The 111,132-nt window shown below is 41.0% G+C and overlaps 1 protein-coding gene across 4 annotated transcripts; it reads left to right on the forward strand.

The window, feature by feature from the left end:
• The first annotated feature begins 3,458 nt into the window (after positions 1 to 3,458).
• LOC126199268 (alpha-N-acetylgalactosaminidase-like) lies at positions 3,459 to 69,703 on the forward strand. Of its 4 annotated transcripts, none has more exons than XM_049936077.1 (10): positions 3,459 to 3,481; positions 17,595 to 17,754; positions 27,971 to 28,145; positions 28,669 to 28,843; positions 32,652 to 32,746; positions 32,994 to 33,155; positions 46,731 to 46,928; positions 58,106 to 58,270; positions 58,370 to 58,442; positions 69,464 to 69,703. In XM_049936077.1, exons 2-10 carry the CDS (start codon positions 17,597 to 17,599, stop codon positions 69,496 to 69,498), a joined length of 1,236 nt encoding a protein of 411 aa, XP_049792034.1. In that variant the 5' UTR covers positions 3,459 to 3,481; positions 17,595 to 17,596; the 3' UTR covers positions 69,499 to 69,703. The 4 variants fall into 4 exon arrangements, with proteins under 4 accessions (XP_049792034.1, XP_049792033.1, XP_049792031.1 ...); XM_049936076.1 differs by lacking the exon at positions 3,459 to 3,481 and adding an exon at positions 17,361 to 17,379; XM_049936074.1 differs by lacking the exon at positions 3,459 to 3,481 and adding an exon at positions 17,372 to 17,451.
• The last annotated feature ends 41,429 nt before the right edge of the window (positions 69,704 to 111,132 follow it).

A 111,132-nucleotide genomic window follows, 5' to 3' on the forward strand; every position in this document is an offset into this window, starting at 1 on the left:
GAGAAGATCAATTTGGATTCCATCGAAATGTTGGAACACACAAGGCAATACTGACCCTACGACTTATCTTAGAAGATAGATTAAGGAAAGGCAAACCTACTTTTCTAGCATTTGTAGACTTAGAGAAAGCTTTTGACAATGTTTCCTGTAAACTCTCTTTCAAATTCTGAAGGTGGCAGGGCTCAAATACAGGAAGCTTAAGGCTATTTACAATTTGCACAGAAACCAGATGGCAGTTATAAGAGTCGAGGGGCATGAAAGGGAAGCAGTGGTTGGGAAGGGATTGAGACAGGGTTGTAGCCTGTCCCCAATGTTATTGAATCTGTATATTGAGCAAGCAGTGAAGGAAACATAAGAAGAATTTGGAATAGGAATTAAAATCCATGTAGAAGAAATAAAAACTTTGAGATTTGCCAATGACATTGTAATTCTCTCAGAGGCAGCAAAGGACCTGGAAGGGCAGTTGAATGGAATGGACAGTGTCTTGAAAAGAGGATAGAAGATGAACACCAACAAAAACAAAATGAGGGTAATGGAATGTAGTCACATTAAATCAGGTGATGCTGAGGGAATTAGATTAGGAAATGAGACACTTAAAGTAGTAGATGAGTTTTGCTATTTGGGGAGCAAAACATCTTATGATGGTCAAAGTAGAGAGGATATAAAATGTAGACTGGCAATGGCAAAGAAAGCATTTCTGAAGAAGAGAAATTTGTTAACATCGAGTATAGTTTTATGTTTCAGGAAGTCATTTCTGAAAGTAGTTGTATGGAGTCTAGCCATGTATGGAAGTGAAACATGGACGATAAATAGTTTATACAAGAAGAGAATAGAAACTTTCAAAATGTCGTGCTACAGAATAATGCTGAAGATTAGGTTGGTAGATCACATAACTAATGAGGAGGTACTGAATATAACTGGGGAGATGAGTAACTTGTGGCACAACTTGACCAGAAGAAGGGATTGATTGGTAGGACACATTCTGTGGCATCAAGGGATCACCAATTTAGTATTGGAGTGAAACGTGGAGAGTAAAAATCGCAGAGGGTGATAAAGGGATGAATACACTAAGCAGATTCAAAAGGATGTAGGTTGCAGTAGTTACTCAGAGATGAAGAACCTTGCTCAGGATAGGGTGGCATGGAGAGCTGCATCAAACTATTCTCTAGACTGAAGACCATAACAACTACAACAACAACAACAACAACAACAATATTTCTAAACCAGTTTTCCTGCCTGCATAAACTTTTAGCTCTATGTGTAGCTACTTATAGATCCATTCCATTAATTAAGATGTTTGTGTCATCCACAAATAGTACTGATCTTTAATTAATTTCCTCTGGTAGGTCATTAATATACATCAAGAACAGCAGTGGCCCTACGACACTTCCCTATGGCACAGCATTTCGGATCACACTTATATCTGGGTAGATTTATTTCTCTCATCATCTGTTATTTCTTTGTTTTGGTATCTGTTCATGAAGTAGGATTTTATAAGATTGAATGCATTGCCTCTCACCCCTTAGAATTTTAGTTTTTCAAGGAGAATGTTGTGATTAATTACTAGGTCAAGAACTTTTGATAGATCAGAGACACATCAGGTACACATTAATAAGAGACAAGGAAATCAAAGAAATTTAACCTGTGTTCTATTTTAAAAATATTACTGCTTAATGGTCTTCACACTTATGCTGTCAAACCAGTTATGGATTCCTCCTTGTCAAATATTAGCAGTACATGGTCCACAAGTTCTTGTGTTACTGAGTTGGTAGATTTATGTTTTCAGAACCCATCTTGGCTTCTGGCTATGACATGAAGAAGTTTAAGTATCTTTTATATGGAATGTGTTGAAATATTTTAGATATTACTGGTATAATACTAACAGATCTGTAATTTTCAGGTTCTGTAGTGTTATCCTTTTTGTACCCTACCCTAGAATGTTTAAACTACAGGGATATAGTTTCTATGATTGCTTCATTTATCATGTTAGTCAAAAGTTTAATGATGAATTTGGATGAAAGCTTGATAATCTTATTGAGATATCATATATGTCCTGCGACTTTGTGTTTTTCAATTTATTTGTGGTTCTTGTTACTCCTTCTTCACTTGTTGGATATAGATATATAGAATTCTGTAGTAGATGTCTTTTCTCTATTAAAGCATTCATAGCACTTGTTGGACCTGACATATCCTTTGTTAGATTTTTGCACACATTTATGTAGTAGCCATTAAATGCTCTGGCTATAGTTTCTGGGTTTCTCTGTACAGAATTTTTCCATCTAATTTCTTAGAGGCTTTTATTTTTGTATTTTTAATGGATTTATGATCATTCCCACTGTTTTTGACTTGTTGCCTGAGTTTATATTGTCCTATTCAACATCAGTTTTCTTTGTGTATTTTATTACTTACTTTCTTCATTTCTTATGCATCAATTTTTAATAGGGAATGCCTTCTTAATATGTTCAAAATATTTGGTTATGCATAAGCCAAAACTGTAGGCACTTCCTTTGTCACTTTGAATTTCATTTGAGCCTTCTTTAATCAGATTGTAACTGAAGATATTTATTTACTGTCATGCTTTTCTTGGTATTTGATGTGGAGTTTTGTGGGCTTTGAATTTTGTCCTGCTGAGATTATTAAAGTTACTGTCAAAGCTGTTACTGGCACTCATTACTATTGTTATAAGATCTTCTTACCCAAGATCAGCTCCTGGAGAATGCACATCACAGATCACATTCCTGAGCCTTGTACTTAACTTAAAAATACTATTGCTTGGGACTATTCACTAGTTGCCTGGGACATGATGAATACAATAAACAATAAACAATATGTCAAATAGCATACTACCACTATTTTCACATCACACAGTGATTTATTTTCATGTCATTGTATAGAAAATGCCTCTTGTTGCACCTTTGTAAAGCTTGTTTTGCAGTGATCCATGAAAAACTAATTTCTTATGATCAAAATTCTACTCTTGTCTTAAACTTTATTGAGGTATATGCATAATGTATCTTTTTTCACCTACAAAAAATTTAATTAGATAGCTAATTAAGTAGTGGTGTATTCATAATTCTACAGGTAAGTATTTGATAGTGCCACAAATATTAATAATGTGTTTGTAAAATGAGTCAATGGTAACAGACATTTTAACTTTGTCTGTCAACACTATTTGAGCACAAGCAGGAAGGTCTCTTCCTGCAATTACCTGGAGAGAACAATCTCCATCTGTAATGAGAGGTCCTGTGTAATTTGCATACAAAAAAACATTTTGCATTTGAAAAGCTATCATACAGCCATTTCTGTGCAGCACAAAGATCATTAGGACAACATACCACTTCAATATGATGAGCACTGTTTTTTCCATTCTTTTAATGTTCCACTACACCTTTACCAACTAATAACAACACTCGGCTTCTTTTCTTGTGACCAGCCAGTTCACTTTTCATTATAGGAGATACTGCTTTCTGTCTACTCAGTGGTGAGTGCTGCATATTCACAAATGTTAAAAGTAGAAATATATTATATCTCTATAGGGAGGACAGTAAGAAGTAAAGTTTTAAGAGAGGTTAAGTTTGAAACAGATATTCACTATGAGAAAGAAACTAAACAAAATAATTGTGGCATGCTGCATCAGTACAACCAGCTGTAGATTCAAAATTTTCACCAATCACCAAAACTTCTTTTTCATCCAGTTATATATTAACTACTAGCTATCTTTATTGAAGCAAAATGGCAAAATGTTAAAGGAGTGCAAAGTAAAATTAATGAAGTACTTATTTCCATTGATTAATTAGAGTCATCAAACCCAGTCAACATAACCTGCCTCTGTGAACATCATATGACCACTAGTATAGATGTATAATGTGCTGCAGGATTTCAGTTAGCATCTTACTTTTCTAGATCAGAAATGGGGAGAGGAGGAGTTGCCACATTCTTCAGAAAGTGTCATAAATTTAAGAACATAGACATTCATAAATTTTGAAATAGTGGTTTCTGGTGGTAGATTTTCTTAAAAACTCTGCAGACAGTAACATTATCATTCAACTTAATTCCTTCTGTAATCTTCTCAACTACGATAGTTGACTGTTCATAACAGCCATTGATAACGTCTTTATCCTAAAATTCTTCCAGTAAGAATTTATTGCAGTCAGGAACATTATAATTCCTACTGTACACTTCCTGTCTAGGATAGATAACTCTTCAAAATCACACAGTGATATTATCTTTGTAAAAATTATATTACAAAACCAATTGTCAATGGCCTCTCAGACCATGAAATACCATTTCGTTTTGTTAAAAGTTCATACTGCTCAGAATACAAAATCTACTGAGTTCAAGAGGTTGGTCAGTAAGACAAAAAATGATTATCTTAGAAAACTCCTTGAAGACATGAACTGGAGTGATACTGGTATATACAGTACTCATGGCATGAATGAAAAATACAGTGCTTTACTGATAAAGTTCTCACCTTGTCTGAAAGTTGTTTTCCCCCAAAAGTAGACCAGATTAGACCAAACTCTATAAAGAAGCCACAGATTATTAAAGGAATAAAGGTACCTTGTTAAGACAAAAGGAAACTTTATCTGTCAGTCAGAAACAGCTCTGTTGTTAATGTTGTAGCTCATTGCAAGAAATACTGCAAAACGGTGACAATAGTAATACAGACATCAAAGCAAATGCATTATAAGAAAAAGATAGGTACATCAGGTAACAAAATAAAGACAATATGGGATATAGTGAAGAAGAAAACAGATAGAACTAAAAATGAGAAGATAGCACTAAGGGTAAATAATACATTGGTAACAGAGTGTGCAGTACTGCAAAACTATTTAATAAGCATTTCACAACTGTATTCAAAAGATGGGGCTGTCAGGTTGGCAGTAAGTTGCCACGGAATACCTCAGGCCAGCCATCACAAATAATTTCAGTAATATTAATATGACACTTATTACACTAGTATAAGCAATGTCCACCATAAAATCTTTAAAACAAAAAAGAAGAAAAAAATGTTGTAGTTATGATAAAATATCAACAAACTCGAGAAATGTCCTAGAATTTCAGAGCATGGTGGCTGGAATCAGCATTAGTGGTGAAAACACTGCCAAGCAGAGCTCTCGTGCTGTGCTGTGTCAGAATGTGAATACACTGAGTCATAATGCCAACACATTTGCCTGTTTACTCACCTGCACTGCAGGCTGCTCATTTCTGCTTCAGCATTCGTTGCATGCAGACAAGTACATCAATGAGAAGAAGTTGACTATACTGCTTTTATATGATGAATGTAAAAGAAATCTCATAGAAACAGAACAGTGATATAAGGCTATCCATCCATATCTCCAATGTCTGACACAGCAGGCCATTGCAGGAATTATTAATAGTCTAGTGTTGATAGGCTGCTTTAATGTGAAAAAGAGTATAAGAAAGAAGACTGCAACTGACAGAGAACACGAAAAAGGTGTCCTGGTTATGATGCTAATGAATCCACACAGTGGTATGAGACATACTGCCAAGGAACATGGAATCAGCCAGATAAATGTCATTCTCGTCTGCATTGACAGCATTTCAATTCCTATCATCTGTCACTGCCTCAGACACTTGCCAGTGGTGATTTCAAACATCATACAGAATTTTATCGGTTTACCCTTTAACAACTGAGAGATGCCGGTTCATTTTTTCAATGTGTGCTCTTTAGTGATGAAGCAACGGTTACTAACCATGCTAATGTAAATGTGCATAACATTGCACTACCGAGCAGCTGAAAATCCACACTGGCACAGGTGCAACATCAATCACTGTGGAGCATAAAAGCATGGTGCGGCATCATAGGTAATTATACTGTGGGACCTTACTTCATCTCAGGCATTCTAAATGGACATTCATATGTGCACTTTCTGACAACTGTTCTGCCAGTTCTTCTAGAAGAGGTAACTCTGGATATTTGACAGCGTATATGGCTGCAACACAATGGTTGTCCAGCTTACTCATCCTGTGTTGCAACACAATTATGGATGACAATTTTCCTGGACACTGGATAATACAAAATTCTGTTGTCAATTGACCTATGAGATCTCCTAATTTGACTCCTCTTGATTTCTTTCTTTGAGGAACACTCAAAGATGCTGTCTATGACAAAGTCCCAACTACATCAGACAATATGTGTAGTCAAATCACCAGTGCATGCTCTACCACATCATCCACTGTAATTACATCTGTTCATCATTCTTTCAAATGGTGACTGCAAATGTGCCTTTCAGTTCCTGGTCAACAGTTTGAACATATGCTTAAATAAAGGATAAAGTTATTTTTTAAAGACAAAATGTATATTATGTGATTTGGGTTGCTACCAAATCATTGTTAGTAAATTGTTTATTTCATTTATATTATGTACGAAATTACGCAATAATGTCAAATAAGTTGACAGTGTATGTTGCATACAGCTGGTAACAGTCATTATGCTCTTACGTTTAGCATGAAATGACATTTCGTTAACAAGAGCATTTATTTTTAATAAAATGTTTAGTTCAATGAATGTATCCTATATGAGAGCATTTAGAGCAGTGTAGGTAGAGACAATTGTCCAACAGCCTGTATTCTACCTTCTAACATTTACATATTTAATACGGTAGTTGCATTTTGCAGTGTATAAGTCCTCTTTATTTTTGAAGGTTGAAGAGTTGATTTATCTGTTTCAGCTCATGTAAATCTGGGAGTATGCAAAAATGTGAAATAGTTTTCCTAAGCCCTTTGTAATACACTAGATTCTAGCTTTTGAACTACCACTCCCTTTCTAGTGTGAGTACTGTCACTGGTGCTGCAGGTGGGTGCATTTGAATGTACATGGTTGTGTGAGCAGAGCACTATTCCATAAGCATTGTCCCTGCATATTCTGCTTATGTTGGTTCTGAATGATTTGAGTTTCAGGTAGATACGGGGCATCAGTCATCCTAATTAAATTAGACACATACAGACTCTTGGACTGCTCTGCATTGCAGTAACCACTATATCATGCTGTATCTTATAGTAAACAGCGTATTCCACTGTGGGGTTAATTCTCCATCTCTGTATATTATAAGAGTGTGGAATGGACACTTTTGTTGTTAGTGATGAATTCACTGTCAGCACAAAATATTTTTGGTCTGGATTCCTTTTTGGATTCCAGATCATTGACAGAATCCATTTAGTTTCCCAACTGGTCCCCTTCCAAAATTTGGTCTCTTTATTATGGTTGTATGGTCAGCTATTTCAAAATACCTGGTGTTGGTCAGAAAATTTTGAGGCCCATGTCTCCCTTCAGCCATCAGCAGTACCTAAATTTTGTCACACCTGCCCCATTCCCTTCATCACATGTGACAAAGCAAAGGACAAATTGTAGCATTGGCAGGAACTTGGTGTCATTTTTCCTAATCCATCTAGTCAGTGGGCTACCCATGCCTTTGGTGGTGATCCAAAATCCAGGTGGTGCTGTGTGCCTTTGTGGCAATTTTAAACAGTCAATGTACAATTTGTTGGAGACTCATATGCCACTCCACATCTGGAGGAGATGGTGAAGTTGTCAGAGGCCAGTATTTCCCCCCACAACAATCTGCATAATACACACCTGCAATTGCCATTGGACTCCACTTCTCAGCACATTTTAGAGCTCCACACCCCTGTTATAGAAAGTACAAACATGAATTATGGAATATTGTACTTCATAGAACCAATGTAGGATGCAATGGAGTACAGGCTGTGTGGCACTGAACTCAGTGAATGGACAACAGTTTTACAGATTATGGAATAGGCTGAGCACCCGTTTGTGCTCACTTGAATAATACTGTTTCTTTGGCAGCTCACCAGAGTGCTCCAGGGGGCTGACCCAGGTGGCCTCTACAAGCAAGCCTGTGAACTGTATGGATGCCCAATTTCTGAAATCACATGCATCATGAGTGATGATACATCAGTCCTCTCTTGTAGGGGACAGGAAAACTGTATACATGCATAAAAACATTAGGCACAGAAAAATATGTGGTACAGAAAAATGCATGGTACAGAAAAAATTCATGGTACTGATAAATCACTGGTTCCAAAAAAGCACTGGTAGCAAGAAAGCACTGGTACCAAAAAGTGCTGGTAGTAAAAAAGCACTGATTGCACAAGGCATTGATATTACTAGTCACAGAAAACACCAAAGATGCTGCTAACATCAATTTCATCCCCCAATGACGGTGGCTGCTGCAGCATGTGGTGGGCAGGCACTGGCAGGTACGGGCCGAAGTGATGAGGGAGCAGTTTGGCGTGCCATTGCCCCCTCTCATGAAAGGCCATAGGGCAGGACAAGGGACAGCATTTCCATGACAGTGACACCCGCAGCAGCATGAACAAGACCATCTGCAACACAGGAACAGGCATCGGTGGTGGTGGGGACGGAGTGGCGGTGGGCACTCCAGGACAGAACCCCCGTGCACAGCTGCAGCTGGTTGAAGTGATGCCCATCAGGAGTGCAGATGATGCAAAGGTTCTGGCCCAGTGAAGCCTGATGAAGGCAGGAATGCAGTTCGGCATGTGACCGAAACCACGAGCCCAGACAGGTACACCTGGTGACACAAGCGTGGTGTCGGAAGCAGCAGGTCAAGAAGGGTCCATGATTGGCATCCGTGTAGCAGCTCCTCTGGACTCTTGTCCCCCACTGGAATGAAATGGTACACACTCAAAAAATGGGTTAAAGCAGCTTCAGGGGACCTGCCTGATACATACTTCCACATCTGAGTTCAGCCTCATGATTAGATTGAGGTTGTAATGGTTGAGTTGTGGTATGGTGAACATCAGTAGCCTGACAAAAAGATGTAAATTCTCGAGGAACAAACTGGGGGGCTGTTAACAATATCTGTGATATACAGAAGTCCCTCAATTGCAAATATCTTAGACAGGGCCAAAATAATGGCTGCCATGGATGTGGACCAACAACACGCTATGTAGGGTGAACTTGGAATAGGCATCCATTACAATGAGCTAACACTGTTGTAGGAAGGGCCCAGCAAAATTGGCTAGTTTACGCTTCCAAGGGTGCTGTTGCATTTGATTTGGCTGGGTTAGCAAGATGCCGATGGGGCCACCTGCTGCTGAACACAGTGAGTGCAAGCATCAATGAGCTGTGTAATGTCCCCACCCTCGCCCGGCCAACACAGATGTCAGTGAGCCAAAGCCTTGGTGTGAGAGGTCTCCCAGTGACCGACATGCAGAAGCCACAGTACATTATAGTGTAAGGAAGAGGGAATCACAGCCTGGGGAGCAGCCTCCTCCATAGCTAATAAAAGAACCCCATCAAATGCAGAAAGGTGGTGCTGAAGGGAGAAGTAAACACGCAAAGGATCTGAGGCACAGTCTGGGGTTTTTTTGGCCACCTGTGCAGCACAAAAGAGAGGACCCAACTGAGTACAGGATCCATGGTGATGGTCGACACTATTGTAGCACTAGTAATGGGAAAACCATTGACCATGTTATGGTTCTCAGTATCTACTTAGAAACAAATCAACTTGTCCTGATCGAGCTCCGGGTCTGGCCCAATTGGAGGGTGAGATAAGGCATCAGTGTTGGCATATTGCGCCATTCGCTTGTAATGGATCTGATAATGATAACAGGAGAGGAAGAGAGCCTTGTCTGGTACATAAGCTGAAGGATTAAAAAGAGCAACCAATAGCTTGTGATCTATGATTAAACAGAACTTAGAACCGTACAAGAAGATGTAAAATTTCTTGATGGTGAACACCATGACTAAAGTCTCCTTTTCAATCTGAGAATACCTCTGCTGAGTGGGAGTTAAAGGCTTAGAAGTTTTAGCAGTGGGTCAGTCAGACCTGTTCACATATTTGTGTGCCAAGATCATGCTGAGAGACATCTGCAGCCAACACAAGATGCTGAGCTGGCTGAAAAGTGACCAGACATGGGACAGATTGAAGCTTAGATTTAAGCAAATTGAATGCCCGGCCACAAGCTGGAGACCAGAAAAAAGGCACATTTTTATGCAAAAGTGCATGCAGGGGCTGAACAACAGTGGATGCGCCCAGTAAAAACTTATGGTAGTATGTAACTTTACCTAGAAATGGTTGCAGTTTCTTAACAGAGGTCAGCCACTGCAAAGCTGCAATTGCATCAACAGGGTGAGGCAACAGCTTGACCACTGTGTGAGAAACCTCAAAAGGCAACATTGTACTTGAGACTACAAAATGGAAAACAATTGGTAAGGTGGTCTTTGGTGGAAAGTGGCCACCTGATAATTTTATGAGCAGCTCGTCAGAGTGGGGTGAAGGATATATATCCATCACAGATTGTGCATTAATTATGACACTGAAGTCAGCAAAGAGGTGAACTTACCCATCGACTTCTTAACAAAGACCAGTGGTGTAGCCAATCACTGGTAGAAATAGGCCAAATGACTTTATGTGACATCAAATGGTTCAGTTCAGCCCTGACAGAGTCGCATAACATGACAACCACATGCCGCGCCCAGAAAAAACAAGGACGGGTGGACTCTTTCACGGTAATGTGAGCCTGAAAACCAGTGGCACAACTGAGCCCAGGGGAAAATAATGATGAAAATTCAGATCAGAGGGACTCCAATTGCTGATACAGAAGTTGATCTGACATCAAATTTACCTCATCGGCAATGGAGAAACCAAAAGCGTTAAATGTATCTAATCTGACCAGGTATGAAAAAGATCCACAGCAAGGAAGGTGAGAAGGCAAACAACAGATTTGTAAGAAATGGGAGTGGAGAACTGACCTAGGATCAGAATCTGCTGTTTATTGTAGCTAATCAACTTCTGTAAAACCTGTGTGAGGGGAGGGGAGACCAAGTCCACGTACATTTGTGCATTTGCTTAAGTCACTGCACCTCCTGTGTCCACTTGCATTTTTAGCAATTTATTAAACACATGCAAGTCAATAAACAATTTGTTCAGGGGGACAGTCACTGTAGAAATACAGTTTATGTCCATCAGTACTATTGTGTCCACCACGTTTGAAGAGAAGTTACACACCAATGCAATGTGGCCTTTCTTTCAACACTTGTTGCGAACAGCCCAGTTCTTAGGGCATGCAGCACACTTATGTTGGATAAACCTGTACAGGCAAGACAGAAAGGCAGCAAGTGGTCACTGCTGTGATGCATCCTGTTGCTGCTGCTGTAGCCATAACCGACACTGCCCCACGTGACACTAAGTCAAAGGTTGTTCTGCTGCATGGCTTCCAACTTGCCTGTACATTTGCTGTGTGCCCAACAGGCATTGACTGAGTAACTTCCAGTACCTTTCCCCATGCAGCAATCTGATCACTTGTGACTCATGATGCTTCAAATGACTTTGCTCTATTAAGCACATACGTAAGTGTGATATTCTCATACTGAAGTGCTTCTTCACACAGTTCCCTATCTGGGGCAGATGAATAATATCATGCACCATGTGATCAACATAGGATTTATGAAGGGTACCAATGACAAATTTATGATGATGGCTCAACCCATGTAATTCTGCAGCCCAAACTTTGTAAGATTGGTTTGGACGTTTCTGATAATGGTAAAATTCTACACACATCTCAGTGACACTGCGTTCTGTCGCAGTAATAGGTTGCGAGAAGTTGCACATTTCATCAAATGGTAAGCTGGCCAGTTCTTGCAGAGGTGCAAGTTGTCCTCAGGTGCCTGAGGCTGCAGTTATGTGTGTGCAAGTTGTGTTTGCATGCATGTGTACATGTGTGTTTGTCGTCTAATTTTGACGAAGGCCTTACTGGCCAAAAGCTATATTTGTGACAGTCTTTTTGTTGTGCATATCTGTGACTCAGAATTTCTGCTATATGGTGAGTAGCAACTTTCCTTTTCACAATATTGGCACAACCGATACATGCACGGCAGAAGCCAGGAAAGAAAGAAAGTGGTACACAAGTTTGCATCACCCATGCAAAAACCTTGGAGAAATTGGCATAACCATGTCTCATAGGGGTCCCAATCTTCAGCTGATTCATCATATGCCAAGATGCATGACGGTTGTACTGATGGAAGAGTGATCTGCTGCGAACACGTACATACCACTTAATTGAGAGCAGTGATGAGAGCCAACTGTTGTTCCACAAAAGCTTGCTGTTGGGCTGTGATACATTGGGGTATTTCTTCCATCAGTATGTTTGTTGGGAGACTTAACACTGACACTAACACACATAGAAAACATAACCCTCACTCATCACCAAGTTTGTTATAGCAAGAATATACATGATTTATGGAACGTAGTACTTCACAGAGCCAACGTAAGATGCAGTACTGTACAGGGTGTGCATAACACTGAACACATTGAATGGACAGCAGTAATACAGATTACAGAATAGGCTGAGCACTCATTTGTGATTGCTTAAATAATACTGTTTCTTTGGCGGCTCACCAGAACATGTCAGGGGGCCAACCCATGTGGTCTTTATAAGTGGACCTGCGAACTGTATGGATGTGTGATCTCTGAAATCACACATGTCAGGAGTGAAGATACAGCAACCCACCATGGGCTTTACCAGTTTATTCTCTTACCCTTTAGAATTTTGCTGCCCCAGTAATTTATCAAAGGTATTTGGAGCATTTGATTAAGGACATCCCTGCTGTGTCACCTAAGTTGATGACCTCTGGGCCGTAGGCTCCATGGCAAGAGGAGCATTTATGGAATCTGCAGGCAGCTTTCCAATGCCTTCTGCACAGTGGCCTTTGTGGCAAATTTGAAAAATGTATCTTTTTGCCCCAAAGGTGCATTTTTTGGGACTTGTGGTTAGCAAATATGGCATTATCCCTACATTACACACCAGCACATCAAATGCATCATCCACCTGCCAGCCCCAAGAATCTGATGGAGCTCCACTCCTTTTTGAACAAGATTTCTTATTATGCTTAGTTCATTCCCTAGGTTTCACATGCATCTGCCAGCCTCTTAACCAGCTTCACCAAAAGGGGTCAAATTAATGTGGTCTGTGGATTGTCAGTGCACTTTTCACTTCCTCAAGCAGTGTTCATACTCTGCTCTCTGTTTCACTTCTTTTAAGCCAGGTAAGCAATTAACCCCGGCCTTTGATGTGTCCAAGTATGGCACTGGTGCAGTCCTATCACATAGGAACCCAGATGGTACCAAGCAGCCCATCACTTATGCATCAAAGATGCTTTCAGTGGAGCAAAGTAACTATTCACAGGTGGAAAAGGAGGTACTGGCTTACATTTGTGGCATTAAAAAGTTTTGTGCTTTTGGTATGGTGCTCAGTTCATACTCACCACCAACACAAAACACTGATTTCATTATTTGGCTCCTATTCTAAGCTACCTGATAGGACTGCACATCAACTGCAAAGGTGGGCACTTGTATGACATTCTTTACCGCTTCACTGCTCAGCTTGCAGATGCAGATGCATTATCACTATTGCCCGTGGGACCTGATCCAGATTCCATCAACAGAAGGCTCTCATTTCAACACTGGACAATACTTGCAGCAGACATTGCTGGATTGTCCCTTGATGGCATGGCTGGTCACAACTGCCACGACTACCTCCTGTTTTCTGGAAAATCATATGAACAGTCTCGATGGGGTGGCCCAAATGTGCCCATTTGGGAATGGATTTAGTACCATGCAGTAAATTCAACATTATCCAAGGGGTCCTCATACTTGCCACACAGAAGCAAAACTATCAAGTCATTATTCCTTCAGTTTTTTGTCCTCGCATACTCCAGCTGCTGCATGTGTCACACTGAGCTATTTCTTCTATGAAGGCCTTAACACAGGGATACATCTACTGGCTGTGGAGTCAACTGAACATGTTATTACCTTGTTTTCTGCCACTTAACAACCTTCATGGTGGCACAGTTCTGTTAGACCCTTCATTTTAACTGTCAACTACCACTTTTAGTGCATAATTTGTTTATATCTGGATGTGAATAATACAGAGTTGCTCTAAGACAGTTGCCTTTCACCTACAGTTTGTTAAAAAGAATCTCTGTCACCTGAGGATACATCTTCAATTAATGAAACTGGTCATTACTTTCAGTAAAAAGTATTTTACAGCCAATGTGGATAATTTCATTCAAAATGGAGTCAACTGAGTCATCGTTGCCCACTACTGTGGTAGACTGACTGCCGGAGAATCTCGTGCCCTCTCTAGTTTTGTGATGGAGATCACAGCAGAAACTGAGACATTTTTGATCCTACATGGCCTTTTAGGGGGGAGGAATTTACTATCCCTGTCAGTGGACATACATATTGACACAGATAAGCTGGCAGCAGAGTAATGCATAATGCTACCATGGACAGTATGCGCAGAGAACCATATGACAGAACTGCTGACCCAGATGTTTACTTGAGAGGCCGGGCCAGTCAATTCTTATGCTGAGATCAACTAACACAGACCTGGCTTTCACGTCACATCATGCTCTTGGTTCCACATGCTAGTTTCAGTCATTTGTGCTGGTCACATTTTGTGTTTTTCTCCATTCCAGTCTCTATGCTCCTCTGTAGATTGACCCTCATGCCAAGGTTTTTCTCTTCTGGGGGCCAGCTCCCCAGCCTTTGGGTCGAGCAACCACTGTTGGTTACAGTAGTGACATTTGTGCTGACAGGGTGGATTTGCAACATTGACATGCCCTTTCAGATACAAAAGCATACTTTCTGTCTTTCTATGACTCAGTGAATCAGTGTTTCACTGTGAGCCATTTGACATCTGCAACATCCTCCAGACTTCTCCATGCTTTACCGTCTGCATCTATAAGCATCCTTGTATTTGCTGCAAGATTTTAATGTTCTCAGATCATCTTTTAGGTCTTATCTGTAAAAAAACTAGGAAAGTGTTCCCTAGGCCCTTCGACTTTCAGTTTGCTTGGATATTGTCCAACTCCTCCATTCCACTTTCACTACAAGCATAATTACATCTCTCTTTTCAATTTGTTCCCCTTTCTATTCCTGTGTTTTGCTGTCTATCCTAGTACTGCCTGACATGTTCCTCTCCATTACTCACTGAGCAACCATCAGTTTTTGAAGAATTTTTGCACTGTAAGTGCATGTCCCAAGTGAAAACTGGCAATATGCACTGTTTCTTAATTTTCCATTGCAAGACACCAGAAGCTGAGTTTTAAAACTCTGCGTGGTTTACCAAAAGTACTCTAGACCATTTTACTCTTATTTCTTTTGCTATCAATCCAACCATTGTTTCCAACTGGCCTTTATATGAAATGTCACTAGCTGTTTTATTACTTTGTTGTTAATTTGTACTACTCATTTTTTGTATTTTTGTTACTGCATACACTAGTTTAGTCTTATTATAATTGCTTTTTAGGACTTTTTTAAAATTATTTCAATTATGCATTTCCATTAGTTATTGAAGCTTATCTGCACTAACAAACAGTACAATGTAGTCAACAAAATGAAAGTGATTCACACATATTGCATAAACAAGTATTCCATCTGCTTTTTTCCTGTTTCCTGTAGTGATGCTAAAATTGTTTTGGTGATGTAAAATCTCATGGCCTGACTGAATTCCCCATTAACCTGATGAAGTCGGAATATTATGTAGTGCTGTTTATGTGGTAGCTTACTTTCTGCTAATGAACATAGTCATTTGAATTTAATAAAAGTTTTACTAATAAAAGTCTTTCTTTAATATATTTATAACAAAATTAAATGTCTTTTTTTCTAAACACTCTGACTCTGTCATGATCTATGATTATGCTGACCAAACTCTATTTTTATTGCCTACACTAACTGAACTGGATATTTTCCTGTTATTTTATTCTCTTTTATTTTGTCTGATATGCTTCGTATAAAAGCACCCTAATTATTTCTTCATTATCATATTAATTCCCTTTACAAATAGTTTGATAAAATGTATAATATTTATTATTTGTGGTTTATTTCTAGTTAACAGCTTGAGCTTCTTGATCTATTGATGTAGTATAGTACGTTCCACTGTCTAGCAGTGTGTGGGAAAAATTAACATTTGAATCTTTCTGTATGAACTTGGTATTGGAAAAATGGTTCAACATGACATTAAAATCTATTGATTGGAATAAAGGATAATAGGGCTAAGATACACACACTAGAGTTTTTGCCTGGGATAAAAGAAGTTTGTAGTATTATATGTACATAAAAGTGACAGTTTTCATAAAAACAACTTCATATAAATATTTCAACATTAATGAAAATTGCAATCCCAAAAAGGACATATGTGTCTTAAATGGACCTCATACCACAGATTATACAAATGAGAACACAAATACTGATATTGCAGAACTGGATGTGGTTTGGAGTGAGCTCCCAGAATACTGAAGTCAGAGCATCTAAATTCTGAATTATGGAACAAAATAGGACCTTGGAGACTCTCCCAGTTTGTATCTAAATCCATGGAGCCTCAGCTATGGTTACTGAAGAATTGTGACAAGATAGTAAGGTTGCCTTCAATATTCTGGACTCAAGATTGCATGTTGTATACAATTGTGCCCCAATCTGCCACACTCACTGTTTGTCCCTGTGCCACTCAACAGGGAACACTGACTTTCCATTGTTTGCGAATATTAGGTGTGAAACAGTGATGATTTAAGAGATTTCCTGTATAATTAAAAAAAATCATCTTTTTGTAGATCCTACAACATGAAACCACAGGGATCTAACATATGGTATAGGTACTGTAAGTTCTTCATTTTATGTGATATAAAGGATATATAGGCATGATGAGAGATACTGATACAGATATAAAACAGTTAACTGTCTGTGGAGATGCCATTTACTTTGTACAGTACTTATTTTTAGGAATCGCCAGTGCATGAAAATTTTGAGTTTAAATATTCTCGTAATAAAAACGAAAACAAAATTTTAGAATTTTTAAGGATCCAAATTGATGTGACAGTGCTCCTTGCTGTCTGTAAAATACACAGACAGAGCAAATACTTTACTCTCCTTTGTAAGATAATGGAGTGAAATCTGTAATTGTTTGCATTAATGTAAATCCAGTGGATAAATTTAAAATAATATAATGCTTGCCTCATAAAACTAGGATTGCATAATGCATAGAAATCTACTTATACTTGTTCCTGATAAATCTTGAACTAAACACTTAACTGTAGTAGACAGCAAACAAAAGAAAGGAGTACAGATAACATCACCCTGTACAGGCCATAATTTAGGGCATTTGAAAGTGTTTTTGTAGCCAGCTCTTGATAGTGCTCATATCAGTTAGGAAAGTCAGCCCTCTCAAGAACCACTCTTGAAATGACCATTCACCTCAATTAAGAAGAATTAAAACTTTATCAAGAGATTATATCAAGAGAGAAGATTTGATAATGCTACACTAGCAAAGAAAGCAGATACCAGTTGCTTCCAAGGCCTCGACTGAGGGCAGGTGAAAGGGATTTGAAAACAACTCTTCACATTTCTGTTATGTATTATCTTCTTAAGGGGACACCTTCTCCAAGTACCCATTATCTTTACATTAAATATATTAAATTACTATCAAACAGATAACACAGAGAAGAAACAATTGATAACATTTGGATATCGTTATAAACCCGACACATTACAAATAACAGGTAGTTGATTTGGTCTTACTCTTTCCAGATATGGCAGGAATAGAATTGCTGCTTCTTTCTTTAATTCTGGCTGAAACTTCAGTCGCCTTGGATAATGGCTTGGCATTGACACCTCCAATGGGATGGTTAGCATGGCAAAGATTTCGCTGTGTTATTGACTGTACAAACTATCCTGATGAATGTATTAGGTAAGTACATGTTGACTAATTATCAACATTAATATCTTTTGATGTGTGCACCTCTCTCCTCTACTGTCCGGAAGTAGACACTGCATTCTTTCACTGATTTTGTTCTTTATATGTCACAGTGGAAGGAGAACACAGATACAAAGGTGTTTAAACTGGTTTTGCATGTTACAGCTATTATCAGCTCATGTTAATGACTGACTACACAGCACAACTTTATTTGTGTTTTAAAATTACTGCAAATCAAAAAGGTGTTCAAAAACTTTAAAAGCTGTTGTTTGAAAATAATTTTTATTTTTTGAAAATTTTGTTATTGTTTGAAAATAATTCTTACTTTTTGCAGTTGTATTATTCAGTTGCTGTTTCTGGCTGTTTACACAATCCCTTTTTTACACTCATTGAATCTTTCTGTACTACAATACCGAACTGCACCTCAATAGTAGATAAGGATGTAATAGGTATGAGTAATCTGACTTTTCTTTTCATTATAAAAAAATGTCACACTGACATGTATGCACCATGTCAATGAAATTAAGTTGTGTAATCATATTATCAGTCCACATCCGTAGCTGTCTGCTCAGCGTGACAGACCCTCATACTGGGGACACGGGTTCAATTCCCTGTACTGCAAGGAATTTTTCCTTGGGAGGACTGGACCTGGCTGTACTTAGCATTGTGATGCCAAATGAGAAGCTACCAGATTGAGAGGTAGAGGCACCAAGGTCAGAACATCGACAACAGCCAGGAGTGCAGTTTGCTGGACTCATTACTGTTCCATTTAATCTATACATTAAGAGATTTTAAACAGTGATTTTCAGTTAATGATTTTCCATTAAAAATTATTTGAAGGACCTACAGGTTATTGTTAACTGTTTTAAACTGAATAATGCTGACTTTGCCTCAAAATGAAAATGAAAAGATTTCCAACAATATTTATGATAGAGGAGCAGCTTTTATTTGTAAGCAAATAAAACAAAACAAACTGATGTGTATTGACAAGTCCCACAAATTAAAAAAAAATATTTTTACTCTTGAGTTTTTAAAATTTTATAAATTAATTTGTCAGTATTTAAAAAGAAAAAGAAAAGTTATGCTGAAGAGAGATAAATCACAGCAGGCACAGGAGGACAAGTTACATTGTCCAGAGGAATAAAGAAGAGGTCAAAAAGTCCAGTATTAAATTATAAAGCACTGCTAGTAATATATTACAAATGTTAAAAGTTAAGAACTGAAGTTGATGTAAAAAAGAAAAAAACAAATATTAAAAGGTCCATGTTGGCCAGATTCAGAAATAAAAAAATGTGACGGCTGAACATGAAGAAAGTAAAGAGAAAAGAAATATTTAAGAACAAGGGCAAGAATATAAACTACAGATGTAAGTAACAGAAGAGAGATAACAATGTAAAAACGATATGGGGAGAAAAAAGAGAGAGGTAAAGGATTGATAAAATGAAATTGAGTGAATGCATAACAAAAGAGAGACAAGCAAGAAACAGAGAGGGAGGAGGAAATTAGACAGTGGCATTAGAAAGAGCAGAGAAAATAAACTGAAAGGAAATAAGCTAACATTTATAAACAGACAGAGAGGTACTTAGTGAAGAATGTAAATGTGAGAAAATGGAAAAGAAGAAAGATACAAACATGCATAGATAAATATAAATTAAGAGATGGTGAATATTAAAATATAATCTCTGTTGTATAGGTAATTCCCACCAACAGCATATGGAAGCACTGTTGGTAGTGGATCTGGGTGATTTGTATAGCAGCACAAATGACTTCCTATATCTGTGCTGTGAAAATCATCACTCAATTCCAAAATCAGTTACCTCCTATCCCTTCAAAGATGGATCATACAGCAAGTGAAACACTATGTTTGCTATTTTTTATGTTCAACTGGGTAAGGAATTAAAATGTAGTGAATACTTGTATTTGTATTTCTTTATTGGTCCTGTAAATCGTGTTTAGGTACATATTTTGCACAAAACGATGTAGGACAAGTCAGGTTGGTACAGTATATACAACATCATACACATTGTTATTTTGAAAGGATAAATAATTAAAAATTATTCAATACATGTTGAATAATGATGACAAATTTAATATAATAAAATAAAATTATAGACTTATTAAGAATATTTGAGCAATCACACTACACTTTTCTGGTACTCTAAAAACTCAGAAACAGAATAGAAGCAGTGGTCAAGCAAGTACTCTTTCACTTTCACTTAAAACTTTTGTAAATTTTGCATCTGTTTCAAATAGGATGGCATGTGATTATACAGCATTATGCCAGTATGATACACTCCTCTCTTACAAATGTTTGTACTTACTGTATTGACATGTAAGTAATGCTTCTGCCTAGTATCATGAGGGTGGTAATCACAGTTATATTTGAAGACATTTCCATCTTTTAAAATACTTCCTTTTCTGAAATTTAATATTTCATACATATATACGCAAGGAAGAGGCAGTATACTGAGATTTTTAAATATTGGTCTACAGGAGTCTCTGTACTTAGCATGGTTTATTATTCTAACAATCTTTTTCTGTAGCCTAAATATTTTGTTTGTACCTACGGAGTTCCCCCAAAAGATAATGCCGTACATCAGCAGTGACTGAATACTGCCATGGTACATTCTGAATTTCTGGCTATCACTTATTTTCAGAAGATGAACTATTTGTTACTGCTGGTAGGCACAAGTGAAATTACATATTACTCTAGTTTCCAGTATTAATTGTTACTTTGTAAGGGAGGAGAGCGAATAGGTTGGAAAGGAAGTGCAGGTCACCCACACCCCAGGGTAAATGGGACCCATTTGTTGTGAGGACCACAGGAGACAAAGATGAAGAAGGGGGGGGGGGGGGGGGAAATGTGGAGAAGGGGTTTTGTCAGAGAGAGTGAGTCTGTGTAGGAATTCAAAGATGCACACAAGGAAGGGAATATGAACAACAATATCAGAGAGGGATTCTGCCTAACGCAAGACACCATTTGTACTTTTGTTTTCACCCAGACATGTTTCTGCACTTTTTGTGGTATCTTCAGTGGGTTTATTTGTTTATTTTCTTGCTGCAAGAATGTCGTTACATGTTAACCTATAAAGAAACTTTTGGTACAAAATTATTTATTTTGTGAAATGAGCAATTATTGTGAAATATTTTACATTAGTTTGCATACAGTACAGAGTTGAGACATGTATCACTGAGATAGTCATTCCATGTTGTTCATTTATGATATGTCTAAAGATTCTAGTTTTGTAGTAAATTTGGAACTAAAATGGATGTATACATTTGTTTATGTGCCTCACATGGTGGTAACTTTAGATGTATTACACAACTTATAGCTTTACATTTTTATTGTGCATTTCTTCGTGAGAATCACTCTCTATTGGGCTATTTAGAACTGAAACATTCACAAGAGCATTCTGTACAACAATGCAAACTTCAGTTGATTACCTTTCATTTTTGCCTTAGTGAATGCTTGAAGGCACAAAAGTTAACTCAGTACAAAGTTGAAGTTCCCATGAAGGAGGTACATGAGGCTAAGTATTGACCAGAAAAGTGAGAGCAAATTCTAAGTCTGGAACTGAGGCTCACTGGACATCAAGTCCTTCTGAACTTACTGTCTCGTGCATTACCGAATCCATGCAGTTGAATTTCAGTGGCCTTATGTATGCATTCACAATGCTCCCTGCCAAAAGTGAAACCAGCATCCCCATCATGCCTGAGCCAGCTGTTTGTATTGGTGACTCCAGTGAGCTTTGCAGCTTTTGTAGAACAAATGGATCCCCTGTGCAGAGACATTTCACAGCTGGATCCCTTAGTATTGGGCTATGTTGACAGACATTACTGGCAGCTCTCACACTGTGTATCATCAGTCCCTTAACATTGTGCATGTTCTGGATTTGAGACACAGAGGTCACTTTCTTCCTTTGATACTTCTGGTTTGCACCTGCTCTGTTAACGATGCAGTATTGTTTACCAGCTACAGACCAGAGCACTGGTTGTGTCCACCTCATTCCAGTCTGCTATAAGTTACTAGTTGACTCAACTGCTCTCACTGCTGCCTTTTCTCTCAGGCACTGCATTGCCTGTGCATGCAATACAGAGATATGTAGACAGACAGAATATGGTGCTGTGGTCATCAATGCCTATATAAGACAACAAGTGTCTGGTACAGTTGTTGGATCAGTTACTAAGTTACTGCTGCTACAGTGGCAGGTTATCAAGATTTAAATGAGTTTGAACGTGATGTTATAGTCAGCACATGAGGGCTGGGACACAGCATCTCCAAGGTAGTGATGAAATGGGGATTTTCCTGCATGACCACTTTACAAGTGTACTGTGAATATCAGGAACCCAGTAAAACATGAGATCTCTTATATTGCTGCAGCTGGGAAAAGGTCCTGCAAGAACAGAACCTATGATAACCGAAGAAAATCATTCATCATGGCAGGAGTGCAACCCTTCCACAAATTGCTGCAGATTTCAGTGCTGGGTCATCAACATGTGTCAGCATGCAAACCATTCCATGAAGCATTATCAATATGGGCTTTTGGAGCCAAAGGCCCACTTGTGTATGCTTGATGACTGCACGACACAGAGCTTTACACATTGCCTGGGCCTGCCAACACCGACATTGTGCTGTTGATGACTGGAAACATGGTGCTTGGTTGGGCAAGTCTCATTACAAATTGTATCAAGTGGATGGATGTATACAGCTATGGAGACAACCTCATGAATCCATGGACCCTGCATGTCAGCAGGGAACTGTTCAAATTGGTGGATGCTCTGTAATGGTGTGGGGCATGTGGAGCTGAAGTGATATCTATATATGACTGACAGGTGACATGTACGTAAGCATCCTGTCTGATCACATGCACCCATTCATGTCCATTGTGCATTCCAACAGACTTGGGCAATTGCAGCAGGGCAATGCAACACCCCACATGCCCAGAATTGCTACAGACTGGCTGCAGAGACACTCTTCTGAGTTTAAACACTTCCGCTGGCCACCAGACTTCCAAGACATGGACATTATTGAGAATGTCTGGGATGCCTTGAAACGTGCTTTTCAGAAGAGATCTCCACCCCTCGTACTCTTACAGGTTTGTGGACAGCTGTGCAGGCTTCATGGCATCATTTCCCTTCAACACTACTTCAGACATTAGTCGAGTCCATGCCACATCATGTAGCACTTCTGCATATTTTCTGGAGCCCTACAAGATGTTAGGCAGGTGTACCAGTTTCTTTGGCTCTTCAGTGTATATGTCTTGCACAATTTTTTTCACAGATCCTTTAATTCGTGTATTTACTTCCTACTACACTTTTAACTAGCATTTGTTTTTAATATCATAGTGGTAGTGCAATTTGACAAATAAACACTCTGAACCAATGGTCACAGTACTGAGTGGAAAATGAAACCCTACCATCTTGAAGTAATGGTTGCACACAGATGAAATGTGACTATCTTGGACAGCAAGTTCAGAACTGTGTATAGCTTCCTCTAGCTGCATTGTAGTCCTGCAGTTGTGCAAAAAGTCTATCATGTAGTTGTCAGATGACCTGTTAGTCACTCTATTTCTACATCTTACCACAGTTGGTTACTGGATGTTGCCAGTATCACAAACAGGGTCAAAGGTCTTCTTGTTATCTCCCACATCCCGTGTATCCATAATGGGGGCACTGAATTTTCGACTGAAATGCCTGCAGGGCATTTGACATTTATCTTGGGAAGTGCACTAGATATCAAAATAACTATGTACAGTACACTGTCTTCAGTCTTCTGGAAGAGCAATATTACTTTTTTTAGACAAAAACATGAACATATTTTTGGAAGTCACCTTTTAGATCAATGAACTTTGTCTAATGTTTTATCTCAATGAATACATTCCATCAATGGGGTGTGATTCTATCCTGCGTTATCAGCTTCACTGAACTCAAAACTACCTCCCCTTTTTTTCCTTCTGAGGAGGTCTTTTACAACCATCACTATTATGTTGATAATTATGCAAAGCATACTGTAGTTGAAGGTACAAGTTGAATAAAAGCATGTTTGAGCTCCTATATACCTTGAAGTTCTTCTTCAATAATAACTAGTTTTTGGGTTTACAGCTCAGCTGTCTTTTCCTCCACATTTTTCACAAATTGTCATGTTCATTTCTGTGAGACTTATATTCATTGATGGCAGCAGAAAATAATTGCTTGGGCAACATAACATGTTCAATTCATAGCCTGGCTTAAGTCTACACTGCAACCATCTGAAGAGGACAATTAGGGGAAATTGTCAGAATATTTTTCAAATATATTGACAGCTTGGCTGCAAACCCAAAAACTCATAACCACTGAACTGCACTGAGAAAGCCTGGGAAACCACAATAATAAAATTATTGAAGTTGACAGGGGACTCTTCCACTATAGCCAATGTAATAATACGGAGCATTTGTGGGCCCATACTGTTTTATGGATTTATATTTATTTAGTATCCATGACACCAAATAATTGATACAAAATGTGTCTGATTTTACCCAGAATATATAATCAACAATAGTCACGGGACTTCACTTACCAATCTGCTGCAACTGTGCCCACAAATGAACAATGATACTGAAAACAGCAATCAGTAATGCACACATGAAAACAGCAATCAGTAATGCACACAACTTTAGTAAATATTAGATACATGTAGAAAGAATTGGAATATACGTGATTGATGAAACATATAGTGTGCATAGGAAGTGCATGAGATGGTTTTGACAACAATGATTACCAAAGTACAAAGGGCAACTAAAACAAATAGAAAGATATGTATATGCAATAAATTAGATACAAAAGCAGTAGTGTTATTTCTTAAGGAAGAACTTGAAACTTTTTGCACCGGACAGGGGCTTGTAGAGGAACTATGGATCAAGTTTAAAAGAATGCACTGGATAGATACATACCCAGTAGGACAGTTCATAATGGGAGGATAGATAAAGAGATGCTGAATTAAATGTGTTTGGCTGTCAAGAGAGCAACGCACAAAGCCATCATTGAGTTCCACAGCAGAATATTGTCAAATTATCTTTCACAATACCCAAAGACAGTCTGGTTGCATGTAAAGGCTGTGCCACCAAAGTTAGCATCCAGCCATTCACTGACGAGACAGGAACTGAGACTGAGGGCTACAAAGCAAATGCAGGAATGCTGAACTCCATTTTCAAATGTTGCTTTACAAACAAAAATCCAGGAGAGTTGCGCCAATTTAATCCTCATATGAATGAGAAGATGAGTGAAATAAGTGTTAGTGCTAGTGTTATTGAGAAACAGCTGAAGTCAGTAAAATTTAACAAACCTCCAGAGCCAGATGGTATCTCCATCAGATTCTATGCCAAATTTGTGGCTGAGTTAGCCCCTCTTTTAACTGTAGTCCATCACAGATCTCACAATCAAAAAATCCTGCCTAGTGCCTCGAAGAAAGCACATATCACACCCAGTAACAAAAAGGGCAGTAGGAGTGATCCACAAACTACCATCCAAAATCCTTGGCATCAATTTGTTGTAGAATCTTAGAACACATTCTGAAGTCAAACATAATGAGGTACCTCTGACATAATGACCACCTCCACACCAACCAGCCTGAATTCTGAGAACATTGATCAGGTGAAATCCAACTCACACTTTTCTCAAATGGCATACTGGAAGCTTTGGATCAAGGCAGTCAGGTAGATGCATTATTTCTTCATTTACAAAAGGCATTTGACTCAGTACCACATCCACACTTATTATCAAAAGTATGATCATTTCGGGTATCAAGCGTAATTTGTGAGTGAATTGATGATTTTTTTTTTTTTTTTTTTTTTTTTGAAGGGATGGAGCAGCAAGTTATCTTGCAAGGAAAATCATCGACAGATGTAGAAGTAACTTTGAGTGTGCCCTGCGCAAATGTGGTGGACAATATTGATAATAACTGACTTTTTGCAGATGATGCAGTTATCTACAATGAAGTATTGTCTGAAAGAAGGTGCATAAATATTCAGACTTCAAAGTTATACAAAGATTAGCTACTTGCTTTAAATGTTCAGAAATGTAATATTGTGCACTTCACAAAACAAAACAAAAAACATAGAATTCCTTGATTACAATATCAATGAGAAAGTTGAAATCAGTTAACTCGTACAAACAATTGTTCCTGCACTGCAAACGTGAATAGAATGGGAAGAACCCCTATCAACTGGTACTATGGAACGTATCCTCTGCCATGCACTTCATGGTGCTTCTCAGAGTATGGATGTAGCTGTAGGAAGTAAGTGTGTGACAGTCTATAGGCCACTACACATTATCATCATACATCAGATTACAGTATGATTATTACAATCACACACCCTGTTGCTGGAAATACTCATCCAGGTCTTAGGCCCAGAGCATCTGTCTCTGTCAATAAAGGCTCTGGTTAGGTTCTTGGTATACCAGTAACCTTACTAAAGCTGTTACTATTCATCTCATCCATAAACAGATCTTCTGTGCCAGTCTCCCTCTCTGACACCAGTAAACCTATTAACCAGCAACTGACCAGCACTCCTCTGATCACCCAGTCTCTCCCTGGCCTTGAAAAGCTCACCCACATCCTACACCAGGGCTTCAACTATCTCTTGTCACGCTCTGAGATGAGGAACGCCCTACCCACATCACACCAAAAGGAGCATTCCACCCACCCACCCACCCACCCACCCTCGAGAATATCCTTTTCCATCCCCATTCCAATTCTGCACCCCACAGGTAATTTCCATGTGCTCAACCCAGGTGCAAGACTGCCCCTTACACCCATCCACCACTCCTACCACAATTCAGGCACAACATTTCCTACCCAATAAAATGCAGGTTCATGTGTGAAAACAGCCATGTTATTTATCAGCTATGGTGCAATTACTGTACAGCATTCTATGTGGGCATGACAAATAACCAATTGTCTACTTGCATTAATGGCCACCACCAAACTGTGACAGACTGTAAACTTGATCATCCAGCTGCTGAAGATGCTGCATACAACACAAATGACATCAACAGCTGTCTCATTATGTGGGCCATTTGGGTACTCCCTTCCAGCATTATTTTGTGTGAACTATGCAGATGGAAATTGTCTCTCCAGCATATCCCATGTTCTAGCAATCCCCCTGAACCTCGCAGTTTGGTCTCTTCCCCTAAACAACCCAACCCAATCCCCCTGATCCATCTTCCAAGCTTCCACTAACCTGTTTTCCAGTGCCTCGCCTATCATTTTCCCTTTTCCCTTATCTTCTGTCCACACCACTCCTTCCCATCCAGATTGTGTACTGGCTTGTCCCTCTACTTCACTCCCCTCTCCTCCCATGCAGGCAGTCTCTCTCTCTCTCTCTCTCTCTCTCTCTCTCTCTCCCTCCCTCCCTCCCTCTCTCTCCCTCCCCCCCCCCTCTCCCCCCTTTCACTCTCCATCTTCCTCTCCTTCCCCCTCCCTCTCCCTCTCTGTATCTCTTATATGCCTTACCCTCTGAACTGCTTTTGTCTTGTTGTGCAGTCACTGAGTTGTCTGTCAAAAGACCTGCCCCACTCTGCTTTTGTTACTCATTCCTTGCCTCGTGCCTCCTTCCCTATCCCCTCCATTATCCCAGGCAACTGCTTTTAATAATCAGTAATTAATAATTAGTCCTGCCACAGCTTCAAGAGTGTTCATCTGAATGTCTGTGTGGTTGTTTCTGTGAATAGATGGGCTTTTGATAGAAGAAGAGCAAGAGCTTGAAACTGTTTGTTGTTATGTGTTTCTATGCTTCAAACTTCAGTCTGCTATAGGTGAGTGGTTGCCTTTTCCTTATTTTAGGTTTTGTTCCAACCAGGAATTTGCATTGTTGTTGAACTGTTAAGTAAATGTGTTAGTAGATAAAAAGTAAAGGATTTTACTCTGCTCAAAGATTCCAGAGCTGTGTGACAAATAGTCTACATTCTTTATACTAATCAACTATGAATAGACAACCATCTGTATTGTATAACCATAATTCATTGATGTATCTATCATGTATTAATTTCTTGAAGTTATTGCCATTTACCTAGTTATTTATTCAAAAAGACCCACTGCGAGTGAAATCTTCAAAGGCAATTAAAGGATTTGATATTTTATATATTTATCTGTTTTTTCTTATATACAAATAAGCTGAAAGGGTAATGCTCTTTTTATGTGGATATAAGTAGACTGGGTAAAATCATGTTTCAGTGAGCAGTTGTTCAAGAGAACAGCAGACCTGATGGTTTCTGAAGGATATGCTGATGTTGGTTATGAGTATGTCATTATTGATGACTGTTGGCTAGCATCATCACGAGATGCATATGGTCGCCTCCAGCCTGATCCAGATCGTTTTCCAAGTGGTATTAAAGCATTGGCTGATTATGTGAGTTGAATATCTTGATATCAAGTTACATATTCCCTTATACAGTAATTTTATGTCTCTATAAAAGGATATGACAAAAGGCAACAACTTGCCTGTAGCAAAATGCATGCATGGTTCATAGCAACAAATAACAGCACAGGGATACCTTTCAAGCTATCACTCTTTTTCTACTGAAATTACACACTCCTGTACAGACACCCAAATGCATCCTCCCACAGTGGCACAGATTTATAACCAATCAGTGTTGTTCCAGCTATGGGTAGACCCATTTGGATGTCTATGGGAGTATGATGGTGGTAGAAAAAGAGTGACAGCTTGAAATCTATTAATACATTTCTCCTAATACATGTTTCTGTGTGCCACACATAGAATTAATTAAGGCTACAGCCTTTCCCCACTTTTGTTTATTGTTTGCTATGGAATGTTTATTATTGTACCATTTTGTTTTCCATATCCCTTTTAATTTGCTTAAAGACTAAACAACCAACTGCGTATTAAATATCTATCATATGTATTTTTAAAGGTCCACTCAAAGGGTCTAAAATTTGGAATATATGAAGACTATGGGACAAATACCTGTGCTGGATATCCTGGTATTCTGGGGCACCTGGAAACAGATGCTCAGACATTTGCTGACTGGGAAGTAGACTATGTGAAACTAGATGGTTGTTATGCAGACACAAAAGATATGAATGAAGGTAAAGGAACTTTATGCACTCCCTTCATTTTTAATCTGTTAAAAATAGCTTCGTATTTTTTGTGTACAATACTATTGTTATTATTTTATAATTTATGAAATTTTGTACTTAGAAGATGAGAAACAAGAACTATAAACAATGTTGTTCAAATATGTAACGTTCTATATAGTAAATCTACCAGATTGATACCTATGGAGTTATGAAAAGCTCAGTTGCTGTTTTGACGAGCAGCTTCACCTCCTCCCATGGAGATATCTTGGGCACCATCTCTTTAAGTCACTCCACTACTCCCATCCTCTCACATACAAAGATAAGGACACCTTTGTTCAGATCAACCCTCCTGAATTTGGATGTTAGACTCTTGTGTGTGTGTGTGTGTGTGTGTGTGTGTGTGTGTGTGTGTGTGTGTGTGTGTGTGTGTGTGTGTGTGTGTCCCCTCCACCCCCCACCCTCCCCCTGCCCCAGCAGCCCCACAATCTTCGCAAAGAGTGCCACCTGACACCTGAATGAGTTCCACCTGCTGGGAGGTGATGCTGAGCAATGGATGTCCCTGTTGGCTGCTATCCCAAAAACAGAGACTGCAGCACTGTAGGTCTGAAGTGGGAACGTGTTGTATCTCCGCTTACAGTCACTCATGTGCAGTGAACCGGCTTTATCACCGCTCTCACGCACTATGCTCAAGGGAGAGGCTTTGTGGCAATAAACGACTAAAGCGGTTTCGGGACAGGACACATTTATTTTTCCTACCGTTACAATAAATGACAAATAACATTCTTCGCTAATGTCCGTCTATACAGGTGCGTTGCACTGGCGGCACGGCTCGATCACCGATCCCGGAGGGTGTACACTCCAGTGACGAGCCGTGGCGTGACCGCACGGACCGAGCGAGACAAAAGGCCGCGTCACTCAATGTTCTGCTCCTGGCGCGACCGGAGGCGCCGTAAAGTCCGCGAAGGAGTGAAAGTCACTTTAACAGTACGGTGCACACTGTGGGACGGCGACTGCATTTACGACCGCGCGTATGCTTCTGTCCCCGTGCAGTTCGGTGTGCGATGCACCGTTGCCGAAATTCTGCGTAACGGTACAGCTGCCCTTACTTGTGTCGGCAGTGCAGTAGTTCAGCCCTTCGTGCGTTGGATGGTGCTGCCGCCACAGGTCTGTTTCCCTGTTTCCTGCCTTGACTTTTTCTGGATCCTTCTATTGTGAGAAGGTGTACTGGACTCCTGCCTTGTTATCTGTCCTAGAGTCAGAAGTAGTCTGGTTGCCCCCTTCACTCTAGAACAGACTTTTTCTAAGGTCTTCAGTTCAAGACCTCTAACTTCCCTCCATTTATGTTTAGGAAGCCATTCTTTATCTTCCTTTTTTTTTTTTTTTTTTTTGTACTTTGAGGAATTTCATCCTCTGAATCTCAGACAAGGATTTGATCTTGACCTGGTCCAGCCTCTCAGTAACAGTTTCCACTTCTTGGACTTGTCTCATCAAGTCCCTGAGTTTCTATTTTATTTTCCATGTTCTCCATTTTGATCCCACAAGAATTAGGGCCCATTGGGTTGACGCTGCAGAACCCCACATGGTGCGAAGCTAATTACTCAGGGAGGATGTTCGGTATCACTTAGGCTCCATTAATGACACATTTTCCATTGTGCCATGCATGACTTGGCACAGATTGAATCATGTCTTGGGTTGGGTATCTGGCGAATTGAGGAAGGAGTATAGAAGTGGATAGGAGAAAGATGAGGCATTTTGGGACACCTTTCCTCTGGTTCATCCACTGAGGTCTGTCCAGTATGGGAGACCCTGCTAGTAGCTGTGCTACCACTGGCATAGGACTCAGCTTGTTTCAAACATGCAAACCTTTCTGACCTCACATGCAGCACCCCTACAAGGCAGTGTCCGCTGAAGAGGCTAAATATCTTGGTAAGATACAAGGCTCAGAAATAAGATTCCTGAGACTCATAAAATTCTGCCTGAGACTGGATAGATTTACAAATGATGATGATCAGAAAGAATTGAATATTTTTAAAATACAAAATAGAATCAGTAAAAATAAAAACAGGTAGCTTTGACACCTGACTAGAATGCAAGAAAAAGAATACCAGCATTAACTGGAATGATCAGATAGGCTCAGACTAAGGGAAAGTAGGTGGCAGACATAGGTTGATTGGCAGGATACTGGGAAAGTGCAGGCAGTCTACAAAGGAGATTGCTCATTGAACACTTGAGCATCCCTTTTCAAGAGTGACAAATATAACCAGATATGATTAAGAGGGGATATCGTACATACATACTGAGGACAGCACGAATCATCACAGGTTTGTTTGACTAATGGGAAAATAAAGCAAATGTTGCCAACAACTTCCTCTGTGACTGAAATAGATGAATCACTTACTCCTTGAAAGGAGGAGGAGGAGGAGAGGAAGAAAAAGAAGAAGATGATGATGGTGGTGGTGGTGGTGGTGGTGGTGACAATGGAGAAGAAGAAGAAGAGTTACAATTGAAAATATTAATACCTTACAATAAAGTACCAGAAAAATAAAAAAAATATACTAGAAATAATGGAATACTGCTATGATAGTGGCACACTTACACACTCAATAAGCAATAATAAACCTGAAGGAAAAATTCAGAATATGATGACTTATGCATGAGGAAGATTATTGTTATTCAGATTCAAGGTTAATGTGAAAATTTCAGCTAAAGAATGGTGGTCAGTCTAGCATTATGGAGAACTTATCATGTGACCCAGTCATTCATCCAATGTTCTACAAGTTAATAAATAATTACATATAGGCAATTTTGTATTGGGAAAATGAAAGAAAAAAGAGAAGAAGGTGTAGTAGGGATCATAATACATTAAATGTTGACCTGGAATAGAGAGAGCAACTCCTTACATTACAGAAGTATGATAAAAACTAAGTCAACAATCCAAATATGGCAGAAAAAATTGCTACTTAGAAGAACAGAGCAAACAAACTGTTCCATAATGAGTCTTTCACCCTGTACTGGAGTGGTCACTACTGTGAAACTTTCTGGCAGATTAAAGTGCTGGAGCAGAATCCAAATACAGACCCACACCTTTTAAGGACAATGCTCTCACCAACAGAGTTTCTATCCATGCATAACTCACAGCCTGCCCTTTCATCTTCAGTTCTGGAAGTAACTCTCTCCTAGGTTCTGAACACTTCAGAAGTTCTCCTACACATCTTGATGACCAGCACCCCTCTAAAAAAGTATATAGCAGAGAAGTTGCTCAGCCACATTCTGGGGTTTGTTTTCATAATTAATATTTCACTCTACAGAGGAGAGCGCTCTATGATCTTCTGAGAAATTAAAACTTTAAGCTTGATGGGGACATGAATATGGATCCTAGCCTTTCACAGACAGTTTTCTTATTGATACAGACATGACTTATCCACCCATCTTCATTGTTGTAGTTCTGTCAAAGGTAAGGTTTTTGCTTTAGGTACTGGTTCAACATACAGTTTTAATGTGTCAGAAGGTTTCCAAGAAACTTTTTCTTAAAACATCCAAGCTTAGTAAATGTAATTATGAAGTGAGCTGTGAAAATAAAATTGTATGGAAAAATGAAGACAGAAATAATTGCAAGAATTATTGATAGCTTTTGTTTCGATAAGATGGAGAATTTGGTATATGATAAGCAGAAGTAGAAGGCTGCACAAGAAAAGAAAAACAAACTGAAGACAAAGAAACTGTATTTAATAAATAGCAAAATAATGATCAAAGTCTGCAGTTTTATTGTATCATTTTTGTTCATTGCAAGCTAATAGAATTTTAACATCTCAAACAGGGTATCCAGAATTTGGCATGTACTTGAATGCAACTGGTCGACCTATGGTGTATTCTTGCAGTTGGCCTGTATATCAAGAGCAAGATGGCCTTCCGGTAAGCTATGTTTTTAATGTTAACACCTGTTTTCTTCAATTGAGTTGATATTTTGGATGATTAAAACAAATTATTTGCATAAGCAGTTAGATAATTTAGTCAATCAAATAAACTACAAACGAAACCAAACAATAGCCTTTGAGGTGAAAGGATAGTAAAAGCAGCTAAACAGACAGAAAAAAAATTATTTTATATTTTCCTATGTATTTAGTGATCATTCAGTTCAAAACTGCACTTTTTATTTCAGGTTAATTTCGAGCTCTTAAAACAATATTGTAATCTGTGGCGCAATTATGGTGATATTGATGACTCATGGAACAGTGTTACAAGCATAATGAGCTATTTTTCTTCAAATCAAGACAGAATTGCACATCATGCTGGACCAGGCCACTGGAATGACCCTGACATGGTAAGTCTGAGAATAGAATTTCATGCAAAATATAATATTTCCTTTTAATGAGCTCTCTGAAATCTCCATCTTTGTCTTCCCTTGCCCTTACAAAAGGTGGGGCCATCTGAATTTGGAACCTGAGTCACCTGTCCCTCCTGTATAAACTTCCCCAATCTATCTCTTTCTACTCCCTGAGAAAGGTACTAACATTGTTGAAAGCTAGATTACATTTTTGCATGTTTATATGTGCCTGTGTGCAGTGCTTAGACTATCACCTACTGAAGTACTGGTCAGCCATTCTGCCTCCTTGAAATTTTATCGTCTTCTACGTTTGATAGACCTAACATTGTTTCAATGTAGCATCACAACCCATGTCTTTCTGCTCATAAGTATACATTTTGTGATCCTTCTAATAATTACAGACTTCCATCTAGATATGTCTTTTTTTCTCAAATATTTCAAAATTTAACTCCAACATAAATAAGCAGTTAGTTAAAAACATACAGTCTATGCAATTTTAGTTCAGTTGGTAAGTTCCCATCACAATATTCACCCTGAATATGATTTACATGATGTAAAACTAAATAGCAGATTTACTAATTTAAGAAAAATGCTTTGATGATTCATATTTCATGCATATTTTTTCTACTGACGTTTCTCTGCTCTGCAAAGTGACTCCCATGAAATTTTACAGACAATATTTTAAACATGTCAATGCCTGAAGTTAAAATGTGGCTACTTGTCCCCTCTATATGCAATTCCCAAGAACGCCCATCCCAAATATATCAAGAATGAGTGACTATAATGAGGTATACTTTTTGTGGTTTATATGGAACTATGTACTTTTTCAATGGTATTTGAAAGGATATTCAAAGAAGACTTGGATGACCTAACACTTGTGAAACTTGGTCATATTGTAACAAGATAAAAAGTCCTGCCATCAGTATAAGAGGTTGCCATCACTAATATTGCTGATGGTAAAGTCTTTTTAAAAAAATACTAGAGGAGTAAGATTTACAATAAACTTTTTACTTATCTTTTTTTCTCACAGTTGTCTTCAGTTCTGTATGTCTAGGGGCTTATTCTTGAAGCTGAAGTTTTTGACATTGGAGGTTCCCATGTCTCCAGTTGACATATTTGACTTTGAAGAATGCCTGTGCATTTTTTTTTTTTTTTTTTTTTTGTTTTTATGATAATTTATTCTCTCATATTTTACTATATCACTCTGTCTTTTGAATTTTCACATTAACAAAGCCAAAATAACATTGTTTTTCCAAAATACATCTGATCACATCAGAGGCATGCCCACTACTACTTCCTCACTCTGCAGCAATAACAATAATCCAACGGATTTACAAATTTGCTTGACAAATGAATTTATATTAATTTATAAGTGAATCCAGAAATAAACATAATAAACAGTATCAGATTGAGTACTTAATAACAGAAATTTTAAGTGTGCCAAATATTTCATAATTTCAAATGTTTCTAAAAAAAAGATAATTTCAACTGTACATTCAGAGCTAGTACAAATTGATTGTGAAAAGGAAAGTAACGTAATTTCTTTTTACAGATTTTAACTTTAAATATAAAACATTGTGTACAAAACCATACGAAATTTTTTAGAAAATCAGCTGAGATAATACTGACCTGTCTAAAAGTTGAAAATATTTCTGGTATCGACTACTTCTGTTGAGGAAAAGTAATGCTAGAGAGGATGTCCCTTTACAAAGTCCCATGAGTGCCTGCCCAACAGTGACAAATGTAAGCAAACACATAACTCAAGTACAATTAATTAGTTTCATTTTCCATGGATCATATTGCACAATAAATTGTAATGATGTGGAATGAGCCATTTTACATTCACATTGAAAATTAATTTGTAAATACAGTAACATCCTGAAATCTATAAGTACTGTTTTTTTTAATATACAGATGTGAGTTAGTAATTCCTTTCCACCACCATTTACACGTTACAATAACAGAATTTCTTCTGTAAAACCGGAGGAGTTGTTAAGGAGAAACTTTTTCAGTTTGTTTTCAGTTTTTACTTTTATATCTGTCAGACAGTTTATATCACTGAGTAAGTGGTCAAAGATTTTAGTTGCAGCATTGTGCTTCCCTTTTTGTGTTAAAAACAACCTTAATGTGTTTACCCGTGTACTTGAAGTCCATCAGACTGAGCTCCGCTGTTGCAGTAATCTGACAACTTGCATGTGAGCTATTCAGACAATCATAATTTGTATGACAGTCAGGAAACTGGCTATTGTTTCCATTTGTGGCAAATGTTACCATACTGTTAGAGCACTGGTCTGGGTGTATGCTGAAAAATTTTCTCACTGTGTCAAGCCCTCAAAATACATTTTTGCTAAATTTACAAAAAGAAATTCATAAAACTGTAAATCATCATCATCATCATCATCATCATCATCATCATCATCATCTCACCCTTTTCCCACATCAGCGTTGCTTTGCTGGATCCTTCTCTTCCATAAATGCCTATCCAGTGCTTCTTCTCTGAGCCATCCTTTCTCCCATAGGTTCCCTGCTACCTTGGCTTTCCATCTCAGTTTTGGTACTCGTCTTCTCCTTCATCCTTTGATTTCTACATCTTCAACTCTTCTCCGCATGTAGTACTCCCATCTTCTCTGCACAGGTCCATACCATCTTAGACTACTTTCTTGGATCTTCTTCCCTATGGGCCCCAGTTTCACTATTCCCCTGATGTACTCATTCCTTAGTCTACCCTTTCATGTCACCCCACTCATCCACCTTAACATCCTTAACATTCTCATTTCTGCCATCTTTTTCTCTTGGGCTTATGTAATTGGCCAAATTTCTGCACTATACAGCATCGCATGCCTCAGCACAGACATGTAAAGCTTTCCTTTCATTCTGCAGCCAGCTATCTTTTCACACATTTCTCCAGTCAGTTTCCTCCAGTTCATTCATCCACTATTTATCCTGTGCTGTATTTCAGCCTGCAGTCCTCCATCACTTTGCATGTAAGAGCCTAGGTATTTAAATTTCTTGATCAGTGTCAGTTGTTCTCCTTGCAGGTTAATATATAGATCTTTGGCATCCTTTGTACACATATATTCTGTTTTCACCCTGCTAATTCTCATTCCCCTTTCCTCTAGAGCTTCTCTACACTGTTCAAGCTTGCCTTGAAGTGCCTCCTGGGTGGATTCACAGATTACAACATCATCGGCAAACATCATGCTCCAAGGTGCCTCTTTTTTTTTCACATCTTTGACTAGTACATCCATGACAAGGTCAAAGAGATATGGACTGAGAGCAGATCCCTGATGTAGTGCTACTCTCACTGGAAATGCCTTTGGTCCATCTACACTGCTCCTGACTTGTATCATCGCACCTTCATACATGTCTTCTACCACCCTGATATATTTTTCTGGCAGGCATTTACTTCTTAGACATCTCCATATCTCTTGCCATGGCACTCTGTCATATGCCTTCTCAAGATCAATAAAAGCCATATGCAATTTGGCTTGTACTTCTCTGTGTCTTTCCATCAGTTGCCTTAGTGCAAATATTGCATCGGTTGTTCCTCTTCCCGGCTTAAATCCAAACTGTTCTTCACATACTTCAGTTTCTAGATGCAACCTCTTCTCAATTATCCTTTCCTAGATCTTCATTGTGTGAGACATCAGTTTTATCCCTCTATAATTGCCAGTTTTGGATATCCCCTATTCCCTTATATATTGGAAACAGTATACTGGTTCTCTCCACATGTAGCAATCTTTCTCCTTTCCAGATCTTCTGCATTAGATCCCAGAAAATATCAGTTCCCTGTTCTCACGTACTTTTCCATGCTTTTATTGGGATTTGGTCTGCCACTATGGCCTTCCCATTTTTCATTTTCTTCATCTCGTGTTCGACTTCTTCCTACTTATACTTTGGGTCATTCCTTCATTTATACCTCCATCCTCATACTTCTCTCATACATTTTCCTCATTCAATAGGAAACTGTAAATGTGAAGAATAAAATATACCAACCAAAGAGAACAGCAACTGATCAGAGAAATGGACGTAACATTTTAGCAGTGGTAACACAACTAACATTTTAGTAGCTGTAATACACAATACACATGTCACAATGAGGCATCTATAATGTGAAAATGTGACCAGCCAAAGGAGTGTTTTGCAAATACTAGATTCCATTGCAATTCATCCTTTCTACATCTAACTCCATCATACAGCTGCACAGCAGTGATGTTCAAAATCAATTACTGTTCTTTGAATGGCACCTACAAAAACTGAAAAGAGATGTAGCATTTTTATGAATGAGTGCATTCGCAGATGAAATATCTTTTACAAACCATGGGCAAATCTATTTCGCAATACATGCTAATGGTAATCTGAAAATCCATGCTGGCTAAGATAAGATAAACAATGACTTTGGTCCATTAATATGTGGTGCGGGCTTTTCAAGAATTGCACCACTGGTCCATGTTTTACTGAAGGGATTCTAAATTGCAAAATGTGTCTACAGCTTCTGATAGATATGCTGCAACAGTTATTGGAAGACATCTCACTGGATATAAGGCAATCGATTTGGTATCAGTATGTTGGACATCTTGCCCATCTCACACAGATAATTGTAGACCTTCTTAACAAGAACATTAGGAGATCATTGGATCAGTAGGTCAGGATACACAAAATGGCCTGCATGGTCACTAGACTCAACACCTCTGCATTTTTGTCTGTGTGGAAAATTGGAACAAGAGGTCTACAACAAAATGACAATGACTCTTGTGTCTGTCTGAAACCTATTTGTTGTTTGTATCAATGCTCAACATCATCATTTTTGAGCACTTGATATAACAGTCATAATAATAAACACATGGACTATACTTATTTATGTGTGTGCTCACATTTGGTGAAGTAAGGCTGATGTTTGTGGGCCATCTTCTCCTGAATGTGGGGCAGTGGTATGTAGCTCTGTTATCTGGTTAATATACGATCATTTTCTATAAGCATTAAAAATTATCTGTGTACATCAGAAAATGTGCTGTATTGTCTACTATAGCTACTTCTCAATATAATTACTCACTCTTGATACGTCTGAAGTGGCCTACCTTAGCTGCCTACCTTCTCTACCTGTCTCTTACATGCTGTAGTCTTTAGTACAGAAGAATCTTCAGTATTACTGACCCTTAAATTTTACAGCCAGTAAAGTTGTAAAAAATTAAAGATACAGATTACAGAATTCATGTCTGAGACACTATATTTTCAAATCTCTGTGTATGTTTACAACACACCTTACAGTCATCACTGATGCCCATGCATTGTGTGACATTTTGTTATTCTGGTGACGTACAAATACTTTTATTTGTCTCTCAAGTGCTTTATTGGTATCTCTTGAGCCTCATCACTGTGTACAAAAGTCTCTCTCTCCACTTTTTTTGTAAACTTTGAAAATAAGGGGAAATAACACTTGTGACCTTACCTGCATGCTGCATATATACCACCTTGCAACATATTGATCAGATTATGTATTTGCACAAAAGGTAGCTCCTCCCACCTGCAAGGAATATCTGTAGGTAGAGTTGGTCCTTCCTACAGAAGAAATCACACAAACTTCTCACTTCAGAGAATATGAAATAAGAAACACCATATATCAGCCACTGCAGACTGCTAATGATTTAATAAAAGACCTGTGATGTTTTTTCTGTAACTACTGGACAAACATTTTTAATTATAAAGTAGCCCACATAAGCAGCGATACTTGTAAGCCACATTCAAACTGACTATGATTCATCTCTGACAGTATTATGGAAAGAATAGAATGCTACTCATCATATGGTGGAAATGTTGAGTTGCAGACAAGCACAACAAGCAGACTGCTAAGCAAGTAATCTTTCAGCCAAAAAGCCTTCTTCTATAGTGTCATTATTCCATCCTAGATTCTCCATTGAATGATTTATCTCTCTTGCCTATAACTACTTGAAACACCACAATTTAACTCAGTCCCACCCACTGCGCTTCGCCTAATGATGGACGAGCACCTATTTTCCACACCTATTTAGCTTTATGCTGTGCCTTGTAAATCCCCACCTACCAACATTCTAAAACCTATACCAACTGAATAAAGCCTATGCCAGACTTAAGTGCAGCCATTCACAACTATGCACTTACCCACCTCACCTCAAAGAGCCAAAACAACCTGGAAAAGTACATATTTGCACCACGAGTCTCAAAAAGCAACGTTTTCCATGTTACTGTTGATGTCATATGCCCCAGTCCTACCCAGACTGTTCCCTATCCCACTCACTATCACTACAAGATTCTGCTTTGGGAAGTCAATGGACAATGGTCCTATATCCTGCATTTCTGACTGATCTTTGCACTGAGTCTGATTTTACTAGTGACTAATATTTCTTATAAACAGTAGCTTAGGACATACCTGTGTCTGCCATTAATCACCAGAAATGTCTTCTGTTTGATATTTTTTCTCCATCCTATGCTAAAGCCTTTTCCCAAATCGAACATGTGAGGAAAGTGTGTCTGAAGACTGACTACAATGATACACAAATTAGTAAGACAAAGGATACAACATGCAGCTCTAAAATAAACAAAGGAAGAGGTCGAGCAATTGCTGTTTCTACCTTATGTTGAATGACAAACAGCAGAGATGGCATGGACCTTTAAGGAATATGTTGTTAGAACAATCTTCTGAACATCACAGCATATTAAAGATCTAGTTCACTCCGTCAAGGTCCCAGTGGAACTCCATACACCTGGCATCTTTAGCACTCAATATGAGTGTGTGGTATACTGTACAGATATAATGATGTATTCAGTAGCACCACTTGGAGCACATTAGTTCATTTGTCTGGGACAGAAAAACTTGGGAGAAAGGAATGTGTTTGATTTTGGTAGGTGAGAGTGCTGGGCAGGGCAGTGGATTTTGGGAGAGATGAAGCCAGGCTTACATGGAGACACCATATTGTGAAACTAGGTTTTGAAACTTTGCACTCAGGAGCTGTGAAGATGTGACTACAGCGGTGAAATTATTCAGTTTCTGGGTGTTACGACTTCCATGATACAAAACTATTATTCTTGTGAATTTTTATTTAAGGCGTCTCTTTAATAAATCCAACATGGAGTCTGGAACCAAGAAAGTTGTTGGTTTCTGGGTACTCATGCTATGTATAGGTGCTTGTGGGACATTAATTCTAATCATTACAAGGATGAAGTGCTATACGGTATTGCACCTGAACAATTCTTCATGATATATTGGATCTAATGGCAACAAAGAGACCTGACTTCTTTGAGGATATCCACATCAAAACTGTTATCAGTGGTCATGATGTGGTTGTCCGCCCCCGCTAGCTGAGTGGTCAGCGCGACAGACTTTCAATCCTAAGGGCCCGGGTTCGATTCCCGGGTGGGTCGGAGATTTTCTCCGCTCAGGGACTGGGTGTTGTGTTGTCCTAATCATCATCATTTCATCCCCATCAATGTGCAAGTCGCCGAAGTGGCATCAAATCGAAAGACTTGCACCGGGCGAGCGGTCTACCCGACGGGAGGCCCTCGTCACATGCCACGACGTGGTTGTGGTAACAATAATTACTTTAGTACAAAGGACAACTAAAACAAACAGAAAGATATATATGTTCAGTAAGCTAGATAAAAAATTGTAGTGTTGTTTCTCAATGAGGAACCTGAAACTTTCAGCACAGGGCAGAGTGTGAGGAGGAACTATGGCTCAAGTTTAAAAGAATAGTTGACCATGCATTGGGTAGGTATGTACTCAGTAGAACAGTTCATAATGGGGAGAAGCCTCTATGGTATACAGTCACTGTAAAGGAACTTCTGCATAACTTCTGCATAACAGGGATAAAACAAAGTATAGGACTATAGGGAGAGATGCTGAATGAAATGAATTTGACTGTCAAGAGAGCAGTGCATGATGCCTTCAGTGACTAATGTAGCAGAATTTTAAAGATGATATTCCACAAAACCCAAATAAATTCTAGTAGTATGTGAATGCTGTTGGTGTCACCAAAGTTAGTGGCCATGAGACAGGAACTGAAATTGAGGGGATCAAAGCAAAAGCTGAAATTCTTAACTCCATGTAAATGCTTAACTCCATTTTCCTTTACAAAGGAAAGCTCAGGAGAATTGCCCAGATTTAATCCTCATAGCACTGGAAGAATAAATGAAATAAGTGTTAGTGTCAGTAGTGCTGAGAAACAGCTGAAATTGTTGAAATTGAACAAAGCTCCAGGACCCAATGGAATCTCAGTCAGAGTCTATACTGAATTTGTGGCTGAATTAGCCCCTCTTCTAACTAATATCCATCACAGGTCCCTTGAAGAAAAAAACCATGCCCAGTTCTTGGAAAAAATCACAGATCACAGCCATCTACAAGGAGGATTGTAGAAGTGATCCACAAAGCTACCATCCAATATCCTTGACTTCAATTTGTTGTAAAATCTTAGAACATATTCCAACAAAGTGACCTCCTCAGTGCCATCCAGCATGGACTCTGAAAACATTGATCATGTGAAACCCAACTCGAATCTTTCTCACATGACATACTGAAAGCCTTGGAACAAGACAGTCAGGTAGACGTAGTATTTCTTGATTACTGAAAAGCATTTGACTCAGTACCATACCTGTGCTTATCATCCAAAGTATGATCATAAGGGGTATCAAGCAAAATTTATGGCTGGACTGAGGACTTTTTGGTAGTGAGGATGCAGCATTTATCTTGGATGAAGGGTTATCATCAGATGTACAAGTAACTTCAGATGTACCCCAGGGAAGTGTGTTAGGACCCTTACTGTTCATGTTGTTTATTAATGACCTTGCTAACAATATTAACAGTAACCCCAGACATTTTGCAAATGGTGCAGTTATCTATGATGAAGTACTGTCTGAAAGAAAATGCCTAAGTATTCAATCAGATCTTGGTAAGAATCAAAGTTATGCAAAGATTGTCAATTTGCTTTAAATGTTCAGAAATGTAAAATTGTGCACTTCACAAAATGAAAAAAAAAAAGTTGTATCCTATGGATATGATATCAGTGAGTTACTGTTGGAACTGGCCAGCTCATACAAATACATAGGTGTAACACTTTGTATGGGTATGAAATAGAATGATCACGTAGGCTCAGTTGTGAGTAAAGCAAGTGGTAGACTTCAGTTTATTGGTAGAATACTGGGGAAGTGCAATCTATCTACAAAGGAGATTGCTTACAAATCACTTGTATGAGCAGTTCTAGAATATTGCTCAAGCACATGGGAGCCGTACCAAATAGGAGTAACAGGGGATATTGAATGTAATCAAACAATGGAAAATCTAGGATGTAATGTAACAGTATTGTGAAAAGGAAAGTTGCTACTCACCATATAATGGAGATGCCAAGTTGTGCCTATCTGTGACTCAGCATCTCTGCTATATGTTGAGTAGCATTTTTCCTTTCCAGGATATTGAATGTATGCAGAGAAGAACAACACAAATGGTCACAGGTATGGTTGATCTATGGGAGAGTGTCAGTGAGACACTGAAGGAACTGAACAGGAAGACTCTTTTAAGATATATGTAAACTATTCCAAGAAAGTCTATTAACAAAGTTTCAAGAATCAACTTTAAATGATGCCCCTAGGAATATACTACAACTTACTACAACCCCCTACATATCTGTCACACAAGGATCATGAGGATAAGATCAGAATAATTACTGCACACACAGAGGCATTCAAACAATCATTCTTCCAGTGCTCCACACATGAATGGAATGGGAAGAAACCCAAATAACTGGTACAATGGAATGTACCATTTGCCATGCACATCACAGTGATTTGCATGGTATAGTTGTGGTATGTAGCTGTAGATATGAACATTGAAAGACTGGCAATGCTGAAGTTAGTGAACAAAATACATTCTTTAGAAATAAAAAGACATCTAAGAATAACGAAGATCCCTTTCTGCTTTTGCAAATCTCTGTAGATGGTTCTACATCAATATAAAACCATTATGAAGTGACTGACTTCATTAAAAGCACAGCTGCATAAATGCAGAAGCTAAAACAAGAATTAACATGGAGCTAACAATGAACACAGAAAATTTTAATATGAATGAAACGAAAACCTTCATGCCCAAAAGTCAGAGATAAGGAACTTTGGAATGCCATATGGATGCTAAGGAGACGAGGAACAAAAATCTCTACTTGCTGAAAAGAAACACTGTGTGTTCTCCAGTTTCAGTTCTGATAATAATTCTCCATGCATTAGTGACCATTCCTTATAGCACCTTCAACTCTGTAAAGAACTGTGAATTGTTCTGAGATCTTTTTAGATGGTTGATGTAGCTTCTGGAGTAATCTACCAAAATTTTGTCACTGAGAATCTAAGCTGAAATATTCTCTGTATCCAGTCATGAATTCAGACAAATATAAAATATCTATGGAGTGAACAGTCAAAAAATTACAGGAAATATCTTTTATTTATTTATTATCTATCCAAATAAATCTCTTTTTCAGTACATATATTGTACACAGGATATTGGACAGAAGCCCTTTTTATCTATTGGTTTTTCAAACATCAAACTTACACTATTTAAATTTTTATGACAAATTGGATCTATACAGTTAATAATTACAATTTCTTTAAATACTGTATATTTTTAACTTATTTATACAATTAAAGATACAAATTACATTTTTTTCTTGCATGAGATACTGCGAGATTGAATAGTAGCAGTTTTTCAGAAGGTAGGCTGTCACAGAATTTTTAAAACTCTGTAGTTCACGAATAGATTTTATATGCCTTGGTAATCTGTTGTATAGTTTTGTCACTGCATGATATACACCTTTTTGGCATAGTGTGGTGTTACAATGATTAACATGTATGTCACTGTCTGATCTGGTACTGTAATCATGGACACTTTTGTTTTGAGAAAAAAGGTTTTCTTTTCTCAGTATACTTTTTTTTGACATGCATGACTATTTCCAGTATACAAATGCAGGGAAGGGGTAAGATCTTTAGATCTTTAAAGAAAGGTTTGCATGGTTTTCTGCTGCTCACTTTTTTATTATTCTTATAATTGCCTTTTGTTTCCTGAAAACTGTTATGGCCTGGTGTACATTTGCCCAGAAAATAATACCGTACTTCAGTATTGAATGTACATGAGCAAAGCATACAGCCCTAACCATTTCTGCACTAGTATTGTTGCAGAGAATTCTTACTACATAGCTCATTTTTGTTAGTTTTGATTTTAGGGATGTGATATGAGTGCTCCATTTAAGATTATATCAAAATATTACACCATACTGTACAAAACAGCACAAAATTGACATGAAATCGATACTTTAGAATTTCACATGAAACAGAATGAGAACAGTCACCAGGTACAGTCACACCAAACATCAAGAAACATTTGCTCCTTTTCTTTTGTACTGATTTAGACAGACAAGCCTGAATTGATGTCAGTGTGTAGACAGCCATTTGCTAAACTAGTTTCACAATGCTGACTTCAAGCAATGACTTTTTCAACTCAGTGTTTCCATGTAAAGTAAGCTTAATATAGGGAGCTACTGAAATTAGGACTAATGATGGTCTCATAAACAGAGATAGTACATACCATTAAATTCTGCTTGGGATCCATTACTGGCCAGAATATGCTGTGAGTGCTACTAGCTGAGAGACATACATATGGCCCCCAAAGTGGAGGCTGACTGACCACGCCAGGACTCAAGTGCAGCCCTTTCTTCCACTCCCATGCACCCTGGGACATGGAAAGGGGGCAGCCTGCCACTCTGTAATGCTTAATAAAGATAACCAAGACTATTCTGACCACAGCTGACAGTTCCAATATATTGCACAAGTGCTGTTCATGGTCAAATACAACAAAACAACCAGCAGACTTGATTAGCATATGCATTTATGTTCAACCATTCATTTCTCGTGATCTATTCATATTTTTGTCCACCCCTTGCAGCAATTTCCTGCAGTGAAAGAAGCCTTGATTAATGTTGTTTCCAATCAAAAATCACAAGCCATGCAAGTGAAGATGATGGTACAAAACTTATTTTGAGAGAGTTTAGTTCTACCAGTGGAGTTCACATAATACTAGGTACAGAAGTGGGTAACACCCAAGATTGACTGCCAAGATATTATGGAGACAAATTTAAGTATATATTAAATGAATTGATTACTGGAAAATGGAGGAAGTGTATCCATTGCAATGGACAAGTTATTGAGAAAGAAATTTAAGCACATGAGAGACTGTTAGGCAAGGCTCTATATTGAGAGTTTTAAAACACTTTATAACTGGATCTTTCTATTGACCAAGACTTACCCTTGAATATAACCAAAAACTGCAGATGAAACCTTAGCTTACTAGTACATGTTACATTGTCTTCATTGGAAGATACTTTAATCTTCCAATAATCAACTGTCCTGGAGAGCATGACAATACATGCTGTAAACCTATACTGAATGTCCTCTCTGAAAACTACTTAGAAGAGAGAAATTTGAAGCTCACTCATGATGGACATGTGCTAGATCTAATGGGAACAGACCTGACCTCTTAGAGATGGCATTTTAGTTCTGGGGAAAATATGTAGGCTGTAGAGGAACTGTGGTTCAAGTTTAAAGGAATATTTGACCAAGCACGAAGTAGATCAGTTCTTGATGGTAATAACTTCTAAGACACTAGTAACTACTGCATAATATGTGTAAAACAAATCACAAATTTAGAGACAGATACATGCTAAATAAAACACATTTATCTGTCAAAGGGACAATGCTGAAGCTTTCAACAACTACCACAGGACAAACTTATTGAAACACAACTCACAAAACAAAGAAATTTTGATCATATGTAAATGCTGTCTGCAGCACAAAAGATACTGTTCAGGCACTCATGAACAACACAGAAACTGAAATCAAGGGCAGCAAAGCAAAAATACTGACTCCCATTCTCAAATCTTCCTTTACTAAGGAAGATACGGGCGCACTCCTCCAGTCACTTCTTGCACCATTGCAAATATGGGTGAGATACATATTTGTGGCACTGGCATGGAAAATGAAAAAAACTGCTAAAATTGAACAAGGCTACTGGGCCCAGGGAAATTCCTTTGCTTTCCTCTCCTGGTAATATACTGGGCATTCCTTCATTTAATGTCTGTACTAAGTTGCTGGAAGAAAGCACAGGCCACACCCATTTATAAGGCTGGTTGCAGAAGTGACCTAAAGAACTAATGTCCAATATCATTGACATTCATCTACTGTAGAGTGTTAGAACATATTCTGAGTTCAAATTTAATGAAACATCTCTAACAGAATGACCTCCTCCATGCCAACCATCATGGATCATGAAAACATCTTTCATGTGAAATGCAACATGTGAACTTCTCCCACATGACATCCTGGAAGCCATGAATCAAGGCAAATGGGTGAATTCAGTATGTTGTGGCTTACTAAGAGATTGTAATTCAGTACCACAGCAAAGTTTCATATAACCTTTTCCCCAATTAGAAACATATTTATATGGATTGTGGATTACTGTTAACATATTTTCCTGTTTTTGCACTTTATGTTACTGTTTCTTTCTTTTAGCTGATTATTGGAAATTATGGACTAAGCTTGGAACAGAGTAAAGTCCAGATGGCTGTTTGGGCCATACTTGCATCACCATTACTTATGTCAAATGACTTGAGTGCTGTTGAGCCACAATTCAAGGCAGTTCTTCAGAATACAGATGCTATTGCCATCAATCAAGATCCACTTGGTATTCAAGGTAGAAGATATGGAAAGGTAAATATTGTAATTAGTTAATATTTTTAGGAGCACTTTATTTATTTTTTAATGTTCATCTTAGGTTGGTGCATAAGTTCATAGCATTTTTGTTTTGCTTGTTGCTATTCTGGTTGCTATGGGTACATTCATTGATTGCCATTTTTTGTTTGTAGTTCACTGTTGCTGTTTGAGTTTACATATTGCAATTTTGCCCATTTGGAGATAGTGAGTGGAGCTGTGGATATCAGAAAATGGAGTGCCAAGTGGAGATATTGGAACATTTCCAACATATTCTTCTGTTTGAGTTCAATAAAGGGGTGACAGCAGTGGAGGCAGCCAGAAACATTTGTGCCATGTATGGAGATAATGCCAATGGACAGACCATGATAATAAAATGATTTTTCTTATGTTAAGGAGGGTCATTTTGACTTTAGCGACTCTCCATGTGCAGGAAGACCTTTGGGGTCTGATGATGATCGTTTAAAGGCATTAATCCACAATGATCCATGTCAGTATATTCAAGAACTGGTAAATGTGATGAACTGTGATCATTCCACCATTTTGCAGCATTTGCATGCAATGCAGAAGGTGTATGGATACTGTATGCTCTACGCCAAAATCATAAAAATTGGCAGGTGGCTATATGCGTATCTCTGCTTGCTCGTCATCAATTGGTTCACAAACAACACTGACCATTCCTATCCTGTATCATTAATGGTGAGGAGAAATGGTGTCCTCATTCTAACATAAGGAAAAGAAAGGAATGGCTGAGTACAAACAAAGCAACAACTCCCTGTACAACTACGCGCATCCAGAAAAGATTCCACCTGGTGGAACAGCAATGGTGTGGTCTAGTACAAATTACTTCACTTACATGTAACCATCACTGTTGACATTTTTTGCCAACTGAGATGTCTTGCAAATGAAATCCAAGAACAATGATCAGGAAGGCTGTGTGAAGTGATGCTACCTCACAATAATGCCCACATGGATTTTGCTATACTGACAAACAACACTATACAGGAGTTGGGTTGGGAAGTCATTGCTCACTCACAGTAATCATCTGATCTTGCACTCTCAGATTTTCACCTCTTGCACTCTCTACTGAACAACCTTTTTTTTTTTTTTTGAATGGCCAGTGTCGGTTGGTCACAGTCAGTGTGCTCCCTGCCGCCGTTGGATAAGCAGCTGCAGCAGCAAGTCGTATACTCCTAGCTCACTCATTTGTTACATAGTTTAATTCTTAATTTCTTTGCATGTTTTTGGTACTTGCATTGTTTAATTCATAAATTTTGGGCGTATTATAGTATTTGAGAGTTGTAGCATCGCGTTTTAGTACCTGAGTAGTGTAAAATCGCGTAGTCTCCTTCCGCGCCGAGCAGTGTGTCAGCAGTGCGCAAGTAGCAGCATTACTGCATTTACTAGGCAATCTTGTATTTTAATAACCATTTAAATTTTGTGTCGATTTGTTTGCGCTCTCTGTTGATTAGTTCAGACGTTCTTTGCACAACAGTTTTTAGCATGGATAGGGACTGCAACTGCTGTGTTCGGATGCATGCTGAGTTGGCATCCCTTCGCTCCCAGCTTCAGGCAGTGTTGGCTTCAGTCACACAGCTTGAGGCTGTTGCCAGTGGGCATCACTGTGGGGGTCCGGATGGGGGTTTGTCGGGGACGGCCAGCTCGTCCCACGCATCCCCCGATCGGACTACGACTGTGGTTGTCCGGGATACTGCCCGCATTGAGGATGATCCCTCACCTGTGGTAGAGTGGGAGGTCATCTCAAGGTGAGGCAGGGGGCAAAAGACATTCCGGAGGGCTGAACGGAAGGCCTCTCCAGTTTGTCTGACGAACCGGTTTCAGGCTCTGTCTCAGGCTAATACTGATCTTCAGCCTGACATGGCTGCTTGTCCTGTTCCAGAGGTCGCCCCTCAGTCTGCAAGATCCGGGCGGTCGCAGAGGGTGGGCTTACTGGTAGTTGGGAGCTCTAACGTCAGACGCGTAATGGGGCCCCTTAGGGAAATGGCAGCAAGAGAGGGGAAGAAAACCAATGTGCACTCCGTGTGCATACTGGGGGAGTCATTCCAGATGTGGAAAGGGTCCTTCTGGATGCCATGAAGGGTACAGGGTGCACCCATCTGCAGGTGGTCGCTCATGTCGGCACCAATGATGTATGTCGCTATGGATCGGAGGAAATCTTCTCTGGCTTCTGGCAGCTATCTGATTTGGTGAAGACTGCCAGTCTCGCTAGCGTGATGAAAGCAGAGCTCACCATCTGCAGCATTGTCGACAGGACTGACTGCGGACCTTTGGTACAGAGCCGAGTGGAGGGTCTGAATCAGAGGCTGAGACGGTTCTGTGACCGTGTGGGCTGCAGATTCCTCGACTTGCGCCATAGGGTGGTGGGGTTTCGGGTTCCGCTGGATAGGTCAGGAGTCCACTACACGCAACAAGCGGCTACACGGGCAGCAGGGGTTGTGTGGCGTGGGCTGGGCGGTTTTTTAGGTTAGATGGCCTTGGGCAAGTACAGAAAGGGCAACAGCCTCAACGAGTGTGGGGCAAAGTCAGGACATGCGGGGACCAAGCAGCAATCGGTATTGTAATTGTCAACTGTTGAAGCTGCGTTGGTAAAGTACCGGAACTTCAAGCGCTGATAGAAAGCACCGAAGCTGAAATCGTTATAGGTACAGAAAGCTGGCTGAAGCCAGAGATAAATTCTGCCGAAATTTTTACAAAGGTACAGACAGTATTTAGAAAGGATAGATTGCATGCAACCGGTGGTGGAGTGTTCGTCGCTGTTAGTAGTAGTTTATCCTGTACTGAAGTAGAAGTGGATAGTTCCTGTGAATTATTATGAGTAGAGGTTACACTCAACAACCGAGCTAGGTTAATAATTGGCTCCTTTTACCGACCTCCCGACTCAGCAGCATTAGTGGCAGAACAACTGAGAGAAAATTTGGAATACATTTCACATAAATTTTCTCAGCATGTTATAGTCTTAGGTGGAGATTTCAATTTACCAGATATAGACTGGGACACTCATGTTTAGGACGGGTGGTAGGGAGGGAGCATCGAGTGACATTATACTGAGTGCACTATCCGAAAATTACCTCAAGCAATTAAACAGAGAACCGACTCGTGGAGATAACATCTTGGACCTACTGATAACAAACAGACCCGAACTTTTCGACTCTGTATGTGCAGAACAGGGAATCAGTGATCATAAGGCCGTTGCAGCATCCCTGAATATGGAAGTTAATAGGAATATAAAAAAAGGGAGGAAGGTTTATCTGTTTAGCAAGAGTAATAGAAGGCAGATTTCAGACTACCTAACAGATCAAAACGAAAATTTCTGTTCCAACACTGACAATGTTGAGTGTTTATGGAAAAAGTTCAAGGCAATCGTAAAATGCATTTTAGACAGGTACGTGCCGAGTAAAACTGTGAGGGACGGGAAAAACCCACCGTGGTACAACAACAAAGTTAGGAAACTACTGCGAAAGCAAAGAGAGCTTCACTCAAAGTTTAAACGCAGCCAAAACCTCTCAGACAAACAGAAGCTAAACGATGTCAAAGTTAGCGTAAGGAGGGCTATGCGTGAAGCGTTCAGTGAATTCGAAAGTAAAATTCTATGTACCGACTTGACAGAAAATCCTAGGAAGTTCTGGTCTTACGTTAAATCAGTAAGTGGCTCGAAACAGCATATCCAGACACTCCGGGATGATGATGGCATTGAAACAGAGGATGACATGCGTAAAGCTGAAATACTAAACACCTTTTTCCAAAGCTGTTTCACAGAGGAAGACCGCACTGCAGTTCCTTCTCTAAATCCTCGCACAAACGAAAAAATGTCTGACATCGAAATAAGTGTCCAAGGATTAGAAAAGCAACTGGAATCACTCAACAGAGGAAAGTCCACTGGACCTGATGGGATACCAATTTGATTCTACACAGAGTACGCGAAAGAACTTGCCCCCCTTCTAACAGCCATGTACCGCAAGTCTCTAGAGGAACAGAGGGTTCCAAATGATTGGAAAAGAGCACAGGTAGTCCCAGTCTTCAAGAAGGGTCGTCGAGCAGATGCGCAAAACTATAGACCTATGTCTCTGACGTCGATCTGTTGTAGAATTTTAGAACATGTTTTTTGCCCGAGTATCATGTCGTTTTTGGAAACCCAGAATCTACTATGTAGGAATCAACATGGATTCCGGAAACAGCGATCGTGTGAGACCCAACTCGCTTTATTTGTTCATGAGACCCAGAAAATATTAGATACAGGCTCCCAGGTAGATGCTATTTTTCTTGACTTCCAGAAGGCATTCGATACAGTTCTGCACTGTCGCCTGATAAACAAAGTAAGAGCCTACGGAATATCAGACCAGCCGTGTGGCTGGATTGAAGAGTTTTTAGCAAACAGAACACAGCATGTTGTTATCAATGGAGAGACGTCTACAGACGTTAAGGTAACCTCTGGCGTGCCACAGGGGAGTGTTATGGGACCATTGCTTTTCACAATATATATAAATGACCTACTAGATAGTGTCAGAAGTTCCATGCGGCTTTTTGCGGATGATGCTGTAGTATACAGAGAAGTTGCAGCATTAGAAAATTGTAGCGAAATGCAGGAAGATCTTCAGCAGATAGGCACTTGGTGCAGGGAGTGGCAACTGTCCCTTAACACAGACAAATGTAATGTATTGCGAATACATAGAAAGAAGGATCCTTTATTGTATGATTATATGATAGCGGAACAAACACTGGTAGCAGTTACTTCTATAAAATATCTGGGAGTATGCGTGCGGAACGATTTGAAGTGGAATGATCATATAAAATTAATTGTTGGTAAGGCGGGTACCAGGTTGAGATTCATTGGGAGAGTGCTTAGAAAATGTAGTCCATCAACAAAGGAGGTGGCTTACAAAACACTCGTTCGACCTATACTTGAGTATTGCTCATCAGTGTGGGATCCGTACCAGATCGGGTTGACAGAGGAAATAGAGAAGATCCAAAGAAGAGCGGCACGTTTCGTCACAGCGTTATTTGGTGACCGTGATAGCGTTACGGAGATGTTTAATAAATTCAAGTAGCAGACTCTGCAAGAGAGGCGCTCTGCATCGCGGTGTAGCTTGCTCGCCAGGTTTCGAGAGGGTGCGTTTCTGGATGAGGTATCAAATATATTGCTTCCCCCTACTTATACCTCCCGAGGAGATCACGAATGTAAAATTAGAGAGATTAGAGTGCGCACGGAGGCTTTCAGACAGTCGTTCTTCCCGCGAACCATACGCGACTGGAACAGGAAAGGGAGGTAATGACAGTGGCACGTAAAGTGCCCTCCGCCACACACCGTTGGGTGGCTTGTGGAGTATAAATGTAGATGTAGATGTAGATGTAGAACTTCCTTTCTGGATGAAAATGTGCTCCGAACATGGCTTTATGAGTTCTTTACCTCAAAATCATGTGATTCTACAGTCAAGGAAATGAAAAGTTATCACAGCACTGACAGACTGTTATAAATAGTTTGGGAGAATATATTATTGATGACTAAAGTCTCTTTTATGTTATCTGTTGTGTTTATTAAGATCATATAAAAATGCTGTGAACTTGTGCACCAGCCCAATATTATTGGCCGATAACAATCGCTATAAGAAAACTACCTTTGGCCCTGTAGATACTATTTTCAGATGATTTACTGGAGTAAATTAAAAAGTACAGTTTCCATTTCTGGAGATTTCTCATTTTCTAGATTGAAATTTTCACTCTGCAGCGGAGTGTGCACTCATATGAAATTTCCTGACAGATTAAAACTGTGTGCTGGACCAACTCTTGAACTCAGGACCTTTGCCTTTCATGGGCAAGTGCTCTACCAACTGAGCTACCCTCACAACCTGCCTTCAGAGCTTCAGTTCTTCCAGTATCTCGTCTCTTCGCAGAAGAGTTTCTGTGAAGTTTGGAAGGTAGGAGACGAGATACTGGCAGAATTGAAGCTGTGAGGACGGGTTGTGAGTTTTGCTTGGGTAGCTCAGTTGGTAGAGCACTTGCCCATGAAAGACTTAGGTCCCGAGTTCAAGTCTTGGTCCAACACACAGTTTTAATCTGCCAGGAAGTTTCTTCTCATTTTCTGTTTTATAGCTATAAGAAAATTGTTGAGGACTTTGGATCAGGACTTTGGATAAGTTTTTATGTCTTTTGTTATTGTTACATACACCACAGTTTATCTGGTTCTATCCTATCATCCTATAATATAACAGATAATACTGGATGGAATGTAAATTATCTGAAGAAATACAATCACTCAGCATATAAATGAAGTATTGATCTGATGAAAAGCACAGAAACAAGATATTTCTGACAGTAGCTCAGCATCAAACATGTGTCTCCGCACACACACACACACACACACACACACACACACACACACACAGAACATGTCCCCAATGCTTTGGTCCAAGGGAAAGAGACCACTACATATGTGTGGTCTGACGAAGACCTGACAACTGTGCACAGTTATCAACAACCACAACAAACATTATGAAGTATCAGTGCTACCAAAAAGTAAATCTCTGTCCCTAAAGAAATATGTGTAACATTCAGCAACCACTACATAAACATAGGTAGCAAATCGGTACTCCTATTTTCCACCTCTCTCCAGAGCTAGAGTTATTCGCCAAAACATTATTTCTCAATCCATTCACATGAGGCAAAATCTGAGCTGCTATAAAAAAGAAACCAAACTCACACATGTGGTTCTGATAGCATATCTGATTACTTTTTTAAACAAATCTGCTATAATATGTTTATCCCATATCAGATATAATAAAATGCTCCTTGTTGTCAGGCCAATACCTCTCTTTAGAAAGGAGTGATGTTGATAACTACAGATCCCTCTTGAGCTGAACCTGACAGTGTCAAACTAACAAAGGTTCTTGAGAAAGCAGTATATGACTATGTTATTAAGTTGCCAGAAAGAATTTTTTATTGACTCCTCTTCAGTTTGACTTTTGTAAAGAGAGATCAATACATGGTGCCCTACTTTCATTTCTAACTGAATTTTATAGAGCATCAGTGACAGAAACCATATGAAAGGAGTGTTTCTAAATCTTACAAAGGACCTCCATTTCATCAGCCTTGAATTACTCATAGATAAAGTGCTAATGTTTGGAATTAGAGGAATGCAATGATTGGCTTAGGTCATGTCTCTCAGAGAGAGTACAAAAAGTTACTTCACTTCAAAACACATGTATTGACAGGATGTATACCAAACTCATTCTGTCTCTTTCAGTTGATAGCTATCCACTTAGCACTTTTAAGGTTGTATACTTTGATACCACAGTGGTAAGCACATTTCAATAGCATCTGAAAAATGCATCTTTTATATTGTTACTGTGAATATGGATGCTACCTTTTCAATCCAATGATATTAAATTTAAATTCTAATATGATTAAATTCACAGCATTCAATGAATTAAAAACATAGGTGGAAAATATTCATGGAAATACTGTTTGCACTCTAATATTAGATTGACACTGAAAATTAAACATTAAAAAAGTAAAAATTAAAGTCACAACAATTGCAATAACTAACAAAAAATGGGACATTATGCTCCTCAAAGTGGAGAAAGAGGGAATAACTTCAAAAACGTTTATTCAGCTCTGAGGACACTTTGTTTGCATGCTGGATTTAACAGGTGAATTTATTACATTACTTTCATGATTTCTTCCAGTGACGCCTGTGGGCTGAGGATGACACAGAAGCCAGTCAGTACCGTTGGGCCTTCCTGGCCTGTTCAGGAGGAGTTTTAGTTTTTTAGTTCATGATTTCTATTTCCTGATATAGACTGGTATAGCTGAAGCTGAACAAATTATGTTTCGTAAGCTGTTTTGTGTTGATTGGATAAAGTGTAACTCAGTGTCAGTATACAACTAGATGAATGTGGGAAGTCCCCCAAAACCACCCTCATATTGATCTGCCCTCACATCTTCAGTTTGTGATATTATTATGCAGCCATGACATCTGAAGCACAAAATTCATAATTCTGGGATTGTATGTGGCACTGTGTTGCACACAACTGAGTCTGAGAAAGAGTTTGGAATGGATGTCTTTTCAACCTTGAAATCTCACAGACAAAATATTGAGGAAATAATAATGGTATGAGGCTGGTGCCATACCAAGCAGTTGCTATAATTTCCAATAAACAGCATGCCAATAAAAAAAAGTCAAGATATATAGCAACTATTAAATTCACAGTATTTCCTGTTGTGCTTGGGAATGTTAAATCCACAGTTTAATAGAGTTGCTAGAAATACATGAGAATACTGAATACTGTTTTCAATAAAAATTTGTGCTCCAGATTCCAGGACGAGGCAAATGGCCTGTTTTGCCTCCCCCTTGCAGACATCTATTTTGGCGTCGTACTGTTGGTGAACATGTTTATACACAAGCAGTGTTTGGTTTTTTAATGTTACCAAGTTTCTCAGTGACACACTTACAAATATCTTGATAATTATTCATGGTCACGTGTACATAAATAATGCGAACATTAATACTTTCCGTTAGTTATCAAATTCAGTACATTTCTATGAAAATGTTTTTGTCCAATTCTTCACAATATTCAAACTACATTGCTGCAAAGCCTTTGTGGGAATGTGAATATGTTCTGTGCTACATGATTTACTTTATGATATTGCACTGTCTAGTTGGTCACACAGGTACATCCCGAGCTAACTGTCTCATACCCATGCTGGCCACGACAATGCCTCAAATCAGATCACAAGTGCCAGAGTGCTATTTAAATGTTCAAATATTGTTTAAAGTGGGATGACAGGACATACACAATCTCACACAAAGATATTCACTATGCAGAAGAGAGTAGTTAAGATAATGAGACACATGCTTCACTCCTTCACCATTAAACATCTATTTCTGAAGCTCAGTAGCCTGCCAGTGCCTTGTATTTATATTCATGAAACAGTATGCTTTGTTTATGAAAATTTACGTAGTTTTTTAAAAAAATGAAGACATCCCTCATCAGATCTGTTATTCCAGTCATATATAAGAGGCAGTCAAATGAAAACCAAACAGCTGCTGTAACGGAACCATGGAACTGTTCCATTCAAAAGTAATCACCACATGCATTAAGACATTTATCCCACTGGGATATGAGACAATCAATTCCTGTTTCATAGAATGCAGTCAGCTACTGATCGCTCCACAACCACACCCACACTTGGACTTTCTTATCTGACTGAAACCAACATCCACACATGTCTTTCTTCGGGTTGCCAAAGATGTGAAAATGACACGGTGAAGATCTGGGCTGTGAGGATGTTGCAGTGTTTCCTAACCAAATCCCTAAAGTGTAGCCTTTGTCCAATCAGCAGTGTGGGGGTGGGCATTATCATGCAACAAGATCATTCCATCCAACAGCACTTTGAGAACCTGAGGGCAAATGGCAAAGCCAACAATGGAAACATCCCACATATCCCCCACAAAAGAAATTCAAAGCTGTTCACATAAGTTTCAGTAAGGTCATGATGACTTTCAAAAAATGGTTCAAATGGCTCTGAGCACTATGGGACTCAACATCTTAGGTCATAAGTCCCCTAGAACTTAGAACTACTTAAACCTAACTAACCTAAGGACACCACACACACCCATGCCCGAGGCAGGATTCGAACCTGCGACCGTAGCAGTCCCGCGGTTCCGGACTGCAGCGCCAGAACCGCTAGACCACCACGGCCGGCCCATGATGACTTTCTTCTTTGACTGTAGGGGCTCTCTACTCATTGAGTTCCTCGAGTGTGGAAGCACAATCGAAGTGCAGCACTATGAAGAGACTTTGCAGAAAGAGTGACACATCATAAAGTCAGAATGCTCAGGGATGCTGTCAGATGGAATCATTCTATGTGCATGATAAAGTCCTGTCCTACAAAATCAGATGAAGGCTGCACCTCAGTTATTCGATTGGAAAACAGTGCAACATCCTTCATACAGCCGGACCTTTCAACGTGTGATTTCCACATCTTTGGTGACCTGAAGAAAGACATGCATGGGTGTTGGTTTCAGTCAGATGAGGAAGTACAAGAGTGGGTGCAATTGTGGAGCCATCAGTAGCTTACTGCATTCTATGAAACAGCAACTGATCATCTCATCTTTGAGTGGGATAAATGTCTTAATACATATGATGATTTCTTTTTGAGTGGAACCATAACTTAGTCTCATTGTGGTGGGTGTTCAATTTTCATCAAATGCCCCTCATTATCTATAACTAGCCAACAGCTGTGTAAAGGACACAGCAGTGTAAGGTACATGGCAGACCTTCTATACAACAAGCTACCCGAAAACTTAAAGTCACATAGACAAGGGTTTAGAGAAAAAGTAAAAATGCTGCTTTGTAAGAACTGCTTTTGTACAGTAGAATGTGCACCTAATATAACAAAATTAAATCTTTGTAAGAAAACAACTGTTTTAGTTCATTTTAAAGTTATTTTTCTTATTATACGACTGGAAGAACCAAGTTAAATGTTGCCTTAAATACTATCAGCTTTTAGCTGATTTATTTCACTCTACAAATGTAACTGTTGCCTTCTTTAATATGAGCTAGTCATAATATTCATAATCTGCAATTTGTAGTCTAGTGGTTAGCATTGCTGACTCTAGATCACTGGATTATGGGCTTGATTCCTGACTGGGTGTGCATTTTCTTCACTTGGGGACTGGGTGCTTGTATTGTTCTAATCATTTCATCTCATCTTAATTGATGTGCAAGTCACCAAAATGGCAGCAAATAGAAAGACTTGTACCAGGTGGGTGAACACACCCAAATGGGGTTTTCCAGCCAATAACGCCATATGATCATTTCATATTTATACAAACTGTAACTGTGAATTGTCCCATATCCTTTTGTAACAACACACATAAGAATTTCTGGGATCAATAAAAACTGAATGAAATAAAAATGTTCGTCCATGTAACTGTGAGAACACTACAGTTACTGCAAAGCTTCTGCAAGAGCAAAATCAATAAAAATCTATCTTTTTCTTTTCCAAACTGAAAGTCTATCCAGCTTGCAGTATTTTAATCATTTACTGTGACATTCATTGTTCTTTTTAATGTACTTTATACTTGGTTTTAACTTGCTTCAAGCACTCAAGGTAATATGGAGATCAGCTATATGATGTAAATTTTTTTCTGTACACAGAAACAAAATATAGAGATATGGATTCGACCAATAACACCTGTTGTCAATGAGCAGTATTCTTATGCAGTTGCATTTGTGAGTCTACGAACAGATGGTATTCCATATCCACTACAGTTTACTTTACAGGAGTTGAATCTCAATAATCCCAATGGCTACACATTTCAGGTATTAAAAATCTGTTGTAGTCTACATTACATAATTTGCATATTATTTCTGAAACATTAAGTAAATACTGATAAAATAAATGCACTTTTTGTGTTGTAGGAGCTCTTCAGCAGCAATGACACATTCATTATCAGCCAGAATGACACATTGCAGTTCAGAGTGGTGCCAACAGGTAATTGTCTGCTCCCAGTATGACTCATAATTAACTCTCATTTCAGCTGCTTATTTTTCTTCAACTTAAATACTCTAAATAAGATTACATATCTTTGCTAAAACCACAGTTCCGTCAAACTATTTGACTGAACATTTGTAAAATTGTACACATTTCTGATTATGTACATATACACTCATGCTCATAAATTAAGGATAATTGCAGAATGTGGTGCCACACAATGTTGCACTACACAATACTGGCACTAATAGCATAGCAAATAGGGAACACATACGACATAGATCTGTATGTCCACAGTATTGGTGATAAGTTGAGAAAACCATCCCGAAACACACGTGCTACAAAATGCCATTGTTTCCTGCACATGTACTCTGACATCAGTATGGGATATCATCACCATGCACACATACACAGGCCACACAATGGGTTGGCATACTCTGGATCAGGTGGTCGAGCAGCTGCTGGGTTATAGCCTCCCATTCTTGCACCAGTGCGTGTTGGAGCTCCTGAAGTGTCGTAGGGGTTTGAAGACGTGCAGCGATACTTTGACCGACAGCATCCCACACATGCTCGATATGGTGTAGGTCTGGAGAACAGGCAGGCCACTCCATTTGCCTGATATCTTTTGTTTCAAGGTACTCCTCCACGATGGCAGGTCGGTGGGCCCGTGTGTTGTCATCCATGAGGAGGAAGGTGGGACCCACTACACCACTGAAAATGTGCAAAGTGATGTCCCGATACACCTGGCCTGTTAAAGTTCCTCTGTCAAAGACATGCAGGGGTGTACATGCACCAATCATAATCCCATCTCACACCATCAAACCACGACCTCCATACTGGTCCCTTTCAATGACATGAAAGGGTTGGTATCTGGTTCCTGGTTCACACCAGATGAAAACCCGCCGACAATCACTGTACAGACTATACATGCACTCATCCGTGAACATAACCTGGGACCACTGTTCCAATGACCATGTACTGTGTGAATAAACTATGTCTGTTCAGTCGTCTGTAGACTGTGTGTCTGGAGACAACTGTTCCAGTGGCTGTGGTAAGGTCCCGAGCAAGGCTACCTGCAGTACTCCGCGGCCGTCTGCGGGCACTGATGGTGAGATATCGGTCTTCTCGTGGTGTTGTACACTGTGGATATCCCATACTGTAGTGCTTGGACGTGTTTCCTGTCTGCTGGAATTGTTGCCATAATCTTGAGATCACACTTTGTGGCACACAGAGGGCTCATGCCACGACCTGCTGTGTTTGACCAGCCTCCAGTCGCCCTAGTATTCTACCCCTCAAAATGTCATCAATATGGGTTCTTTGAGCCATTTTCAACACACAGTCACTATTAGCACGTCTGAAAGTGTCTGCAGACTTACCCACTGCACCGTACTCTGACATGCACCAACACACCTCTGCATATGTGGACTGCTGCCAGCACCACCGTGCGACGACCGCAGGTCAAATGCACCATATGGTCATACCCCGAGGTGATTTAAACCCGCAGACCACCTGCTAGAGTGGTGTTTCATCATGTATCCGCATTATTCTTAATTTATGAGCATGAGTGTATATAATCACCAATACTACACTATAAACATTGTGCTGTAGGAAAGTTCTTGAAGACTGTAAATACTTTGGATTAAAGGAGACCACTCACAGGTATGTAGAAGTGTTAATTGTCAATAGACACACACAAAAGAAAGAAAACTTGCTAGCTTTCAGAGTTATCCTTTTATGAGCTACAGTAAGTACACACAGGAAACACACACACTCACACACTGCCAGTGCTGTAGTTCAGCAGGTGGATTGGTTGTGTTGGGGTACTGTCAGATGGGATGAGTAAGGCGAGAGGTAGGTGGAGGTGGGATGCAGGGAGTACTGTGGCTAGTAGCTTGGTGGGAGCCAGCTCCTTTGCCAGCTAGGAATGAGACAGGGAGGGATAGCACATATATGGGCCAGGCATTTAACACACAGTTGTAGAGGGTGGTGGGGAGCGGTACATGCTGGAGTCGGAGACATGAATTAGGAGAGGGTTGCAGGATGGGAAATAGCGGAAAGGTCGGGGAAGAAGGCCAGTGGTCACTCTGTCTGCTTGCTGGGGGGTCTCATCCGAGATGTGGAGGAGGCCCTGCAAGGAGGAGGCCCGACAAGACGCCTCCTGAGAAGCGGCAAGGTAGGAGTAGGCAAAATGCAACAGGGAATAACAATATTAATGTGCTAATAGTAAACTGCAGGAGCGTCGATAGAAAGGTCCCAGAACTGCTCTCATTAATAAACGGTCACAACGCCCATATATTACTAAGGAGAGAAAGTTGGCTGAAACCAGACGTAAACAGTAATGAAATCCTAAACTCAGATTGGAATGTATACCGCAGAGACAGGTTGCACAGTGAAGGGGGAGGCGTGTTTATAGCGATAAGAAGTGCAATAGTATCAAAGGAAATTGACAGAGATCCGAAATATGAAATAATTTGGGTGAAGGTCACGGTTAAAGCAGGCTCAGACATGGTAATTGGATGTCTCTGGCTCAGCAGCTGTTGTGGCTGAGCACCTGAAGGATAATTTGGAAAATATTTCGAGTATATTTCCCCACCATGTTATAGTTCTGGGTGGAGATTTTAATTTGCCGGATATAGACTGGGAGACTCAAACGTTCATAACGGGTGGCAGGGACAAAGAATCCAGTGAAATTTTTTTAAGTGCTTTATCTGAAAACTACCTTGAGCAGTTAAACAGAGAACCGACTGGTGGTGATAACATATTAGACCTTCTGGTGACAAACAGACCTGAACTATTTGAAACAGTTAACGCAGAACAGGGAATGAGCGATCATAAAGCGGTTACTGCATCGATGATTTCAGCCGTAAATAGAAATATTAAAAAAGGTAGGAAGATTTTTCTGTTTAGCAAAAGTGACAAAAAGCAGATTACAGAGTACCTGATGGCTCAACACAAAAGTTTTGTCTCAAGTACAGATAGTGTTGAGGATCAGTGGACAAAGTTCAAAACCATCGTACAATATGCGTTAGATGAGTATGTGCCAAGCAAGATCATAAGAGATGGAAAAGAGCCACCATGGTACAACAACCGAGTTAGAAAACTGCTGCGGAAGCAAAGGGAACTTCACAGCAAACATAAACATAGCCAAAGCCTTGCAGACAAGCAAAAATTACGTGAAGCGAAATGTAGTGTGATGAGGGTTATGCAAGAGGCGATCAATGAATTCGAAAGTAAAGTTTTATGTACTGACTTGGCAGAGAATCCTAAGAAATTTTGGTCTTATGTCAAAGTGGTAGGTGGATCAAAACAAAATGTCCAGACACTCTGTGACCAAAATGGTACTGAAACAGAGGATGACAGACTAAAGGCCGAAATACTAATGTCTTTTTCCAAAGCTCTTTCACAGAGGAAGACTGCACTGTAGTTCCTTCTCTAGATTGTCAGACAGATGACAAAATGGTAGATATCGAAATAGATGACAGAGGAATAGAGAAACAATTAAAATTGCTCAAAAGAGGATAGGCCGTTGGACCTGATGGGATACCAGTTCGATTTTACACAGAGTATGTGAAGGAACTTGCCCCCCTTCTTGCAGCGGTGTACCGTAGGTCTCTAGAAGAGCGTAGCGTTCCAAAGGATTGGAAAAGGGCACAGGTCATCCCTGTTTTCAAGAAGGGATGTCGAACAGATGTGCAGAACTATAGACCTATATCTCTAACGTCGATCAGTTGTAGAATTTTGGAACACGTATTATGTTTGAGTATAATGACTTTTCTGGAGACTAGAAATCTACTCTGTAGGAATCAGCATGGGTTTCGAAAAAGACGGTCGTGTGAAACCCAGCTCGCGCTATTCGTCCACGAGATTCAGAGGGCCACAGACACAGGTTCACAGGTAGATGCCGTGTTTCTTGACTTCCGCAAGGCATTTGATACAGTTCCCCACAGTCGTTTAATGAACAAAGTAAGAGCATATGGACTATCAGACCAATTGTGTGATTGGATTGAAGAGTTCCTAGATAACAGAACGCAGCATGTCATTCTCAATGGAGAGAAGTCTTCCGAAGTAAGAGTGATTTCAGGTGTGCCGCAGGGGAGTGTCATAGGACCGTTTATATTCACAGTATACATAAATGACCTTGTGGATGACATCGGAAGTTCACTGAGGCTTTTTGCAGATGATGCTGTGGTGTATCGAGAGGTTGTAACAATGGAAAATTGTACTAAAATGCAGGAGGATCTGCAGCGAATTGACGCATGGTGCAGGGAATGGAAATTCAATTTCAATGTAGACAAGTGTAATGTGCTGTGAATACATAGAAAGATAGATCCCTTATCATTTAGCTATAAAATAGCAGGTCAGCAACTGGAAGCAGTTAATTCCATAAATTATCTGGGAGTACGCATTAGGAGTGATTTAAAATGGAACGATCATATAAAGTTGACCGTCGGTAAAGCAGATGCCAGACTGAGATTCATTGGAAGAATCCTAAGGAAATGCAATCTGAAAACAAAGGAAGTAGGTTACAGTATGCTTGTTCGCCCACTGCTTGAATACTGCTCAGTGGTGTGGGATCCGTACCAGATAGGGTTGATAGAAGAGATAGAGAAGATCCAACAGAGAGCAGCGCACTTCGTTACAGGATCATTTAGTAATCGCGAAAGCGTTACGGAGATGATAGATAAACTCCAGTGTAAGACTCTGCAGGAGAGATGCTCAGTAGCTCGGTACGGGCTTTTGTTAAAGTTTCGAGAACATACCTTCACCGAAGAGTCAAGCAGTATATTGCTCCCTCCTACGTATATCTTACGAAGAGACCATGAGGATAAAATCAGAGAGATTAGAGCCCACACAGAAGCATACCGACAATCCTTCTTTCCACAAACAATACAAGACTGGAATAGAAGGGAGAACCGATAGAGGTGCTCAGGGTACCCTCCGCCACACACCGTCAGGTGGCTTGCGGAGTATGGATGTAGATGTAGATGTAGATGGGGGAAGGGGAAACTGCTGGTTAAAGGGTGTGGGGACAAAGGGTTGCTTGAGATTGAGGCCAGGATGATTACAGGGGTGAAGGATGTATTGTAAATATGTATTTTAAGATTTAAGTGGCACACTGGACTTGTGATTTGATGCATAGTTCATGCACAGTTCAGAGAAGGTGGTGGTGGAGGGGAAGACCCAGATGGTTTGGATTGTGAAGCAGCCATTGAAATTGAGCATGATGTGCTCAGCTGCATGTTGTGCCATTGGGTGATCAACTGTGTTCTTGGCAAGAGTTTGGTGATGGCCATACATCCTGGTGTGCAGTTGTTTGGTAGCCATACCAACATAAAAAAACTGTGCGGTGTTTGCAACAGAGTTTGTATATGACATGGCTGCTTTCAGAGGTGACACAGCCTCTGACAGGGTAGGATAAACCTGTGACAGGGCTGGGGCAGGAGGTGCTAGGTGGTTGATTGTTCAGGTCTTGCACCTTGGTCTGCCTCAGGAGTATGATCCCTGTAGCAAGGGCTGGGAGTGGGAGTGGCATACAGATGGAGTAGGATGTAGGATGTTGTGTAGGTTGGATGGACAATGGAACACTACTAGGAGGGATGGGAAGGATTTGTACTCAAGGTCAAGAAGCCCTAACCACATTCCTTCACAACCTCAGCACCTACTCTCCCATACACTTCACCTGGTCCTCCTTAGCTAATTTGCCACCTACTTGGATGTTGGACTCCGCTTCTCTAATGGCTCCATCAACACCTCTGTCCACATTAAACCCACTAACCATCAACAGTACCTGCATTTCAACAACTGCCATTCCATCCACAACAAAAAGTCCCTCCCATCCAGCCTAGCCATCCAGGTACTGTGTACAAGAACTCATTTGCCTTGTATGCTGAAGTTTTCATCAAGTTCTTCACAGATCTTCACAGACAGGCATTATCCCTCAGACCTAGTCCACAAACAGATATCCTGTGCCTTTCCCCACACACCCCAAATCCTCCCACCATCCTCATGAACCAGCTACAAAGAAGTGTCTCCATAGTCAACCAATACCACCACAGACTGGAACAACTGAACCACGTCCTTTGTCATCATCTAATGCACCCGCCCAACTTTCCCCTTCCCTGCTCTCCCTGCTTCACAGCCTTCCAATGTCTTGTCATGCCTCCATGTATTCCCTGCGGATTCCACCAGACAGTGCTCTTCTCTCCACCCAACCCACACCCAAGGAAAGTTGACTTTAAAACTGAAAACAGATAAGGCAGTATCATAGACAGAATTTGAGATCCAAGGCACTTGTTCTGAGCAGGATTGAATCTACTTTGTGTGGTTATGCAATGAACTAGGGTATGTGAATCATCTACTATTCTCACAGACCAGATACAAGACTTCAGTATCTGCAGAACGCATGACATTGCTGCTACTCACCATAATTGGGGTGGGTACTTCACACAATGATGACTCAGTAACAACTGGGGAACAGAAACATACTCAGCATGTGGCTGGTGTGGGTGGCTTTCAACTGAGCACATGACAACTTTTGGCATGAAGTGCAAGGCTAGGTCCACGGAGTTCAACTTCACAGGAGCACTCCCTGCTCTACTTACTGCCACTTGCAAGCACGTACATCCATCAGCAGGTCTGCCCATATGATACAATGTGTGTGCCCTTTATGGCAGATTTTTAGAGCTACTCTGCTGATCTACCCATGTCAGCTTATCTGCCTCCATTGTGACAGCCACTGGGGGTTATAATAAAAGGGCACAACAAAAATTCTTTATCAGGACATATGTTAATGCAAAGATTCATCTTCCAACACTGGCTGCAATGTTGTTGTCAACCCAGAAGTGCACACTAGTATTAAATTTGATGTTCAACCACTTAAATATACGTATGTGTTCTGGAGACACTGTTTACATGATGTATGAATTTTTGTGCGATGTTACATTTTTTTTTTTTTTATTAATATGGTATAATCACTTCATAAGTAGCTTATAGTGATGACATGTATCAATCATTTATTCATACCCAATTTTTTTTGTAAATAACAATTCACATGATGTATACATATAGTGGAATAAGCATTCAGAAAAATGCTTTGTAAATGTAATGAATCACTGTATGGCAAAAAAAGAAGAAGAGAAAGAAGTTCAGAGCTGCATTTGACAGTAGTAAGATTATGAATGTGGTAGACTGTGGTCAAATAATGCAAGAGGTTTAAGAGAAGCTAGAACTTTGCTGGCTTTAATCTAAACATCTTCCAAGGGCTTCACTGCTCTGTTAGTCTGTGAAGTAACTAAGGAGTTCAGGACCAGTCTGACGAGACAAGGAAAAAAGGCAAGTTCAGCTAAGTAGTGGTTGAAGATTAAAGGACCAAGAGGCCCTTCTGTTAGAAAGTGGTGACGGCAAGGAAATGTTCAAGTTAGTACAGAACTCACTGGATACAAAATATCAGGTAACAAATATTTTTAGGCCAAGTCCAAGGCTTAGCAATGACACCTGTAATTTAGGCTCTCTGGGTGAAGATCTTGGCAAAGAAGATTATGTAGTGATTATTGAGGGGGGGGGGGCGAGGGGTAGGGGAGGAGGGGAGGAGCTGGGAACAGTTTCGACTGTAGCTTCAACCATGCAATTGAGGCTGACATTATACACTGATGTTACTTTTTGAGCTTTTTAATAAACAAAAGAGAGCATTTTTTTTCTCATAACTAGTGTTTTGCCCATGGCATCGCCAGAGTATGCCTGCCTCCCTTTCTCTCCCCATCTCGTTTTTCCCCCCATCTCTTTGGCCATCTCTTCCCACGGCTCTCTCTCCACCTCCTCCTCGTATCCTGGATTACATATCTACAGTGATGAGAACTCCCTTGCCCAATATACTGAAGGCCTCACAAAGACCATCACAGACAGGCAGTACCCCCCCCCCCCTCGAATCTAGTCTACAGACAGATCCCCACACATCCATAATCCTCCCATCACCCCCAAGAAACAGCTACAAAGGAGCTCCACCATCATCACCCATTATCATCCTGGAACAGAACAACTGAGACATATCGTTCACCAGGGCTTTAATTATCTCTCATCCTGCGCTGATAAAAGCTACATTCTACCAGAGTTCCTTCCACCTCTCCCAAAGTGGTGTTCTGTCACCTACCCAACTTAAACAACATCCTAGTCCACCCTTCAACCACTCCCACTCCTAGCCCCTTGCCACAGGGACCAAAAGATCCACCAAATCCACCCACTCAGCACCTCCTACTCCAGTCTTCTCACAGACTTATCACATCAGGTGCCAGAACACCTGTGAAAGCAGCCATGTCACACACAAAGTCTGCCACAAATGCTGCATGGCTTTTTGTGTTGGTATTACTACCAACCAGTTGTCCACCAGGCTGAATGGCCATCACCAAACTCTTGCCGAGAATGAAGTTGACCACCTGGTGGTACAGCATGCAGCTGAGCACAGCATACTCAATTTCAGTGGCTGCTTCTCAACGTGAGTCATCTAGGGGTAATCAACCTGTTCCGAACTGCCCCCTATTGGGTGTTCCTGCTTTCATGGTGGGCAGTAGACAGTGGGGATTTTAAAAACATTTTCATTAGATTTTCATAAAATTTTGACCTAAAGTAAATAATTATTATTATCTGTTTTAACTTGCTGTAACTCTGCTTTATAAATTTTATTAACTTAAGTTACTTCCCTAGTCTATAAATCACCATTAATATGGTACATGTGGGCAGTCAGAAAGATTTACTACTAACAGAGATATAAAAGTGGGTGTTACGTAAAAAAGGGTGACTATCCGTGATCTAGATCCTACCCTCCACCATCAGCATCTCTGAAATACACAGGTGGGAGTTCCCTTATAACACATCCTCTGCTCTCATAATTGTCTTCGCCTCAATCTCAGCTAAATCACTGTCCCCCCACCCTCCACCCAACAGTCTCTGGTTCCTCCGTCCTTTCATCCCATCCCATTTCACATCCTCACATTACCTTCTGTGTGTGCTGCTTTCCTCAGGGCAGTACGGGGTCCCAACTCATATACTTGCCACCCCTCCCACATTCCTAGCCAACATTTTCCTTGTGAGTTGGAACCTCATGCCTAGTTATCATGTTACTGTATAAAATGTGGCACATTATACAAATGTTAGTTAGAAATAAAACATTTATTATCAAAATGCACCTTGTGCACATGGCCATGACTATACATGTAATGCTGACACTACAATTTATGCTGTATAAGGTGGATCATCAATGAACAGAACATGTCAAGCTAACATAAACTGCTGTGGTAATATGCATTTTATTGCATAATGTGATTTTTACAATGTAACAATCATCTGTGAGCATTACATGTATGGAGCCGGCCAAAGTGGCCGAGCAGTTCTAGGTGCTTCAGTCTGGAACCGCGCAACCACTACGGTCGCAGGTTCAAATCCTGCCTCAGGCTTGGATGTGTGTGATGTCCTTAGGTTAGTTAGGTTTAAGTAGTTCTAAGTTCTAGGGGACTGATGACCTCAGATGTTGAGTCCCATAGTTCTCAGAGCCATTTGAACCATTACATGTGTGGACATGGCCATGCGCACAAGGTGCATTTTGAAGTAAACTGTTTGTTCCTGACAAACGTTTTGTATAATGTGCTATCTTTTTTTTCCACTAACTTGACAACTGGCCATGAGGTTCCAGCTCACAATCAACATGTTTTGTAATAAAAAATTTGAGGACCTGTATGACAGCAAAATAAAGAAATACTTATGCGACTTTGGCCTTAGAAGGTTTTTATACTTAATTGTTTGAAAAATTTTCTGATGGTCACTGTGATTCAATAGACATTTCACTAACAATAAGTAAACAACTGCACTTCATGAGTAGAGTGGAGGATGAAATATAGTCTACAAAATAAACTCTCTTCCTCTGACAGAAATGCTTGCAGCTCAAAGGGGCAAACAGAAAACAATAATGATATAAATAAAAAAAATATCTAAAATCTCATATTGCTGGGCTATGTGAGAAGAAGCAATATTGTACAGAGATGAGAAACTAGTGAAAAATATAATTTACTGATAGATCACAATTGAAGGCAAACAGAAAAATAGTTATTGTTATAATTGAACATATAAAATATTAATATTTCTAACACTAAAAAACAAAGCAGTGCTTCTAAATCCTCTTAAGATAGGGGAGCCAAACTATATGTAGCACATTTGTTTCAATATAATTCACTCACTTGTTACATGAGGAAAAGCCACTATAGAATACAACAAAGCAGAGAACACACAAATATTTTGGGATGTACTCAGGGGAATAAATATGTCTGTATTGAAAGAAGAGAGATGGGAAATGTTGCCAAGGATTTTGGTCAGTTATAGAATAGCAACAGTGATTAATGTAGTAGCTGTTGGCAACTTGTTTAGCAGGACAGTGGCTAAAGGATAAATTGCTGGAAGCAGTGCAATGGCAGACAAATTCTTCTCACAGCTGGGACAGAGCAATTACAAACTAACATTATATACGTTTCCAGGCCTGCACCACAGGCTGTTAATGTCAGAACAGAGGGAATATTCAAGGATATTAGTAAAATATATGACATGGATCAAACAATGAAAACTCCAGGTTAGGATGTCTCCTAATATTGTTGACAAGGGATGAATGTCAGGTAGCCCTGGGAATATGGGATGCCACAATAAGCAAGGGAAAGAAGGTATATGAAGGTATATGAACAGAACATGAGAAGAAGATGAGAAACTGGTTTCTTTACAGTGAAGTATACCAATGATGGCCATTTGCATCATAAACCTTGGCTGGCACATTGTAACATGCTTTGTTGTGTGAGCACTACTCAGTGAAATTATTTTCCAAGCTATGGGTGATCAGAAATTTTTTGTCAAACTATTTCCTATTTTCAGACTATCTTTCTTGACTTTCATATTTAGACTTTGGCTTTTATATCATCATAAAAAGAAATACTTGTTTTGAGTTGAAAGACATGAAATTCTAACTACTGCTTTTCTTTTACTTCTTTCAGGAGTGAAGTTCTACAGGGCTACTGTAATAGAATAATAGCATATTACCAATTTATATATACACAGAGTAGTCTTTCTTTTCAAAATATCAACATGATTTTAATACAGTTATCAGTTTCAAACAACTGATATTATCTGTGATAATTTTATATAAAAAAATGAAATTTTTACTAATGTACAATTCAAATAGTTAAGGAAATACAGGTCTACCAAAGAGAACAGATGATGTAATGTTGTAAGACAATAAAATATCTACCTACAACAATGAATATTTTTTTCCTTTCTTTAGCGTGACACACAGTCTTTGAAATCTGTACATGCTTTAATACACACATTCTTTTAGTTAGTCACAAATTTGCACCATTTTCTATATATCTGTCATTAGGAAAAATTATTTGAGATGGAAAACAATCAAATTGTATATTACCATAAAACATTGCAGCTATGATTAGTTTCCTTTGATGACTACATTAACAACTATCACTAATGATATTTAGTTTCCATTATTTGTTAAGATTTATTTACATTTAAAAATGTTATAAACTTGCATCATAAACAGTCAGCATAAAATTAACTCATTTGGGGAAAAAGACTTCTCTCTATCTATTAGCACCAAGTCTGTTTAAAACATCCCAGGACTTTGCCCACAAAATTTTTCTACACTTACCTTTCACTTATTGTATATGGTCTCCTTTGAAATACTCTCCTCGACAATTGACACACTGCTGCCAACACTGTTTCCACTTCCAGAAGCGATCTTGTTTTGCCTCCTGCTGGATTGCACAAAACGCTGTCTTCAAATTTTCCTTCATCTCATCTATCATTGCAAATATTTCTCCTTTCAATGGGGTCTTCAACTTTGGAAATAAAAAAAAAAAAAGTCCACAGGTTCCAGGTCTGATGAGTATGGGGGATGAGCAGCAAAGGTATTTCGTTTTTTGTGCAGCAGTCATGGACTAATAGGGTTGAATGTGTGAGTGCATTATCATGATACAAGTGCCTTGAATCACCTCGCACTTTTCAGACCATTTCCTTCTTACATTTTCTCACAGGCATTGCAACAATTTCTGATAGTACCAATTGATTAACAGTTTGTCCCCATAGCACAAGTTAATGATGAACTAATCCTTCAAAGTAAAAGAAAACTACTAGCATGGCTTTGACATTTAACTTCACAAACTTTTTTGGTCTTGGAGAACCTTTCCCTACCCATTTTGAAGATTGAACCTTGGTCTCAACATCATAACCATAGACCCATGTCTCATCACCAGTTATGATTCTCTTAAGGAACATCTCATTCTCATTTGTGCAATCCAAAAGCTCTTCACAGATTGTGAGGCGAAGATCTTTCTGGTCTTGACTCATGAGTCATGGGACAAACTTGGCGGCAACATGGTCCATTCGAAGATTCTGTATCAGTATTTCATGACATAATGCAACTGAAATGTTAAATTCTTGTGCAATCTCTCAGACAGTCATCTATGATTGGCATGCACAATTTCATTACATTCTTGACATGAGCTTCATCAACAGACATGCTGAATGAGGGTGACCTTTAACTTCCACCTGGCCATTTTTAAGCCATGTGAACCATTTTTTACACCGTATATGGCTTAAGCACTCATCAATGTAGGTTTCCTGCATAATTTGGTGTATCTATGTAAAGGTTTTCTTGAGTTTCATGGAAAATTTAATGCAGATATGTTGCTCCTCTAATTCTGCCATCCCAAAATTTGCTAACTGTATGACACAATTTTCTACTCAATACAGCACTGAAAAATGACTAACAGACATACACCAATGAAACTTCTGGCAGTTATACATTAAACACAGAAGTGTGCAGGGATGCCAACTGAATTTCACTCCAACATACCATTGGTACAAAAGTTTTGAACAGACCTTGTATATAATTAACAATTATGTAAGCATTATGAATCATAATAGGTGTAATTATTGGGGGAATGAAGTTTTAGTTTCAGTAAATGTGGTTGCTACAGCAGTAACAGGGATTTGCAGACTCAGAATCTAAATATTTGGTTAAATTTTAGAAGGATAGGTCCTTGTAATTCAATTATGAATTTCCTAATTCAAATGTTTCAGATAAAGCATGGTTTGAACAGAGTTTGAAATACTTTTTGATAGGCAACTCCTTCTACTCCATAGATGAATATCTTAACAGAGACTGTTAAGCCAGCTTAAGTAAAAATATTGTTTAGATTTCAGTTTTGACAACACTTGGTCACCACAGTCAAGATCAGGTATTTTGTGTATGATACATTTATTAATAGTGCATAACAGTGTTTCATTCTGACAGCGCATTAATTCTGTAAATATTAGCTGCTCAATTTTACTGCATTGTATTAACCTATTTCAACTATCTCCTGACAAATGATCAGGCTAGTAAGTATTATATTCAATTTTTTTTATGTTATACTTTCTGACATGTTCCACGCCCACGAGAATCATTTCATTTTTGGGGTCTATTGAATGAAAACTGTATCTAATCAAACTGTCTTCACACACACACACACACACACACACACACACACACACACACAACAAGAAACCACTGTTGTCTCCTAGTCCTGCAGCCTGACTGGTGTTATTGCAGCGTAGTGTAGAAACAATCATTCATTCAGTTCATTTATCATTTTTGTTCCATAGATACCATTACGAAAGAGAACCTTCATGGATGCAGACTGAGTCAATAAATATATCTATAGAAACTTACTGTACACAGTATTAACACTTTGCCATCCGCACGTCTTGTACAAATTTATTCACTTGGAGCTGGCAGCACTAATTTGGATTACTTGGCTTGTTGCTGGCCATTCTTGATATTATCGGGAGATTATAAATTGTTACGTTTTACTAATCTCATCATTAGTTCTCATAAGTTCTCAACCCTGTTCCTCTACTTTCATGGGATTTCTAAGATATACATATGTAAATAAATACAAAATTTGTTTGTTTCATATATTTGTTTATTTGCATTGTCTTTGGTACTTAATATTTCTCTTTTATATGACACGCAGCAAAACAGTCTCCAAGATGTAATCCAACTCCACAAGACTTGCACATTAAGTTTATTGTTCTTTTTTTCTTTGTTTTTGTAACATACATGGCAGTTTCTTCGTTTTCATTTGTTGGTTTCGGAAATACTTAGGCCTATTAGTTGGTGTTGCTTTACATGACTGGAAAGTCTGTCAAACAGATCATGATGAGACATACATGATGTAGTGGCAAACTCCAAGTTTTGCTCTGCACATTTATCGTAAATAATCATATCATCTCTTTTGACTGCCACAATGAAAGGGCACAAGTACCTATAAAAACAAAAAACTTTTTGACATGTGTAACTTATTGTTACCTCAACAAAACACCAACAGAATGCAAAAGATACAAAAGTGCTGTTGTCAGACACTGCCCAATACTATGCTCATGACCCCACTGTGGTGTCATCAGCCACTGAGTGATACTATGCACACGACACCACTGTGGTGTCACCGGCCATTGATCACTATTTTGTGGTATTGCTGGATGGCAGAATGTTAACAATAAACTGCCACTATTTTTCATAATATTACTTGTGATACTCGTTCGCATGCACCTGCAATAAAGATTATAATGGCTTGCTAATTCTACATCCAGTTTTACATGGCACAACTACTGTAAAAGACTCTGAAGAACCCAATAATGTACATGTATATATCTATATTTAATCCACAGCTCAAAGACATCAGTAACCAAAGAAAATGGTAGCTATTGTTTAATGTAGAAAAATTTGAATTAAAGCATATGTGTAGGAAAAACAATCCCATAATGTTTGAATACAGTATTAATAGTGTGCTTCAGTAAGTAATGCAACACTTTTTTTTCTCATCAGTTTTGGTTGAAAAATGCAGAGTTTGTTGTGGGACATTGTGGAATATTCTTGCTTTAACCCCTATAGTTTTATAAACTTTCTATAGATGGTGGCACTATACGTAGCCTTCAAAATTGCATCTGCAACAAAGGTGTGTTCCAAACAAAGAGCTGGTGGGTTTCTTTTGGTGGAAAACCAGAGGATTGCAGATATTCGTAGGAGCTTGCAGAATGTCTTTGGAGACCTGTCACTGAACAAAAGCATGGTGAGCCATTAGGCAAGCCGTCTGTCATCATCACAAGGTTGCGCAAACTTGTTCGAGCTCCTGGGTACTGGCTAGCCACACACAGCTGTGACTCACGGAATGTTGGAAAGTGCAGACACTCCCCTTCAAGATGATCAATGGCTACAATCAACACTAGCTGTACAACTGGATGTCTTCCTTTGGTAGTGCTGACTCACTCATCAACAAGTTGTGGTAATCTAAAGGTGTGTGTCCTCAGGGTTCCTATGTGACTAGCAGAAAGCCACACATGATTAGCCGAGCGGTCTTAGGCGCTGCAGTCATGGACTGTGCGGCAGGTCCCGGCGGAGGTTTGAGTCCTCCCTCAGGCATGGGTGTGTGTGTTTGTCCTTAGGATAATTTAGGTTAAGTACATCTACATCTACATTTATACTCCGCAAGCCACCCAACGGTGTGTGGTGGAGGGCACTTTACATGCCACTGTCATTACCTCCCTTTCCTGTTCCAGTCGCATATGGTTTGCGGGTAGAACGACTGCCGGAAAGCCTCTGTGCATGCTCGAATCTCTCTAATTTTACATTGGTGACCTCCTCAGGAGGTATAAGTAGGGGGAAGCAATATATTTGATACCTCATCCATAAATGCAATAGTGTGTAAGCATAGGGACTGATGACCTTAGCAGTTAAGTCCCGTAAGATTTCACACACATTTGAACATTTGACTAGAAGAAGACACAAAGGACCATCTGTGTGGAATTGCTTTTTCCCTATGAGGCTGATCTTGCCAGTTTTTTGTGTAACATTATCACACATGACTAAACATGGGTTCTTCACTTGAACTGGAAAAAAAATGGCAATCCATAGATGGCACCCCACCACTGCTCCTCTGAACCAAAAGCTCAAACCCGCACCCTCAGGCAGTAAAGTCATGGTGATGATGGTTTTCTGGGACTCTGAAGGGGTTATTCTGTTTCATATCCTCCATCATGGTGCAACAATCAGTTCGGAAGTGTATTGTGCTACTTCCAGGAAATTGAAGAATGTCATCACTGCGCTCATCACTACAAAAATGCAAATGAAATTTTCCTTCTCCATGACATCTGCACACTTGAGAGCAGCTCATAAAATTTCATGGGACTATTCTTCCTCATCCACCTTACAGCCCCAGTCTTGTACCTTTCTACTTCCATCTGTTTGGCCTAATGAAGGATGCATTCAACTTGAAGCAGTACATGGATGATGGGGAGGCTATTCATGCAGCAAGACATAGGCTCCAGCTTCCACCAGTACAGTTGTACCATGTGACCATACAGGTTCTCCCAGCAATTTGGTGTAAAGCTGTCACAGTGAATGGAGATAATGTGGAAAAATATGATTTTCTACATCTACATCTCTATTAACATGATTACTCTACAGTACACAATTAAGTGCTTGCCAGAGGGTTCACTGAACTACATTCAAGCTATTTCCTCTCTTTTCCACTCATGAACAGTGTATGGAAAAAATGTACTTTCCATATATTATTGAAATACACTTTCCATTCAGGTATCAAAGTACTCTATCTTAAAAATAGTGGATAACTATCAATTTTTAGGTGCAATACATTTTCTGTGCTTCTTGTCAAATTTTGATGTTGTGGTATGGCACATTTTCAATGTCACTGAACCCATGATACACTATGTGACCAAAAGTATCCTGACACGTGGCTGAAAATTACTTACAAGTTCGTGGCGCCCTCCATCAGTAATGCTGGAGTTCAATATGGTGTTGGCCCACCATTAGCCTTGATGACAGCTTCCATTCCCACAGGTATACATTCAATGAGGTGCTGGAAGGTTTCTTGGGGAACGGCAGCCCTTTCTTCATGGAGTGCTGCACTGAGGAAAGGTAATGATGTCGGTCGGTGAGCCCTGGCACAAAGTCAGCGTTCCAAAACACTCCAAAGGTGTTCTGTAGGATTCAGGTCAGAACTCAGTGTAGGCCAGTCCATTACAGGGATGTTATTGTCATGTAACCACTCCACTACAGGCCGTGCACTATTAACATGTGCTCGATCGTGTTGAAAATGCAATCACCACCCCCGAATTGCCTTTCAAAGTGGGAAGCAGGAAGATTCTTAAGACATCAATGTAGGTCTGTACTGTGATAGTGCAATGCAAAACAACAAGGGGTCATGCCACACAATGTATTTTGACTGTTCAATCATCCAATGTTTACACTCCTTACACGAAGCAAGGCATCTTTTGGCATTCACCAGTGTGATGTGTGGCTTATGAGCAGCCACTCAACCATGAAATCTAAGTTTTCTTACCTCCCGCCTAACTTTCATAGTACTTGCAGTCGATCCTGATGCAGTTTGGAATTCCTGTGTGATGGTCTGCCTATCACACATTATGACCCTCTTCAACTGTCTGCAGTCTCTGTCAGTCAACAGATGAGGTCGGCCATATGATTTTGTTCTGTATGTGTCCCTTCACTTTTCCACTTCACTATCACATTGGAAACAAGGGACCTAGGGATGTTTAGGAGTGTGCAAATCTCACATACAGACATATGACACAAGTAACACTCAATCATCTGACCACGTTCGAAGTCCGTGAGTTCCATGGAGCTGGGGTTCTCCAGGGAACTCACGGACCTTGAACGTGGTCAGGTGGTTGGGTGTCTAGTGATTACTGAGGGTGGTAATATGGAGTACCTGGCAGTAGGTGGCAGAACAATGCACCTAATATGAAAAACGTATGTTTTTCAGGGTGTCTGGATACTTTTGATCACATGGTGCATCAAAACTGACAATTTTAGAACGTTGCTCCATCTTGTAAAAATTTCTGTGCACACTATATAGTGGACATACTGAGTGGCAGATAGGCACAACAAAAAGATTTTCACACTTAAAGCTTTCGGTCGATGGCCTTTGTCAACAGCAGACACACATACGTACACACACACACATTCATGCAAACTCAACTCACACACATGACTGCAATCTCAGGCAACTGAAACCACACTGCGAGCAACAGCACCAGTCCATGATGGGAGTGGGGACTGAGTGGAGGAAAGGAGGAAGCTGGGGTGGGGAGGGGGAGGGATAGTACAGTGGAGATGGCAGGCAGTGAAGTGCTGCAGGTTGGACAGTGGCCAGGCGTGAGGTGGGGAGTAGCGGAAAAGGAGAGAAATAGAGAGAAATAAATAAAAATAAAATAAAATAAATAAAAAAAGACTGGATGTGGTGGTGGAATGACAGCTGTGTAGTGCTGGAATGGGAACAGGGGGCTGGATGGGTGAGGGCGGCGACTAACAAAGGAAGGCTGAGGCCAGGAGGGTTAGGGGAACATAGGATGTATTGCAGGGAAAGTTCCCATCCGTGAAATTCAGAAAAGCTGGTGTTGGTGGGAAGGATCCATATGGTACAGGCGGTGGTGTAAGGATGGACGAGTATATTGTGTAGGTTCGGTGGATGGTGGAATACCACTGTGGGAGGGGTGGGAAGGATAGTGGGCAGGATATTTCTCATTTCAGGGAATGACAAGAGGTAATTGAAACCCTGGCAGAGAATGTAATTCAGTTACTCTAGTCCTGGGTAGTACTGAGTTACGAGGGGAATGCCCCTCTGTGGCCAGGTGGTGGGCTTTGGGAGGTGGTGAGAGACTGGAAAGATAAGGCATGGGAGATTTGTTTTTATACAAGGTTGGGTGGATAATTGTGGTCAGTGAAGGCTTCAGTGAGACCCTCGGTGTATTTCGAGAGGGATACAGGGATAATGTTGACAATTATAGACCTATTTCTATGCCATCGGTGTTTGCTAAGGTTATCAAGAAGGTTGTATATACAAGGTTACTGGTGCATTTAAATTCACATAATTTGCTGTCAAATGTACAGTTTGGTTTTGGAAATTGTTTAACAACTGAAAATGCTATATTCTCTTTTCTCTGTGGGTTTTGGACGGATTAAATAAAAGGTTGCGAATGTTAGGTGTTTTCTTTTATTTAACAAAGGCTTTTGACTGTGTTGACCTCAAAATATTACTGCAGAAGTTGGACCATTATGGAGTAAGGGGAGTAGCTTACAATTGGTTTGCCTCTTACTTTAAGAACAGAAAGCAGAAGGTAATTCTCCGCAATATTGAGAGTGGTAGCTATGTTCAGTCCCAATGGGGCACTATTAAGTGGGGCATTCCCCAAGGGTCGGTGGTGGAGCCACTGTTGTTTCTTATTTATATAAATGATATGCCCTCTAGTATTACAGGTGATTCAAAAATATTTCTGTTTGCTGATGACACCAGCTTGGTAGTGAAGGATCTAGTGTGTAATATTGAAACATTATCAAATAACGCAATTCATGGAATACGTTTGTGGCTTGTGGAAAATAATTTGATGCTAAATCACAGTAAGACTCGGTTTTTACAGTTTCTAACTCACAATTCAACAAGAGCTGATATTTTGATCAGACAGAATGGGCATACCATAAGCGAGACGGAACAGTTGAAGTTGAAGCGGGAACGTGTTGCATCTCCGCTTACAGTTACTCATGTGCAGTGAACCGACTTTATCGCCACGCCCACGCACTATGCTCAAGGGAGAGGCTTTCTAGCAATAAACGACTAGAGCGGTTTCGAGACTGGACACATTTATTTTTCCTACAGCTACAATAAATGTCACATAACAATCTTCGCTGATGTTCGTCTATACGGATGCGTTGCACTGGCGGCATGGCTCGGTCACCGATCCCGGAGGGTGTACACTCCAGTGATGAGCTGTGGCACGACCGCGTGGACCGAGCGAGGCAAAAGGCCGCGTCACCGAATGTTCTGCTCCTGGCGCGACAGGAGGCGCCGTAACGTCCGCGAAGAAACGAAAGACAATTTAACGGTGACTGCGTTTGCGACTGCGCGTACGCATTTACGGCGGAGTCACATTGACTCGACGCACGTGGACCGCGGCGGAAGAACTGGGGAGACGTGTGTCGTGTCCCATCGACTAGCTCGCACTGGTGGCAGCTTTGTTCCCGTGCGGTCCGGTGTGCGACGCACCGTTGCCGAAATTCCGCGTAACGGTACAGCTGCCCCTACTTGTGTCAGCAGTGCAGTAGTTCAGCCCTTCGTGCGTTGGACGGTGCTGCCGCCACACAGATCCCCCCTTGGAGAGCGGAGCTCCGTAGCTGCGAAAACGCAGCGATCGTTCGGTGGCGCGCGTGTGTTTAAAGTTCGCGCGCTGCGTGATGGCAGTGCGGCAGCTTTGGTGGGGGTCGGTCAGCGTTGGAAGGGCGGCGGCCCGTGACATCAGCGCGCCGGACCGGCGAGCGTGCGGTGGGCGTGATCTCGCGCTGGCGGCTAGTGGCAGCGGCAGTAGGCACTGGCTGCGACTGTCCGTAGCGATGCGCGTGAAGGCGCGCGTTGCAGGTCATCGGTGGTGACGTCTCGACGGCGCTTGCGTGAGTGCGTTGCCGTTGGAACTCGAACGCGGGTCCGGGAGCTACTACGGACAAGCTGGGCGGTGTGGAGCGCGGTGTCCGGAGCTCGAAGGAGAAGCGAATGCGGTAAGCTGGCGCGGATGCCGATCCGGCCTCAACGCCCGACGCGACGGAGGCAAACGACGCGAACACGGGTCCAGGAGCTGTGACGAACGCAGGAGACTGTGTCCGGGGCTCGACTGGAGTTACCGGCCGAAGGCACTTGCAGCTGCAGGTCGGGTCTCTACAGCGGACGGGGCTCGTGGGCGCCGAATTCTGACGGCGTTCGGCGGCTCAGGCGCGTGATTGCCGGTTTGGGTGTCGTGGCGCGCTGGCGACGCAGCACGGCCGTTTGAATCGGACGCGGCGGCCGGCGCGCGTGACGTAGTCCGCTGGCGGCTGTGGTGGGGGCGACCGGTGCTCCTGTGGTGGGCGCGGTCCGGGCGGCCGTACTAGCTGCCTGGGCGTGGTGGTGGGAGGCGCATGTGGCGGCGCGATGACAGCAGGCTGCAGCTGTGCGTCACCGGCGGCTCCGGGTGCGGGTTCCGTCTGACCGCTGGCAGAGGGAGTGTCGTCCGTGATCAGATCTTCTGCCGGGTCAAAGAAATGCATGGCTGATGGAGCGGGCAAGACGTAGGCTGGTTTGACGCGGTCGACTGACACTGTCGACGGCTTTCCGTTGCACTCGATGACCAGCGTTTTGTCTCCTCGGGCGATCACGCGGTGCGGTCCACTGTAGGGCGGTCGGAGAGGTGGCCGTACTGCGTCGGTATGCAATATGACGTGCGTGCAGCGCTGCAGGTCGGCGTGGACGAATATCTTCCCGGTGCCGTGCCACGTCGGTGCGTGCGCTCGGAGGCCGGCCATGTGACTGCGCAGACGTTCCGCCAGAGTGGGTGCCACGGCGTCGCGTGGGAGCCTTATATCTTCGACAAAATCGCCCGGGATTGTCAGAGATTGCCCGTAAACGAGGTCGGCAAGTGACGCGCCGATCTCCTCCTTCGGCGTGACTCGCAGGCCGAGCAGCACCAGTGGAAGCGCCTCTGGCCATGAGGTGTCATGGCAGGTTAGAGCGGCTTTGAGGGTCCTGTGGAACCGTTCGACCATGCCATTCGACGCCGGATGGTAGCTGGTTGTCCTGTGTAACTGGGTACCACACAGTCCGGCGACGTGCGTGAACAACGCGCAGTCAAACTGGCGGCTGCGATCAGTTGTCACGTGACTGGGACATCCGAAGCGTGCCACCCAGGTGTCGACGAATGCGGTGGCGACAGTCTCGGCTGTGACGTCCGCGACGGGCGTTGCTTCTGGCCAGCGAGTGAAGCGGTCCACCATAGTTAGGAGGTACCGCTTGCCTTGTGAGAGAGGAAGCGGGCCGACGAGGTCCACGTGAACGGTTGCAAATCGACGTGTCGCGTCCGGGAAGTTGCCCACGGGTGCGTGGGTGTGCCTCCCGACTTTGGCGCGCTGACATGCGGTGCAAGTGTGCGCCCATTCGCGACAGTCCTTCCGAAGCCCGGGCCAGACGAAACGCGCAGCCACGAGCGTCACAGTGGTGTTGGTGCCGGGGTGTGACAGTCCGTGGACACGGTCGAAAGCACTGCGCCAGAATTTCTCCGGGAGGAACAGTCGATGCGTGCCGGTTGAGGTGTCACACCAAATCTTCCGTGCGGAGCCGGGGACAGGCACCAGCTCCAGTTGCAGGCCACTGGAAGTGTCGTGACGGAAGCGGTGCAGTTCTTCGTCACTCTCCTGTACTTGGGCCACGTCCTCAAAGTTCACAGGGGGTGAAATAACGGCACACGCTTGGGACAAACAATCGGCGACGATATTGTCTATCCCCGAAATGTGTCGAATGTCAGTCGTGAATTGCGACACGTACTCTAACTGCTGGAGTTGGCGCGGTGAACACTTAGTGTGGTTGTTCGCGAACGCGTGTGTAATGGGTTTGTGATCGGTGAAAATGATGAACTGTCGGGCTTCTATGGACGGTCGGAAGTATTTCACCGCCGCGTACACCGCAAGCAACTCTTGGTCATACGCGCTCCAAGCACGTTGCGAATCGGAAAGCTTTTTGGAGAAAAAACCGAGAGGCTGCCAACTCCCGCGGACGCGCTGTTGTAACGGCCTGGCTGGCGTCCACGACAACAGCTAAGTCCGCGTCATGTACCGGGTGCGCAAGCAGCGTCGCTTCCACGAGATTCCTTTTTGAGTCCGTGAAGCTCTGCTCCATTGCGTCTGTCCAATTCACGAGGGTCTTTCCTTTTGAGGTAGGACCTTGTAACGCCTTAGTCAGCGGCTCTTGCACGGCTGCGGCGTTGGGCAGGTGTCGTCGATAAAAGTTCAACATGCCGAGGTAACGTCGTAATTCTTTGTGCGTCTGCGGACGCGGCATGTTCTGTATTGCCTTCACTTTCTCCGGTAGCGGTGTCGATCCGGTGGGCGTAATTAAATGGCCGAGGAACTCAATTTCCATCACACCAAACTCGCATTTAGTGGGGTTAATAACGATGTCGGCTACACTCAGGCGCTGAAAGACGGTCGTTAAGTGGCGGCGGTGGAGTTCAGGCGACTTGGAATACACCAAGATGTCGTCGAGGTACGCGAAGCAAAATGGCAAGCCTCGCAAGACGCCGTCCAGGAACCGCTGCCAAGTCTGGGCAGCATTCCGAAGACCGAAAGTCATAAACAGGCTTTCGAAATGCCCAAAGGGCGTTACGATGGCTGTTTTTTCGATGTCTTCTGGCGCCACCGGAATTTGGGTATACGCCTTTGCGCAGTCAATCTTGCTGAACACCGCGCAGCCCGCCAAGGCGTAGCTGAAGTCTTGAAGGTGTGGGACTGGGTATCGGTCCGGCACCGTTCGCGAATTAAGGATGCGATAGTCCCCACACGGGCGCCACGAATTGTCCTTCTTGGGCACTAAATGCAACGCCGATGACCATGGGCTGCTCGATGGTCGCACGATGCCTTGCCGCAGCATGGCCTCGAACTCTGCCTTTGCTGCTGCGAGTCTGTCCGGCGCGAGTCGACGTGGGCGACACGATGTGGGGCGTCCAGGTGTGGTTATTATGTGATGCACCGTCGAATGTTTGATGTCTCTCGGTGCACCGGCTGGGCGGGTGAGGTCGGGGAATTGTTCCAGAATGTCAGCGTACGGTCCGGGGCACTTCAAGGGTTTAACGCTGTAGTATGCAGCCTGCCGGCGCTGTCCTGCTATCTTTAAATTAGTTGTGGCGTCGATGAGTTGGCCGTTTGCGATGTCGGCTAGCAGCCCGTAGTGGCCGAGAAAGTCTGCGCCCAGGATCGGCTCATTGACGTCGGCCACGGTAAAAGTCCACGAGAACGTGCGCCGTAGGCCTAGATCTATATTGCGGCTGTGTGTGCCGTAGGTTTTAATAGCGGAATTGTTCGCCGCTGTAAGGCAGAGTGCCTCGGCCCGCCTGCGGTCTTGTAACATAGAACGGGGGAATATCGAGAGGTCCGAACCCGTGTCGACGAGGTACCTCACGCCTGCCCCCCGTTCCGCAACAAACAGACGCTTCGATATCATATTGCAGCCGGGTGCGCCTAGGTCCGGTCGCAGCTGGCGTTTGGGTGCGAGCAAGGAGCGCGGCACCTGGTTGCTTCGTTGCCGAAGCGGGCGTGGTACCAGCAGTAGCCGCTTTGTGCGTGCTGTGACGTCTGCGGGGTACCGTTGGAGCGGCTGTTGCTGCGTTGCCGGCTGCGCGAGCCGCGCCGCCTGTCGCCCGGTCTGCTGCCGCTGCGGCGCGTGGTGCCCTCTTGCTACAAGCGCGCCAACCGGTCGACTTGCGTCGAGAGAGCTGCCACCTGTGCGGTCAAGTTATGCACTAGCTGGTGCAGGTCGGCATCCGATGCGGGTGCGGGAGGCGCTTGCCGCCACGGAGGTGGGGGGACAGAGTCGTAAGCTGCCGCAGCCGCGGTGCTAGGCGCCGTTGTCAGCGCGTCATGCACCCTGTCAGCCAAGTTAGCGACGGCGTCCAGCTGCATCTCCGTCTGTGCGGCTATCACTGCCTGCACCTGAGCTGGGAGGCTGCGCACCCAGATAGTGCGTAACAGCGAATCTGGCACCATATCGGACTGCGCGAGGCTCCGCAAGTGGCGCAGGAACTGCGAGGGCCTCCGATCGCTGCATTCCTCTTGCCGCAGCAGTTGGTGCACTCACTGTTCCTCTGACGACGAAATCCGCCGGATCAGCTCTTCCTTGAGCCGTTTGTAGCTCGACTGCGTCGGCGGGGCGGTGATTATATCCCGCACTTTGGCCGCATAGTTCTGGTCCAGCTGACTCACTACGTGCCCAAATTTCGCCAGGTCACAGGTCACGTGGTTGCTCATAAATACCGCCTCAACCTGGCTGAACCACATTACAGGGTCACGCGGCCAAAAGGGAGGCAGCCTGATCAATGCCCGTCAAGCGCTTGTAGGCGTTCCGGCGGTTGTAGGAGGCGTCGGTGTGGCGGGGATTTGCGCGCCAACATTGTCCTGAGCTGTCTGTGGCTGCGCGGCGTCCGCCCGTGTAGTCCGTGCCTGTAGCTCACTCTCTAGCCTCGTGTTGCATGCGAGCAGTTCTTCGACGGTCTTTCGCAACTCCTCTAGTGTCGCCATCTTAGTTCAGAGTCGAATCCTCGTACAAGAGGAAAGTACACAGTGAAAATAACACAAGGGAAACACACGAAAAAAAATAACACTAAGCAGTCTGCAATCAAAACAAACGCGCACAAAAAACAATACAAAAAAACGTTAGTTAAAAAAAATTACTACGGAGCACTGTTCGGCGCGGGCGTATACGCGCAAGCCTACTCGCGGTTCCACGTCTCTCGTACCGACGAACGTTCGTCACCACGCGTTTTTTTAGCCTCAGATCACGTCGGGGTCACCAGTGAAGCGGGAACGTGTTGTATCTCCGCTTACAGTTACTCATGTGCAGTGAACCGGCTTTATCGCCGCGCCCACGCACTATGCTCAAGGGAGAGGCTTTCTAGCAATAAACGGCTAGAGCGGTTTCGAGACTGGACACATCTATTTTTCCTACAGCTACAATAAATGTCACATAACACAATCTTCGCTGATGTTCATCTATACGGGTGCGTTGCACTGGCGGCACGGCTCGGTCACCGATCCCGGAGGGTGTACACTCCAGTGACGAGCTGTGGCGCGACCGCGTGGACCGAGCGAGGCAAAAGGCCGCGTCACAGAATGTTCTGCTCTTGGCGCGACAGGAGGCGCCGTAACGTCCGCGAAGAAACGAAAGACAATTTAACGGCGACTGCGTTTGCGACCGCGCGTACGCATTTACGGCGGAGTCACGTTGACTCGACGCACGTGGTCCGCGGCGGAAGAACTGGGGAGACATGTGTCGCGTCCCGTCGACTAGCTCGCACTGGTGGCAGCTTTGTTCCCGTGCGGTCCGGTGTGCGACGCACCGTTGCCGAAATTCCGCGTAACGGTACAGCTGCCCCTACTTGTGTTGGCAGTGCCGTAGTTCAGCCCTTCGTGCATTGGACGGTGCTGCCGCCACAAAGTTCCTAGGCGTTTGGATAGATAGTAAGCTGTTGTGGGAAGCCCATGTTCAGGATCTTGTTCAGAAACTAAATGCTGCTTTATTTACCATTAGAACAGTATCTGAAATAAGCGACAGTCCAACACGAAAAGTAGTATACATCGCATATTTTCATACGCTTATGTCATATGGTATTATTTTTTGGGGTAATTCTTCTGATTCAAAAAGGGTATTTTTGGCTCAAAAACGGGGTTCGAGTACTTCTTGTCGACCCCTATTCAATAGTCTGGGAATTCTGACAATGCCCTCACAGTATATATTTTTTTTAATGTCTTTTGTTGTTAGCTATATTACCTTATACCCAGGAGTTAGCAGCTTTCACTCAGTTAATACTAGGCAGAAATCAAATCTGCATGTGGAATGCACTTCCCAGACTCTTGTGCAGAAAGGAGTGCACTATTCTGCTGCATACATTTTCAATAAGCTACCACAAGAACTCAAAATTCTTAGCAGTAGCCCAAACGCTTTTAAGTCTCAACTGAAGAGTTTCCACATGGCTCACTCCTTCTATTCTGTCGAGGAGCTCCTGGAAGACGTGAAAAATTGAGCAAATTCCAGTGTTACATTGTTGATTTTCTTTATTAAAACTTACGAATTGTCACCTGAATACATTTCTTCTATTTCATTTTTTTCTGTTTCTACTATTGTGTTATAATTTCATGTATTGACTCGTTCCATGACCATGGAGATTTCTTCTTAATTTGGTCCCACGGAACAATAAATAAATCAATAAAAATAAAATAAATAAATAATGACGAAATGCCAGATCGTCACATTGGTCGCTTCTCTCTCGGAAACGTTTACATTTATCATCTGGGAGTTTATATCACGTGCTAAGGTATGCGGTGGCACTACAAGCAACAAAATATAAGCTTCTAAGTTGATGCAATCAGCTAGTAAGAAGTAGTACAAGTCACGTTTTAGTTATCGAAAATTCAATTATTAGCCGGTTTTGGGGCCATGCAGTTGACCGAAGACCTTAGGAATTTGCTTGAAACGGGGTCTGGCAGCCACATTACACGAGAAAATGCGAAACGTGTTAATATGTAGTAAAAACCTAAGAAAACCTCCCGTTTTCATCATTTGCTTTCGTAATGACATAAAGCCAGATCGACACATTGGTCTCCTTTCTCTCGGAAACGTTTACATTTCTCATCTGGAAACTTATGCGTGTGTTGAGGTAAGTGGTGGCACTACGAGAAAAAGAATAGACGCTTCTAAGTTGATGCAATCGGCAAGAAAGAAGTAGTACAAGTCAAGCTTTAGTTATCGGAAATCCAGTTATTGCCCGGTTTTGGTACCTTGCAGTTCACCGAAGACCTTAAGATTTTGCATGAACCTAGGTCTGGCAGCTACATTACACGTGAAAATGCAAAACGTATTAATATGTAGTAAAAACCTAAGAAAACCTCCCGTTTTCATCATTTGCTTTCGTAATGACATAAAGCCAGATCGACACATTGGTCTCCTTTCTCTCGGAAACGTTTACATTTCTCATCTGGAAACTTATGCGTGTGTTGAGGTAAGTGGTGGCACTACGAGAAAAAGAATAGACGCTTCTAAGTTGATGCAATCGGCAAGAAAGAAGTAGTACAAGTCAAGCTTTAGTTATCGGAAATCCAGTTATTGCCCGGTTTTGGTACCTTGCAGTTCACCGAAGACCTTAAGATTTTGCATGAACCTAGGTCTGGCAGCTACATTACACGTGAAAATGCAAAACGTATTAATATGTAGTAAAAACCTAAGAAAACCTCCCGTTTTCATCATTTGCTTTCGTAATGACATAAAGCCAGATCGACACATTGGTCTCCTTTCTCTCGGAAACGTTTACATTTCTCATCTGGAAACTTATGCGTGTGTTGAGGTAAGTGGTGGCACTACGAGAAAAAGAATAGACGCTTCTAAGTTGATGCAATCGGCAAGAAAGAAGTAGTACAAGTCAAGCTTTAGTTATCGGAAATCCAGTTATTGCCCGGTTTTGGTACCTTGCAGTTCACCGAAGACCTTAAGATTTTGCATGAACCTAGGTCTGGCAGCTACATTACACGTGAAAATGCAAAACGTATTAATATGTAGTAAAAACCTAAGAAAACCTCCCGTTTTCGTCATTTGCTTTCATAATGACGTAATGCCAGATCGTCACATTGGTCGCTTTCCTCTCGGAAACGATTACATTTATCGTCTGGAAACTTATGTCGTGTGCTGAGGTATGCATGCGGTGGCACTACAAGCAACAAAACAGAAGCTTCTAAGTTGATGCTATCTGCGAGTAATAAGTACTACAAGTCAAGATGTAGTTATCGAAAATTCAGTTATTGGCCGGATTTGGTGCCTTGCACTTGACCGAGGACCTTAAGATTTTGCATGAACCGAGGTCTAGCAGCCACATTACTCGAGAATATGAGAAACGTGTTAATATGTAGTAAAAACCTAAGAAAACCTCCCGTTTTTGTCATTAGCTTTCATAATTACGTAATGCCAGATCGTCACATTGGTCGCTTTTCTCTCGGAAACGTTTACATTTATCGTCTGGAAACTTATGTCGGATGCTGAGGTATGCGGTGGCACTACAAGCAACAAAATAGATGCTTCTAAGTTGATGCAATCGGCAAATAAGAAGTAGTACAAGTCAAGTTTTAGCTATCGAAAATTCAGTTACAGGCCGGTTTTGGTGCCTTGCAGTTGACTGAGGACCTTACTATTTTGGATGAACCTAGGTCTCGCAGCCACATTACCCGAGAATGTAGTAAAAACCTAAGAAAATCTGCAGTTTTCGTCATTTGCTTTTGTAGTGACGTAATGCCAGATCGTCACATTGGAAGCTTTTCTCTCGGAAAAGTTTGCATTTATCGCCTGGAAACTTATGTCGCGTGTTGAGGTATGAGGTGGTACTACAAGCAATGAAACGGAAGCTTCTAAGTTGATGCAATTGGCAAGAAAGAAGAAGTACAAATCAAGTTTTGGTTATCGAAAATAAATTCTTGGCCAGTCTTGGTGCCTTGCAGTTGACCGAGAAACTTAAGATTTTGCATGAACTTGGTTCTGGCAGCCACATTACACGAGAAAATGCGAACATGCTAGTATCTAGTAAAAACCTTTGACAACCCCTCGTTTTCGTCATTTGCTTTCGTAATGACGTAATGCCAGATCGTCACATTGGTCGCTTTTCTCTCGGAAACTTTTACATTTATCGTTGGAAATTTATGTGGCGATCTGAGGTATGGGGTGGTACTACAAGCAACAAAATAGAAGCTTCTAAGTTGATGCAATTGGCAAGTAAGAAGTAGTACAAGTCAAGTTTTAGTTATCCAAAATTCAGTTATTGGCCTGTTTTTGTGTCTTGCACTTGACCGAGAAACTTTAGATTTTGCATGAACTTAGGCCTGGCAGCCACATTACACGAGAAAATGCGAAACGTGTTAGTATCTAGTAAAAACCTAAGAAAACCTCCTGTTTTCCTCATTTGCTTTCGAAATTGGATAATGCTAGATTGTCAAATTGGTCACTTTTCTCTCGGAAACGTTTACATGTATCGTCTGGAAACTAGTGTCTCATGCTGAGGTATACGGTGGCAGTACAAGCAACAATACAGAAGCTTCTAAGTTGATGCAATCGGCAAGTAAGAAGTAGTACAATTCAAGTTTTAGCTATCGAAAATTCAGTTATTAGCAGGTTTTGGTGCCTTGTAGCTGACCGAGGACCTTAAGATCTTGAATGAAACAAGGTGTGGCAGCCACATCAGACAATAAAATGCGAAACGTGTTAATATGAGGTAAAAACCTAAGAAAACCAACAGTTTTCCTCGTTTGCTTTTGTAATGACGTAATGTCAGATCGTCACATTGGTCACATTTCTCTCGAAAACGTTTAATTTATCGTCTGGAATCTTATGACGTGTGCTGAGGTTCAGTGGCACCACATGCATCAAAATAGAACCTTAAGTTGATGCAATTGGCAATTGAGAAGTAGTACAAGACAAGTTTTAGTTATCGAAATTTCAGTTATTAGCCGGTTTTGGTGCGCTGCAGTTGACCGAGAAACTTTAGATTTTGTATGAACCGAGGTCTGACAGCCACATTACACGAGAAAATACGAAACGTGTTTATATGTAGTAACAACCTAAGAAAATCCCGTTTTCGTCATTTGCTTTTGTAATGACGTAAAGCCAGATCGTCACATTGGGGAGAAGTGGAGTTTGTGGCACTACTTGACTAGAAGAAGCGATCGGTTGGTAGGTCATTTTCTGAGGCATCAAGGGATCACCAATTTAGTACTGGAGGGCAGCGTGGAGCGTAAAAATCGTGGACGGAGACCATGAGATGGATACACTAAGCAGATTCAGAAGGTTGTAGGCTGCAGTAGGTACTGTGAGATGAAGAAGCCTGCACAGGATAGAGTAGCATGGATAGCTGCATCAAACCAGTCTCAGGACTGAAGACCACAACAACAACAACTAAGATGATGCAAACGACAAGAAAGAAGTAGTACAAGCCATTTTTTCGCTATCGAAAATTCAATTATTAGCCGGTTTTGGTGCCTTGCAGTTGACCAAGGACCTTAAGGTTTGCATGAACCTAGGTCTGGCAGCTACATTACACGTGAAAATGCGAAACGTGTTAATATGTAGTAAAAACCTAAGAAAACCTCTCGTTTTCGTCATTTGCTTTCGAAATGACGTAATGCCAGATCGTCACACTGGTCGCCTTTCTCTCGGAAAAGTTTACATTTATTGTCTGGAAACTTATGTCACGTACTGACGTACGCGGTGGCACTACGAGTAACAAAATAGAAACTTCTACGTTGATGCAATCGGCAAGTAAGAAGTAGTAAAAGACAAGTTTTAGTTATCGAACATTCAATTATTTACCGGTTTTGGTGCCTTGCAGTTGACCAAGGACCTTAAGATTTTCCATGAACTGAGGTCTAGCAGCCACATTACGCGAGAATATGCGAAACGTGTTAATATGTAGTAAAAACCTAATAAAGCATCCCGTTTTCGTCATTAGCCTTCATAATGATGTAATGCCAGATCGTCACATTGGTCGCCTTCCTCTCGGAAACGTTTACATTTATTGTCTGGAAACTTATGTCGCGTGCTGACGTATGCGGTGGCACTACAAGCAACAAAACAGAAGCTTCGAAGTTGATGCAATCGGCAAGTAAGAAGTAGTACAAGTCAAGTTTTAGTTATCGAAAATACAATTATTGGCCGGTTTTGCTGCCTTGCAGTTGACCGAGGACCTTAAGATTTCGCACGAATGGAGGTCTGGAAACCACATTACACCATATTGCGAAACCTTTTAATATGTAGTAAAAACCTAAGAAAACATCCCGTTTTCATCATTTGCTTTCGTAATGACTTAAAGCCAGATCGTCACATTATTCGCCTATCCCTCGGAAACTTTTACATTTACCGTCTGGAAACTAATGCGCGTGTTAAGGTAAGCGGTGGCACTACGAGCAACAGAATAGATGCTTCTAGGTTGATTCAATCGGCAAGAAAGAAGTAGTACAAGTCAAGTTTTAGTTATCGAAAATTCAATTATTGGCCGGTTTTTGTGACCTGCAGTTGACCAAGGACATTACGATTTTGCATAAAAAGAGGTCTGGTGGCCACATTACACGAGAAAATGCGAAGCCTGTTTATATGTAATAAAAACCTAAGAAAACCTCCCGTTTTCGTCATTTCCTTTCGTAATGACATAATGCCAGATCGTCGCATTGGTCGCCTTTCTCTCGGACTCGTTTACATTTATCATCTGGAAACTTATGTCTCGTGCTGAGGTATGTGTTGGCACTACAAGCAACAAAATAGAAGCTTCTACGTTGATGCAATCGGCAAGTAAGAAGAAGTACAAGTCAAGTTTTAGTTATCGAACATTCAATTATTTACCGGTTTTGGTGTCTTGCAGTTGACCGAGGACCTTAAGATTTTTGTTGATCCTAGTTCTGGCAGCTACCTTACACGTGAAAAATCGAAACATGTTAATATTTAGTAATAACCTAAGAAAATCTCTAGCTTTCGTCATTAGCTTTCGTAATGACGTAAAACCAGATCGTCACATTGGTCGCCTTTGTCTCGGAAACGTTTACATTTATCGTCTGGAAACTTATGTCACATGCTGAGGTATGCGGTGGCACTACAAGCAACAAAACAGAAGCTTCTAAGTTGATGCAATTACCTAGTATGAAGTAGTACAAGTCAAGTTTTAGTTATCGAAAATTCTATTATTGGCCGGTTTTGCTGCCTTGCTGTTGACCGAGGATCTTAAGATTTTTATTGAACCTAGTTCTGGCAGCTACCTTACACGTGAAAATGTGAAACATGTTATTTATGTAGTAAAAACCTAAGAAAACCTCCCGTTTTCGTCATTTGCTTTCGTAATGACGTAAAGCCAGATCGTCACATTGGTCGCCTTTCTCTCGGAAACGTTTACATTTATCATCTGGAAACGTATGTCGCATGATGAGGTATGCAGTGGCAATACAAGCAACAAAATAGAAGCTTCTAAGTGGATGCAATCGGCAAGAAAGAAGTAGTACAAGTCAAGTTTTAGCTATCGAAAATTCAATTATTGGGCGGTTTTGGTGCCTTGCAGTTGACCGAGGACCTTAAAATTTTTCAAGTACCTAGGACTGGCATCTACCTTACACGTGAAAATGCGAAATGTGTTAATATGTAGTAAAAACCTAAGAAAACCTCCTCTTTCGTCATTTTCTTTCGTAATGATGTAATGCCAGAACGTCACATTGGTCGCCTTTCTCTCGGAAATGTTTACATTTATCGTGTGGAAACTTATGTCGTGTGTGGAGGTATGCAGTGGCACTACAAGCAACAAGACAGAATCTTCTAAGTTGATGCATTCGGCAAGAAAGAAGTAGTACAAGTCAAGTTTTTGCTATCGAAAATTCAATTATTGGCCGGTTTTGCTGCCTTGCAGTTGACTGAGGACCTTGAGATTTTGCATGAACCTAGGTCTGGCAGCTACATTACACGTGAAAATGCGAAACATGTTTGCTTCATGTTCGTTTCTACCTCTTTTGAATGATTTGTATTTCACCATAAGCACATCATTAATCACTGCCTTTTTTTCAGCATTTTGTATTTAAATTCGTAACTGAATTTAATGCAAAAGACACACTGCTATCTCAAATAAATAACTTTAGTCTCACCCTCCAAGGCTAGCGGACTCAACACCAAAGAACCTAATGTGGAAGGTAGAACATACCAGTTTAATACAGAATACACAACTTCCTAACGATGTTGCCAATGATGCAAGAATAAAGTTGCCAAATCAAAGATCGATTTTTTGCCGAAAGTATTACAGTTGCATTCATTTGCGATTATTTGCAGCCACGATTGATTTCATTTATTCAAATCTCGCATATTTCTCTCTGAGCCCAAAAAGGAGAACTTTTTGTAGATTTTTATGAAATACTCCCAGACAGATTTCTTTGTGCAAAAGGAGGACATCTCTGAGAAAAAGAGGGTGTATGGTAACCCTATATCAGTTGTGAAGACGTTGTTGCTGGTGGCAAATATGTTACACAACTTCTTCATGACTCAAATATTGTGCATTAATAATGATCCACCATGTTGCTAACCAAAGCCATTGTTCTTAAAATGACTGTGGTGTAATTATTTAACTACAGCATATGTCCAGAAATTCTTGCCTCTACAGTTATTAAATTTTAGAGACAACTTAACATTGTGCAAAATATTGTCACACAATTCTGCAGATTGTTATATTATTGTTTTATCACACATAAATGCACATTTCGTTCCATACACTTTCTGTATATGACATCACATACTGCATGTACTTGCTACCTGCCCTCCAGGCTCACTCATCCTCTATTCTCTTCCACTCTATACTTACAAACTCGAATTCAACATAATAAATGTCCCTTGATGCTAGACCAGTCATTTACAATTATCAGTTTAACTTTGCATAGTACTTCATTTATTAATCTACACATATTAATAAAACTTTCAGATATTTTAAGATATGAATACATTTTTACAAGCTTCACTTACTTGTTAAATGTTGATTATTATATAATTGACATATGAAATACAATGTGCTCAAGAAAATTTTTTAAACTTTATGATGTAATTATACATCTTGGTGTCGTTAGGTCACATGTCACATATTAGTATATTTTTGTAACAGAGTGATCATTAGTGACTTTCCAAACATGGACAATACATCATGTAACAAGTTCAATGTGTTAAAATGACTGCAAACTACGCTGCTGTCCTAGTTCTAATGTGTACCGTTTTGTATGTGATCAAAGTCTATTATTCATTTATTTCGTTGATGGCACAGAGAAATGCTAAATTAATGTTCAAATAAAATCTGGGCTTGCAGCCAGTCATTTTTCAGTACATTTCATGATAATTTAACTGGGCACCTACCAGTCATCTGCAGCTGAACCATCGAAGACTGATGAAGGTGTCTATTCTGCAACGTATAGAATGATGTGAGTATTCTGCACATGCGTCAGAATCAGGTAGACACATGGATCACGCTACCCAGCAGCAGCACCTTCACTGTTGAAATCACAGAACTCAGCTGTCTTCTGCATTACCATTCACTGCAGCCATCAGTTCACTCTGTCGTTTTCGATTAGAGCGAATTGTGGAGATGATGGGGTTCCATGCACTGGCCAGCTGGAAGCCTGGCGGAAAATCTGATGAACAATGATAGCGTTTACCAGTTGGATAGAGTGAGTTTGGCCAAGTTCGACTGAATTTATAGGATGCAAATTTTCTGTAAGTGTCAAAATTTGACCATCTGTCGCCCAGTGGCGTAGCGTGAGGGGAGACTTTGGGACTTAGTCTCCCCTGTATTCGTGCTTAAAAAAGATGCAATAGTAATTCATAACAAAAATATAAACAACTTTCTATTAAGAGCACTAAATGTGCGAAGACATCAGTTTTGAAGCCCGCGCAGCCCCACCCTGAGTATTGGTGTATCTGCCTGCTTGAGACTCGACTGCTCTCAGTCTCCGCCTCCCTTCCCTTACCTGGCTGCGTTAGTGGCATTCTCGGCTCCCCTCCACTTCCCCTTCCACGAAGACCGGTGTGCTGCACTTGCTATTTGTAGCAGGTATCGAGACTAGTCTATCGCTTCTATGCTGGCTTTTAACACGGAAGTGAACAGTCGCGCGCGGTTTGTGTTCACAGTCATTCTTGTGTGATTTTAGTGCATATTTTCGTTGTGTCGCCAACATGAGTGAGCCAGCAACTGAACACCTTATAGAATTTTTATTAAAAACGCCTTTTTCTACATTAACGTACGAAAAAAAGTGCGAATTGAAGGACAAACTTTTCAGACTGCCTAAAGTGTACTTGGCTGACTGCGAATGCAGTTAATAACAGATTATATTGTTATATATGTCTTCTGTTTGGTGGTGAAAAGGAATGATGTAATGAGGGCATTTGTACAATAAAGAACTTTGACAGGAAAGCACAAAAGCATCAGATATCAAAACGTCACCTGCAGAACAAAGAATCATTTCAGTTATAGGGCAAAAGTAGAATTGAGTACGCCCTTTCTGAAGCCGCTCGTCTGACAGCAATAAAATACAACAAATAAGTTGCATCCAGCAAGAGAGTATTGGCTCGTCTTATTCAGGCAATTGTATGTCTTTGTAAACAGGAACTAACCTTTTGCGGCCATCGAGAAGACGAATCCTCCAGCAACAAAGGTAACTATCTGGAATTGTTGGATTTACTAGCTCAAGGAGAGCAGTTAATCTGAGACCATCTGTCATCATCTTCAACCTTTAAAGGAACTTCTCCTGATGTACAGAATGATGTAATAGAAATGATAACTTTGGCAGTTAATGAGAAAATAAAATCTGAAATTCAGAACTTAAATTTCATTACGATTCAGGCTAATGAAACATTTGACGTGTCATGCAAGAGTCAAATGAGTATAATATTCAGGTACTGTATTGCAGACAAAATTGAGGAAAGATTCGCTGGATTTTACGATGTTTCTGGAGATAAAACTGTTGAAGGTTTGTCAAACTTTTTTCATGCAGTATTGAAAGAATGGAATGTGGAAGGAAAAGTGGTTAGTCAAACATACGATGGCGCTTCAGTAACAGCGGGCAGAGAAAGAGGACTACAACAATTGGTGAAGCAGTCCTGTCCCTATGCGCTGTTTATTCATTGTTACGCACGCCAACTGAATTTGGTACTGTTACATGCCTCCAAAATTATACGACAAGTACGTATGTTTGTAAGTGATCTTACTGCATTCCATTCGTTTTTCAGCAAACCATCAAAACGAACTGTATTGCTAACTGAGAAAGGATTTAAAGAGCCACCTGCAAGCAACACTCACTGGAACTTTCGTTCCAGGGCAGTTTCAAGAACATCTAGTCATTTCTCAGGGCTACATAGTGTTTTTAATTATATATTTGATGATACAGACTCTCAGTGGGACCCAGAATCTTTGAGCTGTGCTGTGGGAATGAAACGACGGATGGATGATCCTACGTTTCTCTACTTGCTTTGCTTCTTCTGAGGGTGCTTGGTTTATATTGATCATCTCTTTAATGTTCTTCAGTCAAAATCTATCAGTTTAACTGCTTGCCACGACGGAATAATAATTGTTTTGAGAAACTTACGACAGTTAAGAACGGAAACATTCGCTGATGAATGCATTAAATGCAGCTTGTGTTTGTATGGCAACTTATTCTGTGACAGTCAAAAGACATATCTCAGGGAACTAACTTACGAGATACTGTATTTGCAAATTGTTCAGATGGAAAGAAGGTTTCCCCAAATTCATTTTGTTGAACTTTTGAACGAAAAGTGTTTCCCGAACTATCAAAAAGAATTCCCAAAGTTGAAACTGCTTCAATTATTAGAACAGTATTCTTTTTTCAAACAAGAACAACTTGAAAATGAACTGTGTAACATAAACGCTGATGAGATAAAACACTTATCTCCAAGAATCCCCTTAAAGTACATTGTCAACAATGATTTAGACTCCATTTATGAAGAAACGTCGAAGTTTCTGCGTTTGGTTTTGACCCTACCCGCAACTACAGCAAGCAGTGAACGAAGCATGAGTGCTCTTAAACGAGTGAAGAATTATTCATTACGCCGCGAGAAGTTGAAAATGCACATTGAGTGAAGAGTTATTTAAGGAATTCAATGTCCAACATCCGGCTGTCGTTTTTGAGCACGTTAGCCATAGAAATAACACTACCTGGAGAGCTATCCAGTGATCAAATCTTTGCAGACCGAGTTATAGACTTATTCGTGGAAAGAAAAGACAGGTGCATCGCACTTGCGTACAAAAAAATATAAGTGCTTCTTCTCCTGCTGCTGGTGTTCTAAAAATTTGTCATCGTTTCTTGAACAAGTTCGTTATTATTACTATTATTATTATTATTATTACTAGTGGCGGTGGTAGTGGTAGTGGTAGTAGCAGTAATGGTAGTAGTAGTAGCTGTTGTTGTTTTATTTCATGCATTTTGTTTCGTTTGTTTAAATTATTGTTTATTGTACTATTTTGTCTCCCTATAATAACTGCAGAGTCTCCCCAACCTTTATAACCACGCTACGCCACTGCTGTCGCCACAGTTGTCGTCACCACAAGGGTTCTGCTTTAGCTTCATGGAGAAAATTTTGGAGGATGCGACACTGTCTTTATTGAGCAAGGGACTCAATTTTGCAACTGTACCTAGAGCACCATCTTCAATAAGTTTTGTGAGTGGTGTTGCAGAACTTGTACAATGCCTTTCTTTGAATGCAGCAAAAGGAATAAGGATGGGAGCTTGCTGTGCTCTTTCGAGAGCACCTTCTTAGTGCAGTAACTTAACCTCCACAGAGAGGGTTGCACTAAGAAACTTGTGAGATGTCCCTGACATAGTGCTACTGAAGGCTGACAAAGGTAATGCAACTGTTTTGTTACCTCATAGCGTGCATGATGATAAATTGTATGGTCTGCTAAGTGATTCTGCCGATAGATGGATTGATTATGAACCTACATGGCAATTGCAATGGAACACTTCTGCACTCCTAAAGTCCTCCTCCTTACTTCAAGAGACCATGAAGAAGTTAAGACCATATGTTTGTGCACCAGCAAGACATATGGCCTTCCAAAGATTCATAAAACAAGTCTTCCTTTATGTCCAATACTAAGCAACAATAGGGCTCCTACACACAATCTAGTCAAACACCTTGCTTTTTAGCTGAGACATTTGTTGGGCAAATGCTCACACCATAATTGGAATTCAGGTGACCTTACCAATAGACTGGAGGCTCTCTGTGTAAGCAGTTCAGAAAGTTTAGTACTCTTTGATGTGGTATCCATTTTTAAAAAGATCCCATTTGCAGATTCTCTGGCATTAGTTGGCAACATGTTCCAGGTGGACATCACTGCTTTGTTTTGGTAGACTAGAAGACACTACTTTCAAAGATGATCTACGGTGGTGTGGGACCTCAATGGAAATAACCTAGCGTGATCACAGCTGTTTAGCTTTATAGCCGTAATAAGCCGAGGCAATTAGCAATATCACCATATGTACTGCGTCCGGTTAGTCGGAGTGATGATTCTCGTACACGTCTGCGACGATGGAAGAACTCCAGCCACAAAATAAAACTCTTCCAATCACCAAGCCGGCAGAAGGCGGTCCTCTGATTAATGTACTCTAATACTGTATTCTCCTCTCTCTATTCCACAGAGGAGAAACGCGAACTACCAGCCACAAGGACGGAGTTCAAATAACGTCTCAACGAAATATAGGCAGAAGAATGGTTTCAATCACTGAACACTGCGTACTCAACAACGACTTCCAACTCTCCTTAGAGCAAAGACAGCAAGTCTGTCTGTACTAATAAAGCTGATACTGAGCGACCGTGGCACACGGGCGCACAAAAACGGAAGACCTCGTCTCTCCACCGCTGGCTTCCCAGCAAGGCTCGGCTCCCCACTCTCGTAATTCCGAAAACGAATCGTATTCTCGAAACCATGGAATATTCTCACTCTCTACAGATTCTTTCAAATGCCGAGCAACCATATTTTAGTCTTTTGTCGTCCAGCGCTGAAAGTTTTCGATGGAAAACCTATTTTCGTACAATGGTGCGCTTCTGAGTAAAAATTCTTGGAAATAACCCAGCCGGAGTGGTTTTCGAGGTGCCACTTCTTCGTTCCTCTCACCTGCGTCCAAGATCTGCAGATTTCCCGGTTATCCCTCTGGTCCTGCTACAACAGCGACCGGCTGTCACCCTATTGTGCTGCATCTAGCTACTTCCTGCTTCTAAGCAGGACCAACACCTGTATGGGCCTTGCACCCAGAGCTTGAGTTCTGCCTGCCATTTCATCTCCACCGGTGCTCCAACCTCTACTAATCATTCATTACGCCGTTCTGATAATAAAGACAATCCGTCACCTTTCGTGCAATAAGCGTTAATAATTATTATTTATAAGGCATACGTGACAATGTCAGTCTCCTTTAAATATTCATATATACGATGTATAACCTATCAAATGATACCTAATTGTGGTTGTAGTTCACGGCAAAGTATGTGGACGAGTGCTTGTAAGGTGCAAAATTATAGCCACTTCACAACACCCCCAACTAACGAACTATTTTGTTCAAGGATGGGATAATTCTTATAGTGTTATCTCATCCAGTACAAAATCATATAACCATCAATTGTCTATACAAGCAAATTAATAAGAATACAAGGGCAGAGGAACACTTGAATCATGATATGTCCTTCCACAGTCATTCTGCATTCATTCATGGATTTACTGCCAGATATTTACCTATTACATGTTTATTATAATCTGTCTACCCCTTATGTTTGGAACTTTGCTCCGAGATGTGACAACCGGAATATAGAATATCAAAATAAATTTAACTATCATTACAAAACTTTCATTCTCTTTCAAAAATGGCAGTTCCCATCTTTCTTTAGACTTAGGGTCCACACTCTCTGTCAATCATCCATCCATAAGACATAGGTTGAGGCAAGAAATATTAAAGTAAAGTATCCTAATCTTTTCAAAGTGGTCATCCAATAAATTACATGTTTATTTCATTTAGCTATTAATATGCAAAACAAGGAGTTACATCAATTATTCAAGAGGTTATCTATTGGAAATTATACAGTTATATAAAATTCTGTGAAACATCCTATGTAATTTCACTTGGTCATATTTATGCTCTTGGCTTACAAAAAAAAATAAAAAAAATAAAAAATCACAAACTAGTTGACCAAGACTAGTGTTTTCCTAACATGTATATGTTTCAAACATTTCTAAAATCTTATATTCTAAAGCATTCTTTGACAAGCTGCATTTACATTTACTGTGACAACTAATAGTTGTAATAAGAGTTCGTATCGACCACCAATTTTAACTGATGTGTTTGTTCACAGTGTGTAAAATGTAATACATAAAAACATTAAAAACCCATAGCATCATTAACAAAGAAAATGACAAACAATAATTTCACATAAATACATACACAAACAAAATTCTGGAAATACACAAATATATAAAAACAGTGAAACACATCGCATCATTATTAAAGAGAATGTCAAACAATACTTTTACATGAATACACACGCAAATATTTTCTTAACACTATCCTGACAAATACGTTAAAATTGTTTACGCAATGACTGTTAGTTTGTGGGTGTAGCTGTCCAGTGGTCACTACATATGCACCTTTTGGTATCAAGAGTCACACACTGATTCGGGTTTCACAACACACTTTCATCTTCATTTGTGTATGGGGATGGAAGCTACAGTTCTTTTGTGAAGTTTAGGATGTGAAGATAGTTTGAGATCGGACATATTGCCTTTACAAGTCAGTCTTTGGACTCTCAGCCCATTGTTGATCCCATCGGGTTACCAGCCTCTCGCAGAGTTGATGATGTGGAAGTGTCCTTGGAATATACAGCCACGTAAGTGGGTGTTTGTTTTGAAACAGCCAAGTTTTTGTCGAATTTGCACACAGTATGAGGGAGGTACAGTCAGGTAGGATCTTTATAGGTCACCTATAATTCTTCTGCGTTGGCTAAGAGAAGTGTGATTGTATCGAGTCTTTAGTTCATGTTTCTTCTTTTACTATATTTGTGTTCCTGCTCTTCTGTTCTTAATGTCGGTTCTTTCTCTTGATATAACTATTGTATTTTGGATAAGGATATCGGTAATTGTGGACAGGTAGGTTATCTGTTTGGTGACGCTATACATGGAACTTGAGTCGTTGTGTTAGACTCAGATTCCTCAGGAGTCCATGTCAGGTGACTGACTGCAACAGATTATGATGCTTATAAGCCTCTGTCTGACGGAGGACCACAGAAGAAAAGCATAGTTGACAGTCTGTACAGCTATTTTCAGTTGCGCTACAGGCTTAACTGACTGTATTATGTGTACAATTCGTTTATCTCATCTTCATCGTGTAGTACAACAGTAGAGACAAGTCATCAGTGGCCACTTAAAAACCACCTCTGCTGGACTTCTTCACACACAAACGTACACAAATGAATGATTAGGAGGGCCTCTTCTTCCTTTCATGCTTCTGGCGTGCTTCCTATGGGGAATCATACGACATAGTAAGTTTAGTGCAATTGCTGATAGCTTCTTTAATCAAACTTTTACGTACCTTTTCTCATGGTTTTCCTCAGTAATACATTCCCTGTCGTTGTCCTTTCTTTCAGAGCTGCTGCTATTAGGCCTACCTTTCTCTGGTGTCCTCTTCTTATGTCGTTACTAAAGTTATTTTTTATTTTGACTAGTGGTACCCGCAAATATAAAATTTTAGTACATTATATAAAGTCGCTGCTCATCAACACGACTGCCATGTTCTTATGTATTAACCCTGTGTCATGTACTTTGAACGTACAGCTTCGTATTTTCCTTTATTACATTTTGCGTGTCTATCCCCTTAGTGAACTTTCATTTCATGTCGCTCTAACACTCAAATAATATTTCGGTGCACTCATATGGAATTCCGCAGAACTAGCCACCATGTATACAATTATTCTGTCTCCTTGAACAGCATAAATACAACATTCCCATACAAATAACGATGCGCTCTCGCGTAGACACGTGGAGCTGGCCACCTATTGAATTCCCGTTTCTCTGAATGGAGACAAATCATACTTGGACGACACATCTGCGAGTCACCGCAAACTCTACTAGCAAGTCACTCATTTCTGATCCCATTGCTAAACATGTAGCACAGACACTCATTTCTAAAATTTTAACTGCTGACGTTCTCTGCTAATACGTTCCACATCAATTGGTTAAATTTATTTATTTTTACACACATCTTTACAACATTTTTGCAGTATCACACGTTTCTCACATTTACTTTATTTCCTCATGGACAGATAGCACATCTTAAACTCTAAACACCTTCTAAAATTGTACACTCAGCTTGCTGTGCACGTAGTTATAGCCTACACAAGAAATATACCCTAATTTTCTTACCCACAACATCCTACCTCTTTTAACATGATAATATTATAGAAAATTTGATAACTCTACATATCCCTTCAGTGTCATAACTTAACTTAATTGCTGACTATATACATTGTACTTTACTTCGGCCATACAAGCTCACATCAATTCTTCCTACTTATTCTATAAATGGCTTGAAATGGCTCACATGATGGAGTCCCAAAGATTCTACAGAATTTGCATGCGCTAGTCTTCTTATGCGTACAGGGCCACTGTATCTCTTGAAGAACTTTTGACACAGCTTCATTGGTTTGTTGGGCAACCTATAAGACTTAACTAAGACCTTTTGTCCAACTACAAATTCGCCTATTGGTCTGCGCGCACCTTGCGCTTCTCTCCAGCAACCCGAATATTGCGCAAAGCCTCCTCCACATGACTTTATGTTGTCGGCGCGTCCTTTGTGGAAAATCGATCAGTCTTCGAATTTTATCTCGAGGGTCCTTATTCTTCAGAACCATCATAGGTGGCATCAGTGTAGTACAGTGGTGGAGCTCGTTTATCACATCCTGAAAATCTTTAAGAAATACATCCCAGCTAGCATGATTCTTTCCACAGTATAATCTACATAAATTACTCAAATCTTTCATCGTAATCGCTGCGGGGTTCGAACTCGGATGAAACCTGCTAATAAATGTGGGCTTTATCTTATACCTCCTTAGTGTTCTTTTCCATACCCCAGATTTATATCAAGGTCCATTATCTGAGATAATACAGTCTACAGTTATGAAATCTCTGCACAAGGATCTACTTACAGTTGCACCAGTCGCCCTTTGTAGTGGTGTCAACGTCACAAATTTGGATGTCAGCTCCAATACTACCGATATATATTGATGGCCCCTCGGTGTCTTGGGTGATGGTCCCATTAAATTCGTCGCTGCCATAAGCTTTAGCGTCTCGAGAATAATTGGGTATAAAGGATACTGGGTTCCTACAGTTATGGATTTCGCCTTTTGGCAGTTTTTACATATGGCTAGTACTTTCCGTATGCGTTTCTCCATGTTTTTAAAGTAGCAGACGCTCCTCATTTTCATAAAACGTCATCGTGGACCGAAATGTGCGTAACTTAGGTGTGTATACCATATCTTTTGGTATGCACACCACCCACAGCGAATCATTAACGTTTGCCCTGTAAAACAGAATCCCTTTTCGCAAGAGGTAGTGTTGTCTTATGCAGGCATACGTCCGATCCCTTCATTTTTCTTTTAATTTGACTCAATCTGGATCCTTGTCCTGCTCATTCTGGATATTCCGCATCGTTCCAGTAACGAAGTTTTCAAATGTCACGCCTTTGAGGTAGAACAACGAAAAGTGCTCTTGCACTAATGCTTCATCCATCTCTTCTGTTATACCAACAGGTGAGCGGGACAGTGCGTCACGAATGACGTTTGTTGGACCAGGTACATAGATCGTTGAAAGCTGTTATTCCTCAAGCACAGCTACCTATCTCGCTAGTCTTCAATGCTGAAGTTTGGCGGTTAGGAGAAACTCTAGGACCCTAATATCCGTATAGACTTTTGTTTTTCTACCGAACAGAAAGTACCTGAACTTTTTAAATCCTCATACTATTGCCAGGGCCTCAAGTTAGGTAACAGAGTAATTCCTTTCACTTTGGGATAGTACCCTGCTACCAAAGGCGATTGTTCTGTGTACTAATTTCCATCTTGTTCAAACTCCTGAAACACCATAACTCCCAGACCGGTCTTCGCGCTATCAGTGGCCAAAAAGAACCCTGTGATAAGTCAGGATGTGGTAAAATAGTAGCATTGACGAATACCGCCTTCAAATTATTGAATTCTCGGTCTGCTCACTCATCCCACTCCTTTTCCCGTTAATTGGCAGAGTAGGGGACTTGCTAATGTTTCCACATAGACAAACTTCTTATATAAATTTATTATTCCTAGAAACCCTCTCAGTTGTTTTCTGGCTGTAGGAGTGGTAAACTTTGCATTTGCCACCATCCTCTCTGGGTCGGAACTAATCCCTTCTCCTGTTATCACGTGTCACAAAGACCTAAACCTACTGCTCTCAAAACAAGACCGTCAGCGAGAGCGCACCGCTACTTCCTGCTACTAATAAGGCGAGTACACCGTTCGCTTTTTACATATTTTTACGAGCTTCAAACAAGAGGAGTGCAGTAACGGATAGGAACTGTGATTGTTGTGTACAGATGCGAGCTGAGCTGGGGACCCTTCTCTCACAGCTTCAGGCTGCATTGGCTTCCGTCACACAGCTTGAGGCTGCTGCCAAGGGGCTTCACTGTGGGGGATCGGACGCGGGGATGTGAGGGACGTCGAGCACGTCCCACGTGTCCTCCGATCGGTCCACTGCTGTGACCTCCCCAGGTACTGCCTGCACTGAGGTTGACCCCTCACCCTTGGTCGCGTGGGAGACCATCCCAAAGTCTGCCAGGCAGCGAAAAACTTTCCGTGCGGCCGATCATAGGGCCTCCTCGGTTCATTTGACGAACAGGTTTCGGGCGTTATCTGTGGCTGACGATGTCTCTGAGCCGGATGCAGTCGTCCACCCCGTTCCAAAGGAAGTTTCTCGCCCCACAAGGTCTGGGCATTCACAGAGGGTGGGTTTGCTGGTAGTTGGGAGCTCCAACGTTAGGCGCGTAATGGGGCCCCTTAGGAACATGGCTGCCAATGAGGGGAAGAGAGCCAGTGTGCACTCTGTGTGCATTCCGAGGGGAGTCATTCCGGATGTGGAAAGGGTGCTTCCGATGCCATGAAGAGTACAGGGTGCAGCCAACTGCAGGTGATGGTTCATGTCAGTACCAATGACGTGTGTCGCTTTGGATTGGAGCAGATTCTGTCTGGTTTCGGGCAGCTAGCGGAAATGGTAAAGACTGCCAGTCTTGCTTCCGAGATTAAGACGGAGCTCACCATCTGCAGCATCGTCGATAGAACCGACTGTCGTCCTTTGGTGCAGAGCCTAGTGGAGGGTCTGAATCAGAGGCTCAGGCGGTTCTGTGACCGTGTAGGCTGCAGATTCCTTGACTTGCGCCATCGGGTGGTGGGTTTCCAGGTTCCGCTTAATAGGTCAGGAGTCCACAACACACAGGAGGCGGCTACACGGGTAGTGGGGGCTGTGTGGAAGGGACTGGGCGGTTTTTTAGGTTAGAGGGTCTCAGGGAACCACAGAAGGGGCGTCCGTCAGAAAGTGGGCAGGTAAAACACAGTAAGGTAGTTGTACAAACGATTAGTATTGTAGTTGTAAATTGTAGTAGCTGTGTTGGGAAAGAACCAGAGCTCCAAGCCCTAATAGAAATCACTGAAGCTCAAATAGTTGTAGGTACAGAGAGCTGGCTAAAGCCGGAAATAAGTTCAGCCGAAATTTTTTCAAACGATCTAACAGTGTTCAGAAAGGATAGATTAAATTTAGTTGGTGGTGGAGTATTTATTGCTGTCAGAGGTAGTTTGCGTTGTAGCGAAATTGAATTAGATAGTTCATGTGAAATAGTGTGGGTAGAGGTTATACCTGACAATTGGACTAAACTATTAATTGGATCGTTTTACCGAACCTCTGACTCAGAAGACGTAGTTGCTGAACAGTTCAAAGAAAACTTGAGTCTCATTTCAAATAAGTACCTCGCTCATACAATTATAGTCGGTGGTGACTTCAATCTACCCTCGATATGCTGGAAAAATTATACGTTTAAAGCCGGCGGCAGGCATAAAACATCATCCGAAATTGTACTGAATGCTTTCTCAGAAAATTATTTTGAACAATTAGTTCATGAGCCCACTCGAAGCGTAAATGGTTAGGAAAGCATACTTGACCTTTTAGCAACAAATAATCCTGGACAAATAGTGAGTGTTGTGACGAATACAGGGATTAGCGACCACAAGGGAGTTGCTACTAGGCTGAATACCGTAACACCTACAACCATCAAAAAGAAACGCAAAGTATATCTATTTAAAAAAGCTGATAAAAATGCTCTTAATACCTTTTCAAGAGACAGTCTTCACTCCTTCCGATCAGATCATGTAAGTGTAGAAAAGATATGGAATGTTTTCAAAGAGATAGTATCAACAGCAATTGAGAGATATATACCACATAAATTAATAAGCGATGGTACTGATGCCCTATGGTACACAAAACGGGTGAGATCGTTGTTGCAGAAGCAACGAAAAAAGCATGCCAAATTTAAAAGAACGCAAAATCCCCAAGATTGGCAAAGTTTTACAGAAGTTCGAAATATGGCGCGTACTTCAATGCGAGAAGCTTTTAATAAGTTCCACAACGAAATTCTGTCTTGAAATCTGGCAGAATACCCAAAGAGATTCTGGTCATACATAAAGCACACCAGTGGCAAGACGCAATCAATACCTTTCACTGCGCGATTACAACGGTGAAGTCACTGATGACAGTGCCACTAAAGCAGAGTTATCAAACACGGTTTCCCGAATCTCCTTCACCAAAGAAGACGAAGTAAACATTCCTGAATTCCAATCAAGAACAACTGCCAAGATGAGAAACATAGAAGTAGATATCCTTGGTGTAACAAAGCAGCTTAAGTCACTTAATAAAGGCAAGGCATCCGGTTCAGATTGTATACCAGTCAGGTTCCTCTCAGAGTATGCTGATAAAATAGCTCCATATTTAGCAATTATATACAACCACTCGCTCACAGATAGATCCGTACCTAAAGACTGGAAAATTGCTCAAATCACACCAATACCGAAAAAGGGAAGTAGGAGTATTCCGCTGAATTACAGGCTTATATCAAATGGTTCAAATGGCTCTGAGCACTGTGGGACTTAACATCTGAGGTCATCAGTCCCCTAGAACTTACAACTACTTAAACCTAACTAACCTAAGGACATCACACACATCCATGCCCAAGGCAGGATTCGAACCTGCGACCGTAGCGGTCGCGCGGTTCCACACTGAAGCGCCTAGAACCGCATGGCCACACCGGACGGCGGCCTATATCACTAACTTCGATTTGCAGTAGGGTTTTAGAACATATACTGTATTCGAACATTATGAAGTACCTCAAAGAAAACGATTTATCGACATATAGTCAGCACGGATTCGGAAAATATCGTTCTTGTGAAACACAACTAACTCTTTATAATCATGAAGTAATAAGTGCTATCGACAGGGCATGTCAAATTGATTCCATATTTTTAGATTTCCAGAAGGTTTTTGACACCGTTCCTTAAAAGCGTCTTCTAATCAAACTGGGTGCCTACGGAGTATCGCCTCAGTTGTGTCACTGGATTCGTGATTTCCTTTCAGAAAGGTCACAGTTCGTAGTAATAGACGGAAAGTCATCCAGTAAAACAGAAGTAATATCCGGCGGTCTCCAAGGAAGTGTTATGGGCCCTCTATTGTTCCTGATCTATATTAACGACATAGGAGACAATCTGAGTAGTCGTCTTAGATTGTTTGCAGATGATGCTGTCATTTACCATCTTGTAAAGTCATCAGATGATCAAAACGTTTTGCAAAATGATTTAGATAAGATATCTGTGTGGTGCGAAAAGTGGCAATTGACCCTGAATAAAGAAAAGTGCGAAGTTATTCACATGAGTACTAAAAGAAATCAGCTAAATTTCGATTACATGATTAGTCACACAAATCTGAGGGCTGTAAATTCAACTAAATACTTAGGGATTACAATTACAAATAACCTAAATTAGAACGATCACATAGATAATATTATGGGTAGAGCAAACCAAAGACTGCAATACATTGGCTGAACACTTACAAGGGGCAACAGGTCTACCAAAGAGACTGCTTACACTACGCTTGTGTGATTTCCCTGAATCACTCCAGGCAAATGCCGGGATGGTTCCTTTCAAAGGGCACGGCCGACTTCCTTCCCCGTCCTTCCCTAATCCGATGAGACTGATGACCTCGCTGTTTGGTCTCTTCCCCCAAACAATCCAATCCAATCCAACAATACGCTTGTCCTCCCTATTTTGGAGTATTGCTGTGCGGTGTGGGATCCGCATCAGGTGGGACTGATGGATGACATTGAAAAAGTACGAAGAAAGGCAGCTCGTTTTGTATTATCGCGAAATAGGGGAGATAGTGTCACAGACATGATACGTGAATTGGAGTGGCGATCATTAAAACAAAGGCGTTTTTCGTTGCGACGGGATCTTCTCATGAAATTTGAATCACCAGTTTACTCCTTCGATTGCGAAAACATTCTGTCGGCGCCCACCTAAATAGGGAGAAATGATCATCACGATAAAATAAGAGAAATCAGGGCTCGCAAAGAAAAATTTAAGTGCTCGTTTTTCCCGTGTGCCGTTCGGGAGTAGAACGGTAGAGAGACCGCATGAAGGCGGTTCATTGAACCCTCTGCCAGGCACTTTATTGTGAATAGCAGAGTAATCACGTAGATGTAGATGTAGAATGTTTGTGGTCACCCCATACCTTTTCAAACTGCTTAACACTTCCTCTAAGAGTTTGGTATGTCTCTCCCACGTATTTTCTGCTATCAGTATATCGTCAGTAGTAGAGCTAGGGGAGGGGGGGGCGGCGGCTTCACTCTGCATTGTTGCCAAATTTATTCAAGATGACGGCACAGACGTCATCAAAGTTGGCGGCATGTAGACTTGGCAACAGTGCATGACGTCATCCAAGATGACGGATTTTGGTGGGAAAATAGGCCAATTGGGCTACGTCCACTAAACTAACCCTCCAGAGAAATGGCGCGAAATTTGAATTTTTGTGGTAAACAAGAACAATTGCGCTGTGTCCACTAACCTAACCCCCAGAAAAAATGGCGGGAATTTTGCATTTTGGAGGGAAAATACACCTATTGGGCTATGTCCACTAACCTAACCTAACCTAACCTCCATAAAATAGGCATCAAATTCAAATTCCAACAGGATAATGCATGCAAAACCGTACTTGTCTTTATTATCATTTATTATCATTTATTGTAATTTCTTATCATTTATTATTATTTATTATCATTTATTATTATTTATTATCATTTATTTTTATTATTATTTATTATTATTGCCCTACCTCCACTAAAAAATTCGCTCCAAATTCAAATTCCAGCATGATAATGGCTGCAAAACCGTACTTGTCTTTATTATTATTGATTATTATTCATTATCATTTATAATTTATTATTATTATTATTGGCCTACCTCCACTATAAAATTCCTCCAAATTCGAATTCCAACACGATAATGTCTCGAAAACTGTACTTCTATTTATTATTATCATTTATTATTTATTCAAGATGTCTGATTTCGGTGGGAAGAAAGCCATTTGCATTACATTCATAGCACAGAATCTGTCACAAGTTCAAATTCCAACACCATAATCTATCACACGTACAAACTTTTGCCGTCACATATCTTTTTTCACTAGTAACTTATCAAAATCGCATCAAATAATAAAGTGCACTTATAGTAACCTAATTCACATCCTCTGATTTTGTGTGGGGAAAAAAAGGCATATGTCTTTATTTCAAGCAGTATGGTCATCACTTTTTCTCCAACACAATCAGTACACATCTTCGAGATCCCAGTGCAGTCATCACGATGTCCACGCTACAAATGAATTAGTTGAAATCGTCGCTGCACCTGGTCCCGTCTCCCCGGCGCCATGATCGCCGAGCGAGCGGTCGCATAGCCTCGCGCGCCACAGGTAAGGGAGCGGCAGCATCGCCCTACGTCACGGCCGGTCCAGCGCTCTCGTCAACAACATGTTTTCGTGGACAGGGGATTCTGCCCCCACCGACCAGTTGGCGCCAAAGCTGTTCGCTGGACACGTTCAAACCTGTCGATGCCGACGGTTCACCGTCCACCACGTGTCTTTGTGCGACCGAGAACGCCGTGCCACACTTTTTGCGCCAAAGTTTGCTCGACAGTGGAATCCGCCATGACTGTATAACAGCACGTCTGATCGCCACGAGAACGCTCGCTAACTGACTCTCTCTCGCGCCTTATAACTGGACACTCGTCGCGCCGCCGCCCCGCTGACGTCCGACCGCTTACGTCACGCATCCTCCATACACGTGACGAACATAGTCTTCTGTAAATATGCTAACTCCCACATCGCTCATCTTATCTATCAATTACCTAAGTACTTAATTCCATTTCAATTTTAATCATATTAAATTATTCAATTTACAATTTCATATACGTATGCAAAGGTGTTCAACTACCTAATTTCAACTACTTTTCAAGGACCAGACCGCCTCCTCCTCCTAGGAACCAGTGCCAAGTTTGAATTGTGGCAGTAAAGAAAGGTCTCTTCCGCTTTCTCTACCAACTTAAGAAAATTGTTGGAAAGAAACTAACCTCAGCCTACGACCGCCACTTCCTCCTAGGTACCAGCGCCAAGTTTGAATTCTGCCAGTAAACAAAGCTCACTTGCGCTTCTGCCACCAACCGAAGAAAATTGTTGCAAACAAAGCTCATCACCACTAAACTAAGCCACCAGGACTCAACCTCTTCCTATGTGTTTCAGGTAAAAGGACTCATCCTGCACTAGGCCCATGGATGGAGGAACGAATTTACTTTATTTAGGGATGGAGTATATGTATTACAGAACACACGCACTGACATGTCCCACACCATACAGACCTGCAAACCACTCCTACATAACTCTTTATAATGCTCTAGAAACACGCTTGCTAATTGTAAACAGTTAAAAATAACGCATAGCACAGCCTACAGACATGCGAACCACTCTTAAATAATGCAAAACATTTACCTCCAAATTGTCAAACAACTCCTAATTTTCGGAAATAGTTTCAGTGCATAGGCTGATGGGAGGAGGAAGGAGTGTACTTTATTTGTTTGGGACATATCTTTTTGAAACTTTTGCATCTCATAGGTTTCGATATATAAGGCTGACCTAAGGCAGGTTCTGAATTCCAGTAGTGCACTACATTTGGCAACACAACCACACCCATCAAGATATTCATTCCAATCCAGACCTGTAACTCCTCTACAGATAAATTTGTCCAGTTATTTGTTGACTCACTCACAGTCTGACCAGATTGCCGTTTTTGCGCAAAAACCGCTCAGACTGCACTGTGCTGCTCGGGGAAGTGAGCCCTTTTATTTAGTCGTGGAGTATATTTGTCACAAAACACCCGCACTAATCTGACTGTGGTCATCTGACACAGGCCACAAACACATTAACAACTCTTAATTTCACCACACAATAGCAAACTGCTCTTAAATAATGCAGTACACAATATCTGCAGATGAGCTCTGTACGCTTAAACTCTCCAAATAAAGCACAACACAGTGTACAGACATGCTCGCAAAATAGTGCAACAGACGGGCCCAAACACCCCCAGCTGCCAAACCGACCAAAAGTCTCTGCTCGGCCTCCCCCAAACATCACCTCAACACAGTCGCATTCGCGCCTAACACCGGAGAAATTGATATCACCTATGCGCCTTAGATTATGCTCCAAGGCAGGTCGCGCACGCGTGCGGTCGGCGGGTGAGGGGGTTCCAGAGCCTCCAACCAAGTTCAGCTTCGGCGCGCTCGTGACAGCCGACCAGAAAGGGTACTCTCCTCTGACACATCTGAAAGCTGCATTGTTCTTCTCATGTATAACGCCGGCGTCTCAGGTTTGGACCTGCCTTCACGTCTATTGACAGAATAGCCCATAGCTTGTTTACATGCACAATTAACGCCGCCGCGAAAACACTTAGTACTCGCCTGCAAACGAGATGGTGACGGAAAGCCATTCAATCTGATCTGGCGTGTAATGATTGACAGCACTCTTTTTATTTTTTTCAAACAATTTATTTAACCATACAGTATATCTTTCACACTATCACAAAATACCCACCCAGATGTGCCCTGGGCCATGTTGCACAGCCTACAGACACGCACCCAACTCATCCTGAAGTCGGGGTTCAGGTGATATTTTCACGGAGTCTGGCTGGAGCGGACGAGCGGCACTGCTCAAAGGCAGGGCAGAGGGGTGCGGAAGTTTACAACCGACCATTACGAGTCGACATGCGAAAACGTCCCACTGGGGGAGACGCGGCGCCGGAGCAGGTAGGCACCCATTGCGCGGA

This window comes from Schistocerca nitens, chromosome 8, assembly GCF_023898315.1.
Source record: "Schistocerca nitens isolate TAMUIC-IGC-003100 chromosome 8, iqSchNite1.1, whole genome shotgun sequence".
NCBI classification, from domain to species: domain Eukaryota; kingdom Metazoa; phylum Arthropoda; class Insecta; order Orthoptera; family Acrididae; genus Schistocerca; species Schistocerca nitens.

Coding starts and splice junctions, on each gene's coding strand:
- LOC126199268 (XM_049936074.1), top strand. CDS start 17,418: ATGTATTATCTTCTTAAGGGGACACCTTCTCCAA. Junction 17,452..17,594: donor TAAGGGGACACCTTCTCCAA/GTACCCATTATC, acceptor TACTCTTTCCAG/ATATGGCAGGAATAGAATTG. Junction 28,146..28,668: donor TTAAAGCATTGGCTGATTAT/GTGAGTTGAATA, acceptor GTATTTTTAAAG/GTCCACTCAAAGGGTCTAAA.